This window comes from Nyctibius grandis, chromosome Z, assembly GCF_013368605.1.
Source record: "Nyctibius grandis isolate bNycGra1 chromosome Z, bNycGra1.pri, whole genome shotgun sequence".
Classification (NCBI taxonomy): domain Eukaryota; kingdom Metazoa; phylum Chordata; class Aves; order Nyctibiiformes; family Nyctibiidae; genus Nyctibius; species Nyctibius grandis.
In genome coordinates, this window is record NC_090695.1 from 50903119 (window position 1) to 51019118 (window position 116000).

The window sequence follows — 116000 nt, forward strand, 5'->3', positions numbered from 1 at the left end:
TAATTTATCGATCTTGGCTCCTCTTTCCACTTGTTTTATTTTAGAGATCATTAATCAATGAAGAAAAACACCACCGTGTTCCCCCTTTGCATTTAATACACTTACCCTCCTTATTTATTTCTTTTGAACAAATTCCTAGCAAATATTCACCAATCGATTCGTAGGCGATGGATTTTTATAAAGGTTTGATCGCTTTCTAAATGGTCAATGTGATTTGTTTCAGTGCTCGTCCTCTAAATAATGAAAAAGGCTGAGAGAAGGGGAAGGAGGAGGCAGTAGTTAAAAACTCCTTTTTTTCTGCATCTTCACACACAGAAGTCATATCCAGGAGGAAAAAAAAATAAAATAGTAAAAAAAAAACCCAAATCAACAACGAAGAAACAGTACCAAATAGACCGTAGGCAAACTCGGGGGAGACAAAAGGGACGCGCACTAGCGGCTCTGCCTGGGGAAACGAGACCAGAGGTCAGGGTGGCCAAAGCCGTCCCGGGGAGCGGCAGGTTCAGGGGCTGGGAGCCCTGCTCGCAGATCTGCTGGCTCTGCTCTTCCAGAGAAGGTGAAGGGGCCGGGAGCGGTGGTATTTTGGAGGGGCTGGGACCGTTCTCTGTCCTGATGAGGCATGCCGCTCCCCTCCCCGCCAGACCGCCGGCGCCCGGAGCAGCGCTCCCCCCTCTCGCCGCTCGGCTCCGGAGCTGCCCCGCTGCTCGTGGAGCTTCCCCGCCGTCGCTCTCCTCCCTTCCCGGCGTGGGTCCAGTGGATCCGGCGCAGCGGGGGTGCTTGTCGTTAAGGAAAAAAAAAAAAAAAGCCAAACGACGAGGCTTATCGGGTCCGCCGGCCCCCGCCGCCGCCACCCGAGGGGGAGGGAGCGCCGACCGGTGCTGCCCGGCCCCAGCGCCCCGGACCTGCGGGCAGAGCCAGCGGGCGCGGGGCCGGGCTGCCTGCGGGGACCGGCTCCCTTCCGCCCGCTGCCCGCCGCCCGCGCCGCCGTCTCCCGCTGCCCGCCTGGCCCGCAGGACGGGCGAAGACGGCGAGCCCTGTACTTCTTTCCTCCTCTTTCCTCCGGTTAGACTGGGTCCCAAAGTGTCAGGAGGTCTATAAATTTTATTCTGCCACCTTGATCGCTCGAAGCGCAACTTCTTTAGCTGTAAAAAACCCCGCAGTAACAGATTAAAGCCCTCCTAGCATGAACCCGCATGGAATATTTCTGTTAACAACTCAAGGCAAGTGCAGATATTGACAATGTACTTAAGCCCATTAGCTACGAGCTTTTCCCCACTTCATCACGTTTTTCTAGCGTGAAACGAATTTTTAGATATTGCTGCCATTAAAAGCAATTCAGTATTTTTAAAAGATGTCCGGTAGGAAAAAAAAACAGTAACGCAGAGGTGCACAATTTTAAAAAATCAAAAGAGTCGAAAAGGGCGGAATAAAACTGCGGCCAGGAAAGAGCTGGACAAGGACGAGTCGCTGTATTAATGCAGTGAAAACGGAAAAATCCCAGCGCGCCCCTTCGCAGATGAGCGTCCCCAACAACGCGGTCTGCGCACGCCAGCGAGCGTGCGAGCAGGCTCCTACCGCGCACCTCTGTCCCTCAGCTGAACGGCAGTATTTCAGAACTTCAGAAAGTGGATTGATAGAGCGAGAAGGCTGAAAATTCATTATATGTTGCACTATGGAATTGATCAAAGACATAAACAAGGTTTTTATAGCCAACTTTATAACCCATAAAAATCGGGTTTTTTTTCCTACTCGTGTTTGCCTTCAACTTAGGTGTTATCAGTCTATACAGCAGAAGACGGATGACCTTGTCAAAATGACGCCAGTCAAAACATTTTTTTTGCCCCAGTCCCGTTCAAATTTGTGTTAAAATATCCTGCCTTAGACACAGACAAAGTCTAAACAGCAGCAGATTTCCCAGGCTCTGCGAGAACGAAGGGTGGGAAAGAAATAAACTAGAAACTGGCTGGGGGGAATGGCAAAAACAGTTTACACGCGCACACGTTATGTTTGTAAGCAAGTGTGCGTTTAGATGGCAGCATGACACCTACAGTGGGGGCTTTTCTGACACTAGAGAGATGTTTTGGTGACATAAACACTTCGTGTAAGTATGTTGTCTTAAAGGCATGGGATACTATGCACATGTGATATATGTAAGAGGTTGGCGGTCTCATCTAGTTTTTCACACGGTATAGGAAAGAAACTGAAAAAAACGATTAAGTTGATACGTGAGCTCAACAACTGAGTAGGAAGACGGAAAAAAAGCCAATTTTTAAGCAAGGTGGAGAGAAAAAGTCACTGGAGAGGAGAAGTTTCCCGCCACAGGTTGCATCTCCGTCTGCATACTTCTTGCTCAGTGCTGTAACCGAGTACAGAGAGCAGGAGAGAGGCGTGCTGGTGCTCGAAGGGACAAGGTCTAAGGAGGGAGAAATTATAGGGTGGTGGGTTTTCTCGCCTGTGTTGGGACCTTTGGGGCAGGTCTCAGGTAGCCGAGGGAAACGGGAGGCAGGTCATCCCAGGAGACCTGTTAGGTAAAGTAGATGGGACAGTATCAGGACAGCGAAACGGGACAGGAAGGTCTCTAAAATCCACCTTAGCCCTCGAGCGAGGCAAGGCCGTGGCTCGCGAGAGCCCGGCAGGCTGCGCGGCGCTCGCCAGCCGGGACTACCCGCAGCCCACCCGCAGCCCGGCGCCGCGGACCGCGCAGCGGCGCGGATCCTGCTCGGAGCCGCGACGGGCCATTGCTCCCCTTCGGCTAGGACAAAAGCCCAGCTCGTCCCGGGGCGCTGGGCTCCCGGAGCTGCTGGAGGGGGGGGTGGGGGGGGGGGGGGGGGGAGGAGGAAGAAGAAGTGGGGGAGGGAAGGGGGGAGGAGAGAAGGAAAGAAAGGGACACCTTTAAAAGTTGAGCAAGGAACACAGTGAGGGAAGTTGCCAAAAAAAGGGCTCTGCGTTCAGGCTGGCTGGTAACTTCCCGCTCCCTCCCCTCCCTCTCGTACACACCACACACACTTGTATTTTGCGCTGTCGTAAAACCCACGTGTCTAGCTCGGAGTCTGCCAGAGTCGAGCGAAGAGCCCGGGCGCGACTGCGATGCGCAGCCACGGCAGAGGGAGCCCGGCGGCTCGCAGCTAGCCGGCCCGCCGGTTCCCGGCACCTGAGGGAGGATCACCCCGGTCCCCCGCGGACAAAGACCAGAAAAGTCTCTCCTCTCAACCCTCCTCTGGCTCGAAGGCTGCCGGGGCTGCCCGCACCTCCGCACGCCGGCCGCGCCGCAGCCGCTCCGACGCACCCCGCTCAGGTAAGGCAGCTCCGGGCCGGAGCGCACGGCGAGGGGCGGCCCCGGTCCCTCCGGCTCTCCCGGCACAGCCAGCCCGGCAGGGCCCCAGCGGGGTACCTTCACCCGGGCGTAGGGTACTGCCGGGCCGTGTCCTCCTCCTGTAAACGCTGGTGTGGAAAGCAGGAGAGGCTGGAGAGAAGAGACTCGCGCGTGGGCGCGTGAGGCTGAAGTTTCCTCCTCCCCGTTGTCAACTTCGAGACTCGTTTGCTCCCGCGGAGAGAGGGAAGGGAACGAAAGGGAAAGACAATGCGTGCGTCGGGGACGGGGTGAGCTGCGCGCCTTTCGGGGCGGCTGGCTCTCCGGCCGGGGACGTGAGGGGCTGCCCGGCGCCTCTCTCCTCCTGACCGCGCTGCGGCGGACGCGGCGGGGCACAGCCTTCTCGCCCCGGCCAGCGCCTTTCTCGTGTGTCCTCCCTGGGAGCCTTCGGGCCGAGGTTTTCTTCCGCCGAGCATGGCACGGGCAGGGAAGCGGCTCGGGGACGGTCCCGCCGCCGACCCCGGGCAGCTGGCGCAGGGTGCCCACGCGTGGGCCGGCATGTTCCAGCGTGCAGAGCGCCGCGGGGCCGGGGCGGGGCGGGGGTCTCACGGCTGCTGTCCCCCTCCTCTCCACTCCACAGGCAGCGCGATGCTGAAGCCCAGCGACCCCGGCGGATCCGCGTTCCTGAAGGTGGATCCCGCCTATCTGCAGCACTGGCAGCAGATTTTCCCGCAGAGCAGCCAGCTCAAGAGCGGCGGGACCCTCGCCCAGCTCCAGCCGCCCGAGAGAGCCGAGCCTCCGGCTGACAGCCTCCGCCAGCGCCCGGCCTCCCTCTCCTCCGCCTCCTCTTCCTCGTCCACTCCGTCTTCCTCCTCCACCTCTTCCTGCGTCGCCGCGGCGGCCGCTTCCCTGGCCGGCCTGACCTCCCTGCCTGTGACCCAGCTCCCGGTCTTCGGACCACTGCAGAGCTCCGAGCCCCCGGCCGGGGGAGCGTCCGCTTCCCTGCAAGGCAAGGACTTGTGCGGGGCCGGCAGCGGCGGCAGCAAATGCGGCGAGCGCGCTGCCGCTCGGTTCCGGTGCACGGCCGAGGAGCTGGACTACTACCTGTACGGGCAGCAGCGGATGGAGATCATCCCCTTGAATCAGCACACCAGTGACCCCAACAACCGTACGTATCGTGCCCGTTCTCGTAGTACCCGATCCCCCCATCCGCCGCCTCTCCCCACACCGGGCCAGCCCAGGGACGCTCCAAGCTGGGGGACCGCAGTCGGTGCCTGCGCCGCTCTCTCCACGAGGAGCATCCTCCACCCTGCCCTTCCCTCCCTTGAGCTTTTGCGTTGTTCCCAGTGCTTTCCGGAGGCGGGCGGTAACCCCTCGGTAACAGCTTTTCTTGTCTGAGACCCAGGTCCTTCCCTGGAAGGCACACTTCTCCGGGAAGGTGGCTGTGGGGGTAGATTTCTCTCGGAGGGCTGCTTAGGAAAATGTATTCAGAAATGGTTCAGAGCAGCTTGCTATAAAGCTGGTCCTTTGTCGCTTTGCTTGTCTCACTCCGTTCCTGCCTGGAAAGCCCGGGCTTCGCTGAATACCCAGAAATCAATTACTCCTCCGAGCTGAGCAGGGGGAAAGTTGCAGTTTTCATCAGATGGACTAGGGCAAAGTTTTCTTCCCTCTTATCTTGGAGTACCGTTTTCCTTTCAGACCTCGTTAACACCTTGCTGGTTTTAGTTTTCACCCCAACGGAAAAGCGTGACATGGTCATTTAATAAGAAAAGCTGGTTTTCTAGATGAAAAAGGTCATCTGCCTGAGTGTCAGAATGCGTTTAGGACTTGGTGGTTAGAAAACGTTTAATACTACTGTTGCCAATTATAGAAGGTTTTTTCTTGTTTGGGGGGGGGGGGGGGGGGGGGGGGGGGGGGGGGGGCGGGGGCGCCCTTATTATTAAACATCTGTACCGACTAGAAGTTTGTGATTTTAGAAATAGGTTCTGTCTGTCTTTTGTTCCTATATCTGTCAATACTATGCGACCGAGGAAATTCACTGGGTGAAAATAACTAGATGAACTGTATTAGTTCATCAGATCTATTACTAACAGAGCACACGGATCTGTCCCTGTTAAAACACTGGAACATGGCTTCAGCGCGTGCACTTCTTTCCATCGCTTCAAACACCCGCTTCAAACACCCTCATTAAGGTTTCTTAAAATTCTTTATTTTTGTTGTCCTTCTCCCCCCCGAAATGGCTATTTAAGGAAGGCTGTCGAAGAGACAAACGAAACCCCAGACCAGCGATCCGTAAGCACACGCCCAAGCAAAACGCGGATTCGTTTAATTTCATTTCAGATGCGGAGTTAGGTTTGAAAGTTTCCATGAAACTCTGTTGTGTATTAATTAAACTGGTGGATGCTAGCATAGTCTTAATCATTGTGCGTATGTCTTAAACAGCGAGAGGAAAGTTGGTTCTGAGTTTGGTGGGGATTTTTCCCCCTTCTTAACATTGAAAATCTTCCTGTTTTGGATACCGAGTTTGTTTTGAGCGACTTCCTCATGCTTAATTTTACCATGTAGTGAAATGTTCTAGTGTATTTTCTATTCTCGGGTGCGGAAAATGTAATCTCATAAATTACAGGCACTTAATGGAATCTGAAATGCACTTTTAATCGCCAGCCGAACCGCTCAGACAATACATGTTTTACTTCTCGGAGCAGCTCTGTAAATCTGCAAGATAAAGGTTTTAAAAAGAGAAAGGAAGATAAAAAAAAACGATTTGGGGGGAGCATTTTTAAGGAGTGAGTGGAATAACAGCATGACGCAGAGTCGCAGGCGAAGCCTGCATAGTTTCTGCCCAACAGTGGTATTAAATGGTGTATTCGAGGAAGCGAACGGGTCGATAGCCGAAAGGTCGCTTGTAAATCCCGTCCGGCTGGGATGGGGCAGCACTCGCCATCTGAAGGACGGGGCAGGGTGCTGCCAGCACGGTCTCTCCCTTTTTTTTTTTTTTTTTTTCCTGCAGCGAGATCTAAAAAGTCTCATCATTGAACTTGTTTACAAGGTGACTTTCGCTCCACCGGTTATTAGTTGTCTCTGAGCAAAAAATTTAACCCGAGTGTTTCAGCCTTCTGGGATCAGGTGCGTTTGCTTCGGGCAACTCGTTTTTAAAAATAAAGAAAAAAAGCAAACTGTAAGTGAGGAAGGAGTGAGGGAATTGCAGTCCGTGCCGTGCCCCACACTCCGCTGGCTTACACGAGCAGAGGCGCGGCAAAGTGAGTTGCAGGGCACCGGCCTGCCTAGCCCTGCGCGGCTCCCTGGGTGCCTCGGGGGTCACGCAAAGAGTCGGTGGGCAGGCAAGGTTTTCAGCCGCTTCGGCTCCGTCCCTCGCTCCCCGTGCTGCACCGGAGGTGCCCGTTTGAAGGAAAGGAGGTTGGGGTTGTGGGTGAGGCGAGGAGCGGTCGACTTTAGTTTGAGTAGTTGCTTGCTTGCTGCACTTCCAGCTCCGGACAGCCCCACCGAAACTGCGAGGCTGACCAAGGGGCGCCTTGCGGGCAGGGGGCTCTTCCCAGCCTGGCACAGAGACCCCCGCCCGGGGGGCCCGATCCCCTCCCCGAAAGCGGCCCCGGCTGCAGCCTGCCGGTGCGGGGTGGGCGGCAGGCCCCTGGCCGCTGCCTGTTCCTCGGGTTTTGATGTTAGGCGTACTTCCTTCGCGAACGAAGAGAGTACCCCCTTTCCCCTCCTTTCCCAAATGCGCCCCTCTCCTTCCCCCCCCCGAGCATCCCCTTCTTTGGGGCAAACTGCGCCCCCCGCCCCCCGGTCTTCCGGCAGGATCCACCCGCCGCGCTCACCCGCTCGGGAGAGGCGCCTTCAAACTTCGCCGATGCCTTGGGCCGCTCTCCGGGCGGCCGGCTCAGCGCCGCGGGGCAGCGGGACAGCGAGGAGGCGGGAGAGCGGGTGGCTCCCGCGGAGGCGGTGGCGTCGCTCCCGGCTGCCCGCCACCCCGCCAGGCCCCGCTCCCCAGCGCCCGGCCCGGCGCCGGGCGGCCACCGTGGGAAGATGGATGGGCGGCGGTTTCCCCGTAGACACACGCCTTAATCGTCAAATATCAACGAATATGGCACGGTCTTGGGCGAGGGAGCGAGGCGAGGGCCGCCAAGGAGGTGTGGGTTAAGTGTCTGCGTGTAATTGTTTTACACTGAAATGGGTTTAGTTTGGGGGGGGAGGCAACAAAGAAACAAAGCCCTAATTAGGGCCCTGCAGTCTTTACTCCCAGGGAAGTAAAGGGGATTATGTTAAAACCCTGATAATGTGGCAGGCGGCTGGGGACCGCTTTCTTCCCGTCTCCGAATCTGGAAGGATGAGGGTATTTCTGGGCGCTGGGGGAGGGGCGCGTGCGCGGCGAGGAGGAGATCTCCTAGGGTGGGTTTGGGGTGCGAGGCCGGCTTGCTCCCCTATAGGTTTGCCCCTCGCTGCTGGGGAGAGGCTTTGGCAAGGAGAAGTCCGTAACACTTCCACCTTCACCAGAAAGCGCCAACCTGCCGCTGTAATAAATACGTTGTGTAAAACTACAGTGTCGCGCAAGCAAGCGGTTTGTACGCCTCTTCCCATTTAATTTACGGGGAGACAGTGTATATATAACATGCTGTGGAGCGGATTGCTGTGGGGAATATTTGTTTGTTTTTTTTTTCTCTGGACTGCTGGTAACCTATATGATTTAGCTATTTTACATCATTAGTTACCCAGCACCCTTAAACATAGCAGATAGCCATATATTAGATTGAGGTTAGGGAAGGTGGTGACTGTTTATTTAGGGTGATAAAATGGTCCATCAGCAGTAATCTCCATCGATATGTGCCACCAGGAGATGAAGGATGAGGGGACAAGCCACAATTAATTGCCCTATAGTTTTGTAGGAGAGAGTGGAGCCGGTGCGGACTGAACTTCGATCTCCTCTCCCAGAGCCTATTCATCATCTCTACATTGTGTATGGGGGTCTCTCAGGGGCAGGGGTGGCAAGGTTTATCTACACACAATATTCTCCTACCCTTCTCATACCTGACAGGGAAATTTAATTCATTCATACCTTCAATCGAAGGCAGGGGAAGTCAAACCCACCTCCCCCCACCCGCCTCGCAAAAAAACCCCAAAAGCCGCTCCGCAAGCGTGACGGCTCCCCCCGACCCCCGTCCTACCCCGCGGGGCGCCCAGGAGGGCCCTCCTCGCACAGCGTCTTCCTCGGAAGGGCTGGGGCGGTGTGTGCCTGACCCCCGGTCGCGGGGCTCGGACCCCGCGGCAGCTCTTGCGCCGCTGCGGGAGCACCGCCCGGGCGGCCGGCGGGGCGCAGGGGGGGCTTCGCTTCGCCTCGGGGAGGCGAGGCGAGGAGAGGGGTTAAAAGCCCGGGAAGGGTTGGGCAGAGACGGAAGGGGGCGCCGGGACCCGGGGGCGGCCGCGGCTCGCCGCCCTCCCGCGACCCAGACCCTGGGGCAGCAGCCCGGGCTCGGCCCCGCGCTGCGCAGCGAGCGTTTAGAGTAGGTAAATAAATAAAGGGAACACGAGGGGGAAAATGCGTCTGTGTTTTGTCCCCCCGAATGTCTGCCTCAAGTCAGGCAGTCTGCGAGAAACTGCGACTGATTTCTCAAAAAGGGGTGGGTGTCAGCTCATCGATGGGGAAACTGAGGCACGAGGAAGCTGTGATCCCTAGGAAAGCGCCAGCCCTCAAGAAACGAAAGGGTACTGTCTCACCCTGCCCACCCTCCCTCTTAGCTGGGTACCCGGGCCCAGCCAGGGACGCAGGGCCAGCAGCAGTGATTTATATTTGCAAGTGAGTAATACCGTGTGAAATGATGGCCGCTCACACCAGATACCTGCATGCTTGCGGTGAATTATGAAGCAAGGGGTCAGAGGCCACCCTTCTCTAATACCAGCAAACTGCAGGTATCGTGTATAACTGCACCTTTGAAGCATATTATTGCCAAGACAAAAATGTATTTCTTTCATTTATTGTTACAGCTGGTTTGCTGGTTAAAAGACTATGTTGAACCCTACTTTTCACTGACAAAAGCTTTCTCCTCTCAGATTTCCTTTAAAATATGCAGTAGTAGTGTTATTGAGGTTGGACAGTGTTTAGTATTATATTTTGAGGGCAATGATGTGTCCTTTCCCTTTTGCTTAGGTTTAGTACTTTTAAGTGTACTCTCATGGAGTTCTAGTGCTGGCATTACACTGTGTTCATTTTTATGGAGGCAAATAAACGATAACATATTGCGCTCCTCCTAAAAGAGCCATACCAAACAGCTCCACAAGGAAATAGTTTAATTTTTTTCTTGCTTCTTCCTTGCCTTAATCCTTCCATCTATAGAGCATGACAGTATAAAGTGAGAAACTGATCTCCTTCCAAAGAGTCTGGCTGCATCTGGGCCTGCAATGGAGCATTCCCACTGACCTTACCTTCTAAGTCTCCTGATTTTATCAGGACACACTGCTCTGGCTGCAGTCCTCCTCACTTTTTCATTTTCAGGAAATCCCTCAATTTTCTCACATTTCTTGATTTGGGGCTTGACTGATGCTATTAGAGCCAGTGGAAGTATTAATTTCAGCGGTCTTTGGAGGAGGCCTGTACTCACATAGTTGCTCTGTGAGCCCGCAATAGGAAGGGCACAGTACGTCTCTCCTTGCCCTCTGTGGCAGTCCTCTGGAAAGATCACACTTGTCCCACCATGTCCCTTTTATGTGAACTTCCCACGCCCATGTGGGTCTTAACAGTTGCCATCCAGTTTGGAGACTCTAGTGATGTTGGTGGGTTACACCACTTTCCTTTTTAAAGAAATCCCTTCTTTTCCATGTATTATTAAGCAAGTTGGTGCACCGCATCACATCCTCCTTTGCAGTATCCATGAAGATGATGCTGTTGTTCCTTTCTGTGAGGCAGGGTAGCATGCAAGTCTTGAAGTTCTTCCTTTTTTCCCCTATCTGATATTAAGGACTTCCTTCCCTTGTCCTCTGAGGCAGAGGAATCCACTACTTACAGTGACTATCTTTAAATGGGTGGTGTAATGTTATTGAAAGTGTGCTTGGGTCAAAGCCTTCCATGTATCGTTACACAAAAGTTAGTCACAGAAGAGGAAAAGATGCACGGTAACTTTTTACTCAAGGCATGATAAGATATGTCCAGTAGGGCTTCTACTCCTTATAACATCTATGGGGATTTTTAAAAATTTTATTTGTACAATTACATAAAAATTAAAGATAGATGTATGAAGCATGCAACTAAGAAGAATTTCAGTCCTGCTTAGTATTGAAGTCAGACTCCTTCCCTCTCATCAACAAGCCATAAACCAAAACAGTTTCAGAGGATGTCCCCTTTTCCAAATTTTCAACTTTGGCAGGACAAAGGGAAAGGAACACAGCAGGAGATCAGTCAAGCATTAAGACGTTACCAGTGGTTTTGGACAGTGGAAAATAAATATCACCATGTGCGAATTTCTGTAAGGGTAAATTACAGTGGCACAGGGTTTGTTTATACTCCTCGTCAATTTCTTAATTTCTTTTCCTTGAAAAGATAGAAACAAAATGTTGTATCCACACTCATGCACACATACTGTCAGGACAAAGTGAAGAAATCCTTGTTCTAGGCAGGTACTAAAAGTTGTGTGCATGAAAAGTTATGCACATCTGGTGGCAGGATGCAGGAAATTGACACTGAAATTGCCTGAGTGGAGTCATGAAGATGTCTTAGCATTTTTAATGTAAGTTGCTACAGAGACATGGTGTCTCCAAGAAAGCCATTAATAATCTGAACTACCTGAAGGGAGGTTGTAGTGAAGTGGGAGTTGGCCTCTTCTCCCGAGCAACTAGCGATAGGACAAGAGGGCACAGCCTCAAGCTTCGCCAGGGGAGGTTCAGGTTGGACATTAGGAAGAATTTCTTTACAGAAAGGGTTATTAGACATTGGAATGGGCTGCCCAGGGAGGTGGTGGAGTCACCATCTCTGAATGTGTTTAAGAAAAGACTGGACATGGCCCTTAGTGCCATGGTCTAGTTGACAGGGTGGTGTAAGGGCAACGGTTGGACTCTATGATCCCTGAGGTCTCTTCCAACCTGGTTGATTCTGTGATTCTGTGATTCTGTAATCAGGTAGTTGGGAGGAGAGTCGCGCGTCTAGAAGATGGTCAAACAGTGCAAACAGGTGGGATTCAAGGGCCTGCCCTGGCTGCTAGTTGGCGTCATGGTTAGACATCCTCTCTTTAAGCTCTCAGTTTTCCTGTCAGATGTTTTCTTTCTAACTTGGATGGTAAGATGCCGGATTTGTTTAAAGTGTATGCACATGCCAGCCTGCTTGGGGTTGGTTTTTTTTTTTTTCCTGTTTGAGATCCTTTCCTGTATGATCTCCAATGCCAAACTCCAATGCAGTCCCTGTGTCCTTCGGATATGCCAAAAACACAGGGTTTCTTGATGACTGGTTTTGAAGAGGGAAGAAAAGATGCTGTGGTGATACCTCACTTTCCAAACTAGCTGTGGAAATAACAACAACAGAGAAAGCCCCGGCGTGTACTTGCTGCCTTTTATTCATTCTGACTGGGAATGGCTGTAGGAATATCTGCTGCATAATAATCTTCTCTCAGGACTAGCCAGAAACCTTTTCCCTGGGGTTCTGCAAATCTCATCCTCCAGCCACCTCTAATTGACGTGGCTGAGCGAGCAAAACCCCTCTGCAGTTTGCGGCTTAGCCCAACAAAAGAGTCATTTTGCGACAGAGATTATATTGTTAAGGAAAAGCTTTAACCCCCCCAGCCAAAAGGCTTTTTTTTTTGCCAATATAAGCAGGGTCCCCACTAGGTGGCTTTATCCTGTAGCTGCTCCGGAGTGTTGCGGTGAAGGCAAGGGCTCTGCTTCCCTCCTGCCTTCCTGCCCTTAGGCTGCATGACATGTCAGGGATGGCATGGAGTGAGCTTCATACGCAGGCTTTCTTCTGCGGGGGCACCCATCAGAGCAATGCACAGCTCAGGGCTTGCTTGCTTGCTTTCTGCTAAGATCTGTAATCGATGTTACGGGTAGAGAACTTGGAACCGATGAGCACCAAGTAGGGACACATGCATTTCCTACAAGACTCAAAGTGTAATGATTTCAGGGGAAATTAGCTTCTATGTGTAACTTTCAAATATTTTCATGTTGCTAAATACAACATTTTCGTATGGTTCAATTTAAAAGAGGACAACAGGAAATAGTGCCTAGGAAGTGTGTCTAAAATTGGAGAATGCAAACAGAGGCCATATTTTCAAAATACAGCTTTTATTATCGTTTAGCAACTTTTACTGAATAGAGGAAGGTTTTTCTTTGAAGGCTCTGTAGGAAAGAGGCCTACATAGTACACAGTATATCCACCTTGGAAAGAAGAACAGCTGAGTCTGTCCTGAGAATTGAAACTGTGATTACAGGCAACCAAGCAGGTATAAATCTGTGGCTTAGACCAAGAAGCTCCAGCTTCTATAGTGAATACTGTGTTTTATTTTTATAAGAATGGATGTAGGTTGCATAAAATTATTGGGGGAAAGATCTAGGACTTGCTACACAAGTACTGTGGCATAGTTATTGTTTTTCCTTTGTGGAATAAATTTATATGAAAACCTTGACCGTGCTACAAAAGTGAAATGTGCAGAAGACAGTAACCTATTTTAATAGATTTATTGTTATGTTAACTCAGCAAGCTGCCAGAGAAATGGAGTTCCTGAGTATGAAACATTTTCCTGGAAGTTGTACATTCATGGCATATGCAATAGTGTGCAGTGGAAACATTTAACCAAAATTTTCTTTGCTCAAAATAGCAAAATCACAGTAGGATCTTCCCAAAATAGAGAAGCATCATCTGTGATTAAGACCAGTTAGGGAAATTAACATTTTTACAAATGGGTCTTTTTCATGGGAACTACTCACAAAACCCAACATACTGTTTTTGTTCTTAGCCTCAGCTACACGTAATAGGCAAAGAACATGCATTCCCATCCAATAAAAATTTTCAAATATGTGCTAGGAATCAGTAATATTTGCTACATAATTTCAATTTAAAGATTAGATTCAGCTATAAGAAGTAAATGTCCATTGTCATTCATGAGCTCTGTTTTATTTATTTTCTAAATAGACAGGCATGCGCACACATGTTAATGTAAAAAGTAGAGCTAATGTTAATTTAAAATAAGGATGAAATTAAATCCTGTTTCAGTTAAAACCTTGGGCTGAGATGTGGTAAGGCAAATGAAGGGGACTTGTAAGGCATTATGACTGTGTTTTAAAATGTCTCACCAAAGCACACTGGGATGGTTTAAATGGGCTATTTGTATTAGTCAAAAAATGAACCTTAAAAAACTGTGTGAAAATAAACGAGTCTTGGCAGATCTGCGAACACACCAGGCTTGCAAAATGTCTGCAGGGTTTCTGCTCAACCTTTGGGATTTCTCATTAAGGGCTTTGGCGAGCTCAGGAAAACCATCCTAAGCAACGAGCAAAAGGGCACAGTGTGTATGAGTGCTGTACAGGAGAAGCAGAGAGATTGGCATGATCTTGCCCATGGCAGTGATCACAGTGGTGGCCAGCAGCACCATATTGATGGTGTTTCTCCCTGTTTGCCCCACAGGATGTGACATGTGTGCTGATAACCGCAACGGTGAGTGCCCCATGCACGGCCCCCTCCACTCCCTGCGCCGGCTGGTGGGCACCAGCAGTGCTGCCGCAGCAGCCCCTCCGCCCGAGATCCCAGAGTGGCTCCGCGACCTGCCCCGGGAAGTGTGTCTGTGCACCAGCACAGTGCCTGGCCTGGCCTATGGCATCTGCGCGGCGCAGCGCATCCAGCAAGGCACCTGGATTGGGCCCTTCCAGGGAGTCCTGCTCTTGCCAGAGAAGGTTCAAGCAGGAGCCATCAGGAACACTCAGCATCTCTGGGAAGTAAGTAGTCATCTTTCCCTCCTTGTCAAATTTGATTGTTTCGAAGTAGACATTGAGTGTAGTTGTATGTAGTACTAGCACTGTTCACTAGCCATGAAAAAAAAACAACACAATTTAAGTAAGCTGACACAGCAGATTTGAAATGTAGTGCAAGCAAAAGCCTTGCTGCACTAGAGGTAGCCAGAAAACCAGTGGACACCTCAGAGCTCCAATTGGTTTGCATAGGAAGAGCAGATTGTTGCATGTTGCATGTGCTGTGATGCAGAATAGAGAGATGTGGCCAGAGAAGTGAGGTTATAACACACAATGCTGTTCACATTTTGACCTCAGTAACAAAGAGCTGATGGAACTCTCAGGTCACCGTACCAGCTGTATCATCTTAGTCTGAGTAGCACATGTGTGTTGAGATGGCATATTGCACCATTACTGTGGCCTACAGACAGCCCAAGAAAGCTGCTGAAACAAGTGCGGGAGCCTATTCTACAGCCCTGCTATTTGCACAGTGAAGGTATTAGTGCTTGTGCACAATTTAGTTCAATTCTGGTTCTGCACCAACCATACATTCCCCTGATGACGCTTTCAGTGCTTTTGTGTGAAAGCCACTTACAGTTCTCTGAAAATGTTCTCTTTTTTGTATTTGTCACCATCTTAGAGAGGGCAACAGTGGTTGATATGAAAACATTCAGGCTGTGATAGTTAGGTTTGTTTTGCGATGAATACTGACTGTGGTTTGGCGGAACAGATCATAAACACACTATTGTATTCCTTTGGCCGTACAGGGACATCCATGGCTGTTACTGTTCGTGACCGTGTACTTTTTCTCCAGTGAAGCACTGGAGTTTTGTGCTTAGGTATAGATTGTACACAGATGCTAACAACAGCATCTTGTGGTAAGTTAATTTAGAAAAAAAAGACAGCATATGCTCATGTTACACACATCTAATAATTAATAGGGAACATGTATAATCCCTGTGTGTGTCACTACTTCTTATTTACTAAAACAGCATACTGTCTTACCTAGTCTTTTGTCATTCTTACTTCTTTGCTTTGTGCTGGAAGGTGTCTTTTCTTAGTTCTGCTTAGTCCTGTGTAGCTGTAGCTTCTGCTCACCTCAAGACTAACTGCTACAGAGAGTCATTAAAAACATGCCTGTAGATCTGCAGGTGATGATATTTACTCATCTAGACCAAATCTGACTCTTCAGAGTATAAGGGGACGTGCTTGCTGGTTAGAAACCCAACAAGGAGTCCACAAAGATGCAAAGAGTATTTTTGCTGCCTTCAATTGGTGTACAGCAGAAGTGGATGGATTTTTAAAAGATATTTGGTGTTGTGGAGCCAGCATGTTGTGTGTAGAATTTGTTCACAGAAGACCTCTGAATATTTAGGTTGTCAGCTCTTTGGGACTGATGATTAACTCTTTCCATCATATTATGTTCTATTTTTGCATACTATCTAAAATGTGTGACTTCTTTCTATGAGTAGGAGCTCCTATGCATTTCTTATACGCAAACAAATAGTAACTAACACATCAGGGTCTTTGTCTCAAAGTATTCACCCAAAAGAGTAATTGTGGCAAGTGGGAGATTTTCACATTAAAGGGCAGAAGATGACTCTCAGAACATTTACACTGAAATGTCAAATCCATCCATCAGTAAAACCGGATGACTTGCAATCATTGGGAGTTTTGTTGCTGCCTTCAGTGCAGATGGAATTTCTCTCGTATAACAGATATTAATAAATCGGACTTAAATCTCTTCCTACCAAAGCTCAGTGATTATAATAAGAGCATTTTGGGATATGTTATTAATCAAATTTTTTTTATGGAACACTATAATGATGCCGGAGGCTTAATTTTCAATGTTAAGAGGGGTTTTCTGTTTTAGACTATGCTAGTTAACAGAATATAAAATAATAAAATAAGCTTGCCAGATCATCAGGTTACATAAAATATTGAAATTTAGCTAAAAATAAATGGAGTTAGAGAATTTTAAATTATCCTTAAATAATTATCCTTAAATTATCAATTTAATTTTTTAAAATTATGAATCAGTTTTATGCAAGTTAAGTTGCAAATATTGATAATATCTTTTTAAATAGGCAATAATTTTTTAGTCTAATTTCAGATGAACTTAAAAATTGTTCTAAAGCAATGAAATAAGGAAGGTTCTTGGGGGAAAAGCCAAAAGCAAACAAGAAAAAGATGTTAAGTAAAAATGAGAAATAGTACTGATGTCTGTGCCAGATTCAGGCCATTGATGGGTGTCAGCTGAGTTTTTGTGTGGGTTTGTTCTTCTGTTCTTAACACACAACACAGATTTCCTGTCGGATAGCAAAACGAGTGTGTATATTTTAAGTGAATTATCTTAAAATAATAACTAAAATCAGTTTTTTTGGGGTGGTATTGTGGGCAGCTCACAGTCTCAGATTATTTCTGTTAATTGCAAAAATTGTTAGCAAAGAATCACATACTCTAAGCTCTAGCTAAAAGTTTTGGCCGATTCTCATTTGTTTTGACTTTCAATTTGGTATGTTTTATCTATCAGAGAACTAATGTTTAATAAAGAAAAAAGTACAGCAAAAGAAAGCAATCAGAAAGTGTGTGTGATTTTACAAAGCTGATCTATGAAATAAATAAAAGCCAATGAAAGTATGTATCTGAATAGTCTGTATTCTTTCAGTCTATATGGTATAGGAGTGTGGATTAAATCACTGAACGTTAAAGGAACGTCTCATCATTGTCCCTATATAAAGTTGTGGCTCTAGTCAACTCTCTTCCACTGATCTTTTCAAGATAGCTGCAAATACAAGTATGTCCACAGATCAGTTATTTAGCATTACGTCTTGGTGGACCTTATAGAGAGAACTTCTCTTAGTACCGTAAATAGCATTCTAATATTTTTTCTCTCAGCACTGCAAAGTAAAAATGATAGATACTTGTTTTCATTTACAGTTCTTTGTTTTCAGTGTATACCATATAAATAGAAGGGCTATTGCAAAGACTTTTAAGCATAGTTACTGATTTGGAAGCTTTTAAAATTCTCTTTGTTGTGGGAAACATCAGAAGCACTGCATTTGATGTATAGTTCAACGCTACGGAAATATGCTTCAGTGTGTCTGCACGAGTGTTCCCACCATGCACTCAATGTTTGTTTTGTATGTAATCCATACAGCATAACGTACAGCGATTCAGAGTAAATGACATACCATTCCATTACCTCACAACAGGCCTTGACACTTATGGGTGTTCATGGGAAATTATAGAGTTCTCTCACAATCGTCCAAGATAATTTTTTATAACTTACGGAAAGATCAGTGCTTCAGAAAGCCAAAAATATTAGTCATTTTTAGTTATAGGTTTTTTTTTTCTCCCTTCGGCCCTCTTCTATCCAATCCAAAGTTTGCTTGTATTTTATAAGAACACAATAAACTCTGATTTGTTTAAAAGAAAAACAGGAGTGGGTGTATTAAGTAAACACTCTCTTTGGTAATACAGGCATTTATTCCAGCACTGCTTGATAATATTTCTGATTTTTTTCTTTTTTTTTTTTTCATTTTGAAGTAATGAGAACAATTCTTTCGTTAGTGCAAAGAAAACAGAGACTTTCTCAGCAATTAGGTCTTACTGATGAGGATGAGATAAATTTCCCCTAATGTGTTTTCTAATAGAGAAGTGAAAAGGCACACTTGATTCCAATATATATGAAAACATTATCTCAATTATTAATGTGTCCTTACTCCCTGGAGATAAATTAATCTAGTTGCACATGGTTTCCCCTTTCTGTTTAACATCAAAATTTAATAAGAGTAGACTTAGGGAATGTATACGATATACACTTAAATTCTATTAGCATAAAATACAGAAGTTTAAAAGGCTTATGCATTTTAGTAGTCGAAGTTTATCGGGCTCCAAACTTTAAACTGAATTCTGGAAACAGCTAAATTGTAAATGGTCTTTTTCCCTGCAAATGCAGTTTAGATGAAAAAGCTTTTACTGACAGACGTATCAAAGGATAGACTCTTACAGTTTCCTTTTCTTCATTCGCCTGCTAAAGTGTTGCTGACTTTTTTTTTTGTCAGAGATCAAATAGTTGTTTTTCTTGGAATACCCGAGAATGTTAAATACATTATTTCACTTTATTTTAACTTGACTTAATTTAAGTTTTGCTTTTCTGGAAGAAATACTTTTTCATATGATAGTTTTTTTACAGGGATGAGCAAAATATACGTATAGCAGGGTGTTCATTAGTAATTGAAAAATGCTAAGCCTGTGTTACTGATTTTCCCCTTAAATAGACAGGATTAACTGGTGCTCCCAGAAAGCGTGCGTGTCATTTTAATAAAGTACCATTTGGGTACTTATTGGCTTTTTTATGCCTCAACTGAAGTCAAAGAAAATATTGCCTTTGACTTCATCTGGACCAAGAACAGGCATTTTGCTGGGACGCATGCTGGCCAGAGTCCATGCAGCGATACTGTACATTTCTGTACAAATTAATATGCAGAGAGAATCCTTACCTTTCAAACGAAGCACTCATTCCAGTTATGGTGATAGATTTGTATTCAGGTTCTCAAGGCTGTAGTTTTGGACTAAATTCGCTGCTACAGAGAAGCACTGGGGGATAGAATTATGTGCATGCCGTAGTTCTATTAAAGTGAAAATTATGTTTCTCAGCAATCCATCATCTGGTATTCTAAACTGCTTGTCAGCCCTGTTTCAGATATGTCATGTTCATGAAATTCAAATAATTTTGTCTTGAAAAAACCCCTTAGTTATATTACTGTTATATCTTAAATAATGCAGAGTAACAGCTGGTGCCATTCTGCTGTTGTTTTGCTTTGCTTTTTCTGAGGATTTTGTGTGGTGTACCACACTTGCATTTATTTTCTATTTAAAAAGCACAATAATTTTTACTTTTACATGGATTTTAAGTTTGCATACTGCCTACTGTAAATATCCCTAATGTTGTGTTCAATAGCTTGCTAAGCCGAAAGTTCGGTAAGAGCACATTCAGCGTCACTGCTTCTTTCATTTATGTACCTTAGAAGAAAATTGTGCTAAGCCGCTATAAAGCATCTTAATAACATTAGTATTTCTGGATCACTTAGTATCACATTTTTCCAGATAACTTTTGTAAGTTATAGATTCCTTACTTAAGATCAATATAAAGTTAGTTTGTTCCTGAATATAAAAGCTACTTTGTGCTTGATAATTCTTATTCTTAGAAAAACTAAACTAAACCTTGATGTTTCTTTTAGAAACCCTGTGATTTTTATAAGACTTTTTCATGCCTTACCTTCATGTATCTCTGTGTCTTTGGTGTGTTTATTCCATGTACACAAGGTATCTATTGTATGAATGAGCAGATAAATAAGCCTAGGCACATGTGCAACAAAATAAATTTAATTTGGCATGGGGACTGATTCTCTCCCTATTTAACAAAGAAAAGTATGGAATAAACTTTGGTGAGGAGTTGGATACAGCCCCAGAATCTCAAGTGTTACTGAAAAAAATAATTCTGTGGGCTGCATGGAACATGCATGCGTCTGGGTACACTATTTCCAGAAAAAAAAAATTTCTAGATTGCCAGGTCATGCAGGGACTGTCTGTTTTTCCATGGCACGTAATCTCACCTGGGAGATTTTATGATGCAATACGCAAAAATACAAAAATGGAACACAAATAAATATAAAAGCTCATTTCTGTCCTTATTTGACCACTACCTTTCTGTATTGCTCAAAAGTGATCCAATTACCAATATTACGGAAACACTTGTCCTTTTTCTTTTTTATTAGTTAGTAAAAGCAATTTCCATTGTTGGATGAAATCTAGTTTGTAAGGCCTGAAATTAGTCTTAATTTATGACACCATTAACAGTGAATTATTTATATTGACTTTTGATTCAAAGTGGGTGAATAAAGGCATTATTTTAATGAGATATACGGATAGCCAAAATGTGTTGCGCACCTGATGCCAATAATATATTGGTTATAGATTTGATAAGTGAAACTGCAGCATACACTTTTCAGGGTGGTGGTGATGTTCAATATTTTGCAGAACTGTCTCAGTCACTGCTTCATGCTTTTTGGACCCCAGGTTTCATGGCATCAAACATGCATGGACTGTAAAATGCAGACTTTTAACTAACCGCTTAACATAAAAGCTGGAAAATTCAGCCCAGGATACGCTTTTCTTCCACGCATTTGGCACCTTTTTCAGATAAGTTACAGAATTCCATTATCCAAATTGTTACACATGTGTGACAGAGGTTGACCTTTAGTCATGTAAATCCTTTTTGTGTAGGCCTTGGGCTCCAGCCTAATGGCTCAAAGCCTGATTTACTCACTGTAATAAGGGCAGGAGGTCGAGCAATTGTCAGCTTGCCTGCTCGTACTTGTCTCAGAGCCTGGTTGAAGGCTGTTAACACAAAGCTTTTCAAAGTGAATTTACAACCACCACCACTGACAGAGGCCAATCAGTACACCATAAATGTCAGGTTAGTGAGATTGAGCAGTAAGTAAAGTACTGGCAGCCCACTATTGGCTGAAATCAATTGCTTAAGGTTTAACTGAGAATAGCAATCCATGTATAACTACATCTGTGGAACTGGCTTAAGTGTGGAGAGCAAGTTGGAGAGTGGATTAGGTAGAATTACCCACCAGCAAAAACCATGGCACCAAGCCCTGCATTTGTTCTCCTTCCATACAAATGGTGCCTGCACTGGTGTGATTCATGGTGAAAAAGTTGTTGGACCTGCCTCTTAGGTATAGAAATAAGGTTATTCTTTTTTATGTACAGAAAAAAAAAAAGAAGAAAGGAAGAAAGGTAAAACCAGTGTGCTGTCTTAACTGTACAAAGAAGGCTAGGACATTTTTAATGTATCAGTTCAGTAATACTCAACTATGTTTAGTCCTCGGTTCTGGAGAACACTTTTTCATAAGAAAGTGTGGCTTTTTGCTGTTGGCTTGTAGCTGGAAACTATCACAGAATTCATTAATGAGTGATTATGTACCTGATGGTCTGAATATCCATGAGATGTAGTTACCCACAAGACTGAATGTTTTTATCATTTTGTGTAGTGACAGCTTAGACAACAATTCATTTGGATTTGAAAGCATCAGCATCAAAATGTAGGAATCCATTAAAATGCTCTATGCCAGGATTTATAAATTAAGCAATTTCCTTGATCATTGCAATCATTTACAAAATTGATTGTCCCAGTGTGGTATAGGCAGATTTCTGCAATGATCATTAACAACAGGCACATCCTCTAATATCTATACTCATTGTTCCCTAAAAGAAAAGCCACTCTACTACGAGGTTATTCTCTGTCTCAAGGTCAATTATGCATTGAAAAAGGTCTACTAGTGTAGAAGATCACGCATCTTTAAAGGAGAACTACATCAGCTATTTATAGACTGTAATGGTAGCTGCAACACTTATTTTTTTCTTCTGTTTGTAGTTTGTTTGTTGACAGCCAAGGCATTCACTTGAGTCTGTAGTGCATATTCTCTTTGTGATCCATTATTGAAAGGTAAATGATTTTGGCAAATTGCAGCTGTAAATATTTATTTGATTGAAGATTTAAAAGTCAATAATGTGTTTTATTTGTTGCATCTTAAAGTTCTAATTAACCAATAGATATAGTGTATAGTAGCTTGATTTGGGTCAATTATTTCTGCAAGACATAATAAAGACATTATGTCACAAAGCAAATACCCTCTAGAAGTTTTCCTATATTAAAACAAATACAATAAAGCCACAAAATATTAGCCACGAACCACAAAACCACAGTGCTTTCTACTTGCGTGAAAATCAGCAATATGCATGGTAAAACCCTATAAATGCTAAACCTTAAACTGCAGGTGATTACAGGACATTCTTTCTGCAACTGTAGATGAAGTTCAGTCATAGCTGACAACAAACTAATTTGTGTCAGGCCTGGTGCAGATCATGAGCTTCCAGGACTAATATCCTGCAGTTGTTAGTAAGTCCTTGCTCAGACAAGATAGCCATTGATGTCACTAGGAACTTTGACTTAATGAGGTCTGCAGGCATGACTGAATAACACAGTATCACTTTAATCACAATTCTTAATTTTCGAAGATAGGCCAACCCTTCTTTCAGAAGAGCAGAGCCACCTGCATATTGTCTGCCACTGTCTATACAACAACAGTAACACGCAGTTAACGTAAATGTACCCTTGTATAAATGCATTCGTTTGACCTAAGGATAATGTTTTGCTGTGAAGAAAAGGAGGATTGCATTGCCAGTGACTGTGTAGTAGTGCACTGTATTTAGTTAGATAAATATTATCATCAAAGAAAAACATTTTTTTGGTATCTTGTAAAAAAATCTGTAACTCATAAATTTATTGTTTGTACTACATTGCATATTTGTTGCATGGATTTAGCAAGATGTATGTAAACAGTTCCATATTTTAACAGCAATTCAACCCAGTGCTTTCTGTGTAGAGACCTACTGATGTATAAGCAAGTAAATTTAGTGACCCCAGGGTATTTCTAAAGATGTTTTGATTTCATCTGTGGAACTACAAAGTAGAGAAAAATGTTTTCAACATGAGTACGAGAACATCCTACTGAAATAGAGGCCGTATGAAGGCCCTGTTCTTTATGTTTTTCACCTGTAACAGAGCCCTGAATTTGGAAACAGAGTAATGGTCAGTATTTGTTACATTAAGTGAAGTGTCATGTGTAAAGCAAATGAATTAAGCAAATCTATGCTCACAATTTTTTCCCAGGCTAAGAAAGTTATACCAGTTGTATAAGGGTCAGTATTTTTTGAAAAAAGATTTATATGTACTTTTTGCCTGATGTGATTTCAGCATTCACTGTGTAAAGCAGGGTGTTAGTTTTTATCATTCTGTAAAAAGAACCTTTATAGCAGTACGGATTGGTGACTGATACTATTTTTAGACCACCATTTTACAAAAAGAACTTACTATTGAAGTAAAAATAATTTTTAAAAAGCATATTCTATTTCTATTTCTATTTCTATTTCTATTTCTATTTCTATTTCTATTTCTATTTCTATTTCTATTTCTATTTCTATTTCTATTTCTATCTCTTTCTCTTTCTTTCTCTTTCTCTTTCTCTTTCTCTTTCTCTTTCTCTTTCTCGTTCTCTTTCTCGTTCTCGTTCTCGTTCTCGTTCTCGTTCTCGTTCTCTTTCTTCTATTTCTATTTCTATTTCTATTTCTATTTCTATTTCTATTTCTATTTCTATTTCTGTTTCTGTTTCTGTTTCTATTTCTATTTCTATTTCTATTTCTATTTCTATTTTTATTTCAATTTCTGTTTCTGTTTCTGTTTCTGTTTCTGTTTCTAAGTTGGCTTGAATTCTGTTCCTATTTCCATTGCTCCAGTAAAAGGAGGAGATGAAAGAGAAACACAATTACTAAGAGAAAAATACAAAGGACTCAGGTATATTTTTTTATCTGTAATATCAGTTGCTAATAAAGGACATCTTTATTTCCAGTTGGAGATGTGAAGTTTTGCTGAGCTACAGATATTTCCCTGGGTTGGTGTTAATTCATTTTGTTGTGACCAGCAAGATTTCAGTGACAGCTGTTGTAGCAAAGTGACTGACATTTGTCCACCTCTGAAAAAAATGAGCTGTCTTTCAGAGCAAACATTCTGAGAAGGATTTGACATTTGATGGAAAAAACCTCCAACTTTTAAAAAAATGTGATTCTCATCCATGACATGGGGCTCCCTTTCAGAACAGGAAAACTGGAGTACAGGTTCATTAGGTGCCTCTAGATGGTATGCATTTGGAAAGTTCAGGAAGAAACACTAACATTTCATCAAAATAAGTATGTTTCTTTTTAACTAGTGCAAAACTATCATCAGAATACTTAAGCAAAACTGATAGGTTCCTCAAAAAGGTTTGATTTTTAACAAGATGTTTTTTTCATGCAGAAAAGCAGAGGTTGCAGATTAGTTTTTGACCAGCTCTAACAGAAATGCACAAAAAGTGACACAGACTTACAAATTTCTCTTAAAGCTGCTGTAACCCTTTGGTGCAGTTAGCAAAGTGCAGCAAGCTAAGACCTCAGCTGTGTTTTCAGCATGGTCCCAAACCTGCAAATTGCCAAGTACTCTAGTCTGGCTCTGGCATTTTGCTGGTGAGAGGCGCTTCCTGAGCAATTTGTGGTCTTGTTTCTGTGTTGGGACCAAAACTTTTCACCCAGCTGAACCTCTTCTGTTGTTCATGGACCAACACAGTAGAGTTTAATTTGCTGTAAATCTTTCATCATGTTTAAAAGTCACATAAGGAGTTTAGGAAGCTCAGTTTCTGATGCAATTTTATCACAAAGATAATCAAAGTGAAGACAAACATTGGCATTTCCTTAGACCACACACTAATGAAGATGTTTAGGAAAAGAATGGGTACGATATTGATGTTCACATCTTTGCTTCAATATTGTTTCATCTGAATTTCATTCTCTTTTCTGATCAAACCAGGATCACATTCAAGTTACCTGGAATAAGAAGCAGTTTTTTAGGAATATCAACTTGCTTGCTTGTTTGTCCAGAATGATACCTATTGTGTCCCCAGTCTAGGGATTTGGTGAATTTCCAACAGTGAGAGTTCTCCAGCAGAAACTGTGTGTCCTGGGCTCAGGGGTGTCTCTAGCTCACCATATGGTGGGACATACATTAGAGTAGCCTACATGTCTGAGCCTGGGTGGGCTCAGACAGTAACTCTGGCTGAGTAGCTATTTGACCTTGGGGTCTGCCATTCCCAACAAAAGATGGCTGAAGGTCAGGCTGAGGTCTGCAGCCTCCCTTTCCTCCGAAGACTACATTTGTCTGTCTCTTTTTTTAACCTTTATGTCTTTTTGTTTATTTAATAAAATGTTAATTTTTATGCCCTAGTTACCCAAAAATGACATGTTCCAGAAGCAACAGTGTTGCAGAAGTTTTACTTCATTGTTTGGAATAGATTTTTCCTTTACTTTTGAAAGCCTAATTTGTGTACAGTCTAATTGTTTGCTGCCAAGCCAAATCAGATGGCTTCTTTTTCAAAGATATCAACTGTCATGTTGGATCACTTTAAGGACTTTGCAGGGTCTTAATCCACTTATTCCTTCATTCTGAGTTTATATTTCTTCCACATTATTACTTACCTCTTCTGAAATCTCACAGGTCTATATACTATTCTTTACACTATTCATTCCCACTCTATGGCCTGCATGTCATAGTGGCTGTATTTATGATCAGAAATAGCCAGAAATGCCTCTCAGGATGCTATCAATCACAATTCGAAATAACAACGGTAGCCACTGAAAAAGTTTGCACAAGGCCTTCTCCTCTCACTGAAGCTGAGAAGCACACTGCTCCTGTACCACACCCAGCCACCGGCTGGGGGGTGGTTCAGGAAAAACGCTCCTTTCTCTGTCACATTTGACTTTCAGAGCATCTGTTTTAAGAGAGGAAAGACATCAAGAATTTAAACTTGCTGCTGCATCCACAGAGAAAACAACCGGCTACAATGATAATTAAGCCAAGGCAGTTACATGTCTTGGCAATAATTTGTGATTAGAGTCAATCTAGTGAAGGTATGGACCACCATGGTGTTTGTTTTACTATTTTTTACCTTTTTTACCTTTTGTTTTATTATTTTTTAACTTTTTATTATTTTTACTTTGTTATTAATTTCTTACCTATTTTATTATTCATTACTGTAAAAATCTTACATTAAAAATGCTTTTTGTGATTTCTGAAATGATGTGCTTTTGTCTCAATGCTTTCTACAGAAAGGGCAAATATTCTGGCATTTCCTTTTGGTGTAGAAGGTGATTTAATTTATTTGGAGAATTAGCAGTAAGTTTGCTGTTGAGAGCGTTTGTTTCTGGTTCTAGCTGTCATCCCACATTAACTGTGGAAAAAAAGTTTTCTCTTTCACAGGCAAAGCTGGACTGGATATACATTAGTATTTTGACAGTTAATTCCATTGCTTTATTTAAATAATGCTACAGTCAGTCATTACAACTTGATATTAACTTATAAATATCTAAAAGAAGTAGTGTTGAGAAATTGCTATCTAAGAAAGACTTTGCAGTGCAGCATCCAAGGATCAGATTGCCACAGACTGAAAGTCTGACTGAATTTCTCCCTCCTTCATACTCTTTGAAGGTCTCACCATAAAAATCAGAGAGCTGCATATCTTACCTTCCAGTTTTCCTCAGCAAATTCATGTATCTATGGAGGCTGAAAAAGTGGACCTTTAGATCATAGGGAAAATTGGGAAACAGATGCAGGCTGCTAAAACAATGTGTTTGAAGAAGATGGAGAATAGGACAGCAAGGCAATGTAGTGCCAGTGAGTCTGGAGAAAGAGCCAGGGTGTTCTCAGACTATGACTCTTGTAGAAGATTACTGCCTTCTTTCTCTTTGTTCTCAAAGCTTATAGGTAGTTTTACCAGTCTCTCACAAACCAGGCTAAATTTGTCTCATGAGCATTACAGTGCTGATCTATCTGTTATTCAGTTCTTGAGCTGGTGCTGTCTGACGATGAGTTGTGGCTACCCCACAGAAAGTCACGGGCAAAACATTAAGAAATGATAGCATTCAGAATTAATCATTTTCTCCCTCATGGTTTTCTGCTCTGGATTTTTCTCACTCTTGTTGATTAATTTGAATATTTTATCTAGTTTAAAGTTTCAAAAACTTGTCAGTACTGCACAAGGTAGCTTTGTGAATATTCTTGAGGATGCAAAGCTTTCCTTAGAGATCTTTTAGTGTGTCCTTAGCATTGTGCTAGGAAGTATAATATCACACCATGGGTGGACCATGGGCAGGCACAACTGGGCACAAGCTTGCTATGTCTCTGGTCTAAGCTGACAAGACAGAAGCCTGCTGTGCACTGGAAGCCATGTGGGAGTGTGTCTGCTAGCACAGTGCCATGCACAAGGGAATAAGTCCTAGCAAGGTTAATTGTCTGTCTTATGGGCTGAAACTGGATTGTGCCCAGGCAGTGTTTGTTATGATTAGAGTGAGCTGAATCTCTGTGCCTCCTGACGTGGCTTTGTCCTGTGCCTGCTGGCAAAAATTTTTGTGACTGTTTGACCAGATTTGACAAGATTTTCTGAAAACTTAAAGATACGGTAGGCTTCCACTTTAGCTGCAGGTGATTTATACTAGCGGTAATGACAGGGCTTCTTAGTTGCTCCAAGTCAATCACGAGCAAATGGTGCAATTGCAAATACCAGAGAAGGTCTTATATTGTATGCTTTACAATAGGGCAGTTTAGCATATACACACAAGCCAAGTCAGTACTAACATTTCCTAAAATCGCTCACAAATCATGTTGTTGAAAGTTGAATAGTTTCATATTAATGATTTGAAAACTCCTAGTAAACTTCACTATTTTAACAAGCAAAAAAAAATCAATTGCTGTGCTTAACTGTGATCAGTTGGGTAGAGAATATTCTTCTTTTATGTGCATGACAGCTATAAATGGTACAAATGGAAGCCTGGGTGCTGTAAGCTCATATCATGATGTCACTGCATTATTCTGAGCTTTCATTTACTCCCTTCAGCTTTGTTGAGAGCTGGTGGTGTTGAGGAGCTTGCAGAAAGCACGGAGTGGCTTCCAAGATCAGGACTTCTGAGCTTCATCCCAATGTTAGATTGCAGGATTTTTTAGGTATTTTCATTCTGTGTTTCATGGTGATTGTACTTGCTAGTGAATAAAAAGACTCCAATGTTACTCCGCATTCCAGCAAAACAAAAATGGTAGGAGTTTCAAAGAGGGCAAATATTTTAAATTCATACATCAGTCTCTTAAACTTTCCATCTTGGAGGAGTCTGTTGGAAAGGCACCAGGAGACAAGGAGAGAGACCTTGGCTTTGTGCATGAGTATAGGAATTTGTGTTTGAGTTGCCCATGAGCATTAAGACATTTAACTCTCCAGCAGAAGGCTTATGGTAGCTATAAATTGTATAAAATGAACAGTATCAGGTGACTGAAGTATCTTTGAAGAGTTACCCTGTGTCTAGAGACCATAACCAGAGAACTGTGGGAAAAGAGAGTAGAAGATGGCTGTGGAGGTGATCAGCTTCTAGAAAAAAAGCCTTTGAATGGTGTTCTTAATGGAGCTTAATGTATTGTCTTCATTATAGAAGAGGTTAGAGTTGGTTTGACTGCTTTGTGTGGACACTTACATATGAAAAAAAAAAACCTGGCAGATGGACTTTTCCATTCAATGGATGAGACGGGATAGACAAAATACCATGGCTAGAAAGCCGGTTAGACAAAATGCATCTCAAAAGAAGAAGGTAATTATGTTTTCCAGTAGTTAAACATAAGAATATCTTACTAAAAGTGTCAGGTACTTTACTTTGACTCTTTAAAAGGTCATTAGATGTGTCGAGTTCTGCATTGTTGTGTTGGATGATCTAAGCCTTTGCCTTCATGGTCTGTGAACCTTCAAACCCTTTGCTTTACCTCCTAGGCCATACATGAGGAGAGCAAGACTAATTGCATCTTCCTTGTAGCGCTTTGTATAAGGGTCTCATCTTCAGTGGGGTACTTACTGGGAATTTCTTCCCCCAGGTGTCCAGGTAGATTCTGCTTTTCTTTGCTTTTTTTTTCTGGGGCCAGAGAATTGCCACAGGGGTTGGGCCAGGTTGGAGGTGTTAGTCTTCCATTTCACAGCTAACTTATTTGTGCCCTGGGCTCACTGCCATGGACCTTGCAGTTGTGTCATGATCTCTGCAGCTTCAGATGTGGCTCTCCTGGCTTCCTGGTTCATCTGGGCATTTCTTGCCTTAGCAATTCCCTGCTATTATGGAGGCATCAGGTACTCATGGCACACTGGTCTTCTCCCTTTTTTTCTGTGCCTTTTCCTGGAGAAAAGCTTATAGCCTAGGAAGTATAGTCTGGAGCAGATGATGGAACAGTCCCTTCTGGCTTTAAAATCCATGAAGCTATGGAGCCAACCAAGAAAAGTTACTGTGTCTGTGTAAACCTTATCAAAACTGAGCTCTGCTCATTCTCCCAAGTAAGAGTTTCTGTGCTTATAAATTCCTCTGAGTTTCCTTTTCTGACAGAGTGCAGCACATCAGAGGAATTGTCTGATAAAGATGGGGAGAGAGGAGAGGGATTATTATAAAAGCCAGCCATGTGACTTCTGCTTGGAAGTCTGCATATATCCCTTATACATGAAGTGGCATATACAGACTGCAGCTTAACCCAGAGCTCCAGAGAAATAATAATATATAAGAAAGAGCAACAGTAGCTCTGAATTTTCTTGCAATGTTCCTGTTGCAACAACGCTGAATGGACATGCAACTATATACCACAACCCCCACAGCTGTCACTTTGGCAAACCTTTTGATGAATTGGATCTTGATATTTACAGAATCTATTAAAATACAGCCCATCATGTGTTTGTTTATATGTTGACAAGATGATGTACACCCTGCAGGTCAGGGGTGATGTGAACTGTTTTGGTGTTCCTGTCAAAGCAGCTAAAAAAAGAGCATTTAAATAATTTTTGTGGAATAATTGTCTAAGAATGTAAAAACGACATACAGAATTCTTACTTCAGAAAAAAATCTCTACTGATGTGACACAAAAATCTGAGCTTGTTATCAATCAAAAAGACTTTCCTACTTGTTCTCTAATAAGTTAGAAAATTGGCAGCTCAGATAGAAAAACAAATAGCAAAATTAAACAGAAGGGAATTGATTTAACTACTTGGGTGGTTTATCCAGTACCATATAAAATTTTTCACTTGGGCTTGTCACTTATTAAATATTTTTTTTTAACAAATGACACTATACAGCACATACAAAATCTTGCACTGTTTTGGTATAAATATTCTAAGCCAGATTTAGCTTTATGAGGGTATCAGATGTATTTCTTCAAACATCATTCATATGTGTTTCATTTTTCTTTGCAGTTATGAAGAAAAAATACTGTCTGAAATTAAATAATGTCAATCTAATTGTCCTTACAGATATGCCTTGTAAATCCAAATGTGGCTGTTATTAAGGGTGTTACCTGTGTGAAATTGGACCCCAAACTCATATGCTGAAGGATTCTAGAGCATTCTCCCAACTCCATTGTATTGTTATTAAATTATATTCTCATGAAGTGGGCTAAGAGCTAAGACAACTTATTGTAGAAGAATCTCTTTCCATCTCACAATTTTATTACTTGTTTTTTTCAGCACCTTGGAGTCATGTGCCTCAGAACTAAATAATTCCTCTCTCAGTGTAAAGCTAGCACATGTTCATTTTGGTGCCATAAGAGAAATCATGGAAGAGAGCAGATAAAGAAGATGAGTTTCAAGGGAACAAAAAAATACAAAGTTTTCTCAGATTTGTTATGTGCATATTGTTGAATTGTGGAGATATCCAAATGCTTCACTGTTTTAGAAAGGAATGGGTGCATTTGGAATGGTGGAGCTGGGATGAAAATCCTGAGAGGAGAAGGGTGTGTGAAGATGAAAAAGAAAGAATGGGTGGATAAAGGCGGGGGGAAGGAAGAACTGGATCACAAAATCACGGAATCACAGAATGGTTGGGGTTGGAAGGGACCTCTGGAGATCATCTAGTCCAACCTTCTGCCAAAGCAGGTTCACCTAGAGCACGTTGCACAGGGTCATGCCCAGGCGGATTTTGAATATCTCTGGAGAAGGAGACTCCCCACCCTCCCTGGGCAGCCTCTTCCAGTGCTATGTCACCCTCAAAGTAAAGAAGTTTTTCCTCATATTCAGACGGAATGGCCCATGTTTCAGTTTGTACCCATTGTCCCTTGTCCTGTCACTTGGCACCACTGAGAAGAGTCTGGCCCCATCCTCTTGACACCTGCCCCTAAGGTATTTGTAAGCATTTATAGATCTCCCCTCAGTCTTCTCTTCTCCAGGCTAAACAGTCCCAGCTCTCTCAGCCTCTTCTCATAAGAGATGCTCCAGTCCTCTGATCATCTTTGTAGCCCTCCGCTGGACTCTCTCTAGTAGTTCTTTGTCTTTCTTGAACTGAGGAGCCCAGAACTGGACACAGTACTCCAGGTGTGGCCTCACCAGGGCAGTGTAGAGGGGAAGGATAACTTCCCTCGACCTGCTGGCCACTCTCTTCCTAATGCACCCAAGGATACCATTGGCCTTCCTGGCCACAAGGGCACATTGTTGGCTCATGGTGAACTTGTTGTCCACCAGAACTCCCAGGTCCTTCCTCCACAGAGCTGCTTTCCAGCAGGTCAACCCCCAACCTGTACCAGTGCATGGGTTTATTCCTCCCTAGGTGCAGGACCTTACATTTGCCTTTGTTGAACTTCATTAGGTTCCTCTCCGCCCAGCTCTCTAGCCTGTCCAGGTCTCGCTGAATGGCAGCACAGCCTTCTGGTGTATCAGAAGGCAGTGCGAGTGGATCTAGGCAGTGTGAGAAAGGAGGGATCAGGAGTGTTGCAAATGAGGAACACAAGGTGACTGCTGGACATGAGCTGTCCTGAGTAGTTGTGCTGAAGAAGTCGTAATGTTTGCCCTCATGTCCCCCTTGAGAAGAGGGACTTTAGCTTGTGTTACCTTCAGATTTCCTCTTTCCTATGTGAACAGCCTATGCTGGTTTGGCTCTGGTGAAAGCTTATTCCTGGGCCCTGGGGTCCCTTGGAAAGCTGCCCCTGGATCAGGTCTGGGAAAGGAAGCAAGGCAGCCTGTTCTTTCATTCATATTACAGAAAAGAGGCTCAGGACTTTTCTGAGCTGAAATACTCCTAGCTTTTTTTTTTTCTTCTTTTGTTATATATTTCTAAGCCTGTTCTGGCAAAGAAAAGTGCTTATAGCTTTGTTTCAAAATGAAAGCCAAGAGCCTCCTTCACACATCTGGGAACTTCTCTATTCCTTTTTATTCCTTCAATTTGCCTTAATCTTAATTCTAAAACATTACTCTAAATATTTTGCGCCTTTTTTTTCTTTTTTTTTTTTAACTTTTCTGTTGGGACTGCCAACAACGAACCAGTTAGAACTAGTTGTGAGATTGCAGTCTACAGACACTTGCCCAGATGGAGATGAGCTGATACCACCAAAAGCCAAGGCATGGTCATCAGATGCTAGTGCCTTTTGGTCACAAAGAATGTATCTACCCTCTACAATGAGGTGCTGGGCTGAGTTATTTCTGAACGAGCTATTGCACCTGCATGGCACAATATAACTGAGCTTCAATATTGTTAGCCTGGATGCATCACTGCAGTGTGCCCAGGTGTGACACATTAGGCTGCAGCGCATAATGTTGACAAGGTTTGAGATTCTGCTCTGAAGTCACCCAAATCAATGACAGAGACTATGAGCAGAGATCACTGATTAGACTGAATACAAGATGTTAGTGTCCTAGGAAGGAAAAAAAGTTTCTCAATTTGCTTGTTGTGCTGAGCTGTTTATTATGATGGTCTCTAATTAGATGCCAGAGATCTTTCAGATGCATGGTATGTGCAAACCTCAAATGAGAAAATCTGAAAGTGGATCACTTTTTTTTTTTTAAACTTAATTTCAAGTGTTAGGCTTACAGCAGAATCAGAAAAATTCATTATCAAACCAATGACAAAACTTGTGCTTATTTTTCTGGAATCTTACATTAAGTTTTGATGTGTAACATTTAAAGTACTTAAGCAGTACAGTGTAAAGCCAAGGAAGGAGGGGAATGTGATTTGAAACTGAAGGTATATGCAAAAATATCCAATTCTCTTAAACTTTCTTTTATTTTATTATATTTTATTTTTATTTATAAACAGCTAATAAAGGTTGAAGTGTGGTTTATATGCCTGTAAACTGGTACATGAACTACAGGCAAGTGTTACACTTGCATTACATTTTCCAGATTTTCGAAGTTTGTCAGACTGAATGCTCTTTGGACAATGTTTCTGACAGTTTAATTAATTATAATGGAAATATAACAAAATCCTCATGCCTTTAACTGTATTCTTTGGCGCCTATTACACTTTATGAAGAACTTCATAACTCTAAAAAGGAAAGAATCCAATATACTAGTTAAGCTTTTTCATTTTTATTAATGATCTTTGTTATCTGTTTTCTTATGTGGGAAACAGACTTTCAGGCAAGAAGAATGAAAACAAGAAATAACAAAAGGAACGTCTCTTTCAGTGTTGTACTAATGGGCTCTCATGAGCCTTATGAACAGAATAGCTCCCATTCAGTGAGTGTGCTCAGAAATAAGGAGGTATGGTACAGGGGTAGGCACTGGCTATAGATATGTAATCCTTCGTGTCAGAGTCAGCTGTTAAAAAAAAAGAAACCAGCCAAGTTGCCTATTCGTAACTGTGGTTGCTTCCATCAGAAGCTACTGAGCTGTTGTCTATGGCTCCCTGGTGGTCTGCAGGACCTTTCGAAACAGTCTACAGATTACACCGAGGACTGAGTTCAAAGGAGTCTTACTGGGTGGTATAATCGTGAGCTATATTTCAGCACCATCATGACAGATGCTTTCCCTGACACAAGACAGGACCTGCACCGTGCCTGGTGTTGGCATTCCACTAGGATTTCCACATATGCAGTTAAGGATGTCCATGTGTTCATCAGAAACTCATTTGCAAATGTCATATTTGTGTATGTGGGCACTCAGTTTGCTTGTAAAATCTTGTCATAGCAGAACGCCAAGCATCAACATAGAGTATGGGCACAGCTCACTTCAACTGGGTAAAGACTGGCCTTCCTTGTAGCAGGTTGCACTGTGTGGGTAATAAGATTATGGCAAGAGTCACTAGATGACACTGTTACATAGTTTCACACAATCTTTTTCTTTAGTGCCTGTGTTCAGTCTTTGAAGATATGCTGTACCGTCTCCTGTGTTTCAGTTCCTGTCAGTGCAAGCACCAGGACAATTTTCTGGCTGATTAAGTCTTTCTGATTAGACTTTGCTGGAGGGCAGAGTTGGTCCTTCATTTTGGTTAAGGCTGAATATAATTTGCATCCTAAAGACCCAATTTTGAATGCAGTGATTTCTCATCTGCAAAGACCTCTGCCTTTGGAGAACTCAGAAAACACTCATGTCCACCATGGGACAAGGCTGTGGTGGCACAGGGACTGCTGGGTGATTTGGTCTGGTGCCTTTGGAGTGAGCAAGTCAGCAAGGGAAGCTACAGCTGCTTTACTGGAAGCCCACCTGCCCTCCCAGTTCAGTCTGGTTCTGCCATGGAGCGATGAACTGTTTGGAGCCACTGTCATCTTTCATGTGGACGCTATGCTTTCCCTTGGCCCTTCTCCTGGTGGAGGGATAAGAGCCTCTGGTCTTAAATAAAGCCTTTTTCCTCCTCCACCTGATAAGGTTGAAATAGTTAGGCTGACCAGGCTCTATTATTTTGTGCTGTCATTTGCAACATCAAGATTTTGCTGCAATGCAAGCAGTAGTATGCAATTATTGTCAGGCTCCAGACATACTCATATTCTTGCCACTCGCATATTATCTCAAGGCTTCCAGAGAATGACTTGAGGCATCCCAGCCAGTCAAGTCTTGAAATTAAAATTGAATGGAAGTGGCATGCTTTTAGTTGGTTTTATTTTTTCTTGTAAGCATGTGTCTGAAAAGCTTTCCCAACACAGTAGTTTTGTGAATAATATGACAAAAAGTGATTTTTTTTTTCTTTTGCTTTTTAGTTGCCCTGCTGGAATAATTTACTGGGTAGGAAAGGTCATTTTAGGGAAGCAGCTTTCAGCAACATTACAACCACAGCTCTTCTAAAAGCTGCTGTTGCTGCTGTTACCAAAAAAAAAAGAAAAAAGTGAGAAGTATGCTTTGGAAAGAAAGCTGAAATTTAGAAAAAAAGGAAGAAAGAATGACTTTCCTTGCATCAGTTCTCCTGATTGGTTGACAACATGCTTTCATAGTCCAGTCATAATGGAGGCTAAGAATTTTTGACTGATACGATGCTATACATAGGACAAGAGGACACAGCCTCAACGTTCGCCAGTGAGGTTCAGGTTGGACATTAGGAAGAATTTCTTTACAGAAAGGGTTATTAGACATTGGAATGGGCTGCCCAGGGAGGTGGTGGAGTCACCATCTCTGGATGTGTTTAAGAAAAGACTGGACATGGCACTTAGTGCCATGGTCTAGTTGACAGGGTGGTGTAAGGGCAACGGTTGGACTCTATGATCCCTGAGGTCTCTTCCAACCTGGTTGATTCTGTGATTCTGTGTGATTCTGTGATTTATATAAGGAAGCTATTTTTGTTTTGCTAGTTAAAAATGCACTACAATAGTCACATTCAAATGGTAAGATGATAAAAATTGTTAGCACAATTTTTTTTCTTAAAGAGCATTAGAATGCAACCAATATAAAAGCGATACAAAAATGGCTGACTTTTGAGCACTAGTCTCAGTGAACTCCATCTAGGCTGTGGCAATTTATAGCAGGTCATATTTGCACTCTCAGTTGCCAACAATATCAGTAAGTTAAGTATCTGGTCTAAGTCAGTTAACCTTGCTTATGATGTATTGCCCTCTGACGGTGCCTGTTTCTCCCTATTGTCTCTACAAGGACATTGGGTAATAGGGTTAGGTTGTATACTTAACCTTAGTTAGTTAATGTTATGTGAAATGAATCCTACCTTCAAGTCACTAACGACCTTCACTTTACGCTTCATGTGAACAGAGGAAATAATCCTTAGTGCCCCAATATTTATTCTCAGTTTCCTCTATTGTAAATTCACCAAGGGCATGTTACATTGCAGACAAAGGTGTGTCTGCACCTCTGGGCAAATACAAGACAACTAGCTTTAACAGAGGTAATTATTTCAGCCTTACAAATAATGTAGCGCCATCAACACTGAGTTTACCGCGGGATGCAAAACTCACAGTAAAGTGTGGTAAATAGCCTTAAGTACATCCCATGCTGCTGTGATTGCCCTGCTGTTGCGACCCAGATAGCTAAATTACACCTAGAGAACAGGTTTGTCTGCATCAGTCCCGGTCACTTTGAATGCAGTGTAGACATGCTCTAAATTAGCAGGATTTTTAATCTGTGATTATACTTGATATATATGAAAGTAGAACTGGGCTGGTATCTTTTCCTATGCAATGCATCTGATATGTCTACTAAAGCAAAGGTTGCTTAATTTAAGCATTCCCTGTTTTGCAAATGGAGAGCCACCAATATTTTGCTTGGATAACATTTGTTCCCAATTGTAGCCATCACAAGGTCAGAAGAAGTTCAAAATGACATGATGGTGTTTATCTATTTGTTTGGAAAAATGATCTGGTTATTGCTATAGCAAGTTGTATGAAATTGTTTTGGTTGTGTGATATAGGATTTTTATATTAATGCCATATTTCAAAAGTATTTATAAAACAGTTGAGCTTTGACTATTGTAGTCAGATCTGTGCAGTTTTACAGAATCACAGAATCACAGAATGTTAGGGATTGGAAGGGACCTCGAAAGATCATCTAGTCCAATCCCCCTGCTGGAGCAGGATTGCCTAGACCATATCACACAGGAACACGTCCAGGCGGGTTTTGAATGTCTCCAGAGAAGGAGACTCCACAACCTCTCTGGGCAGCCTGTTCCATTGTTCAGTCACCCTCACCGTAAAGAAGTTTTTCCTCATATTTATGTGGAACCTCCTGTGTTCCAGCTTGCACCCATTGCCCCTTGTCATGTCAAGGGATGTCACTGAGAAGAGCCTGGCTCCATCCTCTTGACACTTGCCCTTTACATATTTATAACCATTAATGAGGTCACCCCTCAGTCTCCTCTTCTCTAAGCTAAAGAGACCCAGCTCCCTCAGCCTCTCCTCATAAGGGAGATGTTCCACCCCCTTAATCATCTTCATGGCTCTGTGCTGGACTCTCTCTAGCAGTTCCCTGTCCTTCTTGAACTGAGGGGCCCAGAACTTGACACAATATTCCAGATGCAGCCTCAGCAGGGCAGAGAAAAGGGGGAGGAGAACCTCTGTTGACCTGCTAACCACACCCCTTCTAATACGCCTCAGGATGCCATTGGCCTTCTTGGCCACAAGGGCACATTGCTGACCCATGGTCATCCTGCTGTCCACTAGGACCCCCAGGTCCCTTTCCCTTACGCTGCTCTCCAACAGGTCTGTCCCCAACTTGTACTCATACATGGGGTTGTTCTTGCCCAGATGCAGGACTCTACACTTGCCCTTGTTATATTTCATTAAATTTCTCCCTGCCCAACTCTCCAGCCTGTCTAGGTCCCTCTGAATGGCTGCGCAGCCTTCCGGTGTGTCAGCCACTCCTCCCAGTTTTGTGTCATCAGCAAACTTGCTGACAGTGCACTCTATTCCCTCATCCAAGTCATTAATGAATATATTGAATAGAACTGGTCCCAGTACCGACCCTTGAGGGACTCCGCTAGACACAGACCTCCAACTGGACTCTGTCCCATTGACCACCACTCTCTGGCTTCTTTCCTTCAGCCAGTTCACAATCCACCTCACTACCCGATCATCCAGACCACACTTCCTCAGTTTAGCTGCGAGGATGCTGTGGGAGACAGTGTCAAACGCTTTAGTGAAATCAAGATAGACCACATCCACAGCTTTACCATCATCTGTCCACCGGGTTATGTCCTCATAAAAGGCTATGAAGTTGGTTAAGCATGACTTCCCGTTGGTGAAGCCATGCTGAGTGCCCCTAATGATCCCCCTATCCTTGATGTGCCTAGAGACAGCACCAAGGACAAGTTGTTCCATCACCTTTCCAGGTATGGAGGTGAGGCTGACTGGTCTATAGTTACCCGGGTCCTCCTTCCTGCCCTTTTTGAAGACTGGAGTGACATTTGCTTTCCTCCAGTCCTCAGGCACCTCTCCCGTTGCCCACGACTTAGTAAAGATGATAGAGAGTGGCCTAGCAATGACTTCCACCAGCTCCCTCAGCACCCGTGGGTGCATCCCATCAGGACCCATGGATTTATGGATGTCCAGATTGCTTAATTGGTCCCTGACCCAGCCCTCATCAACCAAGACAGATTCCTCCTCTATCCTGACTTCTTCTGAGGCCTCAGGAGTCCGGGGCTCCTCAGGACAGCCTGCAGCAGTATAGACAGAGGCAAAGAAGGCATTCAGTAACTCTGTCTTCTTTTTATCCTCTGTCTCCAGGGCCCCCACCTCTTTCATCAGTGGGCCTACATTGTCTCTAGTGTTGGTTTTACCTGCAATGTATTTGAAGAAGCCCTTTCTGTTGTTCTTGACCTCTCTTGCAAGGTTTAATTCCAAGGAGGCCTTAGCTTTCCTAGTTGCTTCCCTACATCCTCTGACAACAGACTTATATTCCTCCCAAGTGGCCAGACCCTCCTTCCATGATCTGTACACCCTCTTCTTCCACTTGAGTTTGCCCAGCAGTTCCCTGTTTAACCATGCAGGTCTCCTGGTACCCTTCCTTGACTTCCTACCTGTTGGGATGCTTTGATCTTGAGCTCGGAAGAAGCAGTCCTTGAATGCTAACCAACTATCTTGAGCCCCCTTACCTTCTAGTACCCTGTCCCATGGGTTTTCCCCTAGCAATTGCTTGAAAAGGCCAAAGTTGTCCCTCCTGAAGTCCAGGGTTGTGATTCTGCTAGCTATTCTGTTCCTGCCCCATGAGAACCTGAACTCTACCATCTCATGGTCACTACAACCAAGGCTGCCCTGAACCTTCACCGCTTCAACCAGACCCTCCTTGTTAGTAAGAATAAGATCCAGCAGCGCTCCTCTCCTAGTTGGCTCATCCACCATTTGCATCAGAAAGTTATCATCAATGCACTGGAGGAACCTCCTGGACTGAGGATGGCTGGCTGAGTAGGCCTCCCAGCAAATATGAGGGTAGTTGAAATCCCCCATGACAACCAGACCCTGTAATTGCGAGACTGCTTTCAGGTGCCTGTAGAAGGCCTTGTCACCCTCCTCATCCTGATCTGGTGGCCTGTAATAGACACCCACAACAGTATCACCCCTGCCAGCCTGCCCCTTAATTCGCACCCACAAACTCTCAACTCGCTCCTGATCCGCCCCTGGACAGAACTCAATACATTCTAGCTGCTCTCTCACATAAAGAGCAACTCCACCACCTCTCCTTAGTGGCCTGTCTTTCCTGAACAGGACATAGCCACCATGACCACATTCCAGTCATGCGAGGCGTCCCACCAAGTCTCTGTAATTGCCACTAGATCATAGGCCCCCGACCGAACACGGATTTCCAACTCCTCCTGCTTATTCCCCATGCTGCGTGCATTGGTGTACAGGCATTTCAGGGAGCGAGCTGAGCACACCGATTTCACCCTAGGGGGATGGAAGGCCTCCTGGTCTACCTCAACACTAGAGCGTTGCCCCAGTGGTGCAAGCCCAGCTACTACCCCATCCCCTTTCGAATCTAGTTTAAAGCTCTCCGAAAGAGCCCTGCTAATTCCTGTCACAGAACCCTTTTGCCCCTGCGACATAAACCTTTCCCTTGTATTACCGTCACGCCTGGTGTCTTATAAAACCAGCCATTATCAAAGAACCCAAAGCCCTGCCTGTAGCACCAGTCTCGTAGCCAGGCATTTATGGAGTGAATCCTACTATTCCATCCCACATCATCAGACATTTGTAAACTTCCAGTTAAAATTATTTTGGCAGGGACCAAACACAGATGCATTTTAAAAGAAAAACTTTGGATAATTGCATCATGATGGATCATTTGAGTCGTGTTCATTTCTGCTCTCAAAGATCTTAAATCAGTACAAATCTCAGGACTGACTGTATGCAATATGTGAATGATGTATGTGATGAGGTTTGGACTTTTTTCTCATTTATGTGTGCAGTATATGTAGATGTGCCATTAAAGTTGACAGAGTGTTTAAGCAGAGTTGCAATGTTAATGACATGGTTTACCTCAGGTGCAAAATGGGAATTGCAACACATATCTTCTGTAATATTACAGGTGAAAAGTGCTACAGTCATTTGTTATAAGTGAGAAGGTTTTCCTGCTCTTTCTCTCCCGTCACCACAATAATTTAAAAACCTGCCAGCTATCTGCTTGCTGCTGGTTATCACTGTACTGACTTTTAGAGGACTTTTACACCATAATTAAGAGACTGAAGCATAGGCGCTCTGCATTGTCGAGCATGATGCCTTTTGACACTATTTGTAGTCCTTGCATGTAATTTTGTGTGTTAAGGGATGCTTACGTCAGTGTGGTCTTGGGTCTGATTCAGGTCCTATTTACAACGTTAAAAACTTCATTAGAAACTGAGGCGTTTATTTAGTGTTTGTTGATTTTGACATTTTTAGAGAAATCATATTTTAGATTGAGAAAATATGTCACAAAAATGTCATTTAAATTTCATTAATATGAAATGGATCTACAATTGAACTATGTTATTGCTAATGATTTACTTGTAGTGACTGGAATTGATTTAATTCGTAGTCATAATTACAGTGCTAGGAAGAGTGTAATCCCACCTTCATTTTCACTAAATTTGGTGTAATAGGTATATAAATTAAATCTCCTGAAATGTGGAAAAAGTAGCAAAAAAGTAAATGACAACAGGAAATGTCATTTTCTTCTTTCAGGACCACCAGACATTCTGTATAATACAGGATATCCTGTATATATAGTGAAGTCAAACACGAAAAGCATACAGGGCCCACTCTATTCTGTATTGTCATAGTAACTGTGCTTTTCCAAATATGCAGAAGCTTAAATTTCCAGAGATTCAGGAAAACAGTAACTGCATCTGGACCTATTGCCTGTGCAGTTGGTCCAACACATGAGGTTTGCTGAGTGTGCGCAAACTGTGCACTGTGACTTTTCTGTCCATCACTGTTCCGGATTTCACCTTCTTGCTACTTCACATTTCATTATGTGACTTCTAAAAGTAGTTATACGCTTTTGGGATGCTGTCAAGAAGATTATTGAAGATGCAGATGGGTATTAATGGGGATCAGCAAAGGTCACTGACCCAATCTATATCTCACTGTAGAGCAAAAGGTACTGGGGTTTTGTGAGCGTTTTTTGTCACCATCAAATATCTCCTCTACTTACACGTCACAAGGCCAGGTATCCCAGGACACCATTCCTCCTGCATCCACAGCAAGAGACTCCACTGTCCATTTTACTCTTCTGTGTGCTGAACTTGCAGTGATAGCAGCAGCAGTGCTAAGTATGTAATAACTGAAAAATATTTAGATATCAGTGTTGTAAACTGCAATCAGTGTAGAAGTGGAGATTATCACAGCGGCGAAAGTTTTGCGAACAAAGGGCACACATACATACTAAAAACAAGCTTCATTAGTCCTGCTCACTGAGCGACTAGCCTTTAAATTATGGAATGCTCCTGATTGTACCTCATTATTAAGCCTCTGGTAAGTGTCTTTTCCTCTCAGTCAGTTTGTTTATTCATCCTTGATTCCAAGGATTTGCTCCATTTTCTAGTAAGTATAATATATTTCCTATCCAGATGCCACATGGGATTACTAGACAATTTACTTATCTGAACAAAATAAATGTCTTTCCTTTGAAGCCTGGAGTAACTCACATCCTTCTCTGTTCTCTACCGGAGAACGAAAAGTCTTTGAGAAAAAGAAGCAAAATCTTCTACAGTGACATACTATCGTATTCTGTTGGATGATCCTCAGTATTTTTTGACAGAATGAGTCAGCAGAGGCTAGAATCATAGTGCATTAACCTCTCCCGTCTCACTCTTCCCATACTCCCAGTTTCTTGGAGAGTTTTTAGATGAATTTGAACAGACTAAGATGACAGTCCTGGGATTGCAGCAGCTGTTTGGGCTGTCTCAGTACAGTGTCTTATCTAAAGTTGGCCGTGACTCTGTAATAGCAGTGACTCCCTAATGCTGAAGTACTTCTTCATCTTCTCCTCTCACGTTGCACTTTGATTTTTGGCTGAAAACATTGGCCTCTTTAGTTTACTGTTGTTAGGTGGAGTGAGTTCAAGATACTAAGCAACCAAGGGGTTTGAGTTTAGGAATGTTTTCAAAATAATGATAAAATATGAAATTTATGTTATCCACAATATGTTGGAGGTCAGTTCACCCTCAAAACATAATGTCTGACAATTGTGCTTTCTTAGCGTGGGTTAGAAAAAGAATATAGTAGACTTAGGAAAACATCATAATTTAAGAAGTGACACATTTCAACAAAGACATAAAACTGTAGGCAGTACAGAAAAGAAGCAAAACCTTAGGACACCATTACTTCATTAGGACAAATATTTTATGCCTTCTAAAAGACTCCTTATTAAAAAGGGTGAGCTCTAGGACATTCATGTTTGCATGAAATCATAAATCTGCCATTTGAGAACACGAAGTGCTTCTTTCAATGGATAAATTGAATTTTATTACAGCTTCATCAAATTCTTTGAGAATAGTTAATCTGAGCGTATGGCTAAGCATCCACACACAGTTATTTTTAATCTTCTCTCATCTTACAAGTGTAGTGGTCAAGCCAGTTAGGAAAGTCAGCACCATGCAGTAAGTATGCAGTCTGTGAGGCATAAAAAATAAGCTGAACAGGGCTCATTTGCTTGCTATTAGCAGGAACATGTTCCTCTTGAGGAACCCCTCACATAAAATATACAAGTGTACTCTTCTATTTCCCACATTGCTAAGCTTCTGCCCTTTCTTTAGTACGCCTTCCCTTTCCCTTTGACCTCAAATGTATGTGCTAATACATATGACTTAAAGTTACCTCCCTTCCCAATGGACTGGCATCTAGGGGATACTAGCAGGCCAAAAAGGAGCTTAGATTTTAACTGGTCTGCATGTAGATTCAGCATTTATTTTCTCCACGAATGGGAGGGAGCTGGTAGAGCTCTGTACCCCACTGGGAAACCCAAGGCTTTTCTCTTCTGTCAGAAGGGAAGTGCGGCAATTCCTGCTTAGCTCGGGAAAACTGAAGTTGCCCTCTTTATTAGTCCCTTTGTATTTAAGCAGAGAATTTTTGTCATTATGCAAGAGGGAGAAAGAGACAGGAAAGGAGTGGGGAAAGGTTATGCTTTCATCATGTTTTCTGGGTCTCCCAATTCATTTAGCCTTATCTGTGTCTCTTAGATTGCAAGCTCTTAGGTGCCATGACTGTTTTTATGTATGCTTTTAATAGCCTGTCACTGGTGTACAACAGATAACTAGTTACAAATTGTTGGGGTTTTCCAAGGAAACCAACTTTTTTTTCCAGAGAATGCAGAGAAACTAAAACTGTTTGCGTAAAAATGCCAGTTTCAGGGAAACTACAGATGCATAAAACTTTGGGGAAAATGGTTCAAAATCATCTAAACATGTTGTTTTTACATTTTTCTAAACAGAAAGTTCATTTCTCGGTTCAGAACTCAGTTTCTCAGTTCAGAACTCCTTTCAGTTTTAAAGCTCAATAATCACAGAATCACAGAATCACAGAATGTTAGGGATTGGAAGGGACCTCGAAAGATCATCTAGTCCAATCCCCCTGCCAGAGCAGGATTGCCTAGACCATATCACACAGGAACGCGTCCAGGCGGGTTTTGAATGTCTCCAGAGAAGGAGACTCCACAACCTCTCTGGGCAGCCTGTTCCAGTGTTCAGTCACCCTCACTGTAAAGAAGTTTTTCCTCAAATTTAAGTGGAACATCCTGTGTTCCAGCTTGCACCCATTGCCCCTTGTCCTGTCAAGGGATGTCACTGAGAAGAGCCTGGCTCCATCCTCATGACACTTGCCCTTTACATATTTATAACCATTAATGAGGTCACCCCTCAGTCTCCTCTTCTCCAAGCTAAAGAGACCCAGCTCCCTCAGCCTCTCCTCATAAGGGAGATGTTCCACTCCCTTAATCATCTTCGTGGCTCTGCGCTGGACTCTCTCTAGCAGTTCCCTGTCCTTCTTGAACTGAGGGGCCCAGAACTTGACACAATATTCCAGATGCGGCCTCAGCAGGGCAGAGTAGAGGGGGAGGAGAACCTCTCTTGACCTGCTAACCACACCCCTTCTAATACACCCCAGGATGCCATTGGCCTTCTTGGCCACAAGGGCACACTGCTGGCTCATGGTCATCCTGCTGTCCACTAGGACCCCCAGGTCCCTTTCTCCTACGCTGGTCTCCAACAGCTCTGTCCCCAACTTGTACTGGTACATGGGGTTGTTCTTGCCCAGATGCAGGACTCTACACTTGCCCTTGTTATATTTCATTAAATTTCTCCCCGCCCAACTCTCCAGCCTGTCCAGGTCTCTCTGAATGGCTGCGCAGCCTTCCGGCACATCACCCACTCCTCCCAGTTTTGTGTCATCAGCGAACTTGCTGACAACGCGCTCTAATCCCTCATCCAAGTCATTAATGAATATATTGAATAGAACTGGTCCCAGAACCGACCCTTGCGGAACTCCGCTAGACACAGACCTCCAACTGGACTCTGTCCCGCTGACCACTACTCTCTGGCTTCTTTCCTTCAGCCAGTTCACAATCCACCTCACTACCCGATCATCCAGACCACACTTCCTCAGTTTAGCTGCGAGGATGCTGTGGGAGACCGTGTCAAACGCTTTACTGAAATTGAGATAGACCACATCCACAGCTTTACCATCATCTATCCACCGGGTAACATCCTCATAAAAGGCTATGAATTTGGTTGAGCATGACTTCCCCTTGGTGAAGCCATGCTGAGTGCCCCTAATGATCCCCCTATCCTTGATGTGTCTAGAGACAGCACCAAGGACAAGTTGCTCCATCACCTTTCCGGGTATGGAGGTGAGGCTGACTGGTCTATAGTTACCCGGGTCCTCCTTCCTGCCCTTTTTGAAGACTGGAGTGACATTTGCTTTCCTCCAGTCCTCAGGCACCTCTCCCGTTGCCCACGACTTAGCAAAGATGATGGAGAGTGGCCTAGCAATGACTTCCACCAGCTCCCTCAGCACCCGCGGGTGCATCCCATCAGGACCCATGGATTTATGGACGTCCAGGTTGCTTAATTGGTCCCTGACCCAGCCCTCATCAACCAAGACAGATTCCTCCTCTATCCTGACTTCTTCTGAGGCCTCAGGGGTCCGGGGCTCCTCAGGACAGCCTCCAACAGTATAGACAGAGGCAAAGAAGGCATTCAGTAACATTTTATTATGGTTTATAAAATCTTGAAATAATCCAAATGACTTTTTTTTAAAAAAAAAAAACAACTTGCTCCAAAACCTTTTGTTATTATTGCTTTACAAACATTGTGAGGTTTTGGCTATAGCCAGTAAAGTAATTTTGCATGCACTTCTGTTAAACAGTGATTAATTTCCCCTTCCTGTTAAACTTTGAGGATGGTGGGAAAATAATCAAAATAAGAACTCATTTATTTTGCTTTGTTTTTAGAATTTATACTCAGAGAAAAAACCCCCTCGTTTTGGATGAATCATTTTACAGTTAAAATATTTGACATGGATTATAATCACTGGTTCTATTCTTTTCTAATGAATTAATCTGCTTTAATTTCCTTTGTAAAAAAGTCAACATTTAAGGCCAATGCACTTGCTGCTCAAAACACTCTCTTATTTCTGAAATATACCTGCTGCATCTGTGTTAGCCTACACAAGCCATCTAAATATTTTCACTTAAAGCTGTTTGTGCCAAAAAAAAATGCCCTTTTACCTAAAAGTATTTTGGCACAGAAAGCAGAGATGAGAAAGGCCGGAAGGAAAGGTAAGCTGCATAGCGTTAAAGATGAAACAGAAAATGTAGAATAGAATAGAGAAAATGATGAACACAAACATTTGCAGTCAGTCCTTGGTTTTCACTCTAATGAGGCATTCTTGGGTGTTTTTCTGCTGCCTTCATAAAATGAGGGACAGAAAAAAGGAGCACGATGAGGTAGTGGCTGATGGGAGAGTAGAGGCAAGTAAAGAGAATTTTGAATAACATTGGTTAGATATAGAAGAGAAAGTTGGAATTAATAGTAAGAAAAATGTTTCTTAATCTATTTAGAAATAAGGACAGAGAAGAACCATAATAGGATAAATTATATTCTTGTAACAAGGTGCTATACAGTCATGGAACAGCATAACATCTAGATCCAAATAGATAATTTATAGAACATGATAGAACCATTTATAGAGCATATATATGTGTTATATGTCATTTTAGGAGTGGCAGTGTTTGATTCGTTCCAGGAAAAAGGAAACATGCCGCCTGTTGAATTGCCAGCACTGTTACTGTCAGCATCTCCCTGTTGCCTCTACATCTCCAGTCCCAGTACTGTCTTTGTTGCATACCAGATAGCTTCTGAGAATGGACTGAAGCCCTGCAGAATGTAGCTTGGCTCCATGCTAGCCTTTTGGAGAGAGACTAATTTATATTTATTTGTAAATCTGTATCATTCTACAATTTTAAAAACTGAGTTCATGTGTTACATGTAGTGCAAATGAAGAGCAGGCTAAAGCTTTACAGCCTATTTCTAGATCAAATCTTTCTGGACCATACTTTTTCTTGGCATGAATCTAGAATGTGGATACCTAAAGGGGAAATGCTTAATTTTTGTTATCATCCATGTGATTTTCCAAAGTGCTTCCATTCTCATCCATTGAGGCTCTCAGGTTTTAATTTTCACAGCGTGAAGATGTAATGAATACATGAGCAGTTACTCAGATTTGCTGATCATAGTCTGAGATTAATTACAAAACATTTGCAACAATGAGCTTGCCAAAATCTATCAAACATTGATCCTTTTTCATGGCAGCAAATACGGAAATGAAAAGGATGAAGGAAAGCTTGAGCTGAAGAGCAGTTGGAACCTGTTGTGTTTCATCCGCTGCAACAGATAGGCAGGACATTGTAATGATGAGTCCACCCTTTATTTACAGTATACACATTTCGTGACAGTGTTTTTTTAGAACTCGAAAAATTACACTTAATAAATATGAGAAGATACAGGTTTTGTTGATTACTTAAACCTAAATGTTTATTCAAGCTTTCATGAGAAGTTTGTCTTAATTTAAACAGAGCTAGGGCTGCTGAACGGATGCCATTTTTTTGATGTGGACTCAGTACACATGAAACAAGTTTTAATAACATCCACACTCATTTAACCAGTAAATGTATTCTGCAGAGGCTTTGCTTCAGCATGGTTTGCCTACTGCAAGCAGAATGAAACTGAAGTTGACTTTTCATGGGTAGATTGTGTTTAGCCTTCATTTCATGTAATAAAATGAGCGCTGGCTTTAATTAAAAAAAATCAGAAGAGACGTGTGTAAATATTGCTGCTGTAGTTCAGAGCAATGCAGTATTACTTGTATTTTCCCTTTTGGTGTTGATGTTACGTAGAAGTTGGAGACACTAACACATTGTGGATATTGCTGCTGAGAAGGAGAAGGGAAAAAGATAGGCTTGAAACACAGCCTGCAAGATGGCACAAAGCCAATGCACTGAAAAATGGCAAACGTCACATTTAACAGCTGGACGCAGAAATATTTCTCTTTAATTTGGAAGGAGAAAATTTTTTTCACAGCAGGGCACTCTCAAAAGAGCACAACATCAAAGAGGGTGGGTCTCCCCAGTCAAACATCATCTGGCTCTAGTGATGGAGCAAAATGAATGAACTGTCAGGACTTTTTTCCAGTGTGTATGTTTTTGCCAAGTGAAAAGTAAAAGGTTCAGTGGCTTGTTCTGATCACAGACCAAATCCTGATAATGGAAAGCGGATTCCCTAAAGTCTTCCTCTGATCAGCTGACAGGCAATGTCTGAAGAAGACCTCGAATTGATTGATGGTCCACTTTGTATTGATGGCCTCTGCCACCCCTAGAGATAAGTGAGATATGCCAAATGCTTAAGAGCTCTGGAGGGCTCCTGTGATTGCAACTCAAGCAATGTTCTAATCTAATGTTATAATCCTCACAGAAACAAACTCTCTTCCAAAGAAACTTAACATGATACTTACCAATACCAGACCTGCAGTCTGGCAAGAAAAAAAATATACATCCACATTCTCCACCATGCGTCCACTAACAACACCAGCACTACTCCTTAATGCACCCTTTACATCTACTTCCTGACTCTGCTTTCAGCCCCGAAGCAGTTGCAAACTAACCATCACCATGCTGGTTTTCTGACAATCCTATAATCTAACAAATTCGAAGGAATAATACAGCACAGGCATTTTTTTTCAATATAAAAACATGGCAACACAGTTTATACAGCCATTACTCATTTGTTTTATGAGGAATCTCAGGCATAGTTTATCATATACTTTATTACTTGACCTTTTAATCATAATCTGGGGAACTTAGCATTCCAGACATACCAAAATATTCCAAACTAAAAATATCAGTGTGCCTCATTATTTAAAACTCACAAAGGAATTAAGCATATTTTCTAAAATACGTAATTTTTACTGAAATTCCTCATTTATGGTAAGCCTTAATGAGACGTTTAAAAAAGGATTGAAAGAATTATCTGTGGAGTCTGTGCTGTAGTAGTAAATGGATGCTCTGCTGAGATAGATGTTCTAGACATACACTGTAAAGACAGTCCCTACCCATATTTACTTATGAACTCAGAGTGAAGATAAATAAATGTTGCACAAAAAAAGTATCAAAATCCCTGTTTTCTACAGCCACGGGATCAAGACATAGAGTTTAAGTACTTGCTATATGTCATGTGACAAAACTTTTTCAGAGCAGGAGCTGAACCCAGGCATCACAGAGCAATTCCAGTGTCTGAACAGAGGTGCTTAATGCCATTTTAAATCCTGGAAAGTATCTAAGATGTACAGACAGGGCTGACAGGTAAGGCACTGAACTTAGAGGCCTGCCTTCTGGAGCAGTCGCTGGAGGCTCAGTGCAATACTCAGGGCCATCAGAAACACTAGTGGAAACTTAAGTTTAGCCACCTGAATATAACTCTTTGCACCCTACTTCAGTGCCAAACCCTTATCAGTGGGTCACAACCATTACACTAGGCAGCAATGTTTTTGTGAGAACAAAGTAATGTTCTTGACATTGCTTGAAAGTGGTGTTACTTGTGGACAGACCTTCATTTCAGAGGTTTTTCTTTTTTACATGTAACTTATTTCTGAATTAGGGTTTTTTTCAGTTCCTTTTTCTCATAGAATGCCCATGAACCATGAGTCAGGAATTTTAAAATGAAGGTGGTGGAGGTCATCACTATCTTGTGAGCTGATGAAATGATCTCCAGAGATCCCTTCCAACCTCAGTGAATCCATGATTCCCTGAAGTGTCCCTGACTTCAAATGGAGACCGTAGCCTCTCATGGCACATGCAAAGGAAACAGAAGAATTTCCTGTCTCAAGGCAAGAAATTGCTTAGAGACTTCTCTAAGCAAGACTCTCTCTTGCTTAGAAAGTTAGAACAAACTATATGTAGTTTTACCTGCTCAAAAAGCAAACAGTCATGTAGGGTTCCAAATTGTCCAAGTAAGTAGGAAGTTGAGTTCCATTGACTTCGGTAGCAGTTTTAAGTCTCACTTGCTGAAGGATTTTTGCTTGCTTTACTTCAGGATTGAGAGTGTCTCTGGGAGCTCTGTGCTTGAGCAGTACCTTTCTAAACCGGTTCTTAAAGTGCTTAGGGTAATATGGTATTGGAGCTTTAAAAATCCTAAAGGTAAAGAAAAGAATGAGAACCCCCAAGTACTTCAAAGTGAAAACAACCAAAATCCCTAATCTATCAAGCTTCATTTACAGAATGATAGCTGAGCCATATATTCTATGTGCCATACTTTAGTGTATGAAAGTATCACTAAGCATTGAGGCTGGGATTTGTAAGTTTAAAATCTGCTGCCTTCCTGAAAGTGCTAATTCACACATAGACACAGTTTCATGCACAAAGCTATGAAAACACAGTTTGGAACCATGTTTTGAAAATGTACTCAACAGAAATTACAAGAGCGGGAGATTAAAAAATGTTCTTGCCTTGTGCCATCAGCTTCCTCTTGGTCAGTAGTAAGGTGAGCCCTGAGTTACATTTGAACAACAGACCTTCCTTGCTGTCCCTGCAACTTCCTCCCTTCTCACATATTAGAATCAGGGCAATTTAGAATGATTTCCACTTATGAGTGTCTTTTGGTCCAGAGTGATTTCTCTAAGGTCACCGAGTTATCAGTAAGTCACCTGAGGAGCCGTGAACCCACTCACTCATTTCAGCTGCATTGCCTAGCTTGATGCTGAGTGATGAAATCTGCCAAAAATTGGTTTTGTATATGCTACTTTGGAGTGCTGTCCTCTGTCACGTTATGTTTGTGGTTAGCTATTTTGCCCTTTTAATTCTTTGTCCAGCTGGATGGCTGTATTGACTATATGGAAATAGGCTGAAAGAACATCTCAGCTGAATGACAGAAGACCTTTCTGGCGTATTTGGTTGCTTGTAAAAGAATGAAAAAATAAGAAACAAACTGTCACGGTTTAAAGCTGGGCTGGCTATTAACCAGGTGGCAGATGCTCTCTGTTAACCCTCTCCCCCCCCTAAGGGAAAGGGAAAGGGAAAAGGGAGAGAGACTTATGGGTTGAAAAGTTAAAACAGTTTTAATAAACTATAATAATGAAAAAGAGTATAATAACAATAGTAATAGAAATAATCAAATATATACAAATATATACAAATATATACAAAGCCAAGACTGAGAGCTTGGAAATCCTCCTCAGGCAGAGTTGCTCCCCCCAGTACAGGCAGAGGGGAAAAGGCAGTACCTCCCCCCAGCACAGGCAGAGGGGAAAATGTCGTAGCTCTCCCCAGCACGGGCAGAGGGGAAAATGCAGTACCTCCCCCCAGCACAGGCAGAGGGGAAAAGGCAGTAGCTCCCCCCAGCACGGGCAGAGGGCAAAATGCAATAGCTCCCCCTGCCATCACACCTGCAGGCTTTTAACTGGAAAATTGGCAAAGCTGGTACCAATCAGTGGGAGACAGGAGGGCCCCTCCCTCCTGGGCCCCACCTCCAGGAGGCAGTGGGTTAGTGATAAATAGGAAAGTGAGAATGACGTGTGTGGGATGGAATACCTCGTTGGTTAATCTTGGGTCACCTGCCCTGTCTGCTCCCCCCTGCAGCTGCGACCCCCCTTCGGCTCTTCACTCGTAAGCAGTGAGGAATTTAGCAGTGACCTTGGTTTCTCTAAGACTAATTGGCCTGGTTTGGGCCAAACCAGGACACAAACACTTTTTAATTTCACTTTGCAATGTCTAAAGGTTTTGAGAAGCTGTAAGAAAATGGCCAAAGCTCTGTCATTGCCTTGTAAAGGAACCAGTCATGTTTTCAGAGGCACCAGAGGCAACAAAGTACCTCCGTAAGGGTCTTGATTCCCTGGCTCAGAATATCATCTTAGGAGCTTTATTACTGAGTAGGTTCAGTGAGGCTTTCCAGATGAGTGAGGATTTTCAGCACCAGGCCCTTACAGTCTCCTTGGAACTCCCTCCCTGTTATGCACTCTGGGATATGCTGTTGTGAGAGTCTTCTGTTTGGGTTGTTTCAGCTTTGATCATTTGCCTCCCTGTTTTTAAACCATCTTTTCCTTTTTAGTCTGGTTTTTTTCCTGTTCTCTTTGGATACTGAGCCTAGATTGGCAACACTTTTTCTCTTCATGCTCCATGTCCCACATAAATAAGACTGTAGAGGACAACTTCAGTCTGTTGCCTCCCCACGGTCTTCTGCTACTAGGGCTGCACATGAACACAGCACAGTGAGCAGGGTGGAAATAACAATGCCAAGCAAAAATGTCTCCATTGCAGAAAGACCTGTGGCCAGAGTGCCACTGCTTTTTCTGTCCTATCATTGGACCTGTCAGGAGAGTGCAAAAGCACACACTGAGGAGGCCATGTTCGGTCAGTGAATGCTGCAAGAGCGCTGGTCCTTTACAGACTTATTTGCATGAGTGCAAGTTTCCAGCTTCATGCATGTTTTTTTCTGCTTTGTGTCTTCCCCTTTTTGCCCTGTTGTTGAGAAACACTGGTTTGTGTTACATATAATTCTATCCTATTCCAGGACCTCCATGGGTTAGTGTCAAAGCAAACCATTGAGACGACCTAAAAAAAAATAATTTCATGAAATCCACATAATCAGCAGGGCATGGCTCTCGTGACACTTTCTGGAATAAGGCCCCAGTCCTCCCAACTGCTTACACAGATGCTTGATTTCACACACGAGTAGTCCCATTGAGATCAATGGGACTACAACATGTGCGTAAGTGTTTGCTGGACTAGGGTCTAAGTGAGAGATGAAGCCTTTCACCTAGCACAGACAGTTCAAAACAATATTTATAATTTCATATGCTATAATCCTTTGAGAAACATTAAAACTAAATAGCTTTTAATATTAGTTGGCAAGTATTGTTTTTTACAAAATTTGCTAGATGATGCCTGCTAGATTAAAGAAAAGAAACATTAAGCAGATATTACAAGATGTACACGCCATATCAGATATGGCTAATTGTAGAAAATTGCTTTGAATAGTGTGAGCAGTTAAAGACCATTGGAGGTCAGTATATATTTCTGTGCATTTTCACAGAGGTGTTGCATCCCAGGGAGATTATTGCCAACAAATGCTGGAGAACATTTTAGTCTGATTTTAACCAGTGAGACCTCCTGGTGTTTCCTCCTTGCTCACTTATTTCAGATTTCTAGTCTCTTATTTCAGATTTCTAGTCTCTTAATACTTCATAGCAGTTCAGTATGTTTCAGTGCAGTTAAAAACATTTGGAAATCTTCATGCTAATTCATAGTATAAATAAATTAACACCATTTTGCATGTAATACAAAAATTGCAAAAGTAAAAATTATTCTTTAAATGAACATGGCAACAAAATATTATCCAGTTATTTAAAAAACAGAAGCACTTTGAAGTAACTAGTTATTGACATACAGATTTATTTCACATAATGTAAAGACGGTAGTAACTAGCTTTCACTGTCTCCATAACAATAAAACCAAAGCATTCTTTTTTCATCATAAGCCAACAAGCTTCGATGTTATCTGTATCATATTTATATTTTTAATTCTGATAACTGTCCATAAAGAATCTAAAGGCATATTTTAAGTGGCATAACAAATCAGTTGGTCTTATCAAGCAGCAGTGGAATATGAGAGAAACATTTATAAGTAACACCTTTCTGAAATAATGTCGGTACAGATGAATAGGGAACCTGTCCAAATGTTTCTGCTTACAGTAAAATTATATTGCTGACATGTATACTACTATTTTTTCATACCAGTTTCATGTGTGTAGTTGGTTATTACAGATTCAATAATATTTATTAGGCATCAAAGTTAGAGTTATCACAATGTGATGAATAGACATTTCTTTATACTGGCTAAGAATAATTTGCCTGTTTACTGTATAGGTAATATAAAAGATAGTGTGTAATTTACAAAGTATTTCAATGTTCAAGATGTGGTCTGTCTTTGTAAAGGATGTGATTATATGAAGTTATTATCTGTCAATCAACATCAGTGTTTCTTTTTAGTTGAGCTATGTTTGGAGACTTTTCATGGATTGCAGTTTGCTTCTGAGTTTCATTATATTTTGTGTTTTCTTTTCTATAGAGAGACTAGGATTTGTTCTTAAAATGTTTGCTGAACAGCCTGACTTGGTCACCAAGCTAGTGAACGGAAGGAGAAAGATGTGATGGCTAAATGCATGATTATTTCTACACAGCTTTCTCGTTCAGTATGTAACAGGGAGAAGATGCATATTCAGAAGGACCCTCCTCCTCCAAATTTCATGCCCAGCTCCTAATATTAAAGACATTTGAAGTCTAAAAGCACTCATTCTTCAAACAGTTGTTATCATCAAATATAAACCCAGCTGTAGTTTGATTTTCAGCCTAAACTATGCTCATTAAATGTAATCTATTCAGGGAGCTCTGTCAGTTGTCTCCTCTCTTTCAGTTCCTACAGCATCTTCTGGACATTTCAAACTTTCTAGACAATGAGGTCCTTTGACAGTGTGTTAAATTTCAAAGGGAGCTAGACACCAATGTACTACACAGAGTTGAGTCTAAAAGAGTAAGTTATCAAGGCATGCATACAATCCAGTTTGCTTTCAGTTTGACATGATTGGAAACAGTAACAAATAAATAATGTATACATGTCATAATAAACATTAGAGCCCATTGGCATTTTGCTTAACAATCACTGCCTTAGGCAAGTTCAAGCACTGAATTTTACTGTGCACTTAACCTGTGTGAGTCTCAGAGCTTTTCAGAAAAGTGACTGTTCGCTATTTCTTCTGCTTTACAGAAGAACTAACCTTCCTTATCATTTGTTAAGACGGCTGTAGAGCTCTGTTCTACCAGTAATGTCACTAAACACTCTCCCTGAATCCATCAAAGTATACGTGTATTCAACATTACTTACAGTACCAGTTTATTCCAGGGGATGAATACAATACTGCAAAGCAAATTAAAAAAAAAAAGAAAAAAAAAGAAAAAAACCCGGCAGTTTCCTTCAAAGGAAATAATCAAATAGTGGAACCTCCCCAAAAAGGATCATGCAGACATGCAGATCCTGGGCCTTTTTGCCTGCAGCTTTCTTCATCAAACAAACATCCAAATGAACAAATGGGCAGAGAAATACAGCCTGAGTGGCTGAAGAGTTATGGACCCTAGGGAGGAAACTGGACTCCAAGATTTAGGATGCATCAGAAAGATCAAGTGTCAGGCAGTGGGTCTTGCTGGCTCTGACAAAGGGGCACAAGTAAGGCTGCTCTCTCGAATGTCAAGAATAGGCTTTATAGGTCCTGTCTCAGAATATAATCTTCCATAATTGCACACCTTTTACAGACCATCAGCTATGTACGTAGGCTTATAAACATTGTTCTTTTTGGCATTGTTTTCAACCTCTGTTTAGGATACGGTTGTTATGTCAAAAGTGTTATCAGCGTTGTTATGTCAAAAGCAAGGTCTCACAGTAGTGAGATTTGCCCAGTGTAGAGATTATTCAGTTGTGATGTCCAAGCCAGCAAAGCAAGAATCTTTCCTGTTGCTGTGACTTGTGGGTTCATACATTGTTATAGAAAGAATAGAAGTTGTATATATGCTACCGTATCTGACACGCCAGTCTGTTTCATCAGACTGTTACAACCTTTTTCTCCATATTTCCAGTATTTCCAGTTGTTCAGAGTACATCCGTGGTTTTTAAATGCACAGCCGATGATTTTTGAAATGTATGTACTCATCAAAAGTACTGCTTGCTATCTTGACTCTTCCTGCTGAAGTCAAGGGTAGAGCTTCTTGTGGGAGGAGAAGGCTAATGCTGAATGATTTGAAAATCCTATGACCTTATGCATGTGATGTCAATGAGAACAGCAGTGAATAGCAAAAAGCAAGATTCTCTACTAATGGTAAGAATTAATTCTTGCATGTTTTCTGGTTTTCTTCACATCTCTTTTGATATCTTGCAACATAAAAAGTGATTCTAATAGCTACTTTTACAATACAAATGTACATGCAAAGAAAAATTCCACTTTCAGCACTAGTCTTTTCTCACTCTGCCTGCAAGGAAAATATGAGGTCAATTAAATTGTATGCTAATATCTTTTTTATTTGACTAAGTGGAAAACTAAAATGCAGGCAAAATTTCTAAAGAAACTATCCTTTAGCAGGCAATGGAAAGAGAACAAAGGAAAGCAACAGATAGAGGGGAAGGAACTCAAACAAACTAACCATTTTTGCTCTTCCTGTCTCTTCTGTGAAATTGTTTTTAATTGCTTTCATAGCTTGGCTTTCTCTGCAGCCGTGCTATTACATTTGGGGTCCTTTATTCCAAAGATCTGTGGCATCTATAACAGAACTGGAACAAGAGTCTTTAACATTGGAATTACAGTTGTCCCCATCTGTCCAAGTGAGCAATACTGACTATGTCAGTACTGAAGTAATTGAGAGTTCTCAGAAGGTTCCTTAGTGCTCTGCCTTATCTGTTAATACTACTTAAATCCTACATGGTCCTACGTAGACTTGGTATGTTGCCAGAGTGACAGATGTTCCAGCAACTGCTGTTTATTTCCCTTAGTAATGGTTGTTCATAGGTTTTAGAGCATTACTTATATGAGGTGCTGTGTGTTTTAGAAATTATATTATTACTGCTATTATGTGTTGCTGTTATCATTGTCATTATAAGTTTCAGTATCTACAGCCTCCAAATAATTATTAATAACCAGTCCAACAAGTAATGAATCCAGCTGCAGAATCACAGAATGTTAGGGACTGGAAGGGACCTCGAAAGATCATCTAGTCCAATCCCCCTGACGGAGCAGAATTACCTAGATCATATCACACAGGAACGCGTCTAGGCGGGTTTTGAATGTCTCCAGAGAAGGAGACTCCACAACCTCTCTGGGCAGCCTGTTCCAGTGTTCGGTCACCCTCACTGTAAAGAAGTTTTTCCTCATATTTATGTGGAACCTCCTGTGTTCCAGCTTGCACCCATTGCCCCCCTTCATATTTAATTTATATTTGCACCCATTACAAGATGAACCTGACCAGTCTCCGTACATTTGCATCCTATCTGCTTTTTCCCATGTTTCCCAGTCAGAATGCATGTGTAGGTCACGAGGAATACCAGTGGCACCCTTTAAGAAATTTCGTAATATACCTCATACCTTTCTATATTTAGGTCTTGATTACTGAGTAAACTGGTGTTTGTAAGGAAAGGAATATAAAAAAGGAAAAGAGAAGACTTGAATTGTGCTGGTTACCCTTTGGACTTACTTTCTTGGAAAATGAAGATGTTTCTGTGGTATTCTGGAGTCCAAGGATGAAATTTGTAGAATAATAATATGCTTCACGTTCTGAGTCACTTGATATGTAACATACTAATAAACTACCCATAAAGAGTCAAGAACCTATTAAGAAGTTAATTAATTATATGGGAACTGCTAAGGAGAAACACAAGGCATGTCAAATGAGAAGGTGCGTGCAGTCCTCGTTTATCAGACTCCGGTCTCTGACAGTAGTCTGGTGCATTCCTCAAAACTGGAACAGACCATAAAAAAAGAAATCTTAAAGCTTTGAAACATTTAAAGCAAAAGTAAAAAAATCCCTTAAAACTCAGCAAAACCAACAGTTAACAAGTACTTTGCGTCAGAAGAGGGAAAAGATCCAGTAAGCAGTTTAAGTAGCACTTCCAAGTATAATTGAAGTAGGAAAATGAAATAACTAATTTTGTTTCCACTGCTTAGATCAATGACTGTCGTGAGATACAGGAAAAAATACACGTGTTCTCCACAGGCATTTGGAGAAATGGTATTTTACTTTGCCATGAGGGTCTTTCGATGTATTAGAAGTTATGTCAGTGTAGATAGATGTAGTGATCTAGTGAGGTAGTCAAAGATTTTCAGTAACATAAGTTTATCACAGGATTCTGCAGTAGTTGTTTTAATAGGTACTATGAATGTTTAAGTACATATGCATGTGTAATACAGATGGAGGCAAATATGTATATCCGTATAGTTTGCTATAACACCGGGGTTCACAACTTGTGCTACAGGTCTGTTATGGTAGGTCATAGTTTGCTGCCTCATGATGGTTTCTTCAGTCAATTATATAGCTGTTGCCAGATTTAGGCAATTGTAAAAGGAGTAAGAACAGGTACATGATGGTAATATGAACAATAATAACCATATCAGTAAAGTTTTTTCAGATTTTAACCTGTATTATGTGATTTGACAAATAAACAGATACAATGCAGTGTTGCTATTTGCCTTCCAAGGTTAGGGTTTCTGCTTCCTTAGAGCTGGGTTTTGATTTCTGTAAGACCAAGGCTAAGAATGCTGTGGGATGGATTCTGACTATGCAGCTTTATTTGCAATGTCAGTAATATCCCCCTAGGAAAGGAGAGCATAGTGTCACTGATGCATCAGCACTTGCAAGAATAAAGCATTTGAAAATATTTAGTCTTGCTTGTAGAACAGTCCTTCCTACTCCAGGCCAAGGCCTGAGAAAGCTCCAGTCCTGTATTTTCACGACAGGTTTTAATTTCTTATTTCAGCTCATGACTGTCCATATACGTAAAGTTCTGAGCAGATCGCTGTGTGTCCAGATGTGTCTATCTCTACCAATTATGGCAGTTGTCTCTGTTTTTCCTGTTTCATATCTGGGAATTAGGAAGCTATCAGCTTTTTATGTGAATTGTTTTTGCCTCGTGTTAAGCCATATATTGTTATGTTAGTAAGCACCATGTAAATGAATAGATAATAAACACTGTGCTGAGACTGTTTGGATAGATATTGCCAAAATGGTACCAGCCAAGCACTGTTAGTCATTAATTTTTCCCTCTCTTCCTTTTCGTAGGCTGATTTCCTGTAAAACTTTTTTATTTCCATTACAGATTTTTATTGTTTAGCATATTTTGCTCATATATTCAACATACATCAACATGTTTACATAAGAATACCCCTTAGTAATCAACAAGCTACCATGTATGAAAAATAAACACAATTCCTGGAATTGGAGTACCTGTTTGCCTGTGAGATCTCCTTCTGATTTCGCTGACTTTATTCCACCACCCAGTGCATGTTGGAGTAGCATCTTGCTTCTCCAACCCAGGAGCATCTGGTCAGGTTCGACCCAGTCCTTGTCACAGGCACGTGGGAACAAATGATAAGGATCTCTGTAGACACCTGATTTCCCCGTCTCTCATGCTCCAGCAATGGATATATTGCTCCTGATTACTCCCAGTCCCTCTTGGTCAAAAGCAAAAACAAGGCTGGCTCCTGAATTTGAGACTCTGATGTGGTGGAGTAAAGAACTAGATTCTGATTACTGTGTATGTTTTTATGTGCATTGTAGGAAACACTCTTTTAATAAATCAGAAAAATTGAATATAGTCACATAATCTCTGAGATTATTCTCTTGATATTGAAATAGAAATGCAAGATTGTAATTTGCTTGCTCTAGAAATGTTCAATTCAATGTAATAAATGTGCTTCCTCTTTAATTAGCAGAATTAGTACTTTCAAGAAGACATCAATTTAGGCTCATAAAATTTCAAAAGGGATAACATTTTTGGAGTAGGAATGTTAAAGCAGATGGCATCTGTAGAGTGGAAAATATCTGACGCTCAGGATGGCGTCAGATAAGCACCTAATTGTTCAGATGCATTTCTGAAGTTTAACAAAGTAATTGTGCAACAGGTAAAAATCTTGTGAGACGATGTGCTTTTACTAGGATTAGCACTTCCTAGATAACAGTCAGAAGGGCAGGTGTGCATGAAACATGTATCTTTTCATTTCAGAGCCTCTGGAGCAATTTTATTCTTCGACTTCAGAGGGAGCATCCAGTGCTGAATAGAGGCATAATACTGTCTTTTTTTAAAAATTACCGTAACTGGTTCTCATGTCCTTAGCAGGGATGTCATGTTTAGGAAAACCATGATTCCCTCAGGACTGATTTCTCATTTACTACTTCAAAAAATTATATGTCTCAAGGGAGCTTCTAAAGGCATCTTCAACTCTCTTTTTCTTTCTAGTCTCATTTGTTTTGGTATTATGAATCCTACAACTCCCTAATGTATTATGTGAGGTTGCTGAAGTACATACTCTTGCTGCAACTGAGATGTGAAGGAAGGGATGCTTGTATAGGGATTGCTACTGCCCCTTGCTCAGATGTTCCAGCCATTTCAATGCAGGCTTTAGATCCAGATTTTCTTGTTTATCTGGCAGTTCATTATTTAAGGCCAGCCTGTCAAAATAGGTTAAATATTCTTTGGGAAACATGGTTACACATTTGAGACACTACAAATATGTTTAATAGGAAAAGATTGGCTTGATAAAAGCAACATGATAAACTTGCATCCCCCAAAATACTTTTCTGCTGTTCCATGTAGATTTCTAAGTGCATCAGTACGCAATGACAAATCTCATGGCAATAAATTCCTGGAAAAGGCACAGAGAGACACCAGCAAAGCAGTGAAAATGTTTGCTGATGATTTGTTCTAACTACTTGACCTTGTGACATCTCCCTCAGATATATGACCAAGATGGGACACTGCAGCACTTTATTGATGGTGGAGAACCCAGTAAGTCAAGCTGGATGAGGTACATCCGATGTGCAAGGCACTGCGGGGAACAGAACTTAACAGTGGTTCAGTACAGGTAAAATACGTTTTGATTTACTCAATGCAACAAAATGAAAATGTTTTCAGTGAAAAGTCAGACTGTAACTGTCACCGGTACTATTGCCTTTGATTGCAGAGAGAGTAGCAGGACTTTTGTGAATGTGCTCATTCAGGGCAATACAAAAGCTGCAGACTGTAGTAAGGACGGGTTTAGCTTTGGCTGCGCTGAGCTGAGGCCATTGTAGTAAGCATGTTCGACCTGGAGCTCTGGGGAACAAGTACAGCCCTATGTCATTCATGACCACCACGCTGCACAGAGCCTTCTGCATGTTTTCAAACAGTCTGATCAGAAGCAAGCCAACAGAAGCAAACTTCTGCCCTTAATAAAGATGCACGTGCTGGAGGAAGGGGAAGAATGGCAGGAGAGGAGTTTTGAAGCCAAAGGCTTTCTAATAGTCATGAGACACGCATACATCTAAAGCTTACATGTTGAGTGCACCTGCTAGCCAAGATTGCTAGTGCTTGTGCCTCTTATGTCGCTGGCTAGAGAAGGTCAAAATGTGAAGAAAAATGTAAAGAAATTATGGTGCATTTTACTGCGTACTCACAAACAGATCCAGAAAACCCAGTCAACGCATTACATAAATACATGATCTCAGCTATAAACAAACCTTTTGTCTCAGAATCAGAAGCAACTGCTTAGCCTTATTAAATGTGGTAGGAAGCACATCAAAGAATGCCCCAGGCTTGCCAGTCGCAGTGAGCAATCCTGGTTTTTGCTAGTTGCTTTAGAGAGTGGAGTTTCTTTTCTTTAGAAAGAATCTTAAACTTATTTAAAGTACCTTTAAAATTAAAAATAAAACACACAAAAGCAAGCTAAAATTAAATATATATAAAGTTTGATTATCCCATAGGGTTCCAATTTAACAATGGTAAAATTGTTCAATTGCATTTTCAGCTTTTTTATTCTCTGGCCAGTTGACTAAATAATGCCGCAGTTAAAAAATAACAATCCTATTTATACATCACAAATCTTTTATTATACCCTTAAATATCTGATATCTATAGCTAAAATCCCATGGGATTTTAAATAAGCACACTGGATAATGAATGATTGCTGTGATGAAAGAGTATTTTTGTAGGTATCTTGTGAACTATTTCTCAGTGTGGTGGTGTGTGTGCACACATATACATACATATAAAAATAAGAAAATAATTAAATGCGTACATATATATAGATGACAAACCTAAATGAAAAGTGAGCATGAGAAAGTCATTACACATCTGTCAATATTAAGTGGATTTTACAACTCTCCTTTCATGATGGAGTTTTTACTTAGAGTTCGCTCCGTTGATCTGTTTTCGATTACTTCAGATCTTTATAAAATGAACTACAAAAACACAATTTAAAAAACTGGCATCCATCACCAGTGACTGCATCCAAGTGTAAGAAAATAGAAAAGTTGGACACTGAAAAACCGGCCTAATTTTTATTGTACATGGACGTCCTCCTCACAGAAAGTCAGCTGGTTTAAATTCATTCTGTTATGATTTGTAATATCTAAATGGAATTTTCTTCAAAGTGCTCTTGATTGATTGACCCTTAGCTGAACGTTTTGTTTTTATTTTGAGGCTGACAATAATGTTTGTTGGCATGTGTTCTGCTTCAACTGCGTTGGGACGCCATGAAGCTATCTTTATGAGTCATCCAACCACAATACTAAATACATGTCAGCAAAGGAAATATTATCCGAAAAGGGAAAAATCCCTTTGATGTACTTCAGCATGCAGAGATTTCTGCGAGTTTTGGAAGCTCTGCACGCTTGTAAGGGACGGTGTACGCTTACACTTTTTTTTTTCCCTGCCTACTCCAAGCCTCACAGACCACCCATTGCTCAAAAACAGTTCTACTCTTTCAGCAGCAAAGTGTGTCATTTGGTTTTAGCACATTCATTTGCTGGGCTGCTGTGTTTATGTTAAGGGAAGCCAAACTGAGAGATGAAATGTTACAAGGGTGAAGTACAAAGTAGACTCAATTTTTCTCAAGTTAGGAGATGTTGGTAATTTATAGCATGGCTCCGATTTTCATTTTTATGTAACAGTGGAAAGAATTAACGAAATGTGCAGCTCTGGGAAGAAGGAGAGGAAGAAGAGAAGAGGAGGAGGAGGAGAGAAGGAGAGGGGTAGACACAAAGGGGAGAGATTTTGTCAGGTATTCATAGAAGGGTGGGAAAACCGTTCTGCTTAGCTAGTAGTGCCCTCCTGAGACAGGGTGGCAGTAAGAGAGGAAAATAACAAGATAAATGAAATTTTTGCAGCTGCTAGTAAAATATTGAGAATCTGCACTTTTTTATTGATCTTTATGATTCTGTTGCCAAGAGCCACTTTGCAGTGACAAAATATGTTGACAAGTACATATCTCACTGCCATGAAAAATGTGGTAGAAGATTCTCCTTATGTTTGCAGTGTTATACAAGGAACAAATTGCATCGCTACAGCCAATTCTTTATAGAAAGTCTAAATTTAAGGCCTACCAACCCTAAACACTTTTATCTTGAACTTCAGGCTAACGTTTGTAGCAATTCTTCACTCAGAAAATGGGTTGAGGCCTAACATAGTTTTTTTTGGTCTATAGATGTTTTTCTGCCTTACATAAGCTGTTATAAAAAATGGTCATTTCTTGGTGCTTTGACTGTATCATTTTGGTATGTAATCCTTCAGCAAGAGTGGAGTATTCTTCTTGTATATATTGAATTTCTATCCATCTCACAGGAGTGTGTTTTACTCTTCCATGTGAAGCCTAAGGGAGAAACCACTACAAACTGATAACATTTTTGTTTTATCTTGTGCCTGATTCTAATCTTACACAGTTTTTGCCCCCATGTAAACCTGTTAACTGTAGCAGTATCACTCTGAAGCTAGTTACATCAGTGCAAGATCAGGATAAGCATCTTGGTTTTATGCTAGAGACTCCAGAATTTTTCCTTTTTTCCCCCCTCAACTCCCAGTTCAGTGGTCTAGGAATATCCACAGTCTTTTCCCACAGAGAGATGTGATATCTCGTTTACGATAATGCTAATTTATAGTTACTGAAGGATCATCGACGTTACCCTCATGTTCCATACACGGGAAGATTTTATGGTTGTATGTTCAGATTAACCCCATTTTTTTATCTCCCTAAGCCAAAGTCTGTTTCACTCAACAATCCAAATCTGTCTTTTTGGTGGTATATTGCTGTGATGAAAGGCTACTTAAAGCTCTTGCTAAAAGAATTTTTCAAATGAAAGAACTGTTGTCTGTTTACGCCTAAAATATGTTAACTTTAGCTTAGTTGACAAATATGAAGCTGTTTAAATGGCTGAACTTACTGAACTGTGTGCACCACCCTGATGCTTGTACTGTGTGAGCAAAATGTAGCATTTCTAAAATCACTTTAAAAGGGACATTGCAAGAAAATATCTGTCTTTTCATAAAATCTTGGTGCTTGTAAAATCTTAGTGTTTAAAATACGCTATGTACTGAGTGCCTGTAAGCTCTTTGTGCTACGGGAACAAAGTCCTTCCCTAATGATAGATTTGGTTGTAAAATAGTAAGTTATTCATTTAGTTATCTGCAGAAATACTTCTAAAATAATGGATTTCTACTGTAATACTGTGTATGATAAGAGCAGAATGCTCATTCCTAAATTAGGCATTTTTTTTTCTGTTGATATAGGTCAAATATATTCTACCGGGCTTGTATAGATATCCCCAGGGGCACCGAGCTGTTGGTGTGGTACAATGACAGTTACACATCTTTCTTTGGAATCCCTCTCCAGTGCATTGCACAAGATGAAAATTGTAAGTTCTTCCTTGCATTTCTACCTGTATAAGCCAGAATTCCTGTTTCATACTTAATCAGCTATATTCCTAGAGTATTTTAAGACATATTAAAATAAAGTGGTTATGTATTTAAGGTAAGCTCGATGTGTCAAAATAGCTGATACACTTAAGCTGTGCAAAGTCATGGTATGGTTACCTAAAAAAATTGAGGTGTTTGGAAGTGTGAAGTATATGCAATTAAATAGCAGATTTCCCACCATGGCAGCCCCACATAACTTGGCAGTGTGTAGAATCACTGTTCTTTATAAACGATTCATTCCTAATCTATTCTTAACCGAGATGCTTGGCCCTCTCCATTGTTAACCAGACCTGTCACAAGACACAGTCTTGCCAAAATAGTAAAGCATTGCAGGTCCAGGAGGCCTCTGTTAGTGATTCTTCATTCTGTTATCACTGAGTATGTGAAAAAAAGCTTTGTCTGACTGATTGTAGAGATGATATCCTTGTGGTTAAAAGGTAAAAGCCAGCTTCTCTAAATACAAACTGAGTGTAAGTAGCCTGAAATGACAATGAACCTCCATTCCATCCTGACCATCCCCATTTCCATCTTCTACCCCTTCTCAAGTTTTTATTTTTAGTTTGCTAGGAATCGTCACAAAATTAAGCATGTAACTTATAACACAGACCCAGTGCAATCTAGTGCTGGATACCTTTGCCTGTAATGGGAATGCGTGATCCAAGCATGCCCTTCAGTTTCACTGATGGTGTGTGGAACTTGATTAGAGCTTGCATTAAAGACGTCTGTTCCATTTTGACAGCTATGTGTAGCTACGTAGTGTCAGAAACCAATAATGGATGCCTGATTGACTTTGGTCTGAAGTAACCCTGCAGCTGCCCACGCTTAATGAATTACATGTAAAATGTATTTTTTTGGTCAAGTACTTGGATACTTAAACAGCAACGCTTAGGATGAACTCATGTCTTGTAGCAACTTAAATACTGAACCATACAGCAATAAAACAGCAAGATAGCAGTGATTAAACAGTCAAAAATAAACATCCTTTTTCATCTTGAGTTCTCAAATGTATTGGGCTTGAGAAAAGTTTAAAAGAAATTTAATTACTGGCAGTAATGTTTGCTGATAAAACTCATGCTCTGCAGCGTACAATATAGAAATATTATTTTTTCTTTCATGAGCTGAAGTTCACCAAAGCTTTATTTGAAAAGCAAAGCATTATGGCTAAAACCTCTAAATATTGTCACTTGCTGTTTTGCTATGAGAGAAACCAGAGTTTTATCCACAGGGAGACTGATATGAGTAGATGACATTCATCTCTGTGCACAGAGCCAGCTGCAGGCTAGTGTATAACGTAAGTGCCACTTAAGCCCTCAGAGTAGACTTCTAGCTTATCTTCTGCACAGGAGTATTTTCACCCAGTGCAAACTCCACCTGTATTTCTTAGGTCTTTAATATCCTGATCTTATTGCTTCCGTGGACTTTTATGAATACATTTTTTTTTAAAAAAAGTGATTTGCTTCTTGTGTGAGAATGTTGGGGCAAAATGGAAGTATAGAAATTGCCCCTTGTACTGAAAAGACATAGAAGATGTATTATATGTCTGGAAACTTGTGATAGACAGCCCCATGGATGTAACTCTACTTAGAAATCAGGTCCTCAGATATTCCAGAATAGAATAGCCTAGGGAGGACCTCAATTTAAGTAAGTTTAATAGCATGTAATATTGTAGTATTGGAGTCATTATGATTGATGGAAGATATTAGAACATAACCCTGTGAAGTAACTGGCATTATTTAAGGTATTACCGAAACATTAGTTTGTATTACATTTTTATTGTATATTAAATAGTGTTGGATGATTCTAGCTCACAGATGAAATTTAATTCTCTTAGATTTTTTTTTTTACTCTTAGAAATCTATCATCATGACTTAACTAAACAGAGTTGCCATTTCTAATCACCTGTCTAGCAGGTGCTATGTACGTACGTGTGGATATATGCATATAAACACTTTGTGACAGTACCTAAATGTGTGAACGTATGTAGATGTAGACATGTGCGTACAACATATTTAATTTAAAAATCTCTATTAAAATATTATCTCATGAGGTTGACTGTGCCAAAATTAGAAAGCATGAGAAGGTACTGGGCCCAAGTGACCTAAATTATGCTTCTTTTTACATTATGGTACAATCTTTCATTAGCTGACTCCATTTTTCCATAGGACCCTTGCTTCATTGCATGATCTAGATGGTACTCAAGCAGTCAGGCAGCTGTTCAACTTCCTTCTGTACGTTTTACCTCCTACCATCCTTATCATGCAACATCCAAACTCAGCACTAAATCACTTATTTATGAGAACAGCATATTGCATTTGTTGCTGAAATATCTAAGACATATGGCTTCATAAGCCATAGTTGATTGGTGATCAAGTCCTTCATGGGACTCGCAACAATTTTTGTTCCTATTTTGTAGGCAGGAAATTGATGTACAAAGATATCTCTGCCTATACTTTGCATTGTCTCGTGGTGATCTGACTGCTATTAGCCTTAATCATACCACTCATGGTGAAGTCACCACCTTTTTATTGTATTGGCTCTGTGACTATTTGTGAGATGTAATAGAATAATATCCTGAGTGGCTGCCCTTTAAGAGAGTAAGGGAACTATGGCTGCAGTAGATATTTGCCTTGTTGTATCCCAACGAGTGTCTGAGCAAGGATTTTTTCTCTCATGCTCTCAAAATTCATGCTTGGCTGTGATAGAGGAATTGGGCATGCTGACTGCAACATGCAGAGTCAGGGTATCACAGGTGTAGCAGCGTTTTCTTTCAGATGACAATCCCATTGTGCAATAAATGTATATCACAGTCAGGCTTCTCTGAGTCCTTTCACTCTCAGACACCCCTTTGCATGAGTTTTCATTTCAGTGTCACAGAATCAGCATCATCCATTCAGATCACTGTCTCATTCACACCCATTTTTTTGTGCATTGTTAAAATAAAGTTGTTTATTTCTAGTTTCAAGAAAACGGATGTTGGTATTTTTTTGGTGTCTCCCAACACTGTATTAGTTTTAAAAAGGCATAAAAAGGATCTCATTTACTTTTCTTGTTTTCTCCCAGTGAATGTCCCTTCGACTGTAATGGAGGCCATGTCCAGACAAGACACCCTACAGCCATTTAATAAAAGTAGCAAACTATCCCCTGCCACTCCACAGCGATCCATAGTATTTCCACAGACTCCGTGTAGCAGAAATTTTTCTCTCCTGGATAAGTCTGGGTCCATCGAGTCAGGATTTAACCAGATCAGTGTCAAAAACCAACGAGTTCTTGCAAGCCCAACTTCAACAAGCCAACTAAATTCTGAGTTCAGTGACTGGCATCTTTGGAAATGTGGGCAATGCTTTAAGACTTTCACCCAGCGGATCCTCTTACAGATGCATGTGTGTACGCAGAACCCTGACAGGTAAAGCCCAGGCTCTCTTTATTTCTGTATCTACTGATAGCCAGATCCACTGCTTTCTTCTTTTATCAAGTTGTTATCATTTCCACAACCAAACCATTATTAGGGGCAGCCTGTACAACATAATTCATCTGCAGCTGTGTGAAGTAAGCCGATAAAAACCATTGCTTGACTTCACTATTTGTAAAAACATTTGGTGCCTAAATGTACAGATAAAAGGAAATAGCTAAGGATATAATCTGTTTTTCAGAATGGTTTGGTACATCTGATGGAGGCAACAAAATAGAAGGAAAATTTATGAATAACATAGATGGAAAAATGAGGTAAAGATAATTAAAAGTCTCTCTGTCTCCAAAGATAAACTAACTTGCTGCTCAGTGGCTGTCACAGTCATTTCAGAGTTCACCTATAGTTTGCAATGTGTATGAACTTAATTAAGTACTAAGAGGTAATGAATTGGAATTTTTTGCTTAGTACTATTTTTCTTCAGAGCATGCAAACCCATAAATCGTGCAAAGCTGTCAAAAGGAAATACCTACTCCACTAGTGATGTGGAGGAAAACAGATGCCACTTATTCAATAAACTAATATCCACACAGAAGAAAAATGTTGACTAGATACCTCAGAGTCAAAGTTGGTTTGAAAGTTTGTCAATACAGAATTTTATGGCTGTGAACTGAGGATGAAATTTAGCTGAACAAGTGAATTAAAATTTCAGGTACTCTGACCAGTGGCACAGTAAATATAATGGAACCATTATTTATGAATCAAAGCTGGTTTATTTGACAATTTTGATAGCTGGCAGGACAAAAGACAAAAATCAAGTTAATTCAATAAAAAAAGCTGCACAGGTTTTGCCTCTTCTTCAGCTGTGACGAAGGTTTGAGCAGAACAGCTGAATCCCTGGAAGGTTGTTCTGCAAGCAGCATGTAATTGTGAATTACATTTAACCAAAACACTACCAAAAATAGTCAACAGTGAGTCTGTGCATGTGTTTGTATGCATGTCTATGTCTCTTTGTGTACGTCTTTATCTACGTGTACACATATGCTTGTGTGATTCTGTGAGTGTGGAGATACTGGAGCACAAATCCAGTTTTCCACGAAGAAGTGTCAAGCATGCTGTGGGCAAAATAGATTTCATGCAAATCTTCATAGAATTTAAAGAGTTGATAATATTATGAATGTAAACAAGCCCTTTCAACATTTTCTGAATTTTATACTGGCCTTAGCAGAAAAAAAATGCCATGCTAAAGAAGCTGTAGGACACAACTGCCACAATGTAGAATACAGGTCCTGAAAGGTCCGCTCTTCTAAATTTCATGGACTCTTATGTTTCCAGTATTAAAGCATCCTAAGCATACTGTAAAGCATAAAATGCTGTGTCAGGGAGTCTAGAAGAGGTATGTTGTGGGCCTCTCCTACTTACTTTTTCAGTGATTCATTCAACCAGGCGTGACGCCTATATTTCATCCTTTCCTTCACTTGAACCTATGTCATCCTTTATGAAGAACTAAGCTGCAGCTAATAGTTAACGCAAGAAGAGTCTCCCCTAATGGGGCTGTTCTGCACTCTGAGGAATAGTTAAATATTCATTTTGCCAGAGAGAGAAAATGATAAGTCTACCCCACAGTTAGGTCTGTCATCTTGGAGGTGAGAGATTTGATTTTTTGTTTTTATTTACTTTTATTTATTTTTATTTATTTTTTCCTAAGTCTCTAGTGCCAAATACTGCCTGAAACACAGGCTGGATTTTAAGTCTTCCCCCCTTAGAAGTGAACACCCTTATTAGTATGTTACTGATTCGTGACATCTTACTGTTTTGTCTCTCCTGTGCCTACCTAATTTGTCCACGCAGAACAGCTTCAACAAGAAAGTGTAGAGCATTTTTAGCTCAAAATACTCTACAGAACAGTAGGAAAATTATCTAGATCAGAAGACAATTTGGCTCCCCCAGGACCAAAGGGAGCAAATGGTGATTAGAAAAAGGACTCAGCAGATTTGGGGAGGATTGGGGTGGAGAGGAGGTAAGTAAAGACTCTGAGTTGTAAGTGTTGAATCCCAGAAGCTTTCAGGAAGATTCAAAACATAATAGCTAACACCTTTTTCTCAGTATTGATACTGGTTAATTTAGCTGATTTCCTGTTTGGCTTGTTGGATTTTGTGAATCCTGTTCTTAAAAAACTTTTTCTCTTGTGTTATACAGAGAGTATAAAACCTAAATAAGGTTGCAGTATATGCTTAGGATCAATCTGTTGCATAAATACCAGATACTGCAGTGCTCTGTTCTGTGACACTTGTATTCCCTCTGTACTGAAAAATGGCTTACATCTCTATGTTTTCATTAAACAAATTGTGCAGACTCCTTGAGGAGGCCAGTTTTGTAATGCCTTCTTTGTTCCCGCAAGGTGTGCCATCAACATAACTGCTGTAAAAGCACTTCCCAATAGGTCTTCTTTAGAGCATTATGTGGGACATCAGTCACATGAATCTGTTTAAGTTCACTGCAATTCATTCAGTGTTTGAAATTACCAGAATAGCAGTTAGTGCAGATCATAACTGCCCTAGGATGTGGGTTCTCATACCCCTGGTTAGAAATCATTACAGGTTGAGCTTACACCACAGGAAGCTTTTTGTCTTTTAGCAGGTACCAGCAGATCAGCTACTTAGTGGTACAGTGGCTGGAAAAGAGTTGTCTTTGATTTCTTAAACATAATGCATTTCTCCAGATGAAAAATTCCTAAAGTCTTGTACAAAATTTCCTGGAGACAAGAAAATAGGGTATGATTTTTGAAAGAATACCTGTTTGCTAGCCTGAAGTACTGGGTGCAACTCTCTGGTTTTGTATTTTCTCAATGATACCTGCCGCACCGCTCCAGCTGATAAACAGCTCCCCATTTATTGTCAGCAATTTGTGAGCACGCTAGCCACTGTATCTTTGATGTGACCGAAGCAGCAGGGCCTGTCTTCTCTAGGAAATGACTTCTGACTATCTATTTGGGCTTGGTATTTGTTTTTCAACAATGCTGATTACCTACAGCATGAGGTGCAGTGAAAATGTCTTTGCATGTATACAGGAGTCCAATTCATGGACTGAAATTTGAGAAAAGCAGACTACTTGGGGCTTGAGAAATTAAAAAAACAGTAATTACTTTAAAGCCACTTAGATTCAGAAAACACCTGAATGAGAGCAGACATTTAAAAAAGGCCAAAATATACTTAATTCTGTTAGGCAGTAAGAAAGAAATGGTCCTATTTAACAGGCTGATGATTTAATAAATAAAAATAATTTTAAAAAATTATGAATCCAAAATATGGTGAATTATTAAAATAATCTACTTTTTGTTATTTTAGAGTAAGATTAAGATTTTAATTTAAATTAAAATTAATTTTTAGTTATTTATTTTTTTATTTATAATTTACTTCTCCCTTTACACTGAGAATTTTTTAGCTAGTTAGGTTTTGTAGGGTTTCTCTTAGAACTTAATAGTAATTGGGGTTGGAGTGCGTGTAGGAGGTGAAGATTTAAATCCATCAAGGTTTTAATTCTGGGACTTTCTGAGCCTTTGGGACTTCTTTTAAGCCTTGCCCAGGCAGAAGCAGTTTGAGCAACTATTTCTTGAAGCAGCAGTCAGAAATCTGTTTTTTCTTCTTTTTGTTTGTTTTGGTTTGGTTTCCCCCTGCCCCCTGCTGCAGAAATTCCCAACAATCCTGTTTGGGGAGCTCCAGAAAGGGGTAACCAAAACCCTTTGATCACAGTGAATCATTTTTAGAGCAATATTTTATTTTTAACAGCAACCACTCTTCTCATAATGACACATTCTGTTTTAATGACATTTTTCTTCTTTCTCACTACGATCACCAGACTCAGGATGTATTGGTGTTGAGGGAAGGCAGATGGCTGCAGTTCCCAAGAGCTGTCTGTGGCACATTTTCATATACAATATGTACATCTGTGTAATATATATTCTCATTGATTGCCATGTATTTAAGCTGATAATTTGAGGGAAAACCCACTCTATAAGTGTGTGGCTGATAGACTGTGAATGTTATCTGGCCCTCACAATTCTTGTCTACTCAAAAGATATTATTGTACTCATGTTTTGCTGTAGCACCTCAACATTAAATTGTGAAGTTTGAAGTTGCTAGTTTAATAGATCCTTTTCTCCAAGATCATGGGCCCATTTTGTGTTTATATTTGTCTTTATAGGTTCTGTGTCTTTGACCTTGATTTTCTCCCCAAGTCCATTAATTAATTTAAACATCTCCCAAAACAGACCTAAAAAAAGTAAATGTTGTGAGCCAGAGTTGTCTATTTCTGTTTACAGAGTGGCTATGGAAAATCGCTCAATTAAAGTAAACACCATGCTGGTTTAATGCTTGTTCTTGCATAATCTTTTTGCAAAGGTTTACAAACTCCCAATACTCATAGTTAATAACAAAGGGTGTATAGAGCAGCACTTCTCCCTGACAGCTTCAGAAGTTTGAAAACGCTTCAAGTGTGCTAGCTTTCTGCTTTTGCTAGTTCCTCCAAAAACATTTGTAAGAGATAATCCCAGAACTCCCAGTGGGTCCAGCTCTGCCTTCCCTGCTGCAGGGTGGTGCCTGAAGTGCTTGGGGCGGTAGCCATGCTGCCTAAGGGGAACACCAAGGCGGTGGGGGACAGAGGTAGTGAACGTAACCCACCCATGGCCACGCTGATGCTAGGGTTGCTTCTCTGTGCAAGCTACCAGTATCCTTAGGTGTCACTTTGTTGTCCAGCCTCTTAGTTCAACTTGCTAGAAGAAGACATCCCTCCAAAATACCTTTCCATTAGGACAACTATGACCCAACTCCTCTGACTGCAGCTGTGCTCCTAATGCTTTGTGTTGTATGAAGGCCTGGCCTTGAAAGCTGATGCTGGCCCCATTTCAATGTACCCTGCTTTCATTTTTTTGCAGGGGCTGTGGTGTGACAGCCTTCCCCCATCACATCATGAAACCCTGCCCTGGGTTCAACGGAGCCCTGTGTCCCACGCTTTGAGACCCTGACATGAATCAAGTTGTTTTTTTTTTCTTAGTCCTCAACAGGGAGAAAAGCACTTTCAGCCGCATGTCAATCTCTCTTATTTCAGCTAGTGCTTTTCTAGCTTTTTCTAAGAGGAAAAAATTACAGCAATGTGCTATTTTTTCTCCCTGATCTGACAGTGTTTCAATGATAGAGTTACAGATATTCAGGAACTCACCTTAACAAGCAATTCCTCTTCTAAAGATTGCACTGGAATTCCACATGCCACTTGAAAACAACAAATTCACTGCTGAAGAAGCCTCACTGGAAACCTGTTCATCATAAGGGAGAGAATTTGGAAATTCAGTGGAAAATAATTATAAGATTTTTCACGGTTATAATAATTTAGACCATGAATTATTTACAATGTAGAAAACAAATTTGTATTGGCTGGATGTACTTAGGAATCAGGAGTTGAAAGGTATATTGTTCTAGCAGAGGATTAGTGCAAGATAAATAATTAAAGGCTGTGTCACTTTTGCTAAATGAAAATCTAAAAAGAATCAATCTAAATGTACAGTTGTCTGTCAGCAGCTATTCCAGGTGCAAAGATACAGATTTTTCTGTTGTTATCCCCAGGGGATCCCCATCCCCTGCACAAAGCATAAGCTTTGGTGAGGTTCAACAAGGAAACCTCACCTGGGTTTTGTACTAGTCCTATACATGATGCAGTTTCACCTGGAAAAAATCAGCTGCAAACATGAGAAAATTGTAAGATAGGAAAAAGACATCACCAAACAGCAAAATCATTCAAGAGATTGTCTAAATTACAGAGCAAAAAACTATTATTGACTGGTTTCATTTTGAAAATGTAACTTGAAAAACTTGGAAAAGCTCAAAATCTAAATAACTACAAAATCTGGAAACTAGTACATTACAGTTAGTCCTTTCTGAATTTCTGAATTTAAATGGTCTGTGTTCCTATAGTAGGCCATTGTATAGTCAGGGACTGTACAATTAGGGTCTCCAGAAAAAGCTGGTGGACTCTACATGTTGTAAACCTAGATAGATGATTGATGGTGCATGGGGTTAATGACAATGGTGTAATTTTTCTAACAGGAGAATTTGCTTCTAGGTCGTAGATTTCCTTTCATTAATCTCATACAGGAAGACAGAGAACTAGAAAAATATGTAGCTAGGTGTTTAGTGAAAAACATTAGAACTGCTTTTGATGGCTGTCATCACATCATTCCCATCTGCACACTGCTATATATCAGTTTAGCTGTTCTCCAGTGTAACTTAAAACTATATAAGAACATTCTAATCAGTCTTGATTTACATCTAGAGGGGCCGATAAGACGCTTTGTAGAAATCGAAATAATGAAGACATTCCAAACTATGTTGTTTCTGGTGCCTGATAACTGAGGAACAAATTTTTGTAGAAAAAATATTTCTTCAGATAGTCAGCATGTACTTTGAGGCGCTGGTATACCAGTATCATCAAACCAATTGCTTTCATGCTTGCAAATCTGGCTGCACATCTGCAGAGGAATATTTTAGTTATGTAGGCTTTCACGTATTAAGTGATTGACAACCATTTTGTTTGAACATTAATTTTATGGAGCATCAACACACATCTGGGCTGTGACAGAGCTATGCTTTTATTCACATGGATACCTTGAAGCTCAGGAAGGTACAATGTGTTCTCGGTTATTCCAGTGGAAATTAGTTTTTCTGGGCTGGGACTGCATTCAGTCTAGCAGCTTATCTTTGAAAATACAGCCTATGAAGACCGCTGTTTTTGTTACTCTGTCCCTGTTCCTTTTGTCTGTAAATGTCTGCTATAAAGAGGTCACCATCTTAATTCATTGTGCCAGTGCAGACCAAAGTGATGGCAGAAGACATAACTGCTACATCAGAGACAGGTCTGCTCTGCCCATGTCAATGTACTCACTGAACCAAGCATTGCTCATGTTCAGTCCTTCTGCACCACTTTCATTTTTTTGAAAAACAACATATTGATTTTATTTTTTGCCAAGAAAAAATTCTTAGCACTGTAAAATGGTTACCAGAGAACAAAATGGTAACTTTTATACTTACTGAATGTCTGGTTTTGCTCTTGAAAAAAATAGTAGTATCCGAAAGTTGTCAAAATTTGGCATCTTTGAATCTACAATTGTGCAAATTAGATTCAGCATTTTTAAATTGTTATAGTATTTCAATGCATTTATAGGCTTTCTGTTTAAAATGAGCTTTGTTTAATGTGTGCAATGTATCTAGCTTGAAAAAAATACTTATTCGGCCCATTTTAGTATTAATCAGAATCGCCTGTGTATAGACTGGAGAAATGCATTCCCTGCAAAGAGGAGGGTAACTTCTTTAACAGTTGTTCTCCCAAGATATGGATGAATGGAAAAAAGTGATCCTAACTATGGGTGATTTCTTTACAAGGCTCTTTTACTTGAACATCAGCCAGTGAAATATATTCTGAGTACATATATTAACACCCTTTGTAAACAAGAAATTTGTTTTGAGCCAGTATAGGGGGTAAAACATTTTACTTAGCATCACAGTGTTCAGTTATAACTGGTTTGGAATTTGACTATTTACAGACAAGTTACAGTGTGACTTTTCACTGTATGAAATTAATCACCTTGATGTTAAAAAATAAAAGATTAATTGGTTTTATGTAGTGTTGTATCATTTATTGTGGTAGCTGTTAAAAACAGATAACCGGAGGCTAATAGATGTTAATGGTCCCTTTCACTATTAAAAAAATCAATGTTTCTTGGGTACAGAATATCTTAATATGTTCTTTTTGCTTAAAAATGTTTGATTTGAAAATACCCAAAGAAATAAGTCTGCATTCACAAGTCATCTTTTTTTTACCAGCACGTGAATTTTCATGTCACATTTGTTAAGTATTTTCTGTGCAAATTAACCGTCCACTTCAAGAAAGGAGAATACTAAGCATGCTACTACTTTTCTTCCAATAAGGGAAACAGATACTCAGCACTTATTTTTTTTTAAAATATTATTTTTACATATATTCATGTATTTTTTAAAGGCCCACATCATCTAGGTTAAGTAACCTTTCCACAGCTTCTATATATTTCTTTCAGACTTGTTGGAGAACAGTTAGATTTTCAAATGTAAGTAATTAAAATTGTAAGCTATTGAGTTATTGACTAATACTGAGCTATTAATCAAGTTAAAAAATTCTACAATCAGGGTTCAATGCTCTGAAGCACTGTAAAATAATAGTATTTGTGTTCAGTGATGCAAGTAGCCACAATTAAGCAGTTCACTTGACAAATGAGATAGTTCACTTTATTTTGCACTTAATTGAATTGTACATGCTTGGTCACCATTGTCTCCTTCCCTTTAGTTTTGGTTTCTAGCCATTTAAACATAGACATTTATTAAAGAGAGAGCGATTAAGTTGGTGTTGGCCATTGGTTCTAGAAAACCTATGTCTTAAAATGTTGTGCAGGGTAAAAATCATTAATATCCCTCTAGAAAAATTCTTAATTTTCTTAATAAAAAGTCTGATGAGCATGTAGGACCCTGTCACTAACTTAAATCAAATGTGAAAAGGAAAAAAACCCTGTGGGATGTTGATATTAAATCACTTCTACCAAACAGAAATATATAGACATTGTGTCTTCACATTTTCATTTAGTTAGCAATGGTATTTGAATTTCAGCAGTCCTGTCTCACCTTGCTGTATCATATCCTTCTCTTTCTGTGTTTACAGTCTCTTATGGTTCTGAATTTGTAACATATCAGTCAGTTCTGTTTGTTTGTTATATTTGTTTTTAACAAACTGTGGTGTTGAAAACCTAAGTTCTGGGTTTCATTTCAAGACCGCAAAAAAGGCATTTTCAGTCTGGATGGGAGAAATGTGTTAATTAAATGCAAACATTTTCAATAGCAGTAAGAAAATAGAAAGGTAATTGTAGCATGGTGATTATTTTTTCCAAAGTCTCTCATTGAAAAAGATGATCTCAAAGAACTAGATTCCTCCAAAGCAGTATGAAGAATTTAATTGCGAAGAGTCACAGAATCCAACTAGGATATAGGTGTAAAAATCAGTCATGCATTTGTAGGTAAGACTGTAGCTGGCACCAAACAGACAGAGGATTTCATGAGTCTCATAGCTCCAATGTGTGAAGAATTTTTGTGGCTGAGGAGTATCACGTTGAGTTTGGGAGAAATAAGGCAGGCCTGTGATGTGTAGTACAGGCTCACTAGCTTGCCGAATTATGTTTTGTGGGGTGTGATGCCCATAGACTCTCCTGCACAAGCATTTCACATTTGCTAAAGAGGTCTTGAAGTATTGGGTATGTGTCTCCCAAGAAAGCCGCAGAGAAGTGCACTTGCAGCTCTCCTTGGAAAGACCAGATGTTCCTGCCCATATGGTTTCCTGCTCATGTCAATAGAAAGCACTGATGGCATGGTGTTTCTCTTTCCCATTGCAGGCCGTACCAGTGTGGTCACTGCTCCCAGTCTTTCTCCCAACCTTCAGAGCTGAGGAACCACGTAGTTACACACTCCAGCGACAGGCCTTTCAAATGTGGCTACTGTGGTCGTGCCTTTGCTGGTGCCACAACACTCAACAATCACATCCGGACACACACTGGGGAAAAGCCCTTCAAGTAAGTACTTGAAGCTAGCAGCCTTTGCCAGCTGAGATTAGAGAGGGGAATGCATCGCTGCTGATCACCGCTCCATACCAGCACATGGCAGAGGTTCCCTTGAAAGCCAAGGACAGACCACCAGATAAAAACGTTAGTGGTGTGGCTAAAATCAGAATTAAACCAGGCTTTGTTTTGGGTGCCTTGCAAGACCTGAGCAATTTTCTGTCCTCTGATGAGAACTTGATTGTTTTAATTAAATGACAAGATGCTGCCAGAGAACCATAGCTGAAAATATACTCAAGACTTGGACAAGCTGTTCTGTAAGAACATTAATGTGATTCTCTGATGTCTATATGCTGAGGTAGATGGAGCTTCACATAAAAGATAATTTGGATCTGGTTAAATATGAGGGAGAAATATGCATTTTTTTTTAAGTCTCAGAGTCACTGCATAGAAAATGCAGCTCTGGTTTGTGGCAAGTTTGGTAAGATCATAATAATAAATTGATAGTGTTCGGCTTTCCAAAATATAAAAAAAATTAAAAAGTCACGTGGTCAAAGTGGTTTTTAATTAAACAGACTCTGCTTATTTCTGCAGTTTCTGTTTACTGAAATTAAAGCCAAGCACACACCTGAGTCTCAGAAATTGTCCCCCTATGCTCACCTCCAGCCATAGCACAGCTGTTACAGCTGAGTTTTACCTCCTGTTGTACAAGACTGCCTACCTAACAGGAGGTGTTCTATAAGACAGAATACAAATATTCCATACTTGTGTCTGTGTCTTTGCTGAACTGACAGGCACAAATTTTATGGATATTGTACCTGGAACAATCTGACTTTGGAAGCAAAATGATGTGTCATGTATTGATATCACTTCTTTTGGAAGCTGCCTGATGTTCCTAGAAGGAATGGGAATAAGTGTGGAAGAAGGTGTGTGTCTCTCCCAGTTCCCCAAGGACTGTCTGTCCTCTGTCTACTTTTCTCCATTTGTCTTTCTTTTCTACTTTTGCCGTACTGTGCTCTTGATCTGGTTAATGTAAGAGAGCTCCGCCATGGGGCCTGTCAGAACCCCTCATAACAAGCTTGGTAGAGATACCAGTAGAGATGCTTTGCCTCCATATATGGTTGAAAGGAAGCATGGCCTCCACACATGTCTGCTGGAGGCAAGGGGACAGAGACAGGAACAAAATAGTGCATATCCAGTACAGAAGGGCTTGCATACCAGAAATCATGGCTAGGATAGTGTTGTAGGTAGAAAAACATGGAAACTCAGAGCATCTAAGCATTGACTTCTCTAGAGCCAGTCTGTTGAGTGCTCAGAGCCCATAGAAAGTGAGCCAAAAACAGTGTGAGCAATCAGATTGATTTTATCTATCTGCTATGTAAATAGATTTTAGTAATTAATGGAAGAGGTTTCTGGGTCAAAATGGAAAATAGATTTCTTTTAATGTTAAGGTGTTACTTATGTGTAACCTTGTTGACTCCACTTAATTTTTTTCCTTAACATCCTGGTTTTGTCATGTTTCCAATAGGTCTGCTATTTTGTTCCATTTAGAGTCATTATTTTTCCCCTTCAGTTTAGTGATTTTTCTTCCTCTTTCCAAAATGGTCTTGACTGCAGCACAATTTCATTTGTGAAAGGGCTTAATGTGTGTACTACAATTAACCACTGGTTTGGGATTTGTTTGTTTGATTTGCCCTGATTATGCTGAAGTACTTAAGTATTCCAGGATGTATCTACCCATTCTTAAAGCTGCAAGGCAGAGAAACAAAAAATGTGGATGCTTTGTAACGCTTCTTTATGATGTATGGCATAATTTCATTTTTGTAAGTTTTTTATTTAGTTCTTCCTTAAACTCAAGAAACAGTAGTACGAGTTTCTCTCTGGAAGACTTGAAGTATTTGCTGTAAGCTGACTGGCAGTTTCATATGAAGGTAAAGCTGGAGCTGCAGATCTTCCCATCCCTGCTAGTCAGATAAGGGGACACATACGCCCTGATCTTGCAAACTGTTCAAAAGGGCAGATTTGCCTCCCGTGCAGGACTGCTTGCATTAGAGAGAGGAGAGGCAGAAAACTTATCCAGAAATCGATCCACCCTCTCTGCTGGAGGAAAAAGAGATAGCTGCAGCTCATCTTGATATCTCATCACCATTTAGATCCTCCTTTGAAAAGGAGGGGTCCAAGACCTGGTATTAAGTAAGCTTAGGAAAAAACCTCAACATACTCTAGTAAACAAGAACCATAAATGGGACAAACAAGATTTCTGTCTCTTGATTATGAAATTTAGGTCTTAAATGTTTTTTTACAAAGGGATTTTGAGTGTACACTTAGCAGAAAAAAGTGCAAAACTGAAAAGTCCGTTGAGATAGGGCTTCTGTGCCTCAAAAAAGTCTATTTGTGGTAATGTACATACTTCTGTTAAATAATATTTTTACTATTAGCAAGAACAACCATGCATGAATAGTGCTAAATTACTTCATTTCTAGCTAAGTTATTGTAAATATAACAGGCATAATTTAAAAGGTATTACTAAGTAAGTTCAATTTCATGGGTGAAAATGGGCAGTCAACTGAACAGTTAACTTGAACCTCACTATTTCTAATTCAGTAAGGCAGTTACATTTGTAAGTGGTATTTGGACGAATTACAGTGTGCATGGACTAAGGCAATGTCAAATACTAAGTGTATGTTTGTATGCATATTATTTTCAGAATGCAGTTTTAAAAATGGTGAACATAGGGTAACAGTATCTTAAAATATTTCAAATTAATCATTATTTAAGAGGAAGTCTGTGATTGGTTAAAAAGATTTTTCTGTGAGAAGTCGCTTTCTTTGTAGGTCCTAGGTGATTTTGGATGTATGGTGGAAGACTTTTCTATTTGCTTTTCGTTACAGATAACAATGCTAAGTGAGGTTATCTGTAGTCAAAGCTTTAGCTTCGTTGCCTGGACTGCAGGTCCAGTTAGAAGGGATTTCATTTCATGTCATCACAAGCTATCAAGTTGGCCTCGCCACTGTAAAGTTTTTGTGTATTCTTATCTTACTTAAGTCTCCACTATGGCTGCTAGTCTGGGAGCAAGTCTCTTAACTAAATTGAAAGGTAGGAGAAAAAGGAAAATTATTGGCTATCCCCATTTTCTTAAATTCTGCCCCCTGCCCAGTCTCTTTCATTTCAGCAAGATTGAAGAATAGTTAAGAGACTTGCCTGCAGAAACAGGGTTATGCAAATATCTAGTATTTGGGAGTCAAACAAAAAGAATTAGAGGAAAGAATCTTTCAGACTGGGATAACGCAGCTTTTTTTCATTGTTTCTTACTGAAATGCAAAACTGGGGTACATTGTTTTCAGGTTGAATATAGATTTTGTACCTGCAGTGATATCTCAGCTTTGTCCTGGTTTGTTTTTTGTTTGTTTTTTTTTCTTAACCATTTCAAATTAGTTTAAAATATAGTGTTAAATGTCATTCTTGAATGAAATCTTAAAATGTTTATTTTGAAAATATCTAGTGAAGATATTATTCCCTAAAATAGATCTTCAGCATTTTCTTCAGCCTTTCACAGAGGTTGACATAAACTTGGAAATTAAACCAACCCTGTCTGTGATCTTCAATGTCAATGTTTTGAAAGCACTGTGAAGCAAACAAGCAAACCAGTGACAATGAGGGCTATCTAACCAAACTCAGAAAACCCAGTACCTTAGAAATATCCAGAACCCCTTGATATTCATGTTGTTTGTGAATTTAAGAACCATTTTATTTACCACCCCCATCCAGGCAAATCACACAGGGAAACCTTGTGGTAGAATGAAGTCTTGTGTTTGATGAGGTTGAATATTGTAGTACAACATTTCTCCTTCCAATTAAAAGGAAGGCATATGCATGTTGTAAAAAAAAGATAACGTGGATCCAGTTTCCACTGATGGCATCTAATTGTGTGAGAACTTTTAAATTTCTTCTTTGGATCTACATTGTGTCAGGGGCTGTTTAAATTACTTTCAAATGCCATCAGATGGCCTAAGTGGAAATTAAGTGATCTCTCAGTTAATAGGTATCATTATTGCTAATACTTGTATTTACACTTGAGGCTTAACGAATAATTTGGTTTATATCTAATAGCCAGGCTTGGGCTCAGCCCTGTGGTTACTTTGTGAGAGGTCACATGAGAGGTGGACTCTTTCCTTTCTGACTGTTTTGGCTACTATTCAACCTTCCAACACAACATTAAACATGTGTGGCTTGTAGTATAGAAACATGCACACACACGCTCACCAGTCTCATAGGCACACGTCATTGCAATGGTTATTCTGCTACGACAGGCTGGGAAAGGATGGTTGACAGAGCGAAAGAGTATATCATAATTCAAAGGAAAAAATATTCCTGCTTTTCCTTCTGTTCCTACCTACACTTAGATAGTTATGCTGACTGGTATGACACTGTTATCTTCACCTTTCCTGTCCGTTTGTATCTGGCAACAACTTCTCTGGACCACACTGAAAAGAGGAGTCAGGGGCCTAATAGAGGTCCCTGCCCGTGAGCCGGGTACTTATATATTCAAAGCTATAGTCCTGAAAACACCATCCACACCCTTTGCAGGTGCCTAGAAAATACTAGGGGCACCTTGGGTATTATCTGAAGGTTACCCAGGCACATGAGAAAGACAGCGGAACTAGGTGCCTTGCCAAGGGCTTTGTTCTGACTTTTGCCCAAGGGCTGTATAGTGCAGACAGTACAGCCTGACCAGCAGCAACGCTTGGCACCTACATCCTTCCTGTCCAAAGGGCAGATCCATGTAGAAAGAGATTTATTCTTTTATGGTCTGTCTTTAGCATCCTTCTTTCCTGTGTCTGTATGAAAGTGTCCCAGAACAGCCTGTAGCAGGGAAGTTAGAGCACTTCACGGCAGAAGCAGCTTGTGGATGAAGGATGGGAACTAGCATTTTAAAGAAATACAGCAAGCCTTGCTCTGTGCTTTCAAGAGCAATGCAAGGTGCTGAGTGAATGCAGTGCCCAGCTCTAGCCTCTCAGGCGTGCTCCAGAAAGGGGAAGGAGGTCTGCCACAGCTTCATGGCCAGCGGTTTTAATGAGTAACTCTGTCTTTTGATCACCTTATAGTCTTTCTCTGAGTCACATATGGACCTAGGCATCCTGATATAGTGTATTTCATTTATTTGGCCAGGCACTTAGAAGTCAGGTGTTGCCACACCTGATTTTGTAGGTTATTCTGCAACTGTACCACTTACAGCTGGGTTAGGTAAGGATCCAAGCCTCTTATTACTCATCAAGCAAAGTGCTTGTCTTTCTAGACATCAAAATAAGAAAACTATCAAGTTCAAGTAGATGGCAATATCTCATACAGACTAAGTTAACCCCCCAGCCTTAAAATTGATTCTAATGCCTCTGTGATAGATATATATATATATATATGTATATAAAAATAATACCATAATTTGCAAGTTTGTCAGGCATTGAAAGGTAGTATATTTTGACACGCTAATCCAGTAACTAATCAGTTTTCTAATAAACAATCAGCAGTACACTAATGTGTCATCAGCACTTCAGGAGCTCTGGAGAGTGGATGATCTGCACATAGACATTAATGAATACCCCAAAAATCATTAAGTAATCAATACTTCTGAATTATTTTCATTGAGCTGATAGGTCTGATACATTAAAGCTGACATTTTACATTTGTCAAGATCACAGTGCAGTTTTTAACAGTGGAACAGGCTGCTAAAAATATTGCATGAAAGACAATCAAAGAAACACAACTTAAAAGTGTTGACATTTTAGATTGGTACAGTAGCTTGGATGAATGACTTTGTAATGTCTGTGCTAAATGTCCCTGAAGCAGAACTTTCTTACTAAAAATTACTAATGTGAAGAACTTTCCACAATTATGCATATGTGTAAATATCTTCCTTTTCTCTTTTTTGTTTGCAAGCATCTAGGTCAGTGGCAGTTCACTTTCTATCATTCACATCAGTGAAGAGAGAAAGATGAATATTAATTAGCTGAGCCCTTTGTTTTCCTCACTTCTCCTTTGAAGGTGAAGAATTCATCGTAGTGATGCTTTTATGATAATCTTTGAAGATAAAACATCACACAGCACCACTAAATCAAAGGTGGCTTTTGGAGTGAGCGCCATACAAGAAGAACCTGCTGCATCCGTATTTGTGACTCATCGAACACCCCTATCCAGTGTTCAGAATGCAAATTAAGAGGGCAGTATTTGGAAGATTATATACAATAGATTCTCTTTCAGAGCGGGGATAGGGGACTCATTTCAAGCTAGCAATAACCCCCATGCTATCCCCTCTGCAATTCAATGGCTTTGTTCATTCATTCACACGTTTTTTTTTGTTGTAGATTACAGTTCTGTAAAGAGAGGATGGGGTAGAGAGATAGCATAAAAGATAGTGAAGCAAACACTGGTGACTGTTATGAGTTCTTTCTCACCCCATGGATTTCTCAAATAGTGTGGATGTTTTCAGATAATTAAGTAACCACTAAGTCTATGTGCCTATTTAAAACAAACCTCACTGCATAGTTAGATCAGATAAACAAAGAATTTTCTCTTGTTCTAGCACTGAATAATTATTACTTTGTGATTTTTCTTCCTCCAGTAGGCAATTGTGGATTTTAAATTAGCAGAAGGTGAAATTCTATTTGTCATCAATTTCTCCTAGGGGTTACAGAGCAGAAAACTGCAGACAAGCTGCTTCTTTGATGGCTCACTCCTAAAAATCTCTTTTTGTTCTTTATCTATTTGAACTGACAGTGATCAGTGCTACAGCAGGACAGGCCTCTCTGGAGAAATCACCTTCCCCCTGTCTATTGACAGATTCCTCTGTTCTGAATCAGACAGGCCTTGTCCCGTCATAGGCATCAAGGCTTTGGAAGTAGCCACCAATTAAACGTCTTGAGCCAGTAAAATCTGAAGCCACTTTTGAGTGTCTGTTCTGATTAGGCAGGATGAGACAAAGCCCATCACCCCCTCCCGGAGCAGCTCCCTAGTCTCAATTTTCTCTCTTGCCTTCACCAGGTGCGAGAGGTGTGAGAGGAGCTTCACACAAGCCACCCAGCTGAGTCGACACCAGAGGATGCCCAATGAGTGCAAGCCAATAACAGAGAGCACAGAATCAATTGAAGTGGATTAACTGATTGACTGGTTGGAATTAAACTGCAAGGAAAGTCATGATTAAATGTCACGGACACTTAAGCAAAACCAAAGATTTCCTCTGAGCAACTTTCAATCAGTCCCAGAAAACCAAAAGCAGTAATAAAATAAGTAAGATGTTAAGAGATATTGATCCTGGCGTGGAAGTGAGACCAGGAAAGAAATTATTTATTTATGACTAGGAATGAGTCTTATTTCAATTGACAAGTTACTTGGGACTGTTAGCATTTCAAGTCCCACCATGTATTGCTGTAATTATAAAAGCCTTTATAATTGTTATTTAATGCCAAAGTGAGGAATCTCAAGGGTTCTTCTGCCCATAGTTATGAGTGAGAATGCACATGGACTTGTTTATTGTTGCACCTTTTTTTGTAGCATGACTCGAAGGACCCAGATGTAATCTGTACGTTTGGCTGGGCTGGGTTAAGTTGATCCTGACATGGCTATAATAGAAATTGCTGTGTGGGATGGGAAGTGATCAAGAGCTATATCTGGGTCAGTGTCAGTCTTCTCAGACCAAAGGGCATTTCATTTCCATAGTCTCATGCCTCACACTGTGTGCACTTTTTCATGCAAGTAGTTTCATTCAACAGCATTGCGTTGGCATAGATATTCCGGGAAAAAAAAAAGAAAAAAAAAAGGAAAAAAAAAAGAAATATTGTATATCTGCAAATATACATTATATAAAGAAGCCAGTAGGAAAATTATGTTAAACTAATAGAGCTCTCAAATTCAGTCTAATAGCTATGAAAGACAGAGACAGTAGAAAGTATTTTAAACTTTTAAGATTCCAGTCTATGTGTAAATTGTATTACAAGGAGCAAAAAACAAAGATGGTGTTGTTTGGGTGATTGATTTGACAGCTTGCTGATTTCTTGGAAAACTGATCAGAAATCCAAGCTGTAGTCCATTGATATTTTTACTCTGTTGGTTTGGATCGAATTGAAAATGCTCCTATATTAGATGAAACTTTCAACATACTTGGGCTGAGCTTCAAAACAAAAGCTAAATCTCAACTCAGATACTTTGTAAATGGTTTGGAGGCTTCATAGTATTCACTTCATGGAAATTTGCCTGGTACAGTTGTGAATGAAAGGAAGCCAAAATATTCCGAACATCCATGTAAAAAGCTCAGATGTCATTACATTGGTTCAATTTAACAATTTCCATATTGGCTTTTTTCAAGCTTTTATCCTTGATGTATTTCAGATTTCATGATTTTGTCTAATCAAAGAATGGTTTTCACTTTTAGAGACCAGCAGTGTTTGTTTATATATTTATTGTCTCAATGCTAGAGCTGTAGTTTGATAAAAATGTAAAAAAAAAAAAAAAAAATACAAAAGAAAAACCAAACAACAACAAACCGACACAAGAAGAAGAAAAACCTAACCAGTTCTGAGGTCATGCTATATCATGAGGTAAAACTGCAAAATAAATCTGTGGAGATTATGGGGATTAAAATAGATTCATTCAGTTTTGCACCAAAACTGAAGTGCTGGGTGGCTCATAAGGGCTCAGTTGATTATATTAAATATTTTAAAAACATTTATGGGGATGATTTTAAATATGTAGAGAATTAAGTATCCAATTCTGTAAAGGGCTAGACAGAATCAGCTACAAATTTAATAACAGGTTCAGACCATTCATGAATTCTGTGAAGAGCTCAAGCAAAAAAAGAGCATACAGAAAAATTCAAATACATTTAAAAGGAATTTAAAAGCTAAGACATCCTTACATCAGGATGTTTGTTTATTATATTGCAGAAACTACACTGCAGAATCTGAAGTTACCACAGCTTTGCAGTGAATTACTTCAGGAGTTACTGTATTTGTGTTTGGCCATTAAACATGCAAAACATTGTGAAAAAAAAGATTTTTTAATCATAGTTCTAGCCCTGTGAGTTTTCAGCTCTGTTTCTCAGTGCGGAGATATGGGGAGTGTCTGTCGTCACTTGCCTGATTTTATCCTCCAAACTATGAGAGATTTTTAGCTACTAAATAAATGTATGTTTGTTTGTTTGTTTGTTTGTTTGTTTTTTAGGTTCAGAGAAGCATGGGAAGCTGGGTAGGAAGACTTGTAACTTAAAGGTGACTATTTGAACATCGTTTTGTTCCTAGCAAGGCTAATCAAACAAAAAAAACCAAAATCTGATTCTAAACCTTTCAGACCCTCACGCTTGATAGTTCACACCTTCCCTTATTTAAAAGACTTAATGTAAAGTAACATCTTGGTGAGGCACCAGCTTTTAGTTCACATTTGAACAACAACTGTAAATAATTTCTGCAAGCAAATAGATATTCCCACCAAAAAAAAAAGCAGAAATTCATAAGTAGAGTAAGTAGGAAAAGAGATATGTCATGCACTGAAAAGCAAATGTGAGCTATCTGTTAGATCACTGGCTTGTGCTGTTGCATTGTCTAACTGTGCTCTCCTGTGCAGGGATGTGGTTAGTGGTAGCACAGAGCACACAGCTTCTTGCAGAATAGGGTTTATTTTTGAATCCTATAATGCAAATAGCACGTAAGTATGTGCTTATAAATATTGCAAGTGCTCTGATGAATGTAGACAGTCTAACTCATATGTTTTTAATTAAACATGTGTCTAAATATTCTTCTGAATGGGGGTGAAGATCAATTATTTCAAGATTTTACTGGATTTTTTAAAAAATGCACCTGAGTAGGATTTCTGCAGAACTTACTTTTTTTCTTCCAAATAATTCTTTCTTGTGTAAATCACTATGTTATGCCAGATGCCTAAGCACAATTTCAGTTATTGTATTATTTTATACATGGCACTTTCACAACAGATTTGGCAGCATCCAAAAGCAATTCAGTGAAAATCCATCATTTCATAGTGGGTTTTTCTTGAGTATGACATTTGGCATTCTGTTAGAATATAGCAAATTTAAAACTAACATGGACTAGCTAAAATACATCCTAGGTTTGGACTAAACAGAATCTAGTTCCTGTCTGCACTTCCCAAATGCTGAGTGAATTTTTGTTCATGTATCGACAGAAGAACCATACGGTTAAGTCTATTATGAATACAGTATGTGTTTGCACACAGTAAACTGAAGCAGTAAGTATAGTACAATTATCTTTAAATGTAGTGATTACGTGCCTGCCATTTCAGAATTTCTGAAGTACTTGGCATCTCTGTTTTGTAGTCTGGTAAATAAATACAAGCTTTGTTTTTTAAATTTTTTATCCAACCCTGAACACGTTGGAAGTCATATTTAAAAATTGTGCGTAGTTCTGTTTTTTTTTTCCAGTGTGGAATTAAATTTAATACATTCATAGAGTTACTCCTTTCAGAAAGATGTTAGGTCCTTTATGAACCTGCGGTTATAGACCGCAAATACAATGTTTTTAATACAGTTTGTCTTCCCATGAAAGAAAGCTGAGTTGGGAATAATGTAATAATTACAGCACATTATGTACTAGAAACTTACAAACAATGATGTGTATATCTTTTCTTTTGGTAACATAATCTCTCCTTTTAATTACTATTTATTATTTGTATGGTGCCATTACATTATGTGATTCTGTCTTATAGCTGACAAAATGATGTGATTTCAGATGAATAAATAGGTGAAAGTCCAAAAGTAAGTCCTTATTTCTTTTGAGAGTCATCAATTGCTACGTTTTTTTTTAAATTACAATTAGAGTACTCTTCTGTTCCATCCAAGTCCTTTCTGTGGGTAAGATTCCAGAAAATAAAATATTCTGGGACTGCATGAAGTCTTTTTTTTTTAATATTTTGTCTAGATTTTGGAAGTTCTGACATCATCAAGCCAATCTGAAAAAGTGCATAAATCCACCCAATAGATGTAGAGTATGCTGAAGGGGTCCTCTGTTGTAATAAAAATAATAATGACACTGTAATTAGAAAGGTAAACAGCCTGCTTACCTTTTTTAAACTTCAAAAGTTGCATCTTTTTTTACTGCAAAGGACCAATTAAGTAATGCATGTAGCTGTATTCTTGTGATATCAACTGTAAAGATTACATTGTGTTTAAATGGAAACAACAGGCACATGTTTAAAAAGGAGATGAAGAAATGTAAATATATTTGAATAATAAAACGTTTCTATTACTGTATCCTAAGCCTTTGTTTTATGTTAAGATTACGTATGGAATTTTGTGCATGCTATGCAGAAAACCAAATATGCTTAAATGCGTGTGCATTGAAGGCAGCCTCAAATAATCTCAGTGCCTTGCTGTAGTTTTCGTTATGAGTTTACAAAAGGGGGTTTGCAGCTCGGATGTTGCAAACTGATTTGCAGTGAGAAGAGAGTGAGATCAAGTTCAGTTTTCGTGGTGATTGGGTCTCAATGCTCCTATTGGTGTAATGCTGAGGGCACAGTGCAGTCTTATGTTCAAGCAATTTCTCAACCATGTTTTGGAATTTGTTTGTATAGGTTTATGATGCAAATTGTGTCATATTGTCACCAAGTTTTTCCATTCTGCATACTAGAGTGTGGGTTTTTTTTGTGGTTGACAGCCTCAGTCTTGTTCAGTTACCTGAATCCTGATTTACATGGATCACCATCTAGTGGACTAAGACAGAATTTCAAAACTCCAGTTGATGTGATGTCTGAGGTCATTTTTTTAAAAAAGCATTCTAAGGCCAAAGCTAAAAGCACTAACCATGCTCCACTGCAAGGGACCTTCAGTGCCTTTCTTAACATTATTTCACTGCCATTGTGTATGTCAAAGAGCAGCGATTAGTTCACTAAGTCACCCCTTGTTCCACTTGAGAAAATATCACTTGAGTATGAGAAATATATGTCAGTTTCTGTCATTTTTCATGTTATATGACCTTTTACATAAGCACCAGAACAACCACGGTAGAATAATTGTGCAAAACTACTGTACTTGAGAAAATACTCAGGTAAATTGGCCAGCAGACTGCCTGCTGTTTTGCAAGTAGCAGGGATAGTCAATCATTTGAGGCAAGCTTCTATACGTCCAAGGAAAATTCTTTATAACAAGAAATTGTATTGAGTCATGCTGTATGAGATTATATCGCTAAACCCACATAATCTGTCATGAGCTAATGAGACACAAATGTCTAAAGGGGATGGTGAGTGGAGAAGTCCTTTGGCTGATGGCCCAATCTACATTATAAAAGAGTCCTGGGGTCTACCTTCCTGCAACTCTTTGGGTGCATGATTTAGAAGGGGTGAGGCTCAGGTCTGCTATATTTTTCTTTTAATTAGTTTACCTAACTTTTTTATCTGGGCTGAGGGCTAGGAGTTTGCTACCTTCTTACTTTTGTCCCTGTGTGTGTTCACTGAGATCTGGGGAAGAATCAATCCCGTATTAAAGTACAAGAGACCAGCAGAGGAAGACAGCATTAATTTTATTGTTTGGTTGTTAGGGTTTTTTAATCCAAATAAGGTGGACACTCGCTCCCCCAAAAATATAGAGAGATCAGCAACGTCCAAGCCAATGCACACATTACTTAGGTAGCTTCCTTGGCACCACTGAGCATCTGCCAGTTAAAATAAGTTCAGTGACTTAATGCCACAAACCCAAGCTATACTTGAACTGATGTCACATAGATGTTGGAGCTGCCCTCTAACCTCCATGTATTGAACGTCAGTTCTCCCAGCCTCAGACTCACTTCTTTTCCTTCTTGCTAAAGGACGGTCAGCAAAACATTTCGACAGCAAACTTGGTCAATCTCATCTTTCATGGTTGCAGGGGTTCTGACAGCCTTTTTCACTAGACTGATAATGCAGGGTGCTTAACATACCCAGTTGTCTGGCGAAGTAGAAATATACACCAGTCAATGTACAACAATAATTAGGTGCCTAAGAATAAGATCTGTACAAGCCAGTGCATTGGATGGGGTTTTGTCTTTCTCCTCAGTACTTCCTGGTGGCCATCCTGAGATAGATCCCTGACCAGCTAGTCAAGAGAAAGCCATAGGTAGCTTCTTTGCTGTAAATCTGAATCACTTGCATAGGCATAAAACCAACTAAGAAGAGCTGGACAGAGACACAGGTGGTTTCCCATTCATGCAGAGTAAGGCCATCAATAAACTAATGCTGTAGAAGACCTGTATATCCAAACATGCTTGAAAGTAGTCCAAGGACATGGGGAGGGAAGAAGAACATATAGTCCATGATAAAAGGGATCAAAATCTTTGCACTCAACTCAGTAGGTCTCACCTTTGAAGACTGCATTGACAAACCTTAATTGTTTTTTTTAATTTTTATTTTTGTTACAAATAACATAACTTGAGAGACACCCACAGTCTTGGAAGGCCATATTAGTGAATCCTAGGCCATCCTTTGTAGCCATAGCTGGATCACTCTAGCTTTCTCCCAAATGTCTTCTCAATCAACCACAGCAGATTAGTCTTACCAGTATGCCCCCACGGATTTAAACTTTTTCCAGTCTTTAGTCTTCTCCCCCTCCCATCTTGGCTCTTATCATTTCCATCTATTATACTTTTATTTTTCTCTTCCCCTCTGACATTACTGGATTCAACCATTCTCCTCATCTCTAGAGTTTCTCCAACCAAGCTTGCAAATTACTAAGGAAAGAACTTATATTTGTTTATATTGGCACAACAAGTCACAGAAATACATTTTTTTCTATCTCAGCCTCAGTAGAATGACTCAAACTATAATAGTCATGCAGAGCCTTCAACCTGGAATTTTTTTTTTTTTACAGAGCCAAGAACATTTTTGCCTACAGCACACACATTACTGGTGATCAAATATTCTTCTGGAAGCTATTTAACATTTTTTTTTATTAGCCTTTTAATGGGGCAATTGTTTTCTGTTTTTTTCCCATGGCATAAAAGATAATTAGATAGACAGTAAATTAAAATTTTCATATAGAAAATACTTCCTATCAAGTAAAAAAAGAGCACAATTAAATGCATGCACTGAGCCATATTTGTAATGTCTATATGTTTGTCTGAGTCTTTCTTCACTTTCTCTTTTTTTTTCTTTAAAACATGAAAAGCCAATTTCTTCTTACACATAAGATCTTCAAGAATGAGGATAATATATTGCTGTAATACTGCACCATACTTCTGCACAATGAAATGCTGCAGTAGTGTCTAATCAGTCAGTGATAAGAACACCTTGTAACTCCCATCTCAGTTTTTGAAATTGCTTATGTGATGAAGATAAATGTTCCATGAATAGGGAGGCAGATACAACTGAAAACAGTATCTGATCCATTATCATCAGGTTGTATAACTTGTTTTTATTTAATGATCTAATGATAGAAAGGAGGCTGCACTGTTCTTTAATAGGAGGTAAGCAGATCTGGGAAGTTTAAACTCTGAAGGAAATTTAGAAGCATATTGTATCTGCCTTGAATCTTAGTAGTTTTGCTTTGCTCTGTGCTAATAGTAGAACTCCTAGAGAAAGATCTTCCAAGCGCACATTTTCAATAAATATTGTTCAGATGATTGTTTTTCATTTTTCCATCCCAGAATTTACTCTCTAAAAAAGTAAAGGGCTTGCTTGAAGTGAAAAAAAAAAAAAAAAGATATTTTTCTTCCATAAGTTTTGGAAAAAAAAAATTTAAAAGTCTCCATAAAATGGACTGCTTTGTGCGTGATTCCCCTTCTTCAAGAGCTCCTTTTTATCAAAAAAAGAATTTTGAGAGATGATTTCTGTCTAGGTCTAATTACTAGAGCAAAAAACTATGACCATTTGTATACTACAACTCATGGCTCTCCATACTGTCTGTTGGTTGGTTCTTCTATGTAATCTTCTCAGTAACATTGTTGATTTTTAAATTATTGTTTTACTTCTTACTGTGGCTGCAAAGATCATCTATCTCTTTCAGTCTTCCATGGTCATGTGGTCTTAATTTACCCCAAGTCAAGTCCTAATGAAGGTACTGCATCGTGCTGTTTGTCATGTGTATTAACAAGCCATACTGTAGATTGTGGAAGAATTTTAAGCCATGTGTAGCTTTTCTCTCTCTTTGGTTTGCCAGTACCTTTCCGGTTTGAATAAGGTTGCTGGCTAGATCCCTTTCTACCAGCAGCCTAAGTACAAGAGCTCTCTGCCCACAAAATCACGTGTTAGACTCACAGCTACTTCAATATACCTCTAGATTGCCTTCAGATGTAAAACTTCCCAGATCTCCTTCCATCCCACTAAAGGACGGCATAGCCTCCTTTCTATTACTAGCTCATTAACTAAAAACAAGTTAAGCAACCCCATAATAATGACCCAGATGTTGGTTTTGGTTTTATCATCTTCCTAATTCTTGCTTTCTGTTGTAATGTTTACCATCATCAAAACCACTTATTTCAGAAATTGCAGAAGAGAAAGAGAATCTGCATCACTGTTTACAAATGGTTAATCTCCACTTCATTGTGCCATAATTTGGTTTGTATCCTCTCACCTTTGAATGCATCCTTAACAGCATGGGTAAAATCACAAGAACCAATACAAATTACCAGGTTGAATTAGGATAAAAGCTGTAATAAAATAGCACATCAAATAGATGTTAATATAGTAAAGCCATTAAAAATTATCCTTCATTTATGTTAGAGCAAAGCAGAGGTGTCACTATACTGGAAATTTTTTTTAATCCCTGCAGCTTTTACATAGGTACTAAATTAATTGTCTGTCAAAGTACCTTGGAGTGATGGCTTCATTTAATTTTTTTTTTGGGGGGGGGCTTTTTTTCACAAAATGCTCAACCTATTCAACCTACTTAGTGAGGCTGAGACGATGCAATCTATCCCCAAATCTGTCACAACCATAGCTGTAGTCATTTAAAATAACCAATCCAATCATCCAGCTCTTGATTGTTTGATGTTCTTTCTGGCTTTACATTTTTGATTAAGAGGCTCAGCAAAGAGGTGAAGTTGCAGAATAGCAAAGGGTTCCTTGACCTAAAGAACTTGAAGTCAGCAGGTCACTTATAGTGACTGTGATTTATTGAACAATAAACACAGCCTCACCAAGCCCTTTTCTTTCCTCACTGGCCTATTTTTGCAGACATCATATTCTTGTTCAGAGGATGCATGCAGGAAACTGTCAGAAAGATTATTCAATCTCAATATCAAATAAAATGTATCTGTGATTCTGCCTAACCATAATCATGTATTTTAATAAACTGATACTCAGAAATGGGATAAACTAATAATAACAATCCATGCTACTGAAGATTTTTAGCATACTCTAATAAAGAAAAACACTAGATCTCATTTCATTAAAAAATAAAACTTCAGCGATGTCTTTTCTGGAGAGAATCACATGAAATTTTGTTCAGAGAGTAAAGAGCATTTTTCTTGTGTAAGATTTTGTTACTGAGGTCTTGTGCATAATACAAGAATAAGAGTTTCTAAGAAGGAAAGATAAGCAGGCCTTTTCAAGGTAAAATACATTTTTATGTAGGGGCATAAAAAAAAGAAAATAAATGAAAGAAAAAAAAAATACAACAGGAAAAAAGTCCGATTGCATGGAATAAATGTTTTCACTGCTTTCATTCTTGGAAATGTAGTATGATCTATAATGATTTCAGGAGATGGCTTTGAAGCACAAGTAAATTAATCACACTTTACTAAAGTCCTAGGCCAGATTTAAGCAATCAAAACCTACGATGATTTTTATGCTATTTTTGTCTAACACATTTTTCTTGATAAGTGTCTCCTGTAGCTGATCTATGTAACTCATTGATGAGAAGTACAAGCTCTCTTCCCTGTGTATGTACAGGTACACATGCAGGCATTCGTTCTCATTCTCTCTCTCCCTAATCATTGTTAAGCTTTTCTTCTTCAAAAGATCCAGACTTTTCATAAGTGAAAAGAAAATGGAAATGGAAGGGAAGAAGGTGATAAAGTTGAGTGTTCATAAAAACAAGAAGGAAACCTTCTACCAGGAAATATTACTTTCTAAATTTAATAAGCTTCACCAGAAGAACATGTATATATCACACATAATTTTTTCATTAAAATTACTTTTAAGATAAGTGCTTCATTTGCCTCTGGGTTCAACATACTGCATTGTGCCTTGCATTAAATCAAGGTAATCTTCCACATGATAAATCATCTGGCTGCTGTTCTTACACACAGTAGTACTTGGGATTTTTGACAGTCTTTACCCTACATTTAAATTCTCCATAAAGGAATGAAAAATAAGCTTCTTCTAAGCAAAACCTTTCCAAAGGAGACGGATGACTTCTATTCTGCTCCAAGATGTTCCATCCAGCACATGCTGCCTCGGAGAGGGCGATTGCAGCCTCACTGCTCTGCTGCCCTGCTCCAGGGGCTATGTGAGCACTCAGTAAGCTCAGATACCTAACGGGGTGCCGAGCTGGCTAGATTCTTTCCTAAATGTGAAACTTGCAGAGCAATTAAAAGCACAGGAAGAGAAAGCCCACATACTGCATTCCACCCCAAACTTAACCACATTTAAAATGGACTTGTATATACAGATAAACAAAGAATGCCTTTAAATACCAATCATCTAATAAAGACAGTCGTGTTTTCAGCAAGGAACTACAAGGTTTGGAAGCTCAAGCTTTCTGTTTATTTGTTTGCTTGCAACAGTGTTTTAAATGAATGCAGCCTGACGCAGAGAGCCAGGGGCTGGCTCGACGTTTCGTTCAGGGGCTGTTTGTTTTCTGTGCCCACCCATGTCACTATATATCTGCAGTGTCTGAGAGGAAACATACCCACGACCAGTTCTGGGACCACTTGTATGACATAATTTATGTTCATAATGCTCTTCCATGGTACCCCTGTGTTTCCAATGCTTAATGCTGCTAGGAGTAAATGATTTCTTTCCTCTACGGCTCAAAGTGCCAGAAGGCAGGAGAAATTTAAACACAACTAAGATCAACATTGTGAGTTTACTTGGCCTCCACATCTAGCAACACGGTCATAAATTTCTTAGACTACTTATTTGGGAATTTAAAAGGCCCTATAAATTTGGCAAGTTTTCTATAACAATGCTTCTCTATATAGCTTATAAATTTTGGAAATCCCAGAAGCTGCACTTTGCATTGTATTTGATTAGAGAGTCACTGTGTGACCAAGCACTTTCCCATTCAGGTGCTGTTTCACTGTTGACCGCTGCAATGGTGGCAACATCAAAATACCAATACCAGCAAGGAATGATGTCATTTCAGTTTCCAATCTGCTTCTTTCAGATATTATTCCTGCTTAGAATAGTCTCTCTGCTTAAATGTCAGATCTTTCTGTCCTTGGAGTTGCTTTCATTTGTTACCCCTGCTTGGTACATACATGTCTAAGAGCCTTATGACCAATCTTGCAATACGTAAAAACTCAGTATACCATTAGAACAGGGACACTGTCATTGGCAGGAGACAACTGGGCATCATTTCTGGTAGGGTCTCTTGATGTGACGAGGATTATGAAAGATTCATGTCATATTCATGCTGTCAGGCCCTGACTCCAGCAGTCAGTCTTGTATCTGTGTCAGTGCAGCGCTTAACCATCCAAACACTGATAGTTACTTCGCAGTCACCAAACTGTAAATCAATGCAATCTGTATTGCTGCACATCATGTAACTAATGATGTTGTTCTGTAGTGTCTGTGCTAACAGACAGCCTGTGGATGGCCAAGAAATAACCCTGGTTTAATTCTATCAAAGAGCCCTTTATTATAGTAAGTCCATGCAAGCTCCTTCATCCCTGGTTGGTTTACGTTTTCCTCCTCAAAAACTTACTGTGGTTGAAGTTAGTGAAGCATTTTTCCCAAGTTGTGTATTATGCAATATGGAAAATATTTCTCAAAGGATCCACTATTGTTTGCTGTGAGTGACTTAGCCCCCTAAGGGAAGATAATGCCAGGCTTTCGGGCAGTATGAAGAGGGCTTCAGCAGTACTGTCAATAATTATAATGACAGTAATGATTCCTTCCCTCCCCTCCCCCAAAAGACAAAGGGGAAACGTTCTAAATATAGGTAAACCTTATTATTGTTACTACTAGAAGTTTATAACTGCCTTAGATAATCCTATCCCAATTTCTGATGGTCTACTCCTGTAAGGAATGCAATCCAACAGTTACTGGGCCAGCACCATGTTGTTACCTAAGAAACAGAAAAGTTTTAAAAAATTACTAAAATCCATGGTATCTCTCCTTTCCTCAGTCTCCTGCACATTTCCTGAGGTGCAAGAGAACTCTAAGCCATAGAGACATTTTTTATGATCACATCCCCAGACTTCCCGAGGCCCGTGTGCAATGAAAAGTTTCAAACAACAGACACAGAGAAGCACAAAGATTGTACAGCAGCATCCATTAATTTCTTGCACCCCAATGGCATTGACTTCACTCTCAGCTTCATGAGACATCATTTATGATCTTGGTAATTTACTGCAATGGGCATGAGATATACCACAAAATCAATGACAACAAAGGCAAATTCAGAACTAAGATCAGGGCCTGTAAGTCACTAATGTTCGAAAATGATGGAGTGAGAATTATTACACATATTCCTATCAGCCTCAACTATCCATGGTATAACTTGCCTAAGCGCAGCATGCACAGACTCTTTATTGTACAGGAATCAAGGTGCAGTCTCTGCTGAACCACCTGGCCTCCTTAGCACTTAAAGATGAACTGCAAATCAATTATGAAAATAGAGTTTAGTCCATATTTATGGGCTGAATGTCCCTTCTAGCCAGGCTCTAGGGGACATTCAGAACAGAAATACATTTCAGCTGCTCCTTTAAATAATTCGTTTTCCTCTGTGAAATCCTCTTGATAATTCTTGGTTGCCTGCAGATATTTCTGAATACATCATCCCGTGGTACCACAAATACAACGAACCGCAGCGTAATGCTGGTGGCGCTTAAATGTCTTACATCCATGAAAAGTATGTTCAGGAAATGCAGCTTCACTGTGGAAAGAAAGGCACACACCCTCTGTACTGGATGATCCTACTTGTCATTCTGTGAGGGTAGTCTGGTAAGACATTTGGGCCTTATTCATTGTTTATATTTATTTTTCAGATAAACTTAACAACATTAAGAAACTGCTCTCCATGAAAATCACACGTTAGTAGTGTTTGCCATTCTCTCTGTTAGAGCAAACTGGTGGTCAAAATAGACCAGTCTTGGATGTGTCATTAGAAATGGAAAATCATTGGCCAAGAGGCCAAGGAATAATATAGCTTCATCCTAACAGTGTTATTTGCCCTTGCCAGGAAATCTGTTCTCAAATAACCCCACTCCCTAATGAGGCTATTAAGTCTCATATTCACTAAGGAAGACAGAAGTAAAGGAATTAATTGAGAAGCTACAGTTCCCATTTTTGTAGCATTTTACTGTTTCTTTTGCTTACCCTCATTTGCTGCCTGAACTGCACAAAGCACATTCAAACACCATCCACAGTGTGAAAGACTCCTTCAGTCATTCTCTCACTCTCCGAATCCCAAGCAGCTGGGGATCTGCTCACAGAACACCACATGGCAGCATGGATGGGAAGGAGAGCTGGTGATGGTGTGAATCTGATGCAAGACAAGTGCTTATTTCAGAAAGTTAGAAAAAAAGAAATAGGAAACAGATTAAGAAATAGAAATGGAAAAAGTTTGCAGAACACCGTTGAAAAGTAAAGGCTGTGGGCTGGAAGAAAGCTCTTCCATATGTGGAAGGAGTGAGAAAGGTGTACTGTTAGGGAAATTCTTTTAAAGCTAATGTGATGGAATAAAATAATTTAAAACCCAGTTCAAAGCCTTCATTAACTTACTAGAGTTTAAAATAGGCCCTCAGGCTGTGAGGGATAGGTGCCTTGCATGGCATTTGCCACAGTTTTAGCCCCATTCTTCGTCTGGAGCAGGGATGTAGCTGGAATGTGCAAACCTAAGGGAGAGGGATGAAGAAGGGAAAAAGGGGCCATAAGTGCGTGGACCACATTGCACTTAAGGGTCAGATGGGTCACTGCTGCAAACACCTGACCTGGGAGTTGGCTAGTGTTAACAGGTCCCTCAGGTTAGGCTGGACCTAGAAGAGTCTGTTATTTTTTCCCCTACAATGCCAGAGGATGAAAGATATTAAGAACAACTAATTCCAAATGGAAAGTAACACAAAACCTGTACTTTAATAAGAAAACTCTTTTTCTTTTCTTCTTAATCATCTGGATGCCAGCTCTGTTATAGAAGCTAATTGAATCCTTGAATCTGTCACAGTTTACAGAAAAAATGAGAAAATAGGGAAAAACTGAAAAGCAAGTCCAGAATCGAACAGTTATCGAGGGTCATAGGACAGAAGGAACTTTTGTCACCCATTAGTTTTCCCTTGCAGGCCCTCTTTTAGGAACAAAGTAATTCCCACTGACTTCATTGAGTCTACCCGGTGGAAGAAGACCAAAATGGATGTGGGAACCCAGACAGAGCTCCCACGGAAGGAGGTGATGGTGCAGGTCGCAGGCTGCAGGGAATGCTACAGCGTCTCTGTGGTGACAGGGGGCTGTGTGCGCTGTGAGCAAGTAGATGATCTGCTCGGCCGAGCGGCACAGCTGCAAAGACAGGTTGAAAGGCTTCAAGCCGAAGTAGAAAGGCTTAGGAGCATTCGTGAGGCTGAGATGGAGATAGACTGGTGGAGCCAGGCTCTGCCTTCCCTGCAACAAAAATGGGAGCACCTGCCGGAGAGCTCCCAGGATCGAGGGACCCCTGTACTCTGTCCCTCTCAGGTGGAAAACAATAACCAGGATCGAGGGACCCCTGTACTCTGCCCCTCTCAGGTGGAAAACAATAGCCTAGAGGAAAGGAGTGGAGGCAAGTCTATGGCCGTGGCAAAAGGCGAGTGCCCTCCTTGCCTACCTTGCCTCCACAGGTGCCTCTGAGCAATAGATATGAAGCCCTAGTGGAATACAGCCGGTCCAACGGGGATGTGGTGGATAGGCAACCTATATCAGAGGTCCCACCACAGTCAGAAAAACCTGACGGGTGTATAGCTACCTCCTCCACAAGGAAGAAGAGAAGAGTTTTAGTGGTTGGAGACTCCTTCATAAAGGGAACTGAGGGCCCAATATGCAGAGCTGACCCCCATCACAGGGAGGTCTGCAGCCTGCCTGGAGCCCGAATCAGGGATATCACCAGGCAACTCCCCAACCTGGTGAAGGCCACAGACTACTACCCCCTGCTGATCTTCCAGACAGGTGGGGAAGAAGCTGCATCCCGTAGTCTGAGGGGGATGAAGAAAGACTACAAGGCCCTAGTGCGGTTGGTGAAAGAGTCTGGGGCACAAGTTGTTTTCTCCTCCCTCCTTCCATTTTCAGGTGATGAAGTGGGATGGAACAGTAGGATTCTCTCTATTAATGCCTGGCTACGAGACTGGTGCTACAGGTAGGGCTTTGGGTTCTTTGATAATGGCTGGTTTTATAGGACAACAGGTGTGACAGTGATACATGGGAAAGGTTTATGTCGTAGCGGCAAAAGGGTTCTGGGACAGGAATTAGCAGGGCTCATTCGGAGAGCTTTAAACTAGATTCGAAGGGGGATGGGGTAGTAGCTGGGCTTGCAACACTGGGGCAACGCTCTAGTGTTAAGGTAGACCAGGAGGCCTCCCATCCCCCTGGGGTGAAATCGGTGTGCCCAGCTCGCTCCCTGAAATGCCTGTACACCAATGCACGCAGCATGGGGAATAAGCAGGAGGAGTTAGAAATCCGTGTTCGGTCGGGGGGCTATGATCTAGTGGCAATTACAGAGACTTGGTGGGACGCCTCGCATGACTGGAATGTGGTCATGGATGGCTATGTCCTGTTCAGGAAAGACAGGCCGCTAAGGAGAGGTGGTGGAGTTGCTCTTTATGTGAGTGAGCAGCTAGAATGTATTGAGTTCTGTCCAGGGGCGGATCAGGAGCGAGTTGAGAGTTTGTGGGTGCGAATTAAGGGGCAGGCTGGCAGGGGTGATACTGTTGTGGGTGTCTATTACAGGCCACCAGATCAGGATGAGGAGGGTGATGAGGCCTTCTACAGGCAGCTGAGAGCAGTCTCGCAATTACAGGGTCTGGTTGTCGTGGGGGATTTCAACTACCCTCATATTTGCTGGGAGGCCTACTCAGCCAGCCATCCCCAGTCCAGGAGGTTCCTCCAGTGCATTGATGATAACTTTCTGATGCAAATGGTGGATGAGCCAACTAGGAGAGGAGCGCTGCTGGATCTGATCCTCACTAACAAGGAGGGTCTGGTTGAAGAGGTGAAGGTTGAGGGCAGCCTTGGTTGTAGTGACCATGAGATGGTAGAGTTCAGGATCTCATGTGGCAGGAACAGAATAGCTAGCAGAATCACAACCCTGGACTTCAGGAGGGACAACTTTGGCCTTTTCAAGCAATTGCTAGGGGAAAACCCATGGGACAGGGTACTAGAAGGTAAGGGGGCTCAAGATAGTTGGTTAGCATTCAAGGACTGCTTCTTCCGAGCTCAAGATCAAAGCATCCCAACAGGTAGGAAGTCAAGAAAGGGTACCAGGAGACCTGCATGGTTGAACAGGGAACTGCTGGGCAAACTCAAGTGGAAGAAGAGGGTGTACAGATCGTGGAAGGAGGGTCTGGCCACTTGGGAGGAATATAAGTCTGTTGTCAGAGGATGTAGGGAGGCAACTAGGAAAGCTAAGGCCTCCTTGGAATTAAACCTTGCAAGAGAGGTCATGGACAACGGAAAGGGCTTCTTCAAATACATTGCAGGTAAAGCCAACACTAGAGGCAATGTAGGCCCACTGATGAATGAGGTGGGGGCCCTGGAGACAGAGGATAAAAAGAAGGCGGAGTTACTGAATGCCTTCTTTGCCTCTGTCTATACTGTTGGAGGCTGTCCTGAGGAGCCCCGGACCCCTGAGGCCTCAGAAGAAGTCAGGATAGAGGAGGAATCTGTCTTGGTTGATGAGGGCTGGGTCAGGGACCAATTAAGCAACCTGGACGTCCATAAATCCATGGGCCCTGATGGGATGCACCCGCGGGTGCTGAGGGAGCTGGTGGAAGTCATTGCTAGGCCACTCTCCATCATCTTTGCTAAGTCGTGGGCAACGGGAGAGGTGCCTGAAGACTGGAGGAAAGCGAATGTCACTCCAGTCTTCAAAAAGGGCAAGAAGGAGGACCCGGGTAACTATAGACCAGTCAGCCTCACCTCCATCCCCGGAAAGGTGATGGAGCAACTTGTTCTTGGTGCTGTCTCTAGGCACATCAAGGATAGGGGGATCATTAGGGGCACTCAGCATGGCTTCACCAACGGGAAGTCATGCTCAACCAACTTGATAGCCTTTTATGAGGATGTTACCCGGTGGATAGATGATGGTAAAGCTGTGGATGTGGTCTATCTCGATTTCAGTAAAGCGTTTGACACGGTCTCCCACAGCATCCTCGCAGCTAAACTGGGGAAGTGTTGTCTGGATGATCGGGTAGTGAGGTGGATTGTGAACTGGCTGAAGGAAAGAAGCCAGAGAGTAGTGGTCAATGGGACAGAGTCCAGTTGGAGGTCTGTGTCTAGCGGAGTCCCGCAAGGGTCGGTTCTGGGACCAGTTCTATTCAATATATTCATTAATGACTTGGATGAGGGATTAGAGTGCACTGTCAGCAAGTTCGCTGATGACACAAAACTGGGAGGAGTGGCTGACACAACGGAAGGCTGCGCAGCCATTCAGAAAGATCTGGACAGGCTGGAGAGTTGGGCGGGGAGAAATTTAATGAAATATAACAAGGGCAAGTGTAGAGTCCTGCATCTGGGCAAGAACAACCCCATGTACCAGTACAAGTTGGGGGCAGACCTGTTGGAGAGCAGCGTAGGGGAAAGGGACCTGGGGGTCCTAGTGGACAGCAGGATGACCATGAGCCAGCAGTGTGCCCTTGTGGCCAAGAAGGCCAATGGCATCCTGGGCTGTATTAGAAGGGGTGTGGTTAGCAGGTCACGAGAGGTTCTCCTCCCCCTCTACTCTGCCCTGCTGAGGCCGCATCTGGAATACTGTGTCCAGTTCTGGGCCCCTCAGTTCAAGAAGGACAGGGAACTGCTAGAGAGAGTCCAGCGCAGAGCCACGAAGATGATTAAGGGAGTGGAACATCTCCCTTATGAGGAGAGGCTGAGGGAGCTGGGTCTCTTTAGCTTGGAGAAGAGGAGACTGAGGGGTGACCTCATCAATGTTTATAAATATGTAAAGGGCAAGTGTCAAGAGGATGGAGCCAGGCTCTTCTCAGTGACATCCCTTGACAGGACAAGGGGCAATGGGTGCAAGCTGGAACACAGGAGGTTCCACTTAAATTTGAGGAAAAACTTCTTTACAGTGAGGGTGACTGAACACTGGAACAGGCTGCCCAGAGAGGTTGTGGAGTCTCCTTCTCTGGAGACATTCAAAACCCGCCTGGACGCTTTCCTGTGTGACATGATCTAGGTAATCCTACTCCGGCAGGGGGATTGGACTAGATGATCTTTCGAGGTCCCTTCCAATCCCTAACATTCTGTGATTCTGTGATTCATACGTCCTCAGAATTAGGCAGCTGCGCTCATTTGTCGGTAACACAACAACATTTCCTGACTCAGGGCCTTTAGTCCACCTCATTGAAAGCTATGCACATGCTTCACAAAATCATCTGATAACCCCAACAGCAACATTAGATTGGTTCTTAATACTGCAGGACTCTGAGGGATGCTTGGATTTATATTCTGTGCCCTAACTGTAAGATCTCTATCCAATATTTTGAGATTATTAGAGTATTTTCATAAGGGAAAACATGCTTTTGGCAAAACCACAACGAAACTTATCCTTTTGCCTTTGTTCAAGATTGCTTTTCATATAAAATTGTTTGTTACAGAAAATAAGAAAAAAACTAGAGGAAAATACTTTTTGAATATTTTCTTCCAAGTTTTGAGTAAAAAAAAGATAAAAGGGAGTGGAAACAAATTATAATCAATATGTTTCATTTTGTACTGCAGAAAGGAAAATGACTCTGCTAAGAGACTATGCATAATCTTAAGCAATACCAGATGTGGTACAGAGAGAAGTATTAACTACTACTCACAGTTTGGAGTTTCCTTCAAGGCAGCTAAGAACAGGTAAATTTGATGTGTCAAAGCATTATGCCAGAAGAGGCCAGTTAATGAAGCAGAGTCAGACCTGTTAAAATACAACTACAACACAGGGCTTATGCAATTCGTAAAATGTAATGTTATCCTGTGGAACAACAATTCTGAACAAGAGAAATATAGATGTTATTTTTCGGTTTTTCTAAGTTTTAACCTAGCAAAAGTGAAGTTTAATACAATTTGCTGAGGACATGACAGTGGTTGCACCAATCACTCTCCTCTTCAGCCCCAATCAGACTGAGGGAGCACTGTTTTATAACTCACCCATCTGCCAGGCAGGATCCAGAGGGCTGAGCCTCCAAATTCCGCATGGTAGAGAAAAGCAAGGAGAAAGCACCAACTGCAACCAGGCTCCCCGAAGGATTTCTACCGCTTACAACCCCCCTTTCTGGGCAGTCACTTCGGGAGCCCACCTGAAGTGCTGCTGCATTCCTGTGGTGCCCAAGTGATCTAGAAGTGATCAAGCCAGAAGCATCTGCAGGCACTTTGTTTTAAGTGTTTTGGATTTTTTTTTTTTACATTGTGCTATCTCAACTGCTGTTGCCTTGTTATGGCTATAGTTTTGTTTTGGAGACTGTTCACGCGTGTCTACATTTTGATGAACTGGGAAGTGCTACTGCAGTGCAAATACTAAATTACAGCATCTATTGTGTTGCATTATTCACATGTCATGCAGTAGTCTTTATTTCTCACCTCAGATGAAAATCAGCTCAGATGGTGGTTAGCAGCTGCTTCAGATCTGTTTGGAACAGGCTATCATAAAAATAAATAGCCACAGAAATCTTCTTTTTGCCTAGGTATACAGAGAGCTGCTGGAGAGCTGTCTATATTCTAGTGTGTTTCATCCAGACAAAACAAAACATCAACAACAACCAAAAAACCTCCAAATCAACCCCTTCCCTTAAATGGCAGGCTTCTCTGGACAAACTTTCCCCTTTTCATTCGTTCTAGATTGTGTTATGAATGCTACAAAAACAGACTCCAGGGAATGATCCTTCACAGATGGGCAGACAGGCTAAATGAGGTAAGGTTTTTGCCAGCTGTAATTTTTTTGATCTGTGCAGTATATTCTAAAAAGCCAAAAATATCCACATACTCTGAGAGGATAGGTCAGACCTAGATGGAAGGCCAAGAAAACTCCACAAGTTTGAACTTCAGAGCTGGCCAAGATAAGGGAGCTCAAGCTTATTAGAGCTCCAGCTCTCACATTTGGTTTCTTTGAAGCCCCTGTCTGCAGCTCTGTCATCTTTCCTCCTGCCCCATCCTGCATGAGCCACTACAGACTCCCTCTGTTTTTAACAAATGGTGACCCAGCTCAACAAAGCCTCTAACAGCTGCTGGGCATGGGAAGTCATATGAAACTGCATGATAATGCAAAATTAGAGTGACTCAAACATGGCTGGAGAACAGCTTTTAAAACCTCCTGTATGACTTCCATAGGCAGCAGTCAGTGAACACGTCTGCTCCAGTCCCAGGGCTTGACTCAACCTTAGTGGAAGCATGGACTCAGAGAGTTACATCAAGGGTGGACTTGGCTGTATGTGCAAAGCCTTTTAAAGGCTCCTCTCATATTTCCTCTGTAATTTAAAAAATGCACCCCAGTGCATTTTAATACTGTTGCAGTAGGTCAGCAGCCCAGCAAAACACACGGAATCCCACTAAACGTAATGAATTGGAGTCTTCATTCCCTACATATATATTGGTGACAGGCCTGTATTTGTGTGGTCCTGCTCATAGTCGGGGGAAAGTACTAAATAATTCCTGTGTATTCACATAACTTCACTGCCGCCAGAACTTGTTTACCCATTGACCACTCCCAACATGTTACATAGACTGTATTTCTTTCAAAAGGTTAATTTCCTATCATCTTCCACCTCACACATACATTTGAGAAATGATTATTTTGAATCATGTCACTAAACATGTTATCATCATCCTACTTCTCTATGGGTTTATTTAAAGAAAAATTGAGATCTTTATATAAGAAATCGTATCTAAATGGCATTCAAGATATTCAGCCTGAATCCTGCGGTCCTCACTCAATCTTTATCCTGGCACAGCTCTTGCTGAGGTCAATGGGAGTATAGCCTGAATAAAGACTAAAAGCTGTGAGACGGGGCCCACTGGGCAAAATTACTAGAGATGGACAAATTAGTTTGGATAGAGTGGCTTGAAACAAAATATGTGCTCAAAACCTAGACGGAGCTGAAGCCGGTCCTCTGCATTTAGCTGTGTGTACACCTTTTGTGAATATTCATATTCACAGCTTGGGTCCCTCCTTCCTGGCCTCAAGCATTTGTGAATTCCTACAGCCATCCTTTCTTCCTGCCACGGTGGCCTTGTCACAGGAGAAGGCTTCCTCCCTGCAGAAGCTCAGCCCAGCAGACAGGTAATTCTGGGACATGAGCATGACAGCTCTCACTGCAGGACCTGGGACTGGTCTTCTGCTTGAGAAAATGTTGAGGTTTTTTAAAAAAAATTTTTAAAAAGCACCAGAAAACCCAACCATCTCGATTTCTGGTAAATGGTGCTGAAGTACACATCTCTTCCCATCTCTGCTTCTGCTTTTCTTTTGCTCCTCTCATCTGCTCACACAGCTCTGCCGTGCCCCAAAAGATGTCTCCTCCAAGGCCCTCTCCAGAGCTCTGTCCGTGCCTCTGCAGCTGGCCACCTAGGGCAGAAAATTTACTTTCTTCTGGTTCAGGGGGAGGGAGGGACCTCTTCCCTCTGCAGCCAGGGCACAGGAGAGCTGCGGCAAAGTGTCTCCAGCCTGTGCCAATGTGAGGTGCTGGCAGCTTTTTTCTGGCTAAAGCAGCACATGCACACTGCTTTGCCCTTTGTGCTTGTCTTCTGCGTGTTCAAGAGGACATGTCTCTGCCCTCACATGCTTCTCTTAACTTTGAAATGGAGTGTTGAACCCTGAAACCTTTATTCACATGCGTACTCACCTTTGCACCCAGGAGTGGAGGTGAGACTCCAGTGCGCTTCTTCTGACAGCAGGGCCATCCATGACAGCGAGATTTCTTCACAAAAACTAGAAAATTCAGACGAAATCCTGTTGCTGTGAGAAGTCCAGCTCTATTTTGTGACCAAAAATGTTTAGACGGGCCGTAGAAAAAAGCATCAGACCTTTGAGTATTTAGAAAATTGAAATCCACTACAGCCTGACTTTTGCATTTTTGCTAAATGTTAGAATACTCTTTGTCTGTGTGCTCTGGAGGTAACAGAAAGACTGCCTCAGCTAATTTTCATGCTCTCCTGGTGGAGCAAAAAGACAGCAGATAATTTATATAATTTCTAGTTGGAAAACTTAGTTTAAAAGTCTGATTTTGTGGTTGAGTGACTGGAAAACATTCATTAATATTTTTGAAAGTATTGGAGACAAGTACCATAAATTTGATTTTCAGATATTATGGATCTTTGGTGATAAAATTTAAGAATAAATAATAAAGCATCTCCTCTAGATTATTTAAACTGCAAAGGCAAATGTACCTGCTATACATTAACACTGTCAACCACCTAGGCATTGCAGTGGATTTTTAATGTGTTCCATCAAAACACTTAAAGGCACTTTTTAAAATATATGACCCACTAAATAAAAAAACATAGGACGTAATCTTCTAGGCACACTGATTAATGCAAAATTGACTTGAACAAATGCAGCTTATGGCCATAGTCCAGGAAGCTCTCTTGGTGCTAAAGAGTTCATACAATAGTTTTCCATTTTCAAAATCACATCAATTTTTACTTACAATGTTTTGAAAAGAGGTACAGCAACTTTCAATCAACTGCCCAGCAATAATTTAAAATCTCTTACTATTAAATTGTAAAAGTTCAAGTCATGGGAAGAGGACAATGCTGTGGAGAACTGATTTCCTGACTGTCATTACCCCCAGAGCTGTCAGCTGCTGTGCAGTATTGCCTGTGCAGAGACAGAGATGGAGTGGGACAAATTATTCATTGCGAATAAGTTATGTGATGAATTTGTCTGGGTTTTTTTTTTTTTCCTGTTTGTGGACCAATACTGATTTCTCGAGATAGCTTCTTGACAGATAGTCCCAAAGTATTTATGTAAGCAAAACTCAGAGTAGCATTTGTGCATGAAATACCCATGGTGTCAACGGATGCTGAATGAGTATATAGCAGTAAACAAATCATATGAGATGCTCTCTGCCTTACCTATGCAGCACCACGTTGAGGAAAATATCTGTATTTCTTTTCTTTAATTATTTCCCATATTAATCTTTGAATGTCTGCAATTAGTAGTGGACACCTGATCACCAGGTATAACACAAGCAGATATAAACACTGGCTTTCTACCTACAAAAAAGATACAAATTGCAAAGAGCTTAGCCAGTATGCACTTATTGGGAAAATATAGCAAAATATTTCTTGAATAATACCTTCATGTAATAAGACAGTCACAATGTATGCACTCTGTGGTCAGTCCTGGGGCTTCAGCCTCAGCAGTGAAATCACCAGCACTTCTGCAGGCTGCAGTGTGAGGCAAGGTGGGGCTCAGCCATGAGTGGCAATTGGCTTCTGGTTTCCACTTCCATGGCACCTGCTCTGTGTGTTGGCTGGAGCCTGACAGAAGCACCTTGTGATGATATCAGCACATGTGCTTCACAGAATGAATGTTTTTCTCCTTGCAAAGCCAGCGAGAAGATCATTGAGTGTATGCACTACTCATGATGCTCTTTCCAGAGGCCTTGAAAATGCTAGAGTTTGAAGTCCAGTTTTTCTCCCCACCCAATCTTATGTTCTTCCTCTCCTGTGGAGGAAACAGAGGCCCAATGAAGACATCCTTCTCACAGTTTCTAAGACGTCACAGCTGCCTGGTGACCTGGTGGAAATCGGAGACAGGCAACATGGAGGTGTTATTTGAGGCACCTCACCCATAAGTGGATCAAAAAGTATTAAAGCTCTTATGAAAGCATTCGCCACATACAAAGAAAACAGGAAATGAAAAGAGAAGCAGAGAGAATAAAAGTTCAGACAGTTTTCAGGGTTCCAGCATCAATATTCTTTTTATAAGACAAAAAAGTTCGAGTCATTTTTTATGAAAAGAAAAGCCTGTTTTATTGACTGATGAAAGTTTTATGATAGCTCTATAATCTGGTCTATAATTTCTAAATTGTTCCTGAACTTCTCCCTCCAGAGAGTCTCTGATGGCAGCCTGGGGAACTCACAGCCTCAGAGTCTAACAATGTCACAGCCACCTCCACCCCTCTGAAAGACAGATCAGGGGTGCAAGCACAGCTGTGTCTTGCTCGTTCAACCTGTACCCAGCATAGGAAAAGATGTGGGCAGCATGATGTTCAGCAGGGCCTTTGCCAAACAGGAATGATATTTCACCCTTGCTAAATGGAATCACTGCAAGGCTGCTGTAGAGTTTGATCTTCCAGGATCCTGTTTCTCATGCAAGGAAACAGACTCATGTTTTCCTCATGTTTCCCACGTGAGGAAAGGTGGACACTAGACAGGGCATGTGAACCCCTCTAAGATGAGGTTTGCAATGGGGTTTAGAAATGGCTAACACTTTCCATGATCAAAGCAATGTATATGCAGTTGGGGCTAATGAGAGCCATTACCTTGTGAAATACAGGCTGTGGCTAATCAAGCAATTTCAAGAATGAAACCAGTTACTTTAAAACCGATGGAAGGACATCATATGCAAGCAGCATGTACGCTGAGAGTGTAGCAGCCTACAGAGTTCCCATGTCTGAGAACCAGGAAAGCTTTAAAACCTAAACTTGAAGTCTATAATGAAAGGCTTGCCCTCTCTGGGTCAGGCCTTTCAAAAAACATGCAGTAAGGACATTTTCTGCTTCACAGTGATTCACAGCTGCCTCTGGGGGCCACTGCAATAAACTGGAAATCTTGCACATCACAGCTCAAGTAGTGGGTGGGAACCAAGGGTCATCCCATCAAAACCCCCTTCTCAGCTGTGCTGGATCACAAGAGCTGAACGCTGGAGTTGATGCAAGAGCTACAAAGCTCCTCTTTGCACAAAATGTGTGTTTTAGATCCCCCCACTGCTGTGATATACGAATGGTTCCAAAGAAATGACACAAAGGCTCCTACGTGGCTTCAGCAAAATGTGTAGGGGGGAAGAGAAGATAGAGATGATATATTTTCCTGCAATTTCCACTAATAAGTCTGCAGTCTATGGGAAACCATTAGGATGCTTTTGTGCATATGTGGTGTGAGAATGAACGCATCTTTCCTCAAAATGAAAAGTTATTGCTTTTTGGTGTTGGCACAGTAATAGTTAGATGAGTCTTGTAATTTACCCCAGTGCTGTAAACTTTTTTTGTGGTGATTTCTGAGTTCTTCTGGGCTTTGCACTTGTGAAAAACTGGTAATATGTTATGCATATTCTGCCCACTATTTTATACAGGGAGGTTAACGAGTGCATGCAACATGATAACTATGGCAGAGGACGTCTGTGGGCTATTGCCAGCTCAAACACCAGTTGATCCAGACCAAATAAAGTTGTTCTGTAGCATCTTGAACTATATGATGCACTTAGAAAAAAAAAAGACACATTTCCTCACAGAAAGGAGATTACAAAGGGTCTGAGGTTTCTGGGAGCCCTCAGGGGCCCCTGGGGCATGGCTGGTGCCGGGGTGCTGAAGTGCACTTCAGCACAGATGAAGACCGAAAACTTCAGGGTAATGGGGCGTTTGGCTCTGAGGCTGTAACCGCTGAGAGATACTGCTTGCCTTGTCCGTCTCCACCGAGCAGGACAGCAGCGGGCTCATGCTGTGGAAAAAGGTCAGGGCTGCCTTTCTGCCTCCCTGCTGTGCACACACAGCACCAGCCTCTTTGCACTGCTTTTGTCTCCTCCGAGCTCAGTGAAGGGAGCAGCCTTCAGCTAGTCAAGGGATTCATTTTTTTCCAAGGTCTTTATTACATTTCACCCTATAAACTAGTTTTCATTTCAATGTAGGACTATAGGCATGGACTATAGGCATGGACTAAAAACTCTTTCAGTACAGCTTGATAAGTGCACCGGATGGTTCTTACGCTCAAGACAGCGGTCTTGAAGCTCCCTCCAAACTTGGCTTGGGTTGCTGCTGAGACACCCTTATGTTCATTATATTTCAATGGGGAAAAATGAGCTGGAAGTCGCTAAACTTATATAATGTTTTTCTTTCCTTCCCCTGCCCCCATTCCCTCCAAACCTTACATTCTTTTGTGTTGTTCAAGTTCCCCAGTGCTTTATACAAGGATTAAGAAGTGTGGTTCTCTGGAAACAATTGTTATGTCAGCTGACATTAACACAGCAAGCACTTTAACTATTTTTCCAACATATCCATCAAGTGCAATGGCCAAAACATTAATTCTCATTATGCTTCAACAAAGTTTCTCATTTTCCTCTAATTCTGTCACCAGACTGCCTCCATGCAAGACTGCTTTACAAATATATCAAGTCATTTAACTAAAAGGACTTTGGGAAGCTTTATTTTTAGTGACTTTGTGCCTATACTTTCGTGAATGTTCTAGGCCATTTATGACACAAATTTGAGCCCTTCCTGTCCTAAGTTAACAAAGCCTATGTATGCTTTAAATCAGCCAAAAAATGTAAAATTATATATTGCAATTACTAGCTTGGAAACTAGGCATAACCCTCACATCAGACCATAGAAAATACACAGAAAACAATAGAGACGAACTCAGCTGCTGAAACCTGGATCAAGACTTTCTTGCTGCCTACAAGCATAGGGTCATGTGGGCTATCCCTAAAGATTCATCAGCCAGCTTCAGAAGTCTAAATTCTGAATTTTTGCTCATTGGACAAAGGAAGACTTGGTTCAAGGATATTGAACAAGGACATTGTTGAAGAAAGCACAAAGGAAAAATAGATGGAGCATTACTTTTTTTTTTAGTCATTATTAAACTGTTACAGATATGTATCATTTAATACTGAAGATGGGCGAGTCTAATGTTTGAGAGCTCCAATGTTCAGAACAATGTCAGTGTTGTTACTAGGCTGGTCTAAGGCCATAATGTGTATGAAAACATATTCACTAATAAATAATGAAGGTCCACTATAAGATATCACAGTTTCACAGTGGGCAGAGGCTAAAAAAATACCAATGATATCACAGATATTATTATAACAATTGATAAATGTTCCCATTTTAGAACCATAATGCAGTAAATGCATTAAGCAGAGTCTGTGCTTACTCTTTAAATGAAGCATGCAGCCCCATCCAGCTCACCAAACTGCATTATTACCTTCAAATATCATCAAAAAATGTGCGTAAGAACTACAGTTGAAGGAAGTAAGATGCTGGTTGTGCCGCTGGAGAGAAGAATCATGCCAGATTAACTCCCATGTCCTTTCTGGGTGCGCCGAAGATTTATAAAATAATTTCCCACTAACACTAACAGGTTAGTATAGGTAATTGACCTTGTAAATCAAGAATAGAATAGACCCTATAATGTATAATATTTTGAGGTATTTATCACTGCTGAGGCAGACAGGATTTGAGCATGTAAATAGTTATAATGGTAACAGTAATTCTACATCCTCATGCCTGCGTGGCAGTGAGAGTGCCCCTGCGGCTGCAGGGAGGGCTTTCTCTGTGCACCCCCCACGCAGCCCCCGGCACTGCTCAGACTGAGGGCTGGGAAGCACTTCCTTGTGGTCCACAGAGACCAGCACAAATAGGACAAAGCAGTACGCCAAACTACATCGCCTTTTTTTTACTTCTGCAAGTGCACATCTAATTTTCTATGCCTTTTGATGTGCTATTTTCTCTAGATTTCTTCCAAGCTCTGCAGGACTTTCTTTCCTGAGGAGAAGGTATATTTAGGTTATTCTCAGTTCAATCCCATATAGTGATAGAAAAATGACATAAGCCATGTCTGAATATATATTCAAAAAATTTCAAAACATTTGAAGTGGGATAAAATAAATAATCCTGGGGCAAATGAGATGTTAAAGTCTCCAGTTCTGCTAATATATTCCAGAAATGCACAATGACTTTAAGAATACATTGCAACCTTCAGATAATTGTTAATGAACGTAAGTGTTTTGCAGGAAAAAAAACATTTTGTGTTATCTGCAAAAAGCCCTCTTGAGTAAGAGTCCATATCTCCAGGTATTTTTTTTAAAGGAGAACAGTTTAATAAAAATAACAAAGCTAGAAACCAAGAACATTAACTTTCACTTTGCCTAGCTACATGCTAGCACTCTTGCTGTAATTATAACACAGAGGTCATTCCAAAGGAATTACCAGCCTTCAAATGATATGAGACAATTATTCTCCAGGGAGTCGGACAAATTTGTAAGAAAAATACAGTTGAAATTTCAGACATCAATCTCTTTTTTACCATAGCATGGGAACAAGGGAGCTGTGAAATGTAATTTTACCCTAAGGCCCAACAAATGATCGCATTAAAATGATTTAAAAAAAAGACTTTACATCTATTATATCTTAGAAGTGAATGTAGCGTTAGATTTTTCTAAGGCTTCCTGTGAATAATAGTATTTAATAGAACCTGTAAAAAACACTTTACAGATGCCCATGTGGTTCGCTAGCCTATAGGCAGGCCATCTGGGCAGTCGCTAAAGGCAGCCCCACGTGCGACATGGGTGCCGTGCTGGGGAGCAGTGCGGTGCCACGAGCAGGATCCCGCTCCCCGTGCAACCTCCCAGCTGCGGGGGCTCAGGTCAGACCCTGCTGCATCACCTCCCATCTGCCGCTTACCTCTTCTTGCGGTAGCTCTGTACAGGAGGGGGTTTCCAGAGGTGGCTGTGTTTAACGTGCCCCACTATTCCCCAAACTGGAGGAAGCTGAGCCAGTTTCATGCGCACCTGTGGCAAGGAGCTGTGCTGGACAGGAGCCTTTTTTCCCTGATCCTGACAACTGCAAGTGAAAAGTTCAAGGGAAAAAAACTTCCACCCATCTCAAAAGCACCCAGAAGGGCTTTCAGTGATCACCCCCAGGTGACTGTGAATCACAAGGGCACCTTGTTAGTGGTGTGCATTGCCTGAAGGTGTAGGAGAGGTAACAGAACCCCAAAAGGTGGTAGCTGTGGACTCACTGCTTTCTACCCTTCATTCCATCAGCTTCACATTGCCTCCCATCAGCTTGGTTTGACAATAACCTTGCATGGCTTGAGCCCATCCAGCAGAGAAGTTTGCAATTGGTAGGACTCATCCAAAAACTTGTCTCTCCCCTCGCATGGGACTCTTGTGCCCAGGCACACCACTACCAATATTTGTGTGCAGAAAGCAGCAAACCTTCCCGCTCCTACTTGCATGGAGTCACTCAGTGCACTCAATGCACTATCTTCTGCATTTACACAGGACCAGTTTTGCCAGCTTTGATTTGAGTGATCTACTTATGTGAACTGAGCAGGATTTAGCCCAGTGTGTGTGCCATAGTCAAAGTGGTGAAGTGGAAAATGGGTATTAAGGAACCATTCTTTGGCTAAGGCTTGATTTACAGAAACCTATAACAGTCTCATTCTTCAGATAAGTGCATTTCTTCAACTGCTATTACTCAAGAAAACAGGCTGCTTAGAAATCTTTACAGCCGACACATTGCAATGTGACCTTGCACAACTTGGCAATGTAACTCTGTACATTTTTATTGTATTTAAATAGTACTATTAGTTTTATTCATACGTGGAAGTTAAACTTCAGCTTCAGCATCATTCTTGCATTGCTCATGTATTATGACCATGCGTGCCCGTGTAGGCACACGGTTTCTGTGGAGCAGAAGACAGAAGGGTTGTGTGAGTATGTGAGGAGGGTGTGTACGTTTGTGCATGTACTTGCATCTGTTTTTTCCAAGGATGGGTTTCTGTCCCTGTGACATCTACTGTCAACAGCTGCCTGAATGATCTCATTAGGTATAGCCTCTGCAAATATTTAGGTTTACCTACTGACATCCATTGATTGTACAAGAGTGCTTCCCAAATGGAAGCTGACAAATTAATGAGAAATGCAAACACATCCTGGCTTAAATGAGTGCAAAGCAGAGCAGCACCTGTCTGACTGATGAGGATGATTGACTGTGGAGAGCTGTGCTGAGCTTCTTTGGTATTTCGGGTGGGGAAAGTGGTCAAAACTTCATGTTTCTGTTACCAGACCAAATAATCTCATTCCACCCCCACAACAGTTTTCTAAGGTACATTAACTTTCCCAAGAGATAGAATGAATTGTTAGGAAAAAATAGAAAACCAGCATGATGAGTGATAGGCATCTCCAAGTTGCCATGTGATGTCTCACCAGCAAACACTTTGTCCACCTTATTGTGGGAACACTTCGAGTGCCCCAGCAAGTTCCCAGAAGTATAAAAAGTTATGAGTCCCTGATGCTACATAGTTTCCTAAGTTAGCTTTAAACTAACATGCTGTTGTATTATTAGACAGGCAAAAATGAAGGGAGTAACACAAGCCAGTAAAAAAACCAGAAATGCATATACATATTTTGTACATACATATATCTTTTATTTGACTTAAATTACTCTTACCTCATGACACAGGTAGCAAATCTTTCATCATTTGCCTCTTGTCTGCATTTTATTTTAAGGGCACAGGAAGACCCATTTGCTGAATTTGGTGCCAGTATACTTAGCAGCCTCAAGGGCTGGGAGCAAAGTGGTGGCCACTTGACTAAGAGAAGGACAAAATGAAAACCAAATGCTACTGTATGGCAATGACAGAACACAGAGAGGCACCTGAGGGAAGTGTCACATGAGGTCCAGAGATGACAAAAAGAAATTGCGTGAAGATTCCTGTCTATTGAAACCAAAAGTAAACTAAATTAAACCCCCATCTCACCACGTTCTCTTGCCCATGACAAATAAATCACAAGTTTTAAATAAAAAACTGTGTCATGCCTGTACACTGCCCTGATTAGGAGAGATAGCTTCCTACAAATATGGAGGAAGTCTTTGCTCTTTACTCTGTCCATCATTATCTGATTTAGGAGAATCTTAAAGTATGTGTCTATCACTTTTGTTGCATGTAATCCTATTTCTTTATGACCATTGCAAACACTCAATTTTTTCCATCACGTTTTACTCTATTCATATGACATACTTGCTTGCCATGAGACTGATTGGGGTTGGGGAATTACCTAAAAGCTCTGGAAATGTCAGTCTTACAATAGTCAGAGCCACGTATGTCCGTAAGGACTCCAGAATTCAATAGAAAGCAAAGCCATTAAAAGGAACTGATTTTATTTCTTTTTCTGATAGAAAAAGAGGAAAAACTGCAAAGAGGCATTGAAAGACTGTTTTCACTGTAAATCAGTATAAAAAGATTCAAGAACTGCTGTACTTGGATCAAGAGTGTATCTAACCATAATCAACCCAACAGTTTAATTTTCAAAACTTGGCTTCCAGTATTGGAAGCATGAGATCAAGCCAAGATACATTGCCAGTAAAAGGCTGGAGCTAAAAGCCAGTGTTGAATTACAGAGCCCAGAAGGTTTACGGAAGTGTTTAGTGAAAATTGTTTGCAAATGGGTTGAGAAAAATATTCTGCCTTTTGCTGTCTCCTTCAGGATCTGGTCCCATCAGAAGAGCTGAAGGGCTCTCCTCCTGTCATCCTGGCGGAGATACAGAGGATCTGCATGTGGGCAGGCAGGATGCTTAGTACCCACACTGACGTCCTCAAATTAAGCTTGAGAGTCTTTCTGGAAGA

The 116000-nt window shown here is 41.0% G+C and overlaps 1 protein-coding gene across 1 annotated transcript; it reads left to right on the forward strand.

The window, feature by feature from the left end:
* Positions 1–3958: 3958 nt before the first annotated feature.
* PRDM6 (PR/SET domain 6) lies at positions 3959–84279 on the forward strand. The gene is made up of 7 exons (XM_068423842.1): positions 3959–4478; positions 13926–14233; positions 60111–60238; positions 63916–64040; positions 67162–67504; positions 76968–77144; positions 84165–84279. The coding sequence occupies exons 1-7, from the start codon at positions 3959–3961 to the stop codon at positions 84277–84279; spliced, it is 1716 nt and encodes a 571-aa protein (XP_068279943.1).
* Positions 84280–116000: the final 31721 nt, after the last annotated feature.

Excerpts from the sequence above, each read along its gene's own strand:
- PRDM6 (XM_068423842.1), top strand. The coding sequence starts at position 3,959 with ATGCTGAAGCCCAGCGACCCCGGCGGATCCGCGTTCCTGAAGGTGGAT. Across the intron at positions 4,479-13,925 it reads CACCAGTGACCCCAACAACC|GATGTGACATGTGTGCTGAT; the intron begins GTACGTATCGTG and ends TTTGCCCCACAG. Across the intron at positions 67,505-76,967 it reads TGTACGCAGAACCCTGACAG|GCCGTACCAGTGTGGTCACT; the intron begins GTAAAGCCCAGG and ends TTCCCATTGCAG.